Source organism: Microcebus murinus, chromosome 7 (genome assembly GCF_040939455.1).
Source record: "Microcebus murinus isolate Inina chromosome 7, M.murinus_Inina_mat1.0, whole genome shotgun sequence".
NCBI lineage: Eukaryota > Metazoa > Chordata > Mammalia > Primates > Cheirogaleidae > Microcebus > Microcebus murinus.
Window position 1 is genome coordinate 67,240,959 of NC_134110.1, and position 144,179 is coordinate 67,385,137.

Here is a 144,179-nt window from a genome sequence, read left to right on the forward strand (position 1 = left end):
TTTTGGCATTCACCCCCACTTTCACTCATGTGTTCTTCAGATATTACTGGGCACCTGGGCACTGACAGTTCTGGAATATAATGATGACTAAGATATTGTCCTTGTCCTCAGAGACCTCAAGAATAGTAAATTTGACTGTCCCGAAAAGCCACAGAAGGTGGCATTAGAGATAGGAAGGAAATGAAAAAAAATTTGTAGGAGGATTATACCAGGGAAGGCATAATCTGTGCTGCTAGTAGATAAAATTCAAATGAAGGAAAAAAATTATTAAAATGATTGGATTAGGTGTAGAAAAGAAAATTAGACCATTTAAAAAATTCGATTTTGGGAAAGTAGGAGCATTAGAGAAAGGTTGGTTTTTAAGCACCCTACATTTTTGCTTACTAATACATGAACTATTCAATGCAGGGAAAAGGCAAACGATCATAAATTCACTTGGCCAAACTTATGGAGCTCCTTCTTATGCAAGGTGCTGTGGGAATACACGGGGGGAGAAGGCTGTTTTGCCTTTAAGAAGCTTATACTACAGTTAATAGTGGGAGGAGGCAGACATGAAGGCAAACGAAGACAACTACACAAAAACCTAGAATATAATGTCAAAGATGATAAGGACCATAAGAGACACGTGCAGTAAGGCATTTGAGCTTGGGTGGGAGAAAGAATTCCTTGCTTAGCTGGTGCAATAGTAGAGGTCTTCTTGGAGGAAGTGGTATTGAGCTTAACCTTGAAGAATACTCAAGATTTCCACAGGCAGGGTTGGTTGAAGGGAAAAAAAAGGGAAAGATTGGTCTATATAAAGAACATAGTATGAGCAAAGACAGAGAGGCAGCAAAGGGAAAAATCTATGTAGAAAAATGAGCGGAGTCCAATTTGGCAGGGAGGTTTCTGGTAGCTGTTAAGTGAAGTAATTAAATGCATGATGCTTCATAGTCAGACCTAGTTTCAAATTCTTTCTTTCTTTTTTTTTTTTTTTTTGAGACAGGATCTTGCTCTGTTGCCTGAGCTAGACTGCAGTAGCATCATCATAGCTCACAGCAACCTCAAACTCCTGAGCTTAAGAAATCTTCTTGCCTCAGCCTCTCGAGTAGCAGGGACTACAGACATTCGTCACAATGTACAGCTAACTTTTATATTTTTTTTAGAGATGGGGTTGCATTATGTTGCTCAGGCTGGTCTCAAACTCCCGGCCTCAAGGGATCCTCCTGCCTCAGCCTCCCAAAGTGCTAGGATTATAGGCATGAGCCACTGTGCCTGGCCTAGTTTCAAGTTCTTACTTGTTGGGATAGTGGGTTGAATTGTGTGCCCCCCAAATTCATGTCCACTTGAACCTCAAAATGTGACTTTATTGGAAAATAGAGTCTTTGTAGATGTCCTAGTTAAGGATCTTGAGATGAAATCATCCTGGATTTAGGATGAACCCTAAATCCAATGTATGGTGCCTTTATACGAGAAAGGAGAGAGATTTGGACACACGGGAAAAAAGGGGATTGGGGTGCTGCAGTTAATACAAGCCGAGGAATGCCAAGAAGTGTCTGCGACCACCAGAGCTGGAAGAGACAGGGAAGGATCCCCCCGAAAGCCTTCAGACGCTACATAGACCTCCAGGGTTGTTATTTTGGATTTCTAGGTCCAGAGCTGCAAGATAATAAATTTCTGTTATTTTAAGCCACTAAGTTTCTGAAGCTCTAGGAAATTAAACACATTGGGTCATTAGGGCAAGTTAGTGTCATTAAGCCTCAATTTCTCCATCTGAAAAACAAAAAGAATAATGCCCATCTTACACGACTATCATGGGGATTAAAGGTAAAGCACTTACCTTATGAACTTACTGTCCGTCCAAGAGGTGGAGGGCGAGTGACCCGGAGAGAGACAAGCTGGAGAGCAGCTGTGGAACAGCGGGTCCAGGCTGGGATGTTTGGACTTGGTCCAGAAGACAATGAGTGTGCTTGAATATTTCCAAGCAGGGCGTGACAGATTAAAGTGGTGCTTCAGGACATCGCCCAGGACAGCTGAGGCGGCAGGAACCGGAAGGCATGACCCCACCTGGGGAGAGCAATGAGGTCGTCACCACGACACCAGATGACAGTACCGAGTAAGGCGTTTCAGACAGAAGGAAGGAAGTCCTTCGTCTGGGCAAGCATCACCTTAGAAAGTGCATTTGATGGGTTTATTGGACTTAAGAGAGCACACATGTCTGGCAGCATGAAAGGTTTTGTACAAGAAGTACTCACAAAGCAACGAGGCCTGATGCCAACAACAGCCAGACGGCAGTGACAAGTGACAGCAAGCATGAGAGAAAGGGAGACGTGCGGGACAGACACGGTGTCGGGCAGGGCCCTGGGAAGATTACACCTGAGTAAGGACATGCCTGGGAAACAGCCGCAAAACAAGAGCCCCTACTTAAGCCATCAGCAATTCATCTAGTCTGCCCCCTAGGGAAATGAGACAGTAAATATTACACACTTGATTTTCTTGTCATTTGGCTAGGGGAAAATTTAGGTAGACCAAGGACTTGAGGTTTTTGGCAAAGCAATATACAGGTGATTCTGCATGTGTGTGTGTGTGCATGTGTGTGCATGCATGTGTGTGTACATGCATGTGTGCACGTGTGTGCATGTGTGTGTGTGCGCATGGGAGTGGGGTTAGGGAGAGGGCTCACAGGTAGAGTACTGCAACTGGAATAACTTCAAATATCAACTAGACTCTGTTCTTGCTCCACTTCTCAGTACGTATGTTCTGAAAACCGGGATGCTGTCAGTGGTCTTATTCATTTCAGTGTCTCCCAAGGAAACAGCATTCAAGAGGAACATGCCCTCTCTGAAACTCAAGACAAGTAATTTTTATGCACGTTTGCTGGGGGCGTGGTCAAACAAGTCAAGACAAGTGTCCCTGCATCTTCTGTTGTGCTGAAGGTTTTACCCACCTGGTCCAAAGCAGAGAAGCTACTGCTTTACAGTTAGGCTTTTAGAAAATTCAAGACGCGGGAGGACTGAGGAGTACTCTTGCTGGTATCACAGAGCCCGCAAGGCAGTTGTGACTTGGAGATACACAGCTGCCTTGTGGGTAATTGGAGAGAGTTTTGGAGAGCTTTTATGGGAAAGGTATTTGCAATTTTATAGACACACATGTGCATATACTTACCTATGTAGAGGTGTGTGTGTATACTGAAATATGTGCACACACATATGACACACACGCTTAAACCAGTCTCGTTGAAAGGGAGGGAATAACTGCGGTACAGATGTCAGACATGTTAAAATAAATATCCAGTGGGGGATCTCCAGCCCTCACACGGATGTTGGCGGAAGGGTACCTTCTGGGGAGTGGCCACAGGCACAAAGGAAGGGCGAGCGTGTGAACATCAGAAAATGGGCAGGGAACAGAGCTATGAGGAGTGCAACTTAAGTAGTCAGCTTTTGCTTGACTAAAAAGCACAGACATTTTTAAAAGCAGTAATTTCTCTTTTTGTAAACATCAGGCCAGACAAGGCAGTGAGGTGGGAGTGGAAATCCTATTAAAAAGTCCAAAGGAAATTGCCCTGTGATTCATCTGCTTGATTATAAGACGGAGCTGGTGGCCTGCCATAATGTGTCTCAATACTTGGGAGCAGCGGTGTGAGGAGCTTGGATTATGTGCAGAATGAGGGGGCAAAAGCAGTTCTGACCTGGGGTGGGAAAAAAATATAAGTGGAACCAGGGTCTACAGACGTCTTTTGGGCAAGAACTGCCACAATGTGAATATGCAGCCCCAGGAGGTGGGCAGGCAGCCTCAGCTTCGACCCCCCCACCCCTCCCCCATGTGCACCTTCACTCAGCACTGTGTGCAGGGCACTTTTTGTCACATGTCAATGTCTGAATCACAGTCAAGATGACGACGGTGATGATGTAACTGACATTTATTTAGCTTTGTCACATAGCAGCACATGTGGACCTATTGATCCCAGGAAATGACTCAAGTTTAGAGCTTGAGAGGACCTTAGATACCAAACCCTCCTACTCCTTTTTTACACAGAGAGAAACTGAGGCCTCCAAGAGTGATGCGCTCCAGGTGATGCCCAGGGCTCCAGGTCCCAGCCCAATGTCCTTCCCACAAGAGTGCCCAGTGCTGTCACTGGGGTCCACACTACGGTCAGGCAGCTGCCTCCCTTCCCAGCTCTTCAGAGAGGAGCTCTTTTGTCCCTTGCTTGGTCCTCCCATTTTGTCCTTATGCCATACTGCAGACGTGGCTCTTCTTAGTACACCTGTCACAGCTCACTTGCCCCAGGCTTCGGGCTGCTGCCAGGTGAGAGAATTGTGCCAAGAGATGCTGATAAGTACTCATATCTTACATCCAGGGACACTGGGCTTGGAGCGAGAGAAGCCTTAGATACTAGTAGTCCTGGCTTTGCTAATTATTGGGGAGCTTTAAAATCCTCATATATAAAATAAGAATAATGATGGCAGCCTCAGGGGGTTTTCAAGATGACAGACCGAGATAAGTAAAAATGATTTGTAATCTCTAAAGGGGATTCAAATCTCCACAGGGTTATTAAAGTGCTCTGCACATACGAGCTGGTGTAAGGGCTCCTAGGGGCTCGTTTGCACTTCAGTCGCTGCGTCAGCGTAGGTGTGAGAATTGCAGGCAGGGACGAGATCTGTGGGAGTGGCTGAGTCTCTCAATGCACAGTCTCTCCTGGCCCACACCCTGCTTGCAGCATGTAGACGCTCTCCTACTCTGCTCACATACGGGACTGGCCTTAATTGTCATTCTTAGGAATTGTATAAAGCCAGTTAAAAAAACATTAGCAGTTGGGAAAATGCCAACACTATTTCCTGGGGCTGCAAAAGAAGGGAACTCAATTTGATTTCCTCTACTGCGTCTTTGAGAGTCTCTGAACAGACTGGGCACCGAGGACTGCTATGTTATGCAGAGATGAAGATGTTTGGCTCATAAAGAACTCTTAAGCAGGACAGTGCTTCAGCCAGCACAGAGATGGGCTACAGGGCTTCGCAGGTGGCCCAGTTATACTTGTGAGTGTGGGAACAAAGACAGAAGTGGACACAAAGAATCCACCTGCCTTGCACCCAAGAAGGAAGATGCAGACTGTGCAGCCGTGTGACAGGCTGGCTCTAAAGACCGAACGCAGTGGCTGTAAGGAGGGTGGGCCCTGGAATCCAGTTGCCAAGGGTTTGAATCCTGGGAAACTTGGGCAAGTATCGTAGTCTTTCTAAAGCTCGGTTTTCTCATCTGAGTGAAGAATTTGAGTAAATGAAGATAAAAATTCAAAACCTTTTAGCTATAGTTTATTATTTTCTTTGTTCAAATGAAAACCAGGAGCCTTTGGGAGTTAGTCCTAGGAGGAATTCTGGAAGTAGGGAGGAGCTGTCTAATCAGAGACCCTTCTACTCAATTACCCTCAATTTCCACTCCCCCCCCCAGGGCAGTCTTGGTTCTATGCTGGTGGGTAATTGGGTGTAACGCCCTGGTCAAGGGCTGGACCAAGCTCCCTGGACAAAGGAGTTTCTCTTAGCAGCTGAGAACAGCCTTTATTAAGTTCAAAAATTTTTATAAAATTTCAAAAGTGCTTTATTAAATTCTGAGGTTGCTAAGCAACCCGCATTCTGTATATAAACAATATAGTCCTATAATGTCAGAGGTAATTAGTCTTCAGCCTCTTGGGGTGTATGTTGGGGCCATGTTACCTCAGGCATCTTGCCTTGATTTCTTGTTTTCGAGCTTCCACGCCTGCCTCCAGTAGGGCGTTGCCCTCAAGAATCCCCGCTCAGGGGCTACCTCAGATATCAGAGAAGGAGATGCCTTCTCTTCTCTCTGCAGTTCTGGTGCTTTCCTTCTTCATCCTAGCTTACTGAGACACAGGCGTCTTCCTTCCCTAGACGGCTGGCCCAGGATGTGTCTCCTCCCCATGAGGGGAGCGTCCCGCCCTGCTCCACTGTGGGATTTTGTCCTTGAAGTTCCAGTCACAATGTCACATGCCAACGTTTCCCCACATGTGTTCTCTGAGACTATTGCTCTCTGTGGTATTAATGACAATTTTGGGGAAAAGGAGGGTTTCCATGGTCAAATACATTCAAGGAAAGTTAGGTTAAAGAAAGTGAAGTAGGTTTCTTATTTTTATTGTGGTAAAATGGTAAAATTTACCAATTTGGCTATTTTTAAGCAAACAGTTCTGTGGCACTAAGCATATTCACATTGTTGTGTCACCATCAGCACCTTCCATACCTGGAAATTTTGTATTACCCCAAACTGAAACTCTACACACATTAAACAGTAATACCCTGTTTTCCCTTCTCCCCAGCCCCTGGCAACCACCATACTTCTTTTTGTCTGTATGAATTTGACTACCCCAGGTGCCTCACATAAGTGGAATCATATAATATTTGTCCTTTTGTGACTGGCTTCTTTCACTTGGCATGTCCTCAAGGTTCATCCACATTGGAGCATGTGTTAGAATTTCCTTTCTTTTCATAGCTAAATATGATTCCACTGTATGTATATATCACATGTTGTTAATCTACTCATTGGTGATGGATGTTTGTGTTGCTTCCACCTTTAGGCTATTGTGAATAATGTTGCCATGAACATGGGCATACAAATATTTGTTTGGGTACCTGCTTTCAATTCTTTTGGGCCCAGAAGTAGAATTGTTGGATCCTATGGTAATTCTATTTTTTTTTTTTTGAGACAGAGTCTCGCTCTGTTGCCTGGGGTAGAGTGAGTGCTGTGGCGTCAGCCTAGCTCACAGCAACCTCAAACTCCTGGGCTCAAGCAATCTTGCTGCCTCAGCCTCCCAAGTAGCTGGGACTACAGGCATGCGCCACCATGCCTGGCTAATTTTTTCTATATATATTAGTTGGCCAATTAATTTGTTTCTATTTATAGTAGAGATGGGGTCTCGCTCTTGCTCAGGCTGGTTTCGAACTCCTGACCTCGAGGAATCCGCCCACCTCAGCCTCCCAGAGTGCTAGGATTACAGGCGTGAGCCACTGCTCCCAGCCTGGTAATTCTATTTTTAATTTTTTGAGGAACTGCCATACTGTTTTTCACAGTGGCTGCACCATTTTACATCCCCAGAAGAATGTACAAGGATTCCAATTTCTCCACAGCTTTACCAGTATTTCCTATTTTTTATGTTTGGTTTTCTTATATTAATGTGTAATAGCTATTCCCACCGAGTGTGGTGGTATCTCATTATAGTTTTGATTTGTATTTCCCTAGCAATTAGTGATATTGAACATTGTTTCATGTGTATATTGGCCATTTGTGTATCTTCTCTGGAGAAATGTCTATTCAAGTCCTTTGCCCATTTTTCAATCAGGTTATTTGATTTTTTGTTGTTGGGTTGTAGGAGTTCACTATATGTTCTAGATATTAATCCCTTACTAGACATATGGTTTGCAAATATTTTTTACCATTCTGTGGGTTTCCTTTTCACTGCGTTGATAGTGTCCTTTGATGCACAACGTTTTTTAATTTCAATGAAGTCCAATTTATTTATTTTTTTCTTGTGCTGCCTATGCTTTTGGTGTCATATTAAAAAAACCATTGCCAAACCCAATGTCATGAAGATTTTCCCTTGTATTTTCTTCTAAGAATTTTATAGTATTAACTCTTATGTTTAAGACTTTGATCCATTTTGAGTTAATTCTTGTATATGGAACAAGGAAGGGTTCAATTTAATTTCGTTGCATGTGGGAAATAAATTTCTTGCATCAACTAGAGTTCATTGGTTGCAAGCAACATAAACTGAGATAGACTACCTTAAGGAAAAATGGAAATTATTATAATAATTTTTCTAGTTCATAGGAATTAAGGGAAAAGCTTAATGGTCAAATCTCTGGATGTACAGGATCTGGGGAAGATTTAGGAATCTTAGTAAGAAGAACTCATGGGCTATTTCTAAGGAGACTCAGCTCCAATAATCTGTGCATGTATGACTCAGCAGTGGACAGCACATTTGGCTCAGGGCCTGTAGGAATGTGTGTGTGTGTGTGTGTGTGTGTGTGTGTGTGTGTGTGTGTGTGTGAAGGATGAGGCAGCACAGTCACGGGATGGTATCAACAAGCAGGACCACATGAAATGCAGGGTCAGGGTGGGTGGGAGGGAAGGAATGATTCCCCAAAGGAAACCCTGAACACTGCCACCAAAGGAGGGAGAAAGGGGAACTGGGCAGGCTAAATAATAGACACCACTACTTTTCTTCACTGAAAATTTTTGCAGAGCTGTGGATATTTCTTTGTGAATCTGAGGTCAGGAGGAACAGAGTTTGCAACATTTCTTATACCTGTTTGTCTGTAAAACCCCGATACATCCAACAGATTAATGTTCCACAGCACACGTTTGGGAAGTGCTTTCATGTGCTGTGTGTCTGTACAGACTCCCTGGGAGGTTCTGATGGAGCAGGTCCACTAATTCACTACGATGAGCACTGGCCTAAACCTGAGTCAAAGGCCTGGTAAGGACTCTGGAGGCAGGGGACCTCTGTCTTTCGAAATGCAATAGCTGGTCCTCCAGCTTCCAAAAATGAGCAGCGTACTTCTTCCAAAGGAGCAACAGCATACAACCAACATGGATCAGCCTTCTCATCCCTATACATTAGATTCATCGTGACCACCTCCTTAGAGCTGTGTTCTGGAAGCCCCTGTAGTCACAGAGGAGACTAGCTAGGTGGCCTGGCAGGTATTGGCCTGAGCTTGGCCAGGTGCCTAGTTTGCTAGCTCTTGAGTGTGTGACAGCCACAGGTGATTGGGGACAGAGGATGTGGGGGCTGGGCAGGGGCCTGTGTTCCCAGGGCGAAGTTGTGAATCCATCACTGATTTGGGGATATTTTGTGGCTTTCAGAATTGGTGCTTTTTATTTTCTGTTGCCAGCACCGCACTTGCAGCTTTGCTCACTGCAGGCCTCCATATTCCCACCACTTCATAAATCCTGGTGTGCGAGGGCTGTAGCCCTCTCCCCGGCTCCAGGAGTGACTGTTTCCAACTACAGTAGTGACAGTTGGCAGGGTGATTTGGGTCCTCCAAAGACGGGCTTTGGGATGGCACAACTGGGGCTTTGCTGAGAGCTCCTCAAGTTTTGAAGGATCCTCTGACCTCCAAGACTAGCCTTGCTTCCCGGAGTGCCAGATTTGGGGATTAATGACCCTCACACTGAGTGCAAAAGGCAGGAGCAATGACGATGGGCAGTGGAGTGCTCCTGGTACTAAGGGTGGTATTTTCTAGAATGTGAACCAGGAGGCAGGAAGCTGGGGGTCTGGGGCTCAGCCTCGGCTCTTCCACAAATGTTTGGTCACCTCTATGATTCAGGATTTTTTCCTCTATAAAGTGGAGAGAGTTAGGCTGAATCAATTAATTCAAAAACAAACATTGACCAGGCTTTGATGATGCCCAGGGCTCTGTGCTAAAGGGACGTGACATTAAATAAGCCATGCCACGTGCCCTTGTGAAGATGTCTCCAAGGTCTCTCGCTGCTCTCTCATTATGTGAGTCTGTGACACAGTGCCTAAGGTGTGGCAGCCCTTGGACTGGGTTTTCACATGCGTTGTCACAACTGCACTGGGAGACATGGTGCTCTTCCCACTGGTTGGAGGTCAAGTGACTTGTCTAAGGACACATGGCTGTCTGCATTGAATCCACATCTTCTGCTTCTCAGTCCTGTGCTTGCTGCTCTGAGCTGGCTAAGACTCTTCCGTGCCTCCCAGATTTTCCCACCTGATGAAACAGTAGCAACATTTGCCAAGCACTTACTCTGGGTCCAGCTGCAGGCATTATCTCACAGCACTCTTGCAGCAACCTCATTAGGCGCTACTGTCACTGTCCTTTCGCAGAGGAGGAAACAGGCTCCGAGATGTTGAGTCCTTTGCTCAGAGCTCCACGGCTTGGCAGCAGCATTTGACTCCAGGTCTGTCTGGGGCAGCCATGCTGCACTGCCTTCCAGAAGCATCGAGAAAGAAGACTCTGGGAGGACGGCGGACTCTGTTCTCTCCCAGAGACTGCAAGGTTGTCCCTATGGCGGGGTCCTTCTTGGGCTCTCCCTGGAGGACGGGGAGCAGGCCAGAGGCATCCGGGGGGCTGGCTATGAAGAGACACAGCCAGGTCTGTTCCCAGGGTGAAGGCCCTGAGGTTGGAGACTCATAGACTTTCAAGGCCCCAAAGACATTCCAGCTCCCTTGGACCCGGAGGCCCCTAAAAAGAGCCAGCCGAGAGGCAGGAGCACCGTCACTGTCCAGGAGGGATGATGGCAACTGGCGGGGAAAGGCACTTCTAAGGGTTGAGGCCCTCACCTCCCTGTGCGCCTGCCAGCCTGGGTGACCCCCACCCTCGGGCCCCCAAAGGCCGTCCTTTCCCCAAAGCCTGCCTGTGGGCCTTCCCCCAGCACCTAGGGGTGCTGAGAGCAAGTCACGTTAGGGCTTCTGCACAGCCTCAGGCCCCCGAGGGGAGGCTGACACACAGCGGAGCCCGTCCTAGTTCCCAGAGAGGGTGCAGAGCTAAATTGCCAACAGGACAGGCAGAGCCCACACACCTATTGTTTGGTTTAGACACTTTACCTCATCCCAGTAACCCATGAGGCAGGTAGTCTTCATTCTACAACTGAGGAGCCTGGGGCTTGGGTAGGTTAAATAACTTAGCCAAAAACACTCAGCTGGAGGGCAGCACGGGCGGGATTCAAACCCAAGTCCTGCGGTGTCCAGAGTCAGGGCTCCCCGACCACGTTCCTGCCCCTCACCCTGCACTCCCAACCCATGGCTTTCCACACTTGCATGGTTCAAAGTCCACTGGATATGACCACACCTCATAGGAGGTAAGTGGCTGGTCAGTGGGGGCCTCCCTGCCCGCTGAACGCTGGCCCTGCCTGCTTTTGTTTTTAATTATCTTGCAAGCGGCCATGATAAGCTGAGAGTCACTGGTTAGCAGCAGGAAGTGTGTGGGTCGTGCAGACACTCTGAAGGGACCTTCTACGGTAGCCAGCAGCTCGGGCACGGTCAGGGCTGGAGTAAACAGCAGTCCAGAGCTGGATCTGCAAGCTGCAGGGGGCTGATCCAACTCCTGCAGGCCCCGGGAGAGGTGGCTCTGATGGCTTAGTCACCCCGCCGGTGACAGAAACTGATGGATGAAGGTCACGGCCTCCACGGAGACGGGAGTGAGGCATGCATGGGTGCGTCACGGTGGAGCGGCTCACAGTCATGCCCTAAAGCCAGGGACCTGGACCAAGCTGTCTCCACAGCCGCCCTCCCATAAAGTAGATGATTAATTGTCATAAAAGCTCCTCGCAGATTCTGGGAGGCTCCAAACTGGGTTTGCACTCAGCGTGAGAGAGAGAGAGCTTCACATTCAATTAGTTTTTATCTGACCTGCCTGCTGTCCTGCGGGAGGGGCCGTGGCCTGGCTGCCAGCTGAAATGCGCTGCCAGGGCCGGGGGAGCCGCAGCTCGGGGCCTCCCCGGCTGGCTCAGAGGCGCTGGGGCGAGCTTGCGAGCGGCGAGAACTGTAGCCGCCAAACACCGAGCAGATGGGGAATAATGAGCTTAATTGTCCTCTTTCCCGCCCCCGGAAGACCTGGGGAGGTAAAATCAAGCCTGTGTATTCTCTTGGAATTTGAAAGAGGAATCAGGTGGCAGTTTTGTTTTTTTGTTTTCTCAAGACACATAATTTTTGGAAGGGGACATTTCCAGCGTGCACAGATGATGCTGACCCTGCCTTGGCAGAGAGGTGGGCTGGGACTGGAGCCTCGGGCGGGCTCTTCTCGGTCCGGTGTTTGCTGTGCCCCTGGGCATGTCTGGGTTTTGCATCCTGTCCACACAGGGTTGGCGAACAGGTACTGGGGCATGAGGCCTGCTCTGAGCCGCCGAGCACGGGTGCTGGGCAGCAGGATTTGATCACTGGAGTGAGCAGAGAGGTGTGACCCCAGCTGGTTCTCAGCTCCTGATCTGAGTCCCCCACCAGGTGTGGGAAGGACAATGTGGCCATAGGAGCACTAAAGCACTGGTCTTGTTGAAAGCAGTGTAGACGGGATCAAGGAAGCTAACAGGATTGTTCATTGGAGCGAAAAGTCCCAGGAGGTGGGTTGGGATGGGAGTATTTGGGTCCGGGGACTTGGGATCACCTTATTCAGGCTTCAAATAAGGGCAGGGTGCAGTGGAGGCCTGGGAGCTTGGAGTTTCAGGAATAAATGTTCAGAACTCTGACCACCGAATTAGATGTAGTCCCAGAGCTTGAGTTGACACAGCTGGATCCCCCACTTGCCCATTGAGTCATCTTGGGAAGGTTATTTAACCTCCCTAATCCTCAGGTTATAAAATGAGGGTAATGACTATTCCCCTGCTAGCATTGATATGAGGACGACGTGGAGCGACACCAACACGCTCAGGCTGTTGCAGTATGTGTCTGAGCCCTCCAGCCTGACACAGTCCTCTTCCCTTTGACAGCCCCGCAGACCTACCCGGGGCCACTCCGCGTGCTCTGGCCTGTCCAATCTCCCCTCCTCCGCAGCTCTCGGCATCCTTTGGGACACTTTGTTCTTCTTCTGATGACCTCTCGCTCTCATTTCCTGCCTCTGCAGAATTTCAAGCCCCCCTGAGTTACGGCATAGACCAGACAACAACTTAAAACCCAGTATCAGACATTACCCTTCTAAAGTCTCTCAGCCATCTCACTAGCCACTTGTTCCAATTAGTTAATTCTACATAATCATCCCAAACGTAGTGATGACATTTCTGTGTATCAGCAATGTAGGATCGGCTGGGCGGCTCTTCTGGTTTCAGCTGGATTTTCATATGGGTCTTCAATGAACTGTGGGTCAATTTGCTGGCCTTTTTGGGACTTTCTCCTAAGTCTGGGGTCTTGGCCGGGACACTTGGGCTCCGGACCATGTGGCCCATCAACATTGCAGCAGATCAGCTCAGGCTTGTCGGTATGGCCAGTGAGTGGGGACGTGCAAGGTCCCTGAGATCTGGGCTTGAACTGGGAGCCACTGCATTCTGTTGGCGAGAGCAAGCCACAGGGTCAGCCCACGCTCAGGGGAGGGGAAACAGACTCCACCCTTGAGCAGGAAGAGTTGCAAAGTCATATTGCAAATGGCATGGAGGCAGGAGGAGTGAAGTATTGTATCCAAGGTTTGTAACTTACCACACCCTCTTTCCCCAGTGTCTTTTTGTTGGATCTCCAGTCTCTCCTCCTGGACTGTCTAGATCTCTTTCCAAATATTCTTCTCTCTGTTCTAGGGTCCCCAACTCTTCTTCCCATTTGAAGAAGACTCCAAATTCTTGTAACTTTATTGTACAGAACATTTATTTTCTTTGTTGACAATTTTTCCTTTTCCTATCACGTTCACAACTGAAAATGATCCTAAGTGTGTTTGACTGAAGTAAACCAGTGGTTCTCAACCTGGCATCGGAGTCAGAGTTTAAAATTGCAAAGTTTTAAAAACATTACTGATGCCTGGGTTCCACATCCAGGACTGGGGTAGATTTTGGATACTGGTATTTTTTAAAAGATCCCAAGGTGGTTCCAATGTGTCGCTACGCTTGATAACTACTGGAATAAATAAAAACACCGTGACTCTCAGATGAATTTTGCTTCCCTGAAATATGGACGTCTAGAAGTTGTTTTTGTTTTTTGTTTTTCTTTAGATGAGCAGGCTCCTCCTTCCGGTTATATTGGTAGAGTGCCAGTGCCCTGCAGGTACTACGCATAATATAAGCTGCCTTCACGGTGACTGTTGCCGTCACCCGCAGTGCATTGTGGGGGTGAGGAATGAGGGCTCTGAGATAGCACTTGACCCCTCTTCGCTTTAGTTGCTGCATCTGTAAATTGAGTATAATTAAAATACTTACTCATAAACAGCTACCTACATCATAGGATTGTCGTGAGGGCTAGATGTCTAAATGCTTGTACTTAGATGTACAGTAAGAGTTTAGTAAGTGGTGGCTACTGTGTAATCACCATTCTATTCCTTCAGCATCCTGTCGTTTATTAAGCCCATGTTCAGTTTGCTTTCTCTTTGGTCCAGTTTCCAAGCAAATGAGATGACAGGAGAGGCAGACTCAGCAGGACCCTTCCACGTCTAGACACAAGGACAGAATTAGAATCTAGAAGAATGACACATATCCAAAGTCATGTGACTGGTGATTGGTAGAACTCAGACTAGGGGAATCATGGGAATTATAACTGTCATTGTTTCCATCCTTGTATCGGGCTTTGTGTTAGGTATTTATCTTTACTATTTTAGTGATCTCTCACAACTCCAAGAAATAGAGATTACTGGCTCCATTTCATAGTCAAGAGCAGGGGTCCTCAAATGTTTTAAACAGGGGGCCAGTTCACCGTCCCTCAGACCATTGGAGGGCCAGACCATAGTTTTAAAAAAACTGTAAACAAATTCCTATGCATACTGCACATATCTTATTTTGAGGTAAAAAAACAAACGGGCAAAAACACCCGCATGTGGCCCTCGGGCCGTAGTTTGAGGAAGCCTGGTCAAGAGAATGGAGGCTCAGAGGTGTTATGACATCACAGCACACGCGTGAAGAGTCAGGTCACACTAGCAGGACTGTGTAAGGCATTGAAACGACATTTTTAAAAACCCTATAAAATTTCTACTCACCTTAGAATACACTGTTCACCTCCCCACAGATGCAGAACGAGATTATCTCCATAGTTATGATTTTAAGAAGGCCCTGATTTTAAAAAAATCACTTCCCCAAAATAAAAATCAGAAAACCCAAATTTCATTTCAGCTTCCTTTCATCTCATTCATTGAGATGTAAAAATAAATTAGTACTTAATTTAAGGTTTTAATTTCTGATAAAATGGAAGCAATCCTGAAAGAAACTAAAACTTACCGTGACCTAAAAGAAGCAACACCGTGTAGGAAAGTGAGCACTGGATTAAGAATCTAGTATGATCTCAGATTTTAAATAACCTTCTTAAGTTAAAATTGGCTAGCTCAGTAAAAGTCATGTATTCGGGAAATTATGGAGGAAAGGCATGGACAAGATATTATTTAGTAGAAAAAAATTTAAATTATAAAATATTTAGAAAACACACAATTTTATTATGGTATTTATTATCAACCAATGTATGTGATACTACTATGTAAAATAAGAAGGGAAAATTAAAAAATGATACATCTCAACAGGCCTAATAATGTCTCATTAGCACAAAAAATTATATAATTAGAATGCAGTGTAGTAGAGTGGTTACATTTTTAGACTTGGGAATCGAACTTGCTGGGTTCGAATCCTGGTGGTTCCAATTTACACGTTGAGTTCCTTTGTGCAAGTTTGTTTACACTCCCTGGGTCTGAGCTTCCTTACCTAGAAAATGGTGATAATAATGGTGTGTGCCTCATAACTAGTGTTGTTTTCAGATCTGAAGGAGTTAATATGTTATTATCTTTTCCCTGGTGAAGGATGCTCTCACACTTATCACCTAATTGCTAGTAATATGGTTTTTGAATTAAAGCAACCACTTTCCTGGTTTCTGATCATTATCTTTGTATTAAACTGCCTGGAGTACCCTTTGGCAACTGCAAGTTAGTACTTGCACATGTGAGTACTAAGTACTAAGCCTTGGCTTAGACTGACTGATCGTGCATTGTTTTCCAGCCTGGCTATGACTTTCAGAACTTTGACAAATGTGCACTGGTCAACTGTTTGCAGGAAGAGGCGCCATGGGGGGGGGGGCAGACTCTCCTGCGTCACTCTCACCAGAAGACGGCCACAGCAGAACCGGCTTGCTCTGGGGTCCCCGCTGGGTCACACGCCATGGACTAGAGTACCTGTGACTCTGCCACACCCTCAGCCTCTCCGCCGCTCCCCAGGCCCCTGGTCCTGCTGAAGGCCAGGTGGCGAACTGAAGCAGGAGCAGGACTCTCTTCACCATTTGATGCACAAATTTGGGGGGTGGGCAGGAGGAGGGCATGGGAAGAAGAAAGGAGATAGAAAGACCACGTTCCCAGACCAAACCCCAACACAACCTTTAAAAGCAGACAGCCCAGGTGCTTCTATAACAATCACCGTCTGGACGTTTCTACCCTCTGAACACCCAGCCGTGAACAAACGCAGTTCTAACCACGAGCCGAGGACATGGTCTTTCAGAGGAGCCCTGGAGTGGGCCGTTCAGGGGCCTGTAAGGGGCCGGCTAGAGACCAAAGAGCAGCCTCGTCACTCGCTGCCTGCATGGCAGCGGCTCTTTGGAGTAGCTCTGCGGCCGACTCCCAGCAGCGTGAGTCTGGGTGTAGCGGTGCAGGGGTGGGAGGCCTGGCTCGTGGCCGCAGTAAGAATCTCCAGCAATGGCGACTGTCCAGAGAGTGTGGCGAGTTGGGAAACATGGACACATCTTCCTCCCAAAAGCACCCCCAAATTTCTTTAGAAGGGGAGGTTCGCAGGCTTGGCTGTGTCTCTGCGGGAGTGCGCCTCCCCACAGTTCCCCGAGCCAGAGGGGGATCACGGAACAACACGGGTGTGACGCGCTCACCCTCACGGACGCCTCTGCTGCTGACGTTTCTGACCTTCCTGTTTTCCTTACCCGTGGGGAAGCCGGAAGAGAAGTCACAAGGGATATTTGAGGACCTGTGTTCAAATGGAGATTCTTCCATCTATTCTCTGATGAGTGCGGGGGCAAGTCACTTAACCGAAAAGAGTTTGTGAGAAGGGGATTTAGCAGTATCTACCTCAGAGGTTTTAAAAATAGCATCTTAGATACATAATGCCAGTTTTCAGAATCAATGGGTTATTTTTCTCATTAAAAAAGAAGAGATATGGCCAGGCGCAGTGGCTCACGCCTGTAATCCTAGCACTCTGGGAGGCCGAGGCGGGCGGATTGCTCGAGGTCAGGAGTTCAAAACCAGCCTGAGCAAGAGCAAGACCCTGTCCCTACTATAAATAGAAAGAAATTAATTGGCCAACTAATATATATAGAAAAAATTAGCCAGGCATGGTGGTACATGCCTGTAGTCCCAGCTACTTGAGAGGCTGAGGCAGCAGGATCGCTTGAGCCCAGGAGTTTGAGGTTGCTGTGAGCTAGGCTGACGCCACGGCACTCACTCTAGCCTGGGAAACAAAGTGAGACTCTGTCTCAAAAAGAAAAAAAAAGAGGAGATAAAACCCTAGCTTGGAATTGACGCAGTGATGCTCAGCGTTCCTCTCACCGGGCCTGCGCCTCCTTGGTGCGCCCCACGGCGGCCTTGGCGCTGGCATCGGCACCTGGCGCTTCCTTTCTCACTTTGTCGTGAACCTTGCTCAAGTGTGTGTGTGTGAGTGTGAGTGTGTGTATGAGTGAGAGAGAGAGAGAGAGAGAGAGGGAGAGAGAGAGATTGTAATGTTAATTTATGTGTCGACCTGGCTGGGCCATGGTGTCCACATGTATAGTCAAATGTCTTCTGGATATTTCTGTGAGGGCATTTTTGGGTGAGATTAATGTTTTAATCAGTGCACTGTGAGGGAAGCAGGTTGCCTTCCCCTATGTGGGTGGGCCTCATCTAATCAGTTGAAGGCATGACTAGAACAACAGACTGGCCTCCCCAGCAAGAGGGAATTCTGCAGTGGACAGCTGGCCTTTGGGCTTGAACTGTGGCATTGGCTCTTCCTGGCTCTCCAGCCTGCCAGCCTCGGTAATCACATGAGCCAATTCCTTAAAAGAAATCTCTCCGCATATGGTACACAGCCTACTGGTTCTGCTTCTCTGGAGAACTCAGACTCACATCTGGGCCAGGGAGAGACAACAAGAACATTGGCATTTTCTTTTCTTTTCTTTTTTTTTTTGAGACAGAGTCTCACTCTGTTGCCTGGGCTAGAGTGCTGTGGCATCACCCTAGCTCACAGCAACCTCAAACTCCTGGCCTCAAGCAATCCTCCTGCCTCAGCCTCCCAAGTAGCTGGGACTATAGGTATGCGGCGCCATGACCAGCTAATTTTTTCTATATTTATATTTTTAATTGTCCAGCTAATTTCTTTCTATATTTTTAGTAGAGTCAGGGTCTTGCTGTTGCTCAGGCTGGTGTCAAACTCCTGAGCTCAAACAATCCACCGGAACATTGGCATTTTCTACTGCCTTCTCTAGGCTGAGGGCTTTACTGAACAACCCAGTTCACAGCTGTTTTCCCACAAAGATTTTGCATTTGAGAAATAACCTTTTTTGTCTCATGCTCACTTTTCATTTGCTTATTTATTTGGGATAAATTAAAAGTATAGGATGTGAGAATAGTATGGTGATTATTAGATTGCACTGTGTTTAAGTGAGTCTTAGACTAAGACCAAAGACACACACCTACTCCTCTTTTGAAGACAAAAGACAACACAAGCCAGTTTTAGCAACCTATTTCTACTATAAGTACCTACAAAGCAAACATCATGACATAGTTCTAATATTAATTATTATATATAATTATATATTATACAATATATAATTAATATTACATATTAAATAATTATGTTAATTATTATAATATGATAATAACAATAGCTTCCACTTAGGAGCCCTTACCAGTTATTACGCACATACAGGCCTTTTCCATATGTTATTTCTTAAACATAACAGATGCCGAAGACCTTCCCAATGCACTGAGGAATCACTCTAGGCTCCCAAGTCGTGGTGCTTAATTTCTCCCTCGAAATGATATATGATGAAAGGACCGTCTCCAGATCATTTTCTATTATGTATTTTCTAGTTCAGTCTGTCCTCTCCACAGTCTTCATGTGATGAAGTAAGTATGTATGACACAGTAAATCAGATTTATCTGGATTCAATAGCAGAAAAGTCAGTGTGGCCAGGGAATGTGTATTACTCTGATTCAAGTATTCTGTTTCTATAGAGTTCACATAACCATATGTGGCTGAACAGTGACCAATACATTTAATTTAATAAAGGCACATTTAACGCTCTGCCCCTTTGGAATATAATTGCATTTTGATGATGAGTCATAAAACTCTTAGGATAGCTTGCTGCCTTTGGGTCATCAATTCTCATTGTATTATATCACTACTTTCTAATCAATAGGATGCTAAATAAATTAGCTTTTAGGACATTACTTGCCACAAGGGAAAAGGGCTGCATTTGTCTAAAATACCCTTCATGATCTATTTAAAAGTGATATCAGGTAATGTGGAAAAAAGGAGCTGGGAAATACACTTCCTTATTTTCATTTCCCACAGCACTTGCCAGGCTCTCTGAATGCTTTTGCCCTGGATTTGCTGTCTAGAGAAATGACTGAGGCATGATCTATCTTCTGAACACACTGGCTTTCCTGGATGGTGCTATTGCCTTTATTGCAAGGGTTAGAATTTTTACCCAGAAAATGCTCTGTGTGTGAACCCTGTAGTGACACCAACCACACGTGTCCACAAAATGCTGCTCCATTGCCTACCAAACCCAGACAGTGGAGAAAGGGTTTTGCAGACAGACTGCCCTAGGTTAGAGGACAAGCTGGGTCACTTACCCACTGTGTGACTCTGAATAAATTACTCAACCTCTCTGAACCTCCTCCTTATCAGTCAAAATGTGGTGATACTATCTATGTCATGGTGGTTGTGTTAATGAACCCAGAAGGGGTGGGGCGGCTCACTGTTGCTTGCAGCACAGAAAGCTAATTACTGAGACAAGGAGGCTTGTCAAAGAAGAAAGGATTTATTGCAGGAGATATATCAGCTGGGAGGTGGGAGGTATGGACTGCCTCAAATCAGCCTCCCTGACCCACAGGCCAGGAGTTTTTCTGGAGATAAAATAAATAATGCATGAGGGGAGTGAGCATCCTTACATGTTTGGGTAGAGTGCAGGGCACACAAGCACAGTGAGAAATCATGCTAGGACGTACGTCTGATGATCAAAAAATGGCAGAGAAGTCTCTCCTAGGGTGGAGATTTTAGTAGTATAATGAGCTAGGGGTTAATATTTTTTATTCTTTCAGCCTTGTGCACAGGTGGGATGCAGGGAATGGGCTGCTCAATGGGTCCTTGGGCATGATCTATAGTGGGGTGTTACTTTTCTTCTCTGGACAAACAGGCGGTTTGTAGGCTTTGTAGTTATCCTGTGGCTGCAATGAGATTCCCCTGTGTCTGGGGAAGAAACTCAAAAGGAATGCATCAGTACAATGGAAAGTTACAAAGTTTTGGTCAGCAAATCTTACTGAGTCTGTTAAGTGCTCTCTTTTCTTTTCTGCCTACTTTGAAAGTGCAGTTGCTATGTTACTGGTATTGAGATAAAATTCACTGTCAATGGTATCATCAATTCAAGACCACTTAGAATAGCCAGCTCTAGCCACAATGTGAACACTGAAAACTCACTTAAAACATAAGGGAACTAACAACACTATTAAAAAAACATTTTCTTGCATATGGAGTCAGTTACGACTTTCCCCCTTCTTTTTGTTCATTCCTCAATCTTGGGGAGTCAGGGCGTTGACTGATCTGGCTGCTTCCTGCGAAGTGGGGCATAGCTGGGGAGTGAGGAATGAAAGTTTTGAGCCTTCTACTGAAAGTTCTCACAAGTCGTAGGTGAATGATTAAATGTCTCTAGTACCATTACTTGGGTGCTTTTGTCTATTGTTTTGAAACATTTTAATCCACATTTAATTAACTTATTTGTCACGAGGCAAATCCAGAAAATAAGTAGTAAAAGGGAAAGGATAAATTTCAAGATCCCAGAAACAGTAGAGTGAGAATGCAAGAGCATAATTTGGAGAACTAGTCTCCCATTCCTAGATCATCCTTGTTACCCTGTTACAACCATGAAGCTTCTTGTCTAATTTTATCAGTATGTATTTCCACTTCAGTGGAGGTATTTATTATATAAGTGCTGCATGAAGAATTAGCTGTAACACAAACACTCATTTTTTCTGCTAAAATATAGCTAAGAACAATGTGGTTACCAAGAACCACTTGAGCTAAAGCTTTTTGTTGAGCAGCTGTTGCTAATGCAATTTCGTTAGCGATAGTTCTCCAGGTTATGGATTCTCAAGGTTGCAGAGCACATGTGGATGAGCTGCCACTCCCCACCATGGTTAGTGGGAGATACTGGGAGATACTGCTTTGGGGCTCCCCAGATGGAGCCTCATCTAAAATCCCCTATGTTATTCTTGAAAACAATTTCAGGAAACTGGTCCCGTGAACAACTTCAGATCTGTTATAGACCAAGAAGGGAGTGGTGAAGAGTCCTAATAAACAAGTGTCCCCTATTGACCAGCTGTTTAAGCAACCATAAGCCCAAGGAGTTCCTCCCTTGCCATCAGAGACCAAAATATACCCAAGGGGTGCACAAACAGTACCTGCTTCTGTTTGAAGGTTTATAGAGCCATTTTTAGGTAACATTAGGGTTAACATCTTAAACCAAGGATTGTATAAGAGAGTTGATCCTGTCCCTCCAGGAGGTCACAGGCTGCTAGTTTTCCCAAGCCTTGAGGATACAATCTTTGCTGGCATATTATGGTACAGATAGGAGTCTCATTGTCCTTATCTGATGGGCTAAAACATTTGTTAGTAAGATAATCTGAAGAGGGTGGTGCGGAAAAGACCACAACAGTCAAGTGTTTACAATAGGTGGTCAGTTTAGGGAGACCGTTTGCCCAGTAGAAAGTACACTTGTGAGATTGTTGGTCCTTGCTGTCACCTTGTACATAAGTCTGATAAGGGGCTGGGTAAGAGACATGGGACCTCTGAGTATGGAGTTATTGCATATGCCTGTAGGTGATCTGAGAGACAGGCTTCTATAAGTTCAATGTCCAGGAGGGTACATTAGTGAAATTGTGTACAGGGACAACTATAGAGTCAGAATGGTCCTGCACTGAACAAGGTTTAGGATGACAAACCCAGCAGTGAGACAAGTTAGCGGAGGAGGCGATCATTTCGGGGAGAAGGTGGAAAGGTTCAATAAGACAATTAATATAAAATGCTTAGTGCATGGTCTGGAATGATGATTTATAAATGGCAGGTAGTATAATTGCTTGTAACCCGGTCATCAGCTAAGATGTCCCTGACCATAGGAGACTCAGACAAAACTCTCTACACCTCAGATCATGCTGTGGAAGGCTACAGACGTCCCCACAGTTCCTCCGACTTCCGGAGGCTCAGTCTCAAGCGGACAGTCTGTGCTGTCCCCTGCATTCTGCCCTCGCCTCCAGCTCCCCGGCTTCTGTGTCCACATGTGCTGTGTGTGTTTCCCCCCGCACCCGCGGGACACGAATCCCAGCTCAGGTGGGAGGTTTTACGTGATTTAGATGCTAACAAGACAGAACGATTCAATACCCACACTTTAGTAGGTTGGCCTCCACGTTCACCTCTAATTTAGGAATCTTCTTTCAAATTTTCTGTAAGGCCAGATCCAGAGTGTGAAATCTGAGGGTTCAACACACGGTGCTATGGTAGAATCGTCTCTTCCCGGGCAGCTTTCTGTTTAGAATGTGTTCATTACTATCCTTAAAGAAGTAAATGTCTTGATTGTTTTATAAAAATCATTCACTCATTGTTGACCCAGACCTTCTGCTCAAACACAAAAAGAGGAAGGTAGGGAAAGTCAGGGTGTGTGTGACTTGAATGTTCTCACTTTAACATTTTTTTTTAATAGAAAATTTAGAACATAAACAAAAGTAGAGAGAATAATGCAATAAACAAATGAACCTTAGCTTGGGGAATTCTCAGCTCATGCCCAATCTTCTTTCATCCACGTTTCTTCCTCTGTACCACGCTAATCACCCCTCACAACCCAAATGGAGTCTTTTGAGGCAAACCCAAGACAGCAAGCCACTTCATCCATAACTATTGCCATATGCATATGTAACTGATAAGAACTCTTTAAAAAATGAAACCACATAACCATTGTCACACTCAAAAATGGACATTTGAATTTCCCTAATTATACTTTTTCCTTTTTTATATATATTTTTAAGAGCTGGTTTGTTTCAACCAGGGTTTCAACATTCTCTTCAATTTCTTTTAATGTACAGGCTTCTTCTCCCTTTTTTCCCTTTTCGGTTTATATACAGAAGTCTCAGAGTCATTTGTTCTGGAGTTTCTCACATTTTGTATTTTGGTGATTGTAACCGTGGAGTGTCATTTCATCTGTAACCTATTTCTCTGATTAGCATTTCATATAAGTTTTAGACTCTAGAATCAGAAGTTTGATCTGATTCAAGCCTAATTGTTTTCATCAGGAATCCCTCAGAAGGACCATCGCATCCTTCTCTCAGGAGGCACATAGAGGTCCGTGCATTTGCGGTGACGCCATCATTAATGATCTTTGCCTAGACCCACTATTTCAGTAGGGGTTGCAAAATGGTAATATGCTAATTCTATCATTCCTTCATTATTAGCTGGAAGACTTCCATGAAGAGAAAACTTTCCTTAAAAACTTTTTGGTTACCCTGAGATACAGTTTATACATCAAAGACGGGTTGATTCTTGCCCTATGTTTACATGTTTTCAGGATAGTAAGTTGGTTCCCTGGCAACTTCTAAAGGTGGTCAATGAGTATTTGTTGTTGAGTATAATTATGACCTCATGGTTTTTAATATATTTGATATGTTTAAGTTCATCGAAGTCATTATTCTTACTGGTTCTCAAATTTTTCCATCTTTTGCCAGTGATAGCCTCTTCTTGTTGGCTCTGAATGTTCTGATACAACTCCAGTTTTTGGTAACTTCCTTATTGTCTGGTCTGACAAATGTTCTAGGCACATTTTGTATATTTCCTGCCTCAGACTTATAGTCAGCAATTTTCCCAAGGAGGCTTGGTTCCTGTAGATGTTATTTTGCAATGATGTTTAAAAATCATAAGCTGGCTTTAGGGCTTCGCTTTGTTTAAGAGTTGGGCATTGTCTTTAGCCTTTTTTAGTGGACGGAGTTGAAAACAATACTTAAGAGAAAATGCATCATGAGTTCATACTAATATTTTGAATTTGAATTTAGTATTGCAGGTTTTTAAAATTTAACTTCTTTTATTTTATCTTTCTCTCTTCTATCTAAGAGTCTTGGTTCCAGACAATATTAACATAATTACTTATTTGCTTTACTATACATTTTAGAATAATAATATTGATATCATTGCTAATGGCATGATTTCTGAAAACAGTTTAAGATTTTTTTAAAGTTACTTTTTGTCCTTAGGATCTATCTCACTAGGGAAATACAAATAACTGTTTTTAAATTACTTGGATTAATTCCTCTCAGTGGTTTTATTGCCAACTCAATACACAGTGAAGTTCATTTGTTTCATTTTACTTTCAAATTTTAGGAATTGTTTTTTTAAATTTTGATTTAATGTTGTTTTATACAAATTTGTAAAGCATTTACAAACTTTCAGTGTTAAATCTTTAGAGTAAATTATATTTAGAAAAGTTCTAGCTTCTGTTCTTGTTTTTTCCACTTGATCCGTCTTTTTCCCTGTGGTAACTAAACAAAGGTGTTTAGCCTTATATTTTCTGAAGTATAAGTAAATGCATATATACACATGTTTATGTATGTATATAATTTTATAAACATACATATATTTTACATATCATATATTTTATATATGTAATATTTGTAGCTACCCCTTGTTAGATAATTAGATAAATAGAAGCATACTATATATACTTTTTTTCTACCATGCCTTTTTCACTTAACAGTATGTTCCAGAGATTGCTCCACAATGGTATATAGAAATCATCCTCATTTCTCCTCCACCCAATTCTTTTTAACAACTGCAAACTATTGGTTGAGTAGATAAATCACATTTCACTCAACTAGAACTATACTGGTGGACATCTTTGTTGTTTCCAGTTGTTTTGTTTTTTTGTAATAACTAGTGCTGCAATGAATAACCTTGTACATACATCTTTGGACAATTTTTTTAGTGTATCTATAAGATATATTCCCAGAAGTGAGATTTCTAAGACAAAGGGTAAATGTAACTTCACTAATATTGTCAAATTCCCATCCATGGGGCTATATCATTTTGCATTATCAGTAGCAATGTATGAGAGTAACTTTTTCCACAGCCTCACCAAAAAGGCATGAAATTTGGGTTTTTGTTAATCTGATAAGAATAGTTTTTAATTTACATTTTTTTATTTTTAGTTTAAAAAACGTGTTTGAGTCATTTGCATTTCTTTCCCAAAAACTGTTGTCCATATTGCTTGTCCGCTTGTCTACTATTATTTTTGGTCTTTTTATTTACATTTTTAGAAGCTTTTATATGTTAAGTATATGAAGCCATTTTCTGTTATATGTTGATACTGTTTTACTAGTTTGTCATTTCTTTTTATTTTGCTCTTGGTGTTTGTTTCCATGCAAAATTAAAAAAATTAATATTATCAGTCTTTTCATTGTTGCTTCTGGATTTTGAGTTCTAATTAGGAATATTTTCTATTTCTTGGTTATAGAGGAATTCACTCCTGTTTTCTTCTAATACTTGTATGATTCCTTTGTTTAATAAAAACATTTAAATCTCTGATCTATTTGAAATTTATCCTGGTGTGAGGTGAGGAATGGATCTTTTTTCACATTCATTCAGGTTTTTGACCATTACTGGGCAGCAGCAGCAAGGTAAAGACTTGCTCGGCTTTCTGGTTAAAGTCTGGAAGGCAATTCTCCTGAGTTGCCGACAGAAGGAACAAGCCATAGACACAATCTCTTCAACTTAAGAACATCTGTGGTTAAGAGTCAGCAACAGTTTCTCAAAACTGTTGACCACAAACAGGTGATGTTAGAAGTAACTTGGAGAGTGCTGCTTTAGACTTTGCACAAGTGGATTTCAAAAAAGCTTTCTAGAACCCAACTCGTTCGTAAGTAGAAGAGCTTCTGTACTTTGGATACCAATTAGGTGGAGAGCAAAGCTGACATTCAGTTTTATGAACTGGCAAGTCTGGCCAAAGTACAGGAACATTTCTGGGAGTGAAATAACTTTCTATGTCCTTTATCAACTTCAAATGGGCTGTGGACTAGGCTGTCTGCAATTAGGTAGGCTATCTTTGAAAAGCATACAAGGTTCTCTCTGGGAAGAGCCCTAGGCAACACAAAATACTAAGACATTGCTGCAGGGTTAGCTAGTCCTGTCTAGTAGCTACCTGCAGAAATCAGAGTCCCCACTATGCTTCCAGAAGCCATTTGGTGAGAAATGGTATGTCCAACTTGGGTTCACTATGCTGTCTAGTGGCCCATCTCAAGGACACTCACTGATGCTTGCTGTATTTTATTTCTTAAAATAGAAACTTATCTGAGAATTTGAATTTAATTTCCTGTGGCTTTGTATTTGGTTTGGTATGTTAACCACCAGGTTTTAATTATAGTTTTCTAACTACCTTTGTTAGAAACCCAGATGGGGTGATCAGCCTCCTGCTTGCTTAAGCCTCTGACAGATAGGGCTAATTGCTGTTGGTTTCTGGTCTGAGGTAGTTGGGAGATGGATGGGAAGATACTGTTAGTGCAGGGATAGTAGAGTTGAAAGGCTTAGAAAAGCAATTTATGGCAAATTTTGGAATCTCTATTGGACAGACATGGTTCAGATGTTCCTAAAAAGACTCCTAATCTATCTTAGTTTTTACCCCATTCATTGGGCCATTATAGTTACGAGTTCAAACAGAGGAGGGGTGTGATATCAAGAGCCTAGACTAAGATTTCCAAAGCTATGTTGGTGATAAAAATATAATCCAAAGAACAGCGTTGAAATTGGAATTCAGATCCCAATTTGCCAGTCTCCAAAGTCTTTGGTCTTAAACACTATGCCTTAAAGAATACCAGACTAATCTATTAGGGAGCTGAATCAAGACTGGGAGAGGTGAGTTCTCATTGCCTGTGTCAGGTATAGGAAATGTGTCATTGACACTGAGTCCCACGGGACTGGGTCCTTGGTAATTCTATGATTCTTTGCTTCATGACCAAAAAAGAAAAGGAATGTGTATTCCAAAGATACAAGAAAATTAATTTTCAAAAGTCAAGTTCCTTGAAGATCAATATTAAATTCCAGAACAAAAGTCAGCATTGTTGTATTGGGAGCCACATCCTACCCTAGCCCTGGAGAAGATTTTCAATACTGAGGGGAGGGTACATTTTAGGAAGCCCACTGACTTGAGACAATTCCGTTAGTGCTGGGGGCGAGGTGCTCCGGGTGTTATGCATAACTCTGATTAATACTGACTGGCCAGGCCCGGCTTGTCCGAGGTATGGTGAAGCTAACCACTTCCTTATTAGCTGCAGGAGAGGGCGACCTTCGTCCCGGCTAGCTGGATATGAGTGGGTCAGATGATGCTACTGCTCTATGATAAGGGCGGGTGGGAGGAGATATAAGAATAAATCAGCTGGTGAGGATTTGGGCACAAGGCTCTATGGGATAGAGCGATTGGTGTGATCAGTTAATGGGAATGCCACCTGAGCAGGTTTCTCAGCAGGGTCAGGACTCCTAATGCTAGAACTCTCAGAGAAGATCAAGTGGGAGGGACAGCTGGCGGGCATGTCATTAGGGTGGAGGTATTGATATTTTGGCTGTGGATCTGGGAGTTGACCTGTCTGCTTAGTGGACTTGCACCACCCCTGTCCGTCGCTGTTCTCGTAGGTAAGTAGAGCTGTGCAGGAGACTCGTTCCACAGCTGTTGCCGGAGCTTCAGCTAAGGGCAGCAGATAAAGGCTTTTTTTAAAAAAATATTTTTTATTTTTATATCAGACCTGGATTCAAACCTTAGAGAATCTATTTTGATCTTCTTTGTTCCTCAGTTTCTTTATTTGGAAAGTAATAACTACCTTCCAGTGTTGTTGTGAAGATTAAATGAGATGATAAATACGGAGCAATCAACAGTGCCCAGCAGGCAATAGAGGTTACACTGGCAGTTTTCAATCTCGCCTGCGTGTTGGAACCAAGGGGTCTTTTACAAACGATTGCCGTCGGGATTCCCCAAGGGCCAATCACATCCGAATCCCTACTGTTCTATGCAGCCAGGCTGGAGAAACCCTGTACTAAAAATTTATGATTTGTACTCAGAAAACTCTCTTAGGGAATATAAAAAAGCGGTGGAGTTTGGTTAACTTTTAGTCAAGTCTGGTGTAGTTAACTGCCATTGTTTCTTTGTATGAAGTGCTAACTTAGAAAGGGTATAGCCACCTCTGTCTTGTAAATCTGGTTGGATGTAAGCTTGGTTCTAGTCAATTCTCTGTTTCTCAAGCTTAGGGGAGCAGAATTGAGAATACCTGGGAATAAACAAAATCCCTTTGTAGCCGCGCCTTTTGGAGAAGCTGGGCAGTCTACGCAGGTTTGAACCCAGAGCTCGTGGGCTAAGCGGGTGCACTCACTGCAGCAGGGTGAGTGAGGCCGGGGGTCTCTCCCCAGCAGGGTTTCCGTTCTCCCTCCCTCCTCTGCACCGTGGACTACTCCTGTGGACCACCCCAGGCCGGGGAAGTAAGTAGATCCACAGATGTGAGATTTCAGTTTCTGTGTTTCCTCATGTAGCAAACTGGAAAATTCCAGCTTTAAGATAACATGGCTTTTCCCAGAAATTCTCCTGGGTGGTTCGTGGGACTAGGCTTAATGTTATCCTGAGCGGGAAGACCAAAGGGAGGAATATTTGTCCTGCTTGTCTCCTGAGTTACTGGGTTTGGTCATGTAAAAGAAAACACTCTTCTCTCTTAGGCAGGCAGTGGGGTCGAGGGGCTTACCTAGGGCTGAGCTGCTGAGCTGAACCACTGTGAGAGGGACAGAAGGGCCACTGTGGTCACCTTGGGTTTTTTTGCCTTCTTTGTTCAGAGCAAAGATAATCTTCATGTATGGAAATGTTTTTTATTCACATTTTAAAAAGTAAAACATAAAAGACATAAAATAGTAGATAAAACTAGTAACATGCATATAGTTAAAGGAAAATAAATAAAAATCCTAAGACATTTATGATAATAGAAGACCAGTGATCTGAAGTGACCAGACTGAGGTGACTAAAAATGTGTAACATTTGCCTTGTATATTTATGTCCAGGTAGGATTGGTCGCAGAGAACACTTCCCTATTTTGGGGAACAGCTTTATCGGGATAAAATTCATATACCACCACACAGTTTGCGTACTGGAAGTGCAAAGTCAATAGTTTTCAGTGCGTTTGCAGAGTTTTGCAACCACCACCACAATAAATTTTAGAAAATTTTCATCACTCACAAAAGAAACGCTGTGTCCTTTAGCTCTCAGCCCCCAATGCCCTCCCAACCCCCAACTCCAGGTAACCACTAAATCCACTTTCTCTATGGACTTGCCTATGCTGGACATTTCATGTGAATGGAATTATACAGTAATTTGGCCTTTGTTGTCTGGCTTCTTTCACTTAGGATGATGTTTTCAAGGTTCATACATGTAGCATGTACTGGTGTTTCGTTACTTTTTGTGGCTGAATAGTATTCCACTGTGTGGATAAACCACATTTTACTCATCAGTTGATGGACATTTGGGTTGTTTCAACATTTTGGCCATTATGAATACTGCTATGAACATTCATGTACAAGTTGCTGTGTGACAAATTATTTTTGTGACATACGTTTTTATTTCTCTTAGCTATATACCTGGGAGTAAAATTGCTGAGTCAAATGGTAACTCTATGTGGAAGTTTTTTTTTTTTTTTTTTTTTTGAGACAGAGTCTCACTCTATTGCCCAGGCTAGAGTGCTGTGGCGTCAGCCTAGCTCACAGCAACCTCAAACTGCTGGGCTCAAGCAATCTTCCTGCCTCAGACTCCCGAGTAGCTGGGACTACAGGTATGTGCCACCATGCCCGGCTAATTTTTTTGTATAGTTTTAGTTGGCCAATTAATTTCTCTCTATTTTTAGTAGAGACAGGGTCTTGCTCTTGCTCAGGCTGGTTTCGAACTCCTGACCTTGAGTGATCTGCCTGCCTCAGCCTCCCAGAGTGCTAGGATTACAGGCATGAGCCACCGTGCCCAGCTTATGTGAAAGTTGAGAGAACTTCCAGACTATTTTCCAAAGTGGTTGTATTATTTTACATTCCCACCATAAATCTATAAGGATTCTGACTTCATCACATTCTCTTCAACACTTAGTATTATGTCTTTTTTATAATTATCCTGGTGGGGGTGAAATGTATCTTATTGTGGTTTTGATTTCGCTTATGCCTAATGGTATTGAGCATCTTTTCATGTGCTTGTTGGTTATTTACATATCTTGTTTGTTTTTTAAATGTCTACAGAGATCTTTTGTCTATTTTTTGCTTGAGTTATTTGTCTATTATTGAGTTGTAAGAATTCTTTATATATTCTAAGTATAATTCCTTTCTCTGATATTTGATTTTACAAATATTTTCTTCCACTCTTTGAGTTGTCTTTCACTTTTTTTTTTTTTTTTTTTTGAGACAGAGTCTCGCTTGTTGCCCAGGCTAGAGTGAGTGCCGTGGCATCAGCCTAGCTCACAGCAACCTCAAATTCCTGGGCTCAAGCAATCCTCCTGCCTCAGCCTCCCGAGTAGCTGGGACTACAGGCATGCGCCACCATGCCCGGCTAATTTTATATATATATATATTAGTTGGCCAATTAATTTCTTTCTATTTATAGTAGAGACAGGGTCTCGCTCTTGCTCAGGCTGGTTTCTAACTCCTGACCTTGAGCAATCCGCCCGCCTCGGCCTCCCAGAGTGCTAGGATTACAGGCATGAGCCACCGCGCCCAGCCTGTCTTTCACTTTTTAATAGTGTTTTTTGAATCACAAACATTCTTAATTTTGGTGGAGTTCAATTTATCTGTTTTTAAAAATTGTTATTTGTGCTTTTGGGGTTGTATCTAAGAAACCATTTCCAAAGCCAAGGCCATAAACATTCATCCCTGCTTTCTTCCAAGAATTTTATAGTTTCAGCTCTTACTCTTTTGTCTTTGATACATTTTAGTTAATTTTGCTGAAGGGTGTGAGGTCACGGTCCAATTTCACTAATTTGCATGTGAATTCCATTTTCCCCGTTTGTTGAAAAGACTATCCTTTCCCAGGAAATATTTCTTAAGGGCAAAATTTCCAGAGGCAACCCCATTTTGGTGCCTAGTGAGAGATCCACAGGCAGAGAAGGGAAACCAGTATTTACCAAGCCCTGGTGTCCAAGGACAGAGGCCTAGGTCAGGTGGGTTACAGCAGGCATGTGCATGCCAGTCTCCGATTTGTGCCCACGACAAGAATTCCTTGTCAGTCACAGCACACTGTCTGGCTCAGCTGTGATGACTGCCAGCACTAACACGAAGGAGCGGTGTCCCAGGAAGAGCATGTTTTGCAGGAATTGAACTAGGGAGGTTCACTTTGGGTTTGTGGAGTTTATTGTGCCTGTGGGACATGTGGGTGGAGCCGTGCAGTAGTAGTTGGATATCGAAGACGAGAGCCTTGACCGTAGGAGAGATCTGGGTTGGGGAGAGAGACACGAGATGTTGGCACATAGATTGGAGCAGATCTGACCTCCCAGAGTGAGTGACAATGCAAGATAGTCCAGGCTTGGACCCAAGGAGTCAGATGAGCCCACACTTGGGACTGCCGGGGACTGGCAGGAGAGGTAGAAGAAAAACCAGGAGGGAGTACTGGCCAGGAAGCCAGGGGCAAAGGGCAATTTGGGGAAAGCTACTGATGGTGAATGCTGTGAGAGGTCTAGTGAGGTGAAGACTGGACAGTGTCTGCCCGATCACCATGACAACATTGCGGGTCACCTTGGCCAGGGCAGTAGTCCCTGTGGAGCAGTGGAGGTGGCAGCCACATGCAGAGATCCAAGTGTTAGCTGGATGTGAGCAAAGCCTTGCTTGGTGCACTCTGATAAGAGAGGCAGAGATAGGTCTCAGATAAACCTACAAGATTATTGCCATTTCTTGGAATTTAAAGAAAATCCAAGATCAAATAAAAAGTTCAGCTGACTGTGAGAAAAGAAAACATCTGAGGGAAGATGGGAATGTCTGTGTTGCCAGATCCGGCCTGCACGTTCAACGTCAGACCGACTGCACCGTTGTCTGAGACGTTCCTGCAGAAATGGGTCCTACATGGCGGGGAAATTAATCTCACTTAAGGACAAGCCTTGCTGAAGAATATTAACTGGCAGATAAAACGCAGGATCACTAAGCTGGTGTTTCTCACAGAAGGGTCTATGCGCTCACTCATGTCAGGAATCCAGAGTGCTTTAAAATTGATCCCTCACCAGCAAATTGGTATTAACTGATCAACACCTAAGTGGACATATAGGAATAAAATTTATTGGATGTCGGGCGGGGGTGGGGGGATGGTATATGCATACATAATGAGTGTGATGTGCACCAACTGGGGGATGGACACGCTTGAAGCTCTGACTTGAGGGGGGAGGGGGTCAAGGGCAATGTATGTATCCTTAACGTTTGTACCCCCACAATATGCTAGAAAAAAAATAAATATAAAAAAAAATAAAAATGTTGAACTCAGGCATGTACCCAGAACTTACTAGACCAGGATTTCAAGGTGTAAGGCCCAGTTTTAATAAACTTTCTCATTTAGAAAGCACTAGAAGGCACATGTCCAATACAGCTGATGATGTGAACACTTACTAGCCATTCCGTTCACGTGATTCTCTAGCAGTTCTGTGGCAGGGGAAACTGGAGCCAGATTACAGCCCTTGTCTACTGGGCAGTTGCTTGGAGCGACTATCTATAGATGAAGTTAAATATCCCTGGAATAAACAGCTGCAAATTAGGCCCGCTTCTGTCTGAGTAGATAGCAGGGGTGGGGCGTGGGTGTGTGTGGGGGAATCTTTACTAACCTCAGACTGTCTTTATTAAATATTTTTTGGAAGAACACAAGGTGGCTGTTAGCAGAGATTTTGAAACAGCATTATGTATGATTTAACGTTTCTTCCTTGGAACTAGTGATTCATTTTGTTATCTAAGTTTTAAATCCTGTAATAATTGTCTACAGTGTTCTGGTTTGGAAAATTACCAAAACCCAAATAAAACGCAACAACAGAAAGCCACCAAACAAACAGGAAAAAAACCACAAACCCCAACAAACCCAAAAACAAATATAAGAGCTACATGAAACTGGGAACTGTTTTGCTTAAGTTTACCAGGAAACAGACTCTGTCCTGGCCAGTGGAAGTATTGTAATTAGGGAAGATTCCGCTTCAGCCTAAAACAGTGACTGGCAGAAAATTAGTTTCACTTCATTCCACTAAATAAATGTGGAACAAAAACTGAAAAATATTGGTTTGAGGGGTCAAATTATTTGCGTATCTGGGTTTCCATCAGCCCTGGTTGAGCCTGTAGGCAATCCTTACTATTTGGAATTACTAAATTAAATAACTGAAAGGAATTCAGTTCTAAGAAGTATTTATTGAGTGCCAATGGAAGACAAGTTTTCTGCCATCATTAAGTTAACAAGAGCAAGACGGATATTAATTAAAAAATATTATTATACACTGCTAGGTCAGGCTTGTGTGTTGATAGATTCATGATAAAATATTCTTGAAATATGGGATATGTAACACAAAGAAGAAACATTAAAATGAAGTGCATGAAAAACAGGAAAATTTAGCACTCAGATTCCATTTACTCTGAGTTTTAAACAATAAAAATAGTAGAAATGTAACATACTTGGAATTTTCAGAACAATTCTAAGTTTTCATGAAGTTTTTATCTGGGAGGCTATTCATTCTTTATTCCTCACTAACTAGCATTGTCCATAAATTACTTATTTATTTTCTAGGGCTAATATTGGAGAAATGGTTAAAATATTATTGTAGACAAAAGTTCTGAAATATTTTCATCATTATAAAGCTATTAGTCAAAAGCATCTGCCCAGGTCCTTTTATTTTTATTTTTCTATCTTTTTTGAGACACAATCTTGCTCTGTCACCTGGGCTAGAGTGCCGTGGCATCAGCCTAGCTCACAGCAACCTCAAACTCATGGGCTCAAGTGATTCTCCTGCCTCAGCCTCCCTGGTAGCTGGGACTACAGGCATGTGTCACCATGCCCGGTTACTTTTATCTATTTTTGGTAGAGGTCGGGGTCTTGCTTTTGTTCAGGCTTGTCTTGAACTCCTGAGCTCAAGTGATCCTCCTGCCACGGCCTCCCAGAATGCTAGGATTATAGGCATGAGCCACTACACCTGGCCAGCCCAGGTCCTTTTAATTATTCACTTGTCTTCATCACATAAATCATATCTCCTTTGCTTTAAAAGTGGAATCAGTAATCTTTATCAGTTACATTTTCCTTATTCCTATTATTCTTATTAGTAAGTCAGTATTAAACAATTGTACTAGCAATATTTCACTTTTCCATGAAAATGAGTTCCTAAAATGCAGTGATTTTCACCCTGAAACATGCTCTTAATCTTTGGATTTAATATGGAAGGATATATAAGTGATATAGATGTAACAAATGTATACACAGCTCTCAGAACCATGTTAATCTGTTATCCCAGAGAGTACAGAAAAAGCCTCTATAATTCAGAGATGCAATCACCTGTTAATTTCTTTGATGGATGGTTTTGGCCTTTTCAGAGTTTAATCAACCCAAATGTTTGAGTTGGAAGCTAGAGGCTAGAGGTAGCATAACATGTACAGCAAGGCCCAGTGTAGGAACTTGGCCATCTCCCAACAGGAATGGACTCACACAGAGGGATTTCTTCCTATGGAATTTTTGTTACTCACGTGGAGCTGGAAGAAAAGTAGTCTGAGTCTATAGTTGTAGTGAATAGGTTGGGCTTTGAACTAAACAGACCACAGTTGGAGTCCTGATTCACAGGCTGTGTGACTTTGGACAAAAGGTACAACTTCTCTGGGCCTCCATTTTCTATCTATATACTGTAATCTACTTCATAGATATAAAGATTAAATAAGAAAACATTTTAACATTTTAACTGATATACCAGTATGCCATGAACATAGTTATATAATGCTGCTGAAAAACAATGACTAAAAAATGATACATATACGCACTTTCTTTTTTTAAAAAAAAATCTTATAAAAATACACATGTGCACCTATATGTGTGTGTGTGTGTGTATATATATATATATATATATATATATATATATATGTAAAATGTTTCCAAAGAAGAAGCAACCTTTCAGAGAGCAGTGCCCTGTGAAGAGATGGTTGACATTGATTCCAGGAAGTGAAACATGTGGCAAGTGGAAGCTATTTGCTTTTGTAGATCAAGGTCATAGTATTCAGCTAATGGGAGGGCAGAGGTGTTAAGAATGTGAGAAGTGCTTAGCCTCACTAACCTCACTTTCTTAAACATAGTCATATTGGCTGTGAGACAGAGGAAGAAAGGTCCTTGCTAACCCAAGGGTCCACCAAGGATGCTAACCACTGGCGTGCAACCAGGTGGTTTCGCTTTCAGGGTCCCCACGATGAAGGAGGTTTCTTCCCACTCGTGGCTTAGAGTGCTTCCCCCTCGGATCTGGGAGGGAGGGGCCCTTCTAGAGAGTGGCCTGGGCGCTTGTGCCTCCACCGTGCCAGGTGCGCCTCTGCAGACGAATGGAAAACACAGCCCCAGCTCAGGAGAAGCCCAGAAACGAACAGCAGAAAGTCCACAGAACGGGGCAAAGTGGGACACATCAGACACGAAAGTGACATCAAGTCTCACCTTCAGTGAGGCTTCCCAGAGTGACTGAGGTGTGGGACTCAGACCTCAGTCTAAAGAGGCCTTGCCTTGAGAAATCTGGGGGTATTGGCTTTTACTGGTTCATCGGAAACCTCATTTTGAGTGGGGAAAAAAATAGCTTACTTTTAGGTCAGTCCATTTTCTCAATTGTGTGTGGGGGGTCGGCGGCAGGGAGGACTTGATTTGCGTTTTGGGGAAAGTTCACTGTTGGTTGTTGCATGCGGCCTTTGAAAGGGACCCTTGAATTTGGAAGCAGGCACAGCCAGATTGTGTGCCTGTCATGTCTCCCGAGTCATTTACTACGACGTCTCGTTATGGCAGCTGGTTATCAATGAACCGGGTCATTGCTTAGGCTTGGCACCCTCTGCTCTGTCTTTTGTGTTCGAGGTGATATCCACACAGATATTTGCAGATTGAGTCTCCCGTGCAGACACTACACTAAGTGTTGAGGATGCAAAATGTGAATGGAACTGTCTTTGACCTCATTGTGGAGGGGGCTGGGGGAAAAAAAAAAAGAACTCTATCTTGGATGCCATGGGGCTCACACTCTAGAGGTAATTGAATACACGCAAACCTTTTCCACTCTAACTGCTCGTCTTCGAATGTACCCATCTGCATTTGAAAATGTAGCAACCTGTCTTGAGACGTATCAGATATCAATTAAACTTCTTTTGGTACAAATCCATTTCTTTCCTGGAGTGAGTGTAATGATACTTTTTATGATAGCTGTGGTTCCCGAACATCAATAAAAATGTTAATGGTTAATGTTTGACTGACGGTGAAGGGAGAGGCCTGGGGCAGAGCAGTGCAGGACTGCTCCCCGGGGAGATACCAGCCGCGGCAAGAGTCCGGACAACCGGATGGAAGAAAATAGCTTTTAACCACCATTTTGTTACTTTCAGAAAGGTAAGGGCTGACATGTCTTAACTGTGTCAGTAATGTATTTATTCTAGAATGACAAAACAGATTGGCGGGGGTTGGAGGGGAGACTTAAGAAGTTGCTGGACAAACGTATTCCTTGAGGTGAGCTATGTGGCATTGTGGGGAAGGGGTGTTTGTTCCTGGCGTGACAAGGTTTGCTTGCGGAGCACAATTTCTTTCTTTTGTGGTTCCTTTCCATTAGTCTATATTTTATAAATTCACTTGACGAAATAGCTTTGAGCGAATCAAGCTTGGCAGCAGATTTAAAAGGAAGACGGAATGATGTTTAAACAAGGATTACACCCACTCTTTGTGATTGAGTATAGAAGTGCCTAGTCTTAAGATGCTTTTGGACTCTTGTATTCTAGACATTGGGGATGGAATCATATTCTTACAAAGCACGTCATCTCTCAGATGTGTCTTCAAAAATCCAACATTCTGTGGCTGGGCGCAGTTACTCATGCCTATAATCCTAGCACTCTGGGAGGCCGAGGCAGGAGGATTGTTTGAGCTTCAGAGTTCGAGACCAGCCTGAGCAAGAGCAAGACCCCATCTCTACTATAAATAGAAAGAAATTAGCTGGACAACTAAAAATATACAGAAAAAATTAGCCAGGCATGGTGGCACATGCCTGTAGTCCCAGCTACTCGGGAGGCTGAGGCAGCAGGATTGCTTGAGCCCAGGAGTTTGAGGTTGCTGTGAGCTAGGCTGATGCCACGGCACTCTAGCCCGGGTAACAGAATGAGACTCTGTCTCAAACAACAACAACAACAAAAAAACCAATATTCTGTCTACTTCTTAGAGAACAAGATTCGATTTGGGATTTAGGACTACCTGGGATGCAGAGGAGGAAAGAAGCCTTTTGTTAGAAGTACTGGAATAAGAACTTCAGACAGAGAGACTGACCTGCCTGCACAGCTGGGACAGGAAGGCGACGTGCATGTTGGGCAGCTTCTGGGCTGCCTTCGGCCTTGGTGGTGGATGTACCGCCCGTGTATGAGTGATTATCTTGCGATGCTCGGTCACGAACAGCTTATTGGTGTCCTCACAGGTGTAGTCCTTGCCTCTGTCTTTTTTAAAGGTTTTTTTTTTGTTTTTTGTTTTTTTATTATGGGTGACTTAATGGGGACAGATGCCTTCTGTGGTAGGGGATGCCAAGCAGGAGATCAGAAGGGCAGAGCATTCTCTGATATTTTCTTGTGTTTATTTTTCTTCAAAAACTTAAATAGCAAGTGAGGCATTATTTGAAAGAAGGAAGGACATGTTTAGAGGAAAGGAAAATGGACAATATTCAGCTTTTTACCAGGAAACCAAATGAGTCCTTTACTGAGTGTGGATTTATAGTAGATTATAGGATGTTTAGTGTATGAGTCTTCAGGGCTGGCCAGATGGGTGAGGCTCTTGTCTTTATTTCCCAGCCGGCAGGCACTAAGCAGGGCTCTTTAACTTCCTGAATCTAACTTTTCCCGTCTATAAAAGGAAGAACTTACCTAACCCAGTAGTTATAAGAAGTAATTAGGTAAGTAGGTAACGAGCTACTGCGTTGCTTGGCATATGGTGGACATTCAGGGAGTGTTGGCTCTCTTTTCCATGAGAAAGTTCAAGTAGGTGACTCAGATCAGTCTAAGAAGTTGCTGTTTCATTCTCTAGAAAAAAAAAGAAACAGTAATACCACAAAACAACATCTGCCTTTGTACAAGTGAGCAACTCATTCTATGCTAAGGATCCAAAAAATATAAGAAGAGAATGTTAAAATTATTGGATTTTGCTATTTTTTTAAATAAGCATTAAAAAATCCTTCTAATGGTTCCCATTGAAGGCTTCAGGTGGGGCATAGGTCTGGCATCCTCTGAAACTCACTGAAATGACCCCGGGGGGAAAAAAGTCACCGCTGTTCAAGGTGAAGGTTACATTTCCGGCACCTCCTCCCTTCTACTGCAAAAGGCAAGATGTATCCTGGTAGCAACTCAGCCTCTTAGATAGATATCTATCTATGTGTTTGTTATTTGTGAGAACAAACAGGAATGTTTACTTAGGGGCAAGAAATATTTAATAAAAGCAGACCTTCGCCCAGTGGCTGAGGTATTAATTAGACTAGAATTGATTTTTTTACTTAAGCAGTACAAATAGACTAAGCTATACTTGGTTGTCGTATATAGCTTAGTCTTAGTTTTCAGAGAAAAAGTAATTTCTTTTAAAATATTCTGACATGAAATTCTCTCATCCATGATATTCTGAATCAATCATCTTTTACTGTATTTTTATTATTTTAAAATTATTAGGACTTGTAGGCCTTCAGTAAGGGACAAAGTGAATCAAAATGGTAGATTTGTGCTTTCAATATTTAAACGAAAGATGTGCATACCTTGCTCACACAGAGATTGTCTAGTCGAGTGGTTCTGAGCCTGGTCTCTGCATTCAGACGGACACTCCTTCCCCAACCTCTCTGAGCTTAGTGTCTTGCTCTGTAGGATAACAATAGGACCCACATTGCAGAACTGTTGTGTTGTTTAAATGAAATAAGTTGTCTAAAGTGCTTAATTTGGCTTGCATTTATTGAACATTTGCAATTTAAAAAAATCAATTATAATAAAACCAATTCATGAATGAGATTTTGTAGAGGTGTGGCACCTTTTATTAAGTAAAGTTAAATTCATTTTCCCTTTCTGTCCTACCTATCCCAGTTGTCAGTTATGATTTAATTACAGAAATCAGAAAATCAACCTGCCATACTTAAGCATGACTGCACATTTTTGTCATTAAAATTCTTGCCTCGGGTCACCTTGTAAAAGAGCTGGCATTAAATCCTATGGGATGAAATCTAATTTAGATTTACTTCTTACTGAATTTCTAAGGCCACAATGTGTTACTTTATTACCTTGACAAAATGCTCATCTGTACACTTTTATAATACGTAAAGAAATGTTGCGTGGTGATACAGGAGGAAACACTTTGTCAAAAATAGTTAGGCCACCTTTTATGAGAAGTAGTGATTCCCATCATCTCCTTTAGGCCAGGGAAGACCCTTGACGTGTTGCTCTGCTGGATACGGAGGAAGGAAAATTCTCCCCCTGCCTCCCTCCCAGGGTTTCTGAGGTGTAGACCTGCATACCTCAGAGGACTCAATGCTGAACTCCTTACTGTCTACCTGCTTGAGATGTCAGGGAAGCACCTGGCGAGATAGCCATCTGTTGTCCCCAGGCTGGTGGCTCCCTTCCCTCTGACTACCCTGGGCCACCTTCTGCTCAGGGCTGGGGCGTCCTGTGAGGCTCTGAGGAGGAGACGCCGCTTGTCCCCAGATGCCACACCCCTCACTCAGCCTGGGGGAGTGCTGGGTGGAACACGGCCAACTGGGAATAAGCATGACCACATTTCTCAAAATGGTCCTTAGAACTCATCATTATTTTCTTTAATAAGAATAATTATGCCAGTAATTATGATCGATCATATACATTTAAACCATTCTAAGTTCTCCAAGGCTGCCTTCTATTCTCCTGTGAGCCCAGTAGCGAGCCTATTGATAAAACGAATAATCACCCCTGATTTTTGTATGTGTGTAAATCCAGATTGTCGTATACTGAAGACTGGCATATCTATATTGCAAAGTACAGTGAAAGAGAGAACGCTTATGTTTCTCTGTGGATGTGTGTGGGGTACGGCTCTCTCCCTCCCCGCCTCTCTCAGCTCTAAAACAAACAGCCAGCTGCCTCATCTGCAAGGTGGAGTAATCCATCTGCAGTGGGAGGCAGCAGCCCAGATTTTATTCCTGCCTGTTTGTTTCTAGCTTATTAATGACCACTTTAATCGGGCCCTTAATTTGTCAACAGTGCAAATTGGCCAGATCCTCCTGTGTTCTCCAAACCTTAAGTGATGCTATTGGTGCCAGAGGTTTGTGAGCCAGATCAAAGAGATGGGCGGAGCGGACCTGACCCTTGCTTGATGAGTGATGGTGCGAGTGAGCTTTTCATCTGCTCTTTATTCCCGTCTTGCCTGGCTTTATGTTAATAATTTATGCCGCTCTTAGCAATATACAGTGCAGGGCAAAAACGAACGGCACACAAGGTGTTTGGTGCTCTTTGGTCCTGGTGCTGTTATGAATTCTAGTCACAACCTTTCCTGCCCACACCACCTTGTGGTATTTGAAAACAAATTTTGCAGTCCTTTCCTTCCACACTTCCTTGTTCTTAGGAGTTGCATGGCTCAACCTTAGTGCTAGGTGAGTTATTTTAATTCAAAACACTTAATGCATTTTTTTTTAAACAAAAAGAACAAGAAATGACCGATTCTATTTAAGATTCTCCTATCACTAAGCTTTTTTGCAAAGGGCTAACAAAAAATCAACGCTTGTGTGTTGAGTTACTTGCAGGTTTGAAGATCTGGGACCTAGAGATTCCCAGTGCTTACTCAGATAAATGGGAAAATGACAAGAAGGTCTAAAAATGTCTTAAATCTTCTTGGAAGCCCAACAAGAGAATCAATCAAGCTTCAGGTGGGCCACTCGGATGCTGAGGGCAATGTGCATATAATGACAGAGTGAAGCCCCTTTTGAGGCCACCTGTCTTGGGATGGCAGTGCCTTACTTGGTCAAAGCCAGATTTCCTTGATGTATGAGTTTTGCTAGGACTGCCACAACCAAATACCACAGCATGTGTGGCTAAACAACAGAAATTTATTGTCTCACAGTTCTGGAGGCTGGAAGTCCAAAATCAAGGTGTTGGCAGGATCGGGAAGAATCCCTTCCAGGCCTCTCTCCTTGGCTCGTAGATGGGTGTCTTTATGTTCACAGGGCATTCTCCCTGTATATGTGACCGCATCTCCAAATTCTCTGTTTCTATGACACCAGTCATATTGGATTAGGGCCCGTCCTAATGACCTCCCTTTAACTTCATCACCTCTGCAAAGGCTCCCAATACCGTCACATTCTGAGGTACCTGGGGGTGAAGACTCCAACATATGAATTTTTTGTGTGTGGGGGGGAAGGAGCCCAATTCAACCCATAACACTTGACTTGATTAAAAAATGGGAGGGCAAATGAGGGACCATGTGACAGAAATATATCTGCCATAGGAACAAAACCTCCCAGGCTGATGCAGCCTTTTCCTATGGGTGGGAAGGGTGGAGGCCATGTCAGTAAGGAAGAGCAGCTGGGAAGTGTGTGTGCGGGGATCTTTTTCAAATTATTGGAAAGATATGTATTAGATTAAGTGATACTTGGTGTGTCAATATCAGGATGTTTGTGCTTTTAGAGGGAGTGACCTTGGGCAAGTCTCAACTTCTACAACCTTTGCCTTTTTGATTTTCAATTTGTAAGAGGTGTACTATAATAGTATTTGCTTTCTAGGGTTCTTCTGAGAAATCTGTAAGATAATTCATATTGGCTGGCACGTTGGCTCCTGCCTGTAATCCTACCACTCTGGGAGGGCGAGGTGGGAGGATCTCTTGAGCTCAAGAGTTGAGACCAGCCTGAGCCCTGAGCAAGAGTGAGAGCCTGTCTCTACTAAAAAAAAAAAAAAAATATATATATATATATATATATATATATATATATATATATATATATTAGCCGGGCATGGTGGTACATGCCTGTAGTCCCAGCTACTTAGGAGGCTGAGGCAGGAGGATTGCTTGAGCCCAGGAGTTTGAGGTTGCTGTGAGCTAGGCTGATGCCACAGCACTCTAGCCCAGGCGATAGGGCAAGACTCTGTCTCAAGGAAAAAAAAATATAATTCATATAAAAGTCTTAGCATTGTGTGTGGCACATTGTTTTCAGTCAATGCCAGCTGCCTTCCTGTTGTTATCCTGGCTGGCACAGATTCAGGATGTGGAGGAATTTCCAAATCCTCTGGGCTGTGGTGAATGGGATGAAGACGCCACCCCCAGAGATGAAGGCCAGGGGCAGCCCCAACCCCTCCGTGCAAGACGAGGCCCTGCCCGTGGTTAAAGCAAGTGCTGGTGGTGCTGTCTGCTAGCCGTGGTGCATCCAAATTTTGTGGACTGAGGTCTTCTTTTCCAAACTCCTCCTTTCGTTTTTAAATGAAAAACCTTTGGCTTGTGTCGCTACGGGTGTGCTTGGCCTCTCAGATAGTTGCCATAGAAACTGTCTGAATATAGTCCTCGTCCCTAAGGGAAACCTTAACAAATAGCAAAAATTCCAAGCGGATGGTTGGACCAACTATTGTCAGTAGTTCAGGTAAAATATCACCGAGTTATCTGGAAATCCACTCCAGTCCTTTTCCAGATAGTGTTTGTGAGGAAACCCACCATGTGCATGGCTTGGTGGTTTTAGGCAGTTCCACTGAGAAACAGTGGTTTCCTGTCAGCAGCAGCATAGTCCAGGTTATCATATTCATTAATGGCATTATGTCCATGTAAGGAAGTATAAGCATGGCTTGTTTGAGAGACCAAAGTCCTCTTCCGACATAATCCCGGCATTAGCGTAGTTTGCCTTGAATCATTCAGGTAAAGGCTTTGCCTCGATGACTCATTTGGTCCTGAGGACATTGCCGTGGAGGCTGTTTCTCGAATATTGTTGTTAGCAGTCCACCCGAAGATGGGAATTGTGAAAGGAAAAGTCTTGTTGTACAATGGAGAAAGTTCTGACTAAGCACACTTGGATGGCAGAATGAATTTTTATTTGACCAACACTGTTCCAAATGTTAACTCACTGAATCTTACAGCTCTCAGAGGTAGATCCCATTGTTGTTTCTGCTTTACACATGAGTAAACAGAACCACAAGTAAGCGGTGGAGCCAGGACCCGGACCAGCGAGTCTAACTTCCTGGTCTGTGCTCCTAACAACTGCATGGTATGGTAGGTTTGTCCTCAAATACATCAGGGCACCCTATGCGTGGGAGTGGAAGGCAGTTACTTCTGTTTCCCACTGGAAACCCTTCTGCGAAGATTAATACTAAATGTGAATGTCAAAGGGTAAGTACGTTTCTACTTTTACCTTTTAGATCTCATTAAAACATCCCAGACAGTGGCCTGTCTGAGCATCTGACTAAAATAAGGCATTCATTTTATTTTTATTTGCTTTTTTTTTTTTTAAATCATTCAACTTATATTTCTTTGGAAGATTAAAAATGCTAAAAAAAAAAAGTCAGTTCAAAGAGAGAGAATATTTTAACCAGTTCTGAGCTATTCACTGAGCAGAAATCTGTTAATGTATTTAAAACAGAAACAACCCATTTCATCAACAATAAAAATGTATTACTTTGCATCAAAGTAAAGCTTTAAATTTGAAATTAGTTTCTTTTAATGTGTTATGTTTATTCCGAAAGCTCTTATAGATGGGCACAAATTAATAGGATATTCATTTTAGACAATCACAAGTGTTTTACAATTTAACCAACATCTGTTGAGGGCTTAATATATGCAAGGCATAGTATGAAGAGCCCCTAGAAGCTAAAAAAAATTATTTTAAAATAAGGCCTCTGAGAGAGGCAGTTATGTGAACAGGTAAATACATGATAAAAGGTGGTTAGGAGAGGTTTTGAGAGGAAGAATCTTCTGTAAATCAAGGAAAATGCCATGAGGGAAGTAGGGTTTAGGTTTACTTCATGCAGGCACCTTGTTTTCATGTCCCAGTTCTTACTGCGGTGTCTGGCAAATAACAGAAGTTTAGCTCAATGCTTTTTAAATGAATGAACGAGTTGGATCTAGATGGTAAAATATGCGAAGTAGAAGAAGAGATGAAGAGGGGTAATTTCAGTCCAACTTCCTTAAGCAAATATCCATTGTGCATTTTCTCTGGGCCAGGCCTTGTGCCAGGCAGGGACAGCAGCCAGTGCCAGAGCTTGGATGCAGAAGAGTTCAGGGGGCAGAGTCCATCTGGGTGGCTGTCATGACTGGGCGTGGGAGGGGTGTGGGAGATAAGGGTGGAAGAGTTGGGAGCAGCATTTGAAAATCTTGAACGCTGGGGAGTTTGAGGAGACAGATCCCCGAATGTGTCATTACTGACTGTATTTTTACCTCTATTAAGCAAATATTGGCTTGATGACTAATCATGTGCATTTCGCTTATATTAAAAAAAACCAGTTAGACTTAAGAATACCAGTTCTGTCATTAATATATATTTCATCTTGTAATATGCCAGAACCTGAGGTTGTTACTTATTTCTTTTTTTTTTTTTTTTTTTTTTTTTTTTTGAGACAGAGTCTCACTTTGTTGCCCAGGCTAGAGTGAGTGCCGTGGCGTCAGCCTAGCTCACAGCAACCTCAAACTCCTGGGCTCGAGTGATCCTTCTGCCTCAGCCTCCCGAGTAGCTGGGACTACAGGCATGTGCCACTATGCCCGGCTAATTTTTTATATATATATATCAGTTGGCCAATTAATTTCTTTCTGTTTATAGTAGAGACGGGGTCTCGCTCTTGCTCAGGCTGGTTTTGAACTCCTGACCTTGAGCAATCCGCCCGCCTCGGCCTCCCAAGAGCTAGGATTACAGGCGTGAGCCACAGCGCCCGGCCGGTTGTTACTTATTTCTATGTTTCCAAACCAAACAAGCAGTCTAAAGCAGTAGAAAACTGTCTCAATTGTGTTTAACTATTAATATAATGAGTTCATTCTAAAACAATGTTTAGATGTGTCAGCCGAACTAATTCTGTTGCGAAAACTGATGTTTAAACATTCAAAAACTTATGAATCCAAGAGTCCTAAAGAGTTTTATTCCTAGCTTTTCTTTAAAATAGTTGTGAAACTCGGGGCGACTTGCTTAATTTAGATAGCATTTGTATATCTACATCTCTAGCTGTCTATGGCTACGTCTGCATTTATGTAGCTATCACGCTATATAGGGTTGGGCAGAAAGAGTCAAGAAATGTTTTAAACTTTGGAATAGACAGATCTGCTTGGAGGCAAGGCAATGCCACTTCCTAGCTGTGTGTTTTTAGTAAAGCAAAATGATCGACTTTGAACCTCAATTTCCTCATCTATCGAATGAGAAGAACATTCCAAACTCATTATGACTGTGAGAAAATCATGAGAGCACACACGTATTATTGAGGAGTTGCTATGTATTTTCCCTGGGAGGAAACTGAGGTACTGGGAGATGAAGTGGTACAACCACGGCTACACGGCTAGTGGAGAGCAGAGCTGGGTTTCCATCCTGGCTCTCCGACTCCTCTGTGCCCACCTACTGCGCTATGCTGTTGTTCTGTTTTTATAACAAAGACCTCTCCAAAAATCTACCTCCTAGAGGATGCTTAATAAATGGCTCATTTCTTTATTTATCCCCTAAGACACTGGTGAGGATAAAATGGAATAGCATTTTCACCTTTTTAAAGGTGGCATATAAGCTCTCCAAATGTAAGGCATTTAAAAATTTCAGCATTTAAATTTTTAGAATGTTTAAAATTTTAATGACCATTTTTCCGTGCGGATATTAGCTCAGCATGTTTAAGGTAGAAAAACTTAGGAAAAAAAAAAAAAAGACAAAGTAAACCAAGATCATCCATAATCCCAGGAGATAATAAAATGATTGGAATTTTAGTGAAATGAATACGTTTTTTATTTCCTTGGTGGTGTTTTTGTGTGTGTGGGGGGGGTTGTTTTTTAGCAGTTTAATAGTATGTGGAAAATTTATCTCCCAATTTAAAATCAGTTAGTTATGACATGTCTCAGGGTGAAATTTATAATTTCTGTGAAATGTGAAGCTTTAAGGAGAAAAAGCAAATTAATATCGAAGAGAATGAGGGCAGAGTTTGGATTCTTATTTGGTCTCTTTTGGAGTAACAAGGAGGACATTTTTTTGGCCAGGGCACGGTGGCTCACATCTGTAACCCCAGTGCTTTGGGAGGCGAAGGTGAGAGCATCGCTTGAGCCCAGGAATTCGAGGCTGCAGTGAGCTAGGATCATACCACTGCCCTCCAGGCTGTGTGACAGAGGGAGATACTGTCTCTAAAAACAAAAACAAAATAAAACAAACCCAAAAATGCATTTCATTTTTAAAGGGTATATTGCATAGGTAATGCTAACATTTGGAAGACCAAACAAGCACCTGGTGAGATCTTTGAATGAAGGTTTGTGAGCATACTTGGGTTCTTTCCACTTGAAGGATCTCATCTATTTGCAGCTTTGAATCAGAACCATGAAAATTTTTGTATCTGGCTCTCCTGGCATTGTTAAAACATATATTCCCCATCCACATAAGAGTGAAAATGTTACTTATTGTTGATTATTTAAGACTCTTAAATGAAGAATATTACAATAGAGTGAAAGAGTTAAAGGAATGGAATTATGGCAAGCATGTTTCGAGATGTCGACTTGGATGTTGCAATGGATGAGGTGTCATGAAGCTTCTAGAAGACCAGGATGCTCCATACAGGGGGAAACTTTAGGGATCCCATTTTACTAGGTTTATAGGTGGATGATTGTCCAATGATTCTTACTGGTCAGAAAGAAGTGATTTTAATAGACTGTAAACTAATTATTTTTATTTCTGGTTTATTCACAGGACTTTGAATAAAGAATTCCATGATGCCTCGAGCCCGTCTTTGCTCTCTGTGTCTTCTTACACTTTATTTGGTAAGAGAAAAGGGGATTCTTTTCTATTTATTTGCTAGAATATTTTCTGCCATCTTTCTACCCCATATGAGGGAAAGAATGATTATCATTACTCAAAAAAAGAAAAAAGATGGCCTACTAGAATAAAGTTGTTGTATAGAATAGATGCATAGTTTATCCCAATGTAATATTTTCAATGAAATGGCTACAAATCATATGTCTGACCTTCAACTGGGAGATGTACTGTCTCCTTAGCTCTTAAAAGCCAATGCCACTTCATGGGCAAGGTTGAAAACAAATCCATCTATTCATGTACAGCTCAGGGAATCTGGAAAGAATTACACTGATACATTGGTCTGTGTCCCTTTTAATCTTGACTTTTTTACTTTGGCCATTAAAAATTCCCACCAAAACATCAAGAAAAGCATTTTTGATCATGCTCTGCTCTGTACTTTTCTTCTGATAAAAAGTGTAGAGTTTTCCGGTTACATTTGTCTTTAGCCATTTGTTGAGTTAACCCGGTTGACTGACAGGTTTTGAGAGCCTGAGGGTCCCAGCCCTCGATCTTGGGTGCACAGTGGGTGCCAGCCTTGTTTCACCCAGGAAGCACCTGAGGTTCATTTTGCCACAAAATATTGATGATTATAAAGCAAGATTATGGGGAAGCATATACTTTTTTTTTTTAATAGGGAAACTTCTAGAACCTTGTAACTAAAATCTTATTTCCTTTCTTCTGGGACCCAAAAATAATACACCAAATTTCAAGTCCCAGAGAGACCTGAACCCTGGAGCCTACACAGTTCCAAATGCTTATAAAGTGAAATAGAGTCAAACTTGTAAAACTACCTCTCAAATGTCCTCTTTGCTACTGGCATTATCACAGCCTGGTGGTGAAGCCAGACCTGGTTTCAAACTTGGAGCTGCCACTTGTCAGTGATAGGAACTTGGGTCAGTTACTTAAGCTTTGAATTTCAGTTTTCTGCCCTGTAAACTGGGTCTAATTATAGTACTTGTCTTATGGGATATTGTGGCAATTAAATGAGATAATGCATTATAATGCACTTGGATCAGTGACCAGCACTGTTTAAGCACTCAGTAAATATTAGCTATCATTATTATTACAGCATTTTAAATATACAGTGTTTACATCTACATGAACCCTAATCTCCATGAAGAAGGGACTTTATTTTAGTCATCTTTGCAGATTCAGCACCTAGCACAATGCTGGCAACAGGGTAGAAATTATATACATGACTATCGACATATTAGGAAACGACAATAAGTTCTTAGAGAGGATTCTATCAGAATAATTTGATATTAGTAGGTTCATTTGCTTCTTGTTTGAGATGGGGACATTTAATTTTATTCCTGAATGAAAGGTGAAAATAAGGTTTCTTTCTCTTTACTCTCACTTCAGTGGGATTTCTACCTAGAGTAAGAAATACTGCCCAACCCCCTTGGCAGCAGGTGCCTTGCCCAGGAGATGGCTGCAAGCATGGCTGTCCCTGGTGAAGCCAGGGGGTGGGACTTCCCTCTCCTGCCCCTACCTAATCCCTACCTCCCAGCTCTCGTCTTGTGAAGGCTGGAAGTTTACTCGGAGCTTCTTGTCTTCTACATGAAGCTTTATTCAGCAGAGGCACTAATTTAAAACAATTGCCCGTCATTTATTCCATACTGTGAGTGGCTCTTCCATTCTTCTGTATGACATTGTTTCACAAGAGGGTTGGAAACACAGCATGGATGTATTTCCAGAGCACTGAAGGGAGCATAAGTAAGTGATCCAGGGTTTGGGAGAGGGTGCTGGGTGGGGTGGCGGAGAAAACCAAGGAGGAGCCACCTATTTTAGAGTTTTGCCTGGGACTTCCCGAAGGAAGAAGAGTTTGGTACAAACACTACACAATCCCTGCATTGAACTCTTGATGGCGGCTACCAGGCAGGTGGACCTGACCACTGCATGTGTCATTTGGCCCAGAAAGCAATGTAGTGACATCGGTAAGAGTTGGGGCTTGGTGGTCCAACGGAACTGGTTCCAGTCCCAAGGTGGCACTAACTATCTGTGAGCGCTTTGCCTCTGCTGTGGGACTTCTCTGGAGATACTCTGATAGCATCAATCAGAAGAAATGATGTATGTGAAGGGTCTCATCCAATCACTGCCACATGGGAGATGCTAAAAATGACTAAAAATTGTCAGTTCCATTCTCTTCTCTTCCTTTCACCTCTTTGTGCAAGATGGCGGGTGCTATTCCCTCCAACTCCTGCTTAAACCCACCACCCCCTTGTCCTTTCACAAGTTTCAACCACACCATTCATCCCGCTTCCAGGGATGTGGCTCGATGACTCATAGGGTACACATGCACTCGGAAATCTTTATAGCCGCAATAGCCACGTAAAGAGACAGGAAGAGCGATGTGTTGCCCTGATACGAAGACGCAACGTTGAACCCTGGAACTGAGACCTGAGTCTCCTTTCCTGACGGGTGAGCCGGCTTGTCCACGCGGCCCCGTTTGTGAGGTTTGCCCGGCTGATGTGGTTTTCACCAGTGTCACTAACTGAAGGGCTGAGTGCTTGCCGATACGAGTGCCACGCTGACGAAGGTAGTTCGCCATCAAGCAGTAGCTCCACAGAGAGCGCTGCCCTCATCTCGGACCCACCATGGGGGCCCTGGACGTCAGTACCCAGTGCTTGCGCCCCACCTTCCAGAGGAGTTAATGAAGCTGGAAAAGGGGTGGAAAGGAAGAAGAGCTCCCAGAGGAAGATACAATTAGAAAGAAAGGGAATGGGCCACAAGTGTGTAAAATTATTATGAGTTAAGAATGCTTTTTAGCTACAAGTAATAGGAAATTTGACTTAGAGCTCAATAAATAGGGGTTTATTTTCCTCAAATAAGAGGCCTGAAGTGGGCAATCCGGGGCAGGTTTAGCAGGTCCGTGGTGTTATCAGAGCCTTGGGCTTCTTTCTCTTTGCTGCCCCATCTTTTGCACTGGTTTGTCCTCTCATGGTTCATGACAGCTGCCCCAGCTGCAGATACGAAGTCCCTTGCCTCAGCAAGAACCATGTGGAAGGGTGCTGCTAGCCACACCTGTTCTATTTCACCAGGAAAACAACAGCTTGACCACAACCCCAGCAGGCTTCCCTTCTTGCTTCACAAGCCAGAACTGGGTCCCTTGGGCACCTTCCTAGCTGCAAGGGAGCCTGGGAAGGAGACCACTTGGCTTCCCAGCCTCTCTGGCAGGAGGAAGCAAAGGAGAGGGGTTGGCAGTGGCCTGGGGCAGCCAACCCAAGGACCTGCCACAGCTTGGAGGCAGAGAAGACCACATTTCAAAGCCTTCTGAGTTCTTGTTTGTTACTGCTCATTTACCAAACATCCAGTACCAACTTAGTCAAGACTCAACACACTGAGGGATACAGTATGAGACCTTCTCCCCTATCATTGGCATACTAATTGCTTTTGGGTTATTCCCAGAGAGCAGCAGTTTCCATGGCAAGAATGTGCCTGGTCTTCCTAAAGAAGAGGAAAACAAATTCCCTCTCCTGTCCCCAGTTCTTCTTGTTCTTTGTTGTTATTTGTCTAGCTCCAAAAACCATTGGCTTGCTATGTGCTTCTGATTCTAACCTATTCCACCCCTGATTTCTACAAATGGGAGACCCAAAGAACCACCCAGGAAGGAAGGAAGACCAGCATGAGTATGAGGCCCTCAATGCCTGGTACTATAGGGTGCCCTTAGGTGGGTGTATGGCAGTTGTCCCTTCCTGCAGTCACCTGCTCTGCTCTGCCTCATGTCTCCCATCAGAGGGGCCAATGTAGGGAGGACTATCATGATGCACCCCATTCTTTGGGGGTTGGAATGGGGGTCACACCGTTGTGCACAACCCCAGTGCAGCCAGCTTTCCCTCCAGGTTGTCTGGGCCACTTTTGTGCCTTGTGGTGGGTACTGGCATGTAATGGCTGAGAGAACAGGTTCTAGAGTCACAACTTTGAATCCCGCTTTTAGCCACTACCTGGGCAAACTATAACATTTAACCTCCCTATGCGTTAGTCTCATCACCTGTAAAATGGGACTAATGATAGTAATTCACCCTCGTAGGGTTGTCTTCAGGATTAAACGTGTCTAGGACAGAGCTCCACATGTACTAACGTAGCAAGTGTGAGCCATTCTTACCATCCCAGCTGCACTGACAACTGTTCCAGACTGGCTGTGGGAGTCTGCAGAGGCTGCTTGGCTTTCAGGTTTAGGGGTTTTTGAATTTGAGAACTGTTGTAGGGCTCCTGCTTGAAGTAAACATTCTATGTTTTTTGTCATATTTCTAAATGAATGGAAAGAGCTAATGAAATGTTAAAATAGTAAGCTGCTCTTAAAGTTACAGTTCAAATTCAGATTCAAATTTTCCTAAAATTTGCCGTGTAACTACGTGCCATGCAAGCACTAAACAGGTCTGTGTGTTCTTTTCTTCCCCCTTATAAATGCAATTGTCCTTGAGGTGACTGTGAACTCCAGAGTGCTGGAAATCTGCCAGGAATGTCCTCATAAAATAATAGGCGTGGAGGGAGGTGTTTTATGAAGCTGGTGTAAAACTGTGTAGAATTAGGAAGACAGAGTAGCATTGTGCGAAACCAGGAGCTTTCGCTCAGCGAGAACCGAGAGTGTGTCGTGTTAACCTAATATCCTCATGGGGATGTTAATATGCTTCTCATAGGGGAATTGCTCCGATGGTTAAACAGGAAACGCAATGCAAAGCTCACGCAAGCTACTTTGACATGATTGAGCTTCAACAAACACTGGAGCCCTTTCTGTTTGTGCTGACCAGAGTTCACATGGTTTTCAGGCATGATAGAATCCTCTGTTTCGTATGTTGGTTCTCGAATCCCCAATCTAATCAACAAGGGACACACATTCATAATATTAGTAGATACTAATTCTATCTTTCTTTGTGAACAGGTAACTGGATATGGCCAAGAGGGGAAGTTTAGCGGCCCCCTGAAGCCCATGACGTTTTCTATTTTTGAAGGCCAGGAACCGAGTCAAATCATATTCCAGGTAAAGGCTGCCCTTGCCCACTCTCACCTTGATTTCGTATGCTCTCTTGGTGGACTTTTACTCCTTTATCTACTGTACAGCTGGAAATAAAATAGAGGCATGGCCGTCTCATTATCAAAAATGATTGCAGAAGAGAAGGCAAACAGAGACATGGTGGCCTCAGTGTTATAAGAGTTTACACTTGACTTTCTCATCGCACTTCCTCAATTGTCTCTGGGGTGAGTGTTCCCATCCCTCCCGCAGGAAGCTTGGTGCCTGTAGGCTCCGCTGCTTGTCTAGAGTGGAAAGGGAGCCGGTCCCTGGAGAGGGGAATGGCCATCTGACCATGGGAGCTGTCTGTTCAATGAACTTTCTGCTTGAAGCATTTGAAGATGTGGCTTCTCTGGGAGTCAGAGCTGGGATGGCCTCTGTCTGGCCAGGGCCTGCCTGTTCCTCACTGCCACCTCTGAGCCTGGGCCTGGCCATCAGCAAGGCATGCTGGCAAGTGGTTGTCGTGCTTAGTTAGGTGACTGTGAAAGGCATCAGACTGGGGGCAGGGGAGAGGCTGCAGGTGGGAGTGAGGGAAGGGACTTCAGCTATTAAGAGCACAGAGGTAATCCTGGAAACATAATGAAGAAGGAGAAAAACATACTGTATTTACCAGACATCCACTCAGGAAGCTGTGCGGCCTTGGAGTGGGTGGAGGATGCTTTGCTGAATCTCTGCGGGTATCCAGGACTCCTCCCGGCCCATGTCACCGGGAAGTAGAAAGGGGTTGCCAAACTACCTTCAAAGGCAGGTGTCCTCCGTTAACTGCAGCGCATTTGCAGTTGGCCTCTCCCGTCAGGGAAGTCGGACGCTGAGGAAGCGGCAAGGAAGCGGAGGCTGGCGGGCTTCACTTGGTGAGGGAGGGAGGGAAGAGAGTCCAGCAAAGCCACAGGAGGGACAGCCTCCCTGCGAGGGGAGAGGACAGGGCACCTACCTAGGACTGGCGGAAGGCCACATGGCTGGGGAGGACAGAGCCAGGAGGAGAGGAGGCTGCAGAGACAGGGAAGGACCTGACTCCTAAGGCTCTTAGGTTCTCTCTCAGAAGCAGTGGGTCTTTTCCAGTCATAAAAGATCACTCTGCCTGCAGGCTCTAGGAGGACAAGGAGGACGAGGGAAATGGTTAGGAGTCTACCATGGTGAAGGCTCGCACAGGAGATGTGTTCATTCCTCCTTCCTTTCTCTGCCCTTCCAGGGAGTGAGCACTTGGTTGTAGATTCTCTGGTGTTTTCTATTTTTGTGTGTGTGTGTGTTATGCTTCTCAAGCTGGTAAGAACTTCGTGTGCTAGGCACACATTCATTTTCTTTTATTAACCATATATGGAGTGACTACTGTATACCAGGTGCTCTGCTGAGTACCGGGGCTATGGGATGACCTGGACACTGTCCCTGTCCCAGTGAGCTCCCAGTTCATAGGAGAAAACTAACAAGCAGACAACCACATGTGCTGAAGGTTCTGGTGGCAGTCTGGTGGGATGTGGAAGGGGCAAAGGACATGTGAAGACAGTGACCAGTTTTATTTATTTGTGTTGATTTCTTAAATTGAATAAAATTGTATGTGTTTATCATGTGCAACATGTCATTATGAGATATATATACACATTGTGGGATGGTTAAATTGAGCTAACTGCGTAGGCATTTCCTCACACACGATTTTTTTTTTTTTGTGGTGAGAACACTTAAAATTGAAGAGTGATCAATTTTAAATGGTGGGGGTGGTGGGTGAACAGAAGAGGTTTTATTGTCACCCCCTAGGCTGAGTATTCAAGGATAAGCAGGTGCTCACAGACAGGAAGCGGGCACAGAGTACAGGATGGGAAAAAGCGTGGAGGTGTGCATGAGAAAGAAAATGACAGAGGACAGGTAGTCAGGGTCCTTGTGTTGTGAATATGCCCTCCAAAATAAAATGAACTAAACAACCATAGACTTCTTTCGTTGAGGATTTTCATCTAGCCAGCTCAGTATGCTCTAGGGGCTTCTAGATCACAAGACAGTATGATATAAATCTGAGACAGGTCTTTTTTTCCTTTTTATTTATAATGAGATATAGCTCATATACCTTATTCATGCTTTTAAAATGTGTAATTCAGTAGTTTTTGGTATATCACAAAGATATGCAGCTATCAGCACTATCTAATTCCTACAACATTTTTATCAGCCCCCGAAGAAATCCTGTGCTCATTAACAGTCATTCCCCAGACCGTCTCCCTTCAGCCCCTGGCAACCACTAATCTGCTTTTGGTCTCTATAGATGTGCCTATTGTAGACATTTCATGTAAATGGAATCATACAACATTTGGCCTCTTGTGTATGGCTTCTTTCGTGTACCATAATGTTTTCAGTGTTTATCCATATTGTAACATGCTTCAGAACTTCCTTCTTTATTTATGGCTGAATAATATTCCATTGTACAAATATACCACATTTTGAATATCCATGTATCAATCCATGTATCAATGGATAGACATTGGTTCCCCCCCCCCCACTTACGGATATAATGAATAATGCTGCTATGGACATTCATTCATGTACAGCTTTTACGAGAACATGTTTTTGATTCTCTTGGGTGTGTGTGTGCACACACACACACACACAGTAGTGGAGTTGCTGGGTCAAAGTTAATTTTACATTTAACATTTTGAGGAACTGAAAAGCTGTTCTATAAAGCAACTGAACCATTTTACATTTCTACCAGCATTGTATAAATGAATTCGGTAAAGTCTCAGGTTACAAAATCAATATACACAAATCAGAGGTATTCATATATGCCAAGAACTGTCAAACTGAAACTGAAATAAAAAATGAAATTATACAAATAAGGTAGCTGTGATTTTGATAGGAATTGTGTTGAATCTGATTGACTTGGGAAGTATTGCCATCTTAACAATATTAAATTTTTCAATCCATAAACATGGATGTCTTTCCATGTATTTAGATCTGTTTAAATTTTTTTCAACAATGCTTTGTAGTTTTATTTTTGCAAGGCTTTATATTTCTTTGGTTAAATTTATTCTGAAGTATGTTATTCTTTTTGATCCTATTGTAAACAGAATTGTAAAAATATTTTCAGGTTGTTCTTTGCTAGTATATAGAAATCAAATTAATTTTTGTATATTAATCTTTTTTCTGACTTGTTTAATAGCTATCATAATTTTTTTAAGGTTCCTTGGGATTTTCCATATGTAAAATGTCATTTGTGAATAGAGATTTTTTTATGTCAATCTGGCTGAATTTTATTTTTTTCCCTTGCCTAACTTCCCTTGCTAGGACCTCCAATATGACGTTAAGTAGCAGTGGCAAGATTAGACATAACTTGTCTAGTTCTTGATCTTATGGAGAAAACTCTCAGTCTTTACCCATTAAGTATAATGTTAGCTGTGGGGTTTTCTTAGATGTCTTTTATCCGGTTGAGACGTTACCTTCTACTCTTAATGTGTTGAGCATCTTTATCATGAAAGGATATTGGATTTTGTCAAATCATTTTCTGCCTCTATTGAGATAGGGTTTTTTGTCCCTTAATCTGTTAACATGGGGTATTAGGTTAATTGATTTTCATGTATTGAACCAGCTTTGTATTCTGGGACAAATTCCACTTGGTAATAATATATAATCCTTTTTTTTTTATAGGTGCTGGATTTAGTTTGCTAGTATTTCATTTAAATGTTTGTGTCTATATATTCATAAGAATTATTAGTCTGACATTTTATTGTGTTATAGTTTTCTGGTTTGGGTATCAGGATAATGCCCTTATAGAATGAAGTGTTCCTTGCCCTCCCTGTTTTTGGAAGAACATATGAAGGTTTGGTGTTAATTATTCTCTATGTGTTAGGTAGAATTTACCAGTGAAGCCATCTGGTCCTAGGCTTTTTTTTTTTATGAGATTTTTTTTGTTACTAATTCAACCTCTTCACCTGTTATATTCAGATTGTCTTTGTATTCTTGAATCAGTTTTAGTAGTTTTTGTCTGTTTAGGAATTTGCTCATTTCACTTAGGTTGTCTAACTTCTGGGAAAACAATTGCTCACAGTATTCTCTTTCATACTTTTTATTTCTGTAATGTTGGCTGCGATATGTCCTCTTACATTCCTGATTTTAGTTATTCGAATCTTGTCTCATTTTTCTTGGTCACTGCAGCTAAGAATTTGTCAATTTTGTCAATCGTTTCAAAGAATCAACTTTTGGTTTTATTGAGTTTTTTTTCCCCCTTTGTATTCATATTCTCATTAATTTCCACTCTAATCTTTATTATTTTCTTCTGCTTTGGGGTTATTCTTCTTTTTATAGTTTATTAAAGTGGAAGATGAGGTTATTGATTTGAGATATTTCTTCTTTTTAAGTATAAGCACTTACAGCTATGGATTTCCATCTAATAAATGCTTTATCTGCATCCCTTAAAGTTTGGTATGTTGTGGTTTATTTTTCATCTATCTCAAAGTATTTTCTAATTTCCTTTTTGATTTCTTCTTTGACCTGTTATTAGAATGTGTTGTCATTTCCACATATTTGTGATTTTTTTCCCTCAATTTTTTTCCTTTTGATTTTTAATTTTACTCCATTGTAAAATATTTTGTATGACTTCAATCCTTTTAAATTAAATGAGACTTGTTTATGGACTAACATATGATCTCTCCTGGAGAATGTTCCATGTGACTGGCTTTTGTTGGATGGAGTTTGTTAGCTTCTAGTTTGTTTATAGTGTTGTTTAAGTCTTCTGTTTCCTTATTTCTATTTGTTTTATACATTATTGAAAGTGAATCTCAAAATCTTCAACTATTACTGTTGAATTGTATATTGTCCCTTCAATTCTGTTTTTCCTTTGTGTATTTTGAGGTCTATTGTTAGTTCCATATGTGTTCATAATTGTTATGATTTCTTGATATGTTGACCCCTGTATCATTATAAAATGTCTTTTTTTTTTTGGCCTCTAAATGTTTTTTCTTAAAATGTGTTTTGTCTGAGAGTAGCAGAGCTTAATTTCATCCTCATTTTGAAGAATAGTTTTGTTGGATTTACAATTTTTACTTGACACTCTTTTTCTTTCAGCACTTTGAATGTGTCATTGCACTGCCTTCTGCCCTCCATGAAAAATCAGCTGTTAGTTTTATCGAGCATCCCTTGTATGTGATGGATCTATGTACTTTGAAGATTCCTTCCTGTTGCTTTCAAGATTTTCTCTTTGTCTTTCAAATGTTTGATTATGATGTGTCTAGGTTTGGATTTCTTTGAGTTTATTCTATTTAGAATTCATTGAGCTTGTTGGATATATAGATTAGTGGTGTTCTCAAATTTGGGAAGTTTTTGGTCAATCTGTCTTCAAATAATATTTCTTCGTTTTTTTACTCTTTCCTTTTATTTCCTTCTGGTACTATCATAATGCATGGAATTGTTTGCTTGATGGTATTTCACTGGTCTTTTGGGATCTCTTTATTTTTATTCATTTACTTTTTTCTTGCACTTTTGGGTGGATAATCTCAACTGATCTTTTTTCAAGTTTACTGATTCTTCTGCTAGCTCAAATCTTCTTCTGTGCTCCCTCTAATGAATTTTTCACTCCAGTTATTGTACTTGTCAATTCCAGAATTTCTATTTTTTAAAATAATAAAATTTCTATCTCTTTATCTACATTCTCTGTTTGGTGAGACATTGTTTTTATACTTTTATTTTGTTCTTTAAAGATAGCTTTCTTTAGTTTTTGAATCTACCTAAAATAGATGATTTAAAAATCTTTATGTAGTCAATCCAACATATGAGCTCCCTCAGGGACAGTTTCTACTGACTGCTTTTCTTCTCCTGCATATGGGACTTATTTTATTTGTATGTTTCAAAAATAATTTGTTGAAAATTAAACATTTTACACAGTGTAATATGGCAATTCTGGAAACCATCTCTTCCTTTCCCCAGAGTTTGTTGTTGTTGCTGTTTGTTTAGTGACTTTCCTGAACTAATTCTGTAAAGTCTTTGTCATTTGCGGCCACCGAAGTCTCTGCTCAGTTAGCTTAGTGTTCACCTAATGACTAGACAGAGATTTCCTTAAAAGCCTTGCATCGATAAGTCTCTCGCCTTTACAAAGGGGCACCGTGTGCATGTTGGGGCGCTCCTGCAACAGTGTGGCAGGCAGTTTACAACTCTGCCTTAGCCTTCACTTTCTGCTTGTGCAGAGCCTCCAGGTCACCCAGAGGTGAGGGATTAGGGCCATCTCAGGCCTTTCCCAGGCACGTGCACAGCCCTGCTCATGAATATGGCTTTCTAGATTGCCAGGAATATGCCAACGATTTTCAAAGCCCCCTGTGGACATCTCATTCCCCAGCTTTTCCTTTTAAGTGTTTTGGTCAGCTTCTTATTTGCTTGCCTTGGGTAGCTGCAATGTTAAACAATCGCTGATGATTGTTTTCAACAAAAGCCACAGGGGAACAATTATTGGTAGTGAGTAAGTTCTGAGTCAGGTCAAATAAAGACAAGCCCCATGAGTAGATGTTTCTAGGGAAATGTTAGGTCAGATAATGAGAGTTCTCTGCTGATGGGGATTTTGGGAAATTCCAAACCCACCTTGCCCCCACAGTGGTGCTGTGGTTGTGAGGCTCCTGGTTTTCAAGGATACTTCAGATCTTAGAAAAGGACAACGAGATTAGGGCATATTAAAAGACCAGAAAGCTTGGTTCTTACTGATATTCAGTAATTTTTAAGAAATTAACATTTCTTGGATTTTACAAGCATTTGGTTAATTTCCCAGGTTCTGACAAAGCTGATATTTACTATTTTTACCAGTGTTCCCATTGCTTTTATGGTGCAGTAGTTTTAATGCAGGTTCTTACTCTACCTTTCTCACTTATGTCTGGGCCTTTTTCTTAAAATGCAAGACAGCAAAATTTTCATTTATTATATAAACAATATAATATCAGCAAGCAAACATGCACAAAAAATTCTTTACCCATAATCTTACCTGGTTAACACATCAACTATTCTCATATTTTTATTAAAAATTCCATTTCTTGCCTACTGATATGGACATCTTTGGTACTATTATAATTATAGTCTAGATTTACTCTTAAATTTACTTTTGTTATTTCACATCATATCATTGTTTCTTATGTTTCTTCGTAATTTGTAGAATAAATATTTTAAAAATTAATACTCTATCAAGCTTATGTGCTATAATAATTTCACTGTCCTTTTTCTTTGAAAAGGACATTTAGGAGTCTTCAACTTTACCAGTATTATAAATAAAGCTACTTATATTATAAGCATGTAGTATATTGTTTAAAAAAGTATTTTAGGCTAAATTCTGTATAGTAATGTTTGCTATCAAAGGCTACAACCATTTTATGCTTCAAGTTATTTCCAAAAGGATTATATTAATTTATATTTCTATCAACAGTGTTTCTTTATATGCTTAATAATATTGGCATTATTGTTTAATTTGTTAATAAAAACATATTAACATATTGAAACTTAATGAAGTTGAACAACTTTTATGTCTTCTTAGATTTTCGTGAATTATCTATTCTTGTGGTCTTAAAAAGTCCTGTATATATAAAATATTGTGGTTGATATTTTCTTCACTTCTAAAATATTAATAATTAAGAGATTATCATATAGTATTTTAACAAGTTGAAATCACTTATAAATTGTTTTTCTTAATATTAACATGTCTATTTATCTTTGTCACAATTTTTAGAGGTACTGACATCCTTTTATCTTAGCAATAAAGCATCCCTTTTCAATGTTTCTTAGAAGCTAGTAATGCCATAGCTTTCAGATATTCTCAGAAAAATCTGTAACCCCAGCTACAATTTAAAGCATCAGTGGCTTTTGTCAATGTATTGATTTATATTATACATTGTTTCTTGAGGAAAATATATTTTGCACATTACATAGTTTGCAAGCAAACTTTCAGAATGTACCACTTTAAAAGCTGAGGATTTCTTTTTTAGTGATGGTACAAAGGCAAACTTTGCCTGAAATTGGTGACTTTCTACAAATTCCATAATATAGTTTTTCCTTCCAACCTAATCTTTTTTTTTTGCTTTTTCTTAGTTTAAGGTCAATCCTCCTGCTGTGTCCTTTGAACTAACTGGGGAGACAAACAACACATTCAAGATAGAACCAGATGGACTTCTGTATCTCATCAACCCCCTGGACAGGGAAACAAGATCTATTTACAATCTCCAGGTGAACTGAGATCAGACAAAGGGACCTAACTCCAACCTCTCTGAGGACCCTTTATTCTAGAAGTATCATCAGCACCTCATCCCTTGCTTAGAATCCTGCTATAGCTCTCCTAACATTAATGGCTGACTTTGCGAACTTCGTATGTCCTTTTTTAACCAGCCACAGAGGAGCATGGCAAAGGGACCCTTTTCCTTAGGCTTTTTAACCAGAGCAACGCAATTTACATTGCCAGGACTCTCAGATGTTGTTATTCATCCAAGTAAGGCCATGATCAGGCACCTGAGTCAAAACCAAGCCAACGGTTTTCTGATGCGTCACTGGTATCTGCCTGTAGCTATTGGGTGAGATCTGGACCCATAAAGAAGGCAGCATCAGTGCTGGGGTGGAGCCACTTTGGTCCTGGGAAGAGGCAGAAGGAACCAATGGACAAAGGCTAACTAAATAGACCCTTCTCCCTCTTTTCCCGCCTTAGTTTTCATGGTTGGTATCTGAATACATAGTAATAGCAGAGAGCTAACTGAATAAAAGAGCAAGCCTCAAGCTTTCTATCTGGTACCTTCTGCTGTGGACTCTGCAGGCTGACCACCATAATGGCTCTGTAAGATGACACTGAACTTCCATAGCATCGAGGGTCAAAGTGCTCTCATTTCACCGACTCCAGCCATTTAGGAACAGAAGCATGTCCAGTGTCCAGCATACCCCGCTGCTAGAAAGTCACTGTCATGACTATCTGGGCCGAACTGATAGGGCCCCTGATTTAGCAGCTCTCACTTTGGGCTTTTGTGGGTTCCTTCTCCCCTACAGTCACTGGGCCATTGGTTCTTTGAGCTCTAATTTCCTTCAAGTGACCTTTGGGCTTGTGATATGAAGTTCAGTTTGACCAAGGTCATTTCCTTTTCCTCAATGTCAGGTTGCGGCTCTGGATGCTCATGGAGCTATAGTTGAGGGCCCCGTCCCCATCACCATAGAAGTGAAGGACATCAACGACAACCGGCCCATGTTCCACCAGCCGAAGTACGAAGGCTCAGTAAGGCAGAACTCTCGCCCAGGTAACAGGCTGGAGCCAGGAGATGTTTATGGAAAGATGGAAGGGCGAATCTGGTGGAAGGGGATGGATTTGTGCAGCTAACAGCTGCAGCAATCGCTCATTACACACTTACCATCTTATTTAAACTTCACACTGATCTTCTAGAAGTTGTTTTCTTATTCCTATTGTTCTAGAACATGGTTTCTCAACCTTAGCACTAGGTATTGACATCTTGGGCCTGATAGTTCCTTTTATGTCAGGAGCTGTTCTGTCCACTGCAGAATGATTAGCAGTGTCTCAGACCTCTATCCACTAGATGCCAGGAACAGCCCTCCCCCAAGTTGTGACAATAAAAATGTCCCCAGACATCACCAAATGTCCAACTGGTCAAAATCACCCTCATTTGAAAAATGGTTTTCTAGGGTGAGCTTTAAAAATACCTTAGAGCTCTAGAACAATCTAGAACATTCTGGAAAGGTGAGCTCACTCTCCCATATCCTCTCAGGAACTTACATTATCATAGTCATTGCTTTTTCCCAGTTTTTTCTTCTGTTACATCTACCTCCCAGCTTGTTCCTTCTCTTTGCTGCATTAACAACCTACTCTCCATTTGTACAGAAACCCTTTGCCAAGGTATAAGTGTATGCAGCAGGCACCTAGGAGTAGAATCACATCATAACTGTGCACAAAACAAAAATGAATGTTAGACTTCTGGGTTCTCAGAAAGACTCCTGGACATTTCCATCAACTCACCATTGAGCTTCCCTTTACGTTAGTCTTCAATGCCCACTTTCAATTATTCAGAGGGAAAAATTTACTTCCACTTTATTATATGGAGCAATTTCACTGTCCCTTAGATTGGACACCGAAGACTCACTAACAGACTCTGATACTGAGGTCTCCAAAGAACATTTAGACAGGTGGGTTCTGTCCAGTGGTATCTTGGTAAATGTTTAACAGGTGTTTCTTGGGAGGATGGAGGAAGCAAATCCCTGATTTGTAGCATTTACCAATTTCCATGACATAAATAACTCCCACAATGGCCTCTCTCAAACTACCAATGATGTTAAAAATTGACTCACAAAATTTCATTTATTTAAAAAATTTTTTTATTGAGGTAAAACATACATATATAACTTACCATTTTACCATTTTTAAGGACTCACAGAAGTTCTGAAAATTCAACGATTGGCTCCCATGAGCTGACTCCAGTATTCCATTCATTCTATCAATATTGAATATATTAAAAATTAAAGCTGAGAAATTTAAAAATATTAATTCATTTAACATAAAACATTTTGATGAAAAATAACTACTTTCAAGGCAAAAATAATTTAGTGAGAAAAATGGTATTTGCTCTAATTTTTGCAAATCTTTTAATGTCTGAATTAATAGAAAACAACTGAATTCTCATGTCTATTTCTACATTCATTCCGTTGCCATATAATATTTTAGTTGTAGTATATGAAGAAAAATTAGACTTGTACAGATATGTAGCTTAAAAAGAGATGAATATTTTAATAACATTTTCAGATAACTGTAGACATTCAGTGATATGTACCAAAACTCAATGGGTGGTGGTTACTTAAAGATTAGTTGCAATGTGGAATATGAAACCATATCAATGATTTATTTTGTATTCCTTTACACTAAAATCCATTAAATTATCTTGTACTTTGAATGGATCTTTTACACATACACAGTTTTTAACTTTATGGATATCTTGAAACAGTTTCTGGGATCCCTAGAGGTTCCTGGCCCACACTTTGAGAAATCCTATCTTAGGGGAAAAGAGCAGAATAAAGATTTATTTCTCCACTAATATGAATTTTCACACCTTCCCCCATTCTGTCTCTGCTTCTTAGAAGGCAAAAGTGGCTAAGCTTGGTTCGGGTTTCAATTAATATCTTTTATTTTATTTTTTCCCCTGGGTACAACAGGAAAGCCCTTCATGTATGTCAATGCTACAGACCTGGATGATCCAGCCACTCTCAATGGCCAGCTTTTTTATGAAATTGTCATCCAGCTGCCCAAGATCAACAATGTCATGTACTTTCAGATCAACAACAAAACAGGGGCAATCTCACTTACCCGAGAAGGTACGTTGATGGGTGCCCTATAGGACTGTCTCAGTCAGAAAAAAGGACTTAGGTATATCTCTGAAAGTGTCTGTTTTCTTCTCACCAACTTCCCACAGGGGCTCAGGAATTGGATCCTGCTAAGAACCCTTCCTACAATCTGGTGGTCTCAGTGAAGGACATGGGAGGCCAGTCTGAGAATTCCTTCAGTGATTCCACGTCAGTGGATATTACGGTGACGGAGAATATTTGGAAAGCCCCAGAACCTGTGGAGATAGTAGAAAATTCCACAGACCCTCACCCCATCAAAATCACTCAGGTAGTGCCCCAGTAACACCTAGAACCTATTGGATAAATGGCCTCACTTTGTAGAGCCCCACCCTCATGGTCTCTGCTGATCCATATCTTAGATACATTTTTGCATAGCATAAAGCACATGGAATAGTCCCTGGACTTGACATCATGGGCAGAAAGCTTGGGTTCAGATACATATTTGAGCTTTCAGAGAGGACTTCACTCACCCTCACCTTAAAAGCAGCAGTCATGTTTGTTCTTCCCTGTCAGTAGTGTGGGGAATGGCTGCCCTACAGTGGGTTGTACGTGGTGCACACATTGTCTATATGTATATGATTTGAATTTAAAGTTGCAAGAATTTTTGAAAATCTGCTTCCTATGCTTGTGGGAAAAATCTTGACCCAATAAACTCATCCTGTCAGAGGCTAAGGGATAGAGACAGGACTGCCAAAGGGTAAGAGAGTCCCAGTAGGCAACCTGGACCCTTGGAGACACCCTTTCCCCACACTGTTCCATCTTCTGTGTGTGCCTCTTGCCTCTATTCAAATGCTGCTCCTCCCAGCTTCTATGGGCTCCCTGGGGCCCCTCCTACCTTAGCTCCTGGGAATCCAACCTAGACTCTATCTAGATCTGAGCTTTTCTAGAAGCCCAGGAGGTTCCTTGACATGAAAGCTGGGGGTCAATGGGCCATCCCTGGATTAGAAAGTAGACAACCGAAACCATGTTCTTGCTCCATTACTTTAATGACTGATCGTGAACCAAGCAAGTCATTTAACTAGTCTGAGCCCCAATTTATCATCAGTAAAATGGGGATAATAACACCCCTCAGTGTTATGAAGATGAATGGAGATGTAGTGTCTGTGAAAGTGGATAAAAGATGTTAATGTTATGAAGAAGTACTAGTTTGTAGTTTCCCTAAAAATTTTTTTAAAAATGATACTATTGCTGTGAAGGGACCCTGGAATGGCCCATCCCACCATATCTATTATCTAACCTAAAGGGACTCTTATTTATTGAATGTTGAATTAATGAACTTCATCTTCAGGAACAACAACAACAAAAAAGAATGAAAGCAAGGGGAATTGTGCTTTCCCAGCTAAGAAAACATGTTAGCATTGATTACCCTGAGATCAAGTTATCCCATAGGAATCTATAAATGCTCAAAATAACCAATACACTCAGTTGCTCTTGGGGTTGTCAAAGAAAGGAAATTCTGGGTGCCACACCCAATTTCCAGGCCTGTACGTTTTGAAACTCAGGAGAGTGGAGAGGTGTGCAGCTCAAGAAAAAAGAAATAAGGCCAAGTTTTTAGGACACAAGAGAGCTCACTTTAGAACCAGGAATATGGTCTTTGGCATGGACAGTGGGAGATAGTTAAATGACTAGCAAGGGACAAAGTTGTGTCCTTGATACCTTCCCAGGCTGGTCAAAGAGAATTGTTTAAATGGTGATATAGCACATCTTATATTTTCCTGGTTAGAGCTGGAACCCATACTACTAAGTGAAGTATCCCAAGAATGGAAAAACAAGCACCACATATACTCACCAGCAAACTGGTATTAACTGAGCAGCACCTAAGTGGACGCATAGGAACTACAGTAATAGGGTATTGGGCAGGTGGGAGGAGGGAGGGGGGCGGGTATATACATACATAATGAGTGAGATGTGCACCATCTGGGGGATGGTCATGCTGGAAACTCAGACTTGTGGGGGGAGGGGGGAAAGGGCATTTATTGAAACCTTAAAATTTGTACCCCCATAATATGCTGGAAAAAAAAAAAAAGAATTGTTTAGTGTGGAAATTTCAATTAGCTGTAGGACCTTGGGCAAGTCACTTGAATTTTTTGTGCCTTTGTTTCCTCATTTCGAAAATGGGGATAACAGTAGCCTCTACTTCATTAAGACTGTTTGAGGATTAAATGAGACAATATATAAAAATGTTGAGAATTACATGTGACATGTGGTAAAGCCTCAATAAATATATTATTAGTATTAGTATTAGAATATCTAAGAGATCAGGCCCTGTTTATATAGCAAGGAAACTGGTCTTACTAGTGAGTTTACCAGTTTTTTTTTTTTTTTTTTTTACCAGGTTGTTTACAAAACAACTCTAGGAGTTGGCAGTTATTCTTATCCCTGAAGTCTTTCAGACTAGATATTTAGGGGAGGAATGTGCCTTATTTAGGTGTCATTTGTCTTACTTAAATAGTACCAAGGAGAAGGGTCTAAAGTGGCCACTGTTGTTCTTATTCATCTTCATTGGTAAGTTTTAGAAGCTTCATACATCATGGCTTAGTGTTCAGATAATGGCAGCTACAAAGTACATTTTGTTTCTTAAATTGATGTTTCACAGATATGCAGCTTTCACAGTCAGACTTCTAAAAGAAAACAACTCACCAACCCTTTAGAGGGTTCAACCAAGAATTGCTTTAGAGAAGAAAAATTTCCTGGTGTGTGTGTGTGTTTTTATGAGCAATATAACTTGATGGGGAAAAAAAGGACTCATTTTAGGTTGAAAATGAAAAATGTAATTGAGTTGTTATAGGAAACCACAGACATACAAACAAGGTTGTCAGAAATTTCAAATTAAGAACCAAAAAACTTGTTAATTTCCTTTCCAGTTCTCTCTAAATGTGTCTTTCCTCACAATTCACTTCGGGCCCTGTAGGTGCAGTGGAATGATCCAGGTGCACAATATTCCTTATTTGAAAAAGAGAAGCTGCCAAGATTCCCATTTTCAATTGACCAGGAAGGAAATATTTATGTGACTCAGCCCTTGGACCGGGAAGAAAAGGATTCAGTGAGTAAAATGGGACGAGTTTCATAGGCAACAAGACAAAGTCCTATGTCCATCTACAGTTGACAGCAAAATTGATTTTACTTACAAAAAAAAAAAAAAAATCTGCATTCCAGACCCCAGCATATTATTGGCTTTCAAATACATTGCAATTTGGTAATTTTCCCACAATTTTGGCCCATCTCATTTTTTCCTAAGCCAACTGAAGATAAGTGGGTAAATGAAATAGAAATGAAACAGCTATTTTCTCTGCCTTATAAAGGGGTGGTGAGAAAACCTTGTCTTAACTCTGACCTTCCTGTTGTAGTATGTTTTTTATGCGCTTGCAAAGGATGAGCACGGAAAACCACTTTCATACCCTCTGGAAATTCGTGTAAAAGTTAAAGACATTAATGATAACCCGCCTGCATGTCCATCTGCAGTGACTGTATTTGAGGTTCAGGAGAATGAACAACTGGGTAAGAGATGCTGTGTAACTGTCTTCCCCATGCAAACTCTGGAATCCCTTTCTCCTCTCCGTTGGGTAAAGGTGGGCAGGTAGACCTAACTGGGAGTAAATAATCCATGTCTGTAGTGCAGTATAGAGGCTAAATGCACCTCAGGTTTGGATCAAGGATTATCTGGGTAGTATTCTTAAATGGGAGCTTTTATAATGACCACCACCACTACTGCCACTATTACTACTACTATCACCCTTACTACTATCACTAGTACCATAACTACTTACATCAGTATCCTGTGTATGTGCATAGGGATATCTCATTTGCAAGATTTTTCCCATAAATTATTTGACCTCTAATAAGCTCATTAAAAGAGATACAATTTCATCAAATTTGCTAAATAATTTATTTAAATAAACATTTACACCCAAAGTCAAGATACCCTGCAATAAGTAAGCAATACCAATGGAAGTTGACTTTGACCCTTGAGCCTCCCTCTCTAGGAAGCCAATAATAATTCAGGACGCTGGTAGATGAAATTTGAGTCCCATCTATTTTTTTCCTTTTGGTCTTGACTTGCTACGTTTTCTTTCACTGTGTCTCATGATAGCTTTAGTTTTGTATGGGAACAAATACCATAAGAACATTACGATTTCTGGGAGTCTAATGACTTCCTTGGTTTGGGGACAACCCTTGTCTGTTTCCCTGTTGGTGTTGAGACCATTGACCATACTGAGCAATCTGGCTTTCCTCGAAATGTTTTGGTCTGTATTGTTGTGCACATTTCAGAGGCTTACAAGTTTAACATCCTCCGATATCTATCATTTCTAGGGCTCTGCTGCCCTTGTGGGCAGATTCTTATATGCTTTGTGGACATTCTCATCATTTTCTTTTGATCTCTCTACTCCTCTTCCTACATACCTCCAATACAGTGATGCCTTCCTGGCGTCTTGGTGGGCACTGCTTGAGTGGCTTGTTTGCTGTCAGGTGTCATGTGTAGGCTACCTATAGTCCCTGTGTTCAGCTCAGGTCCGCTCTGTTTCATCTATTCTAACTTTTGGCGCAACAGGAAGAGTTAGATGACAGCTTGAAGGATTTCAGTTAATCATAAGGAAGAGTCTTCTCACAGTGACAACTGTGTGACAATGAAATGTGTAACAACAGCCAACCAACACTTGTGGCATCACCCTTTTTGGAAATCTGGGATGGTCTGTGATGCTGAATAAAGGCAGAAAACCTTTGAAGACCTTTCTAGATGATACCTGATGTCTCTTTGCATTGGGCCAAACATTTAATATAGCGTTATTTATTGCTGCGTAAAAAATTGCCTAAAAACTTAGCAGCTTAAAACAAAAAATATGTGTCATCTCACAGTTTCTGTGAATCACGAATCTGAGTACAGCTCAGCTGGAGTTATTCAGCTATTCAGAGCGAGAGCGAGAGAGAAAGGAAAGATAAGACAAATCACAGGTGTTCTATAACCTAATCTCGGAAGTGACATCCCATCAATTTTGCCATGTTCTATTCATTAGAAGTCAGCAGGCCCAGCCCACACTCAAAGGGAGGAGGTCATGGAAAAGCATGAATATCAGGAGATGGGGATTACTGGTTTTTAGGGGCTTCCTCCCTCATTTGGGAAGAGAATAGTACTCATTTTCTCAGACTGGTGAAGTCATCGTTGGTAGAATAAATTATTCAGGGATCAGCATGCTATTTACCTCTCTAAAAGTGAGAATTTACTTTGCAAAGATATTTCACAAAGCTTTTAATGGACCAAGAATTCTTATAAATCAACCGAGTATATATATGTAGCCTGAAAAAGCAGCAAGACGATGCCCCTTCCCTGTGGGGCTTCCTGTCTAGCTGAGCTGGCAGCACATGCGTAGATGGAAACATTAACAAATAAAATGCTAAATCATTCCTTGGTACATTTACATTTTCCTCTTTGGTATCTTGTATTAGCCAGTATCTTGTAGGACTTGTGTCCCCAAGTCTTAGCAATATCAACATTGATTCTTGAATCCCACTTACAATCAAGTCCCACATATTCATGCTGGAAATTTAGCCCCTCATAAAAGCCCCACCTTCCTGGAGTGTTTCTAGATGCCCTCCAGGAGATGCTGTGTGTACTCCTGGATCAATCTGGGCTGCCACTAGTTTCCGGCCTCAGTCACTCAGAGACGTGGTTCTCTTTTCGCCTCTGGCTCCTGCACAAAGTCGTCCACTCCCACGGATGGGTGTCCCCTGGTGCCCACAGTCCTCATGGGGCCTCTGAGACCAGGATGTTCTCTGTAGATTGGGAGAACAGTGTCCTTGGTCTTGTGCTCACTTGCTGAGTGGAAAGTCAAACTGCCCTTGCCCCAAAGCCAAGGGCAGCTTAGACACCAACGCATCACAGAGTTTAGCAAGATGCTCCTTCTTCCCTACACACAGATACTTTGTTTGCCAGGGCACGCACATGCCACGAACATTACCTGGTTGTGATGGATTCTAAAGTAAGTGGCTGCCACTGCACTAGATGTATATTCTCTTCTGTCCTGTTGCTCACGACCGTCCCTGCACCCAGCCCCTGAGACACATCTGCATGTGTCCAGCTCCATTGTGGACATAGCATAGGTACTTCCCTTCCCCTCCTCCCACCCCAAACCCAAAACACCTCCACATTTCCATATAGGTCAGTGGATGCAAACTGATACGGGGAGCAAGGTGTAAATTAACTGCACAAATGAGTTGAACTCCAGTTTTAGCTCCTAGGTGGGATTCTTGCTGCGTATAAAGAAAGCACATCACAGTTCCCATTTCACAGAGTAAGAACTAGAACCTGACAGAACTCACCCAGCGCTGGAGCGCTGGGTCCCAGCCACTGACTTGTGGAGCTCCCTGCACTGAAATGCTCACGACAATACAGTACTTAGGACCGTGAACTGCAGAGAGGATCGTGCCTGTTCTTTGCCCTGCATTATCTCTGGGGTGCAACATCTCAGTCTGGGCAATTGTTTCACAAAGTTACTTAGAAGTAACCTGAGGTTGGCTGCTCTTTGCTTAGTTATCCCATTTGCCATGCACACTGGTGTCCTGGGGCTGCTGAAACAAGCCACCATGAACTTGGTGGTTTAAAACAACAGAAATGTATCGTCTCGGAGTGCAGAGGCCAGGAGCCTGAAATCCAGGTGCTGGCAGGGCCATGCTCCCTCCAGAGTCTCCATGGCAGACCTTCGCTCACCTCTTCTGGCCTCAGCTGGCTCCTGGCATTCCTTGGCTACTTGTAGCAGCAGCACTCCAATTTCTGACCTCCTCCATCTATCAGCTACTCTGCTGTGTGTGTCTCTGCATCCTCTCTTCTTGTAAGAACACCTATAACTGGATTTAGGGTGAGATTTCATGTCAAGATCCTTAGCTAGTTACATCTGCAAGGGCCTTACTTCCAAAAAAATTCCCGTGATGAGTCTCTGGTAGGCATGAATTCTGGGGGACATTCTTTGTCATGGGCCGAATCTGTCTCCCTCAAATTTATCTGGTGAAGTTCTAACCCCTGGTATCTCGGAATGTGACTGTATTTGGAGATAGCGTGTTTAAAAAGGTGATTAAGGTAAAAGTTTAATAGATCACATGGAGCCAGTTGGATTTCCTTCTTTTCTTCTCTGCAGGTAGCAGTATTGGGACTTTTACTGCCCATGACATGGATGAAGAGAATACTGCCAACAGTGTTTTAGGGTACAGAATTGTGGCGCAAACTCCCCAAATTCCCCTGGATGGACTCTTCTTGGTCCAAACCTATTCGGGAGTGTTCCAGTTAGCTAAAAGATCCTTGAAAAAGCAAGATGCTCCTCAGTACAACTTAACGGTAGAGGTGTCCGACAAAGGTCAGTGCCACACCTGCTGTCTTGAGTACACATAATTGTTTTACTTCAGTTTTAATTTGTTAGGCTGCTCTAGTGCCTGAGTATGTTACAGAATGATGCCGTGTAAACATTATCTGCTTCCTTTATGAAACACGCAACACAGGGACAGCCTGGCCTGGGTTCAAAGGCCAGAGTTGCAGCTCAGGCAACGTGATGGTGTAAGTCCAGGTCCTCTGAGAAGCAAATTCTAACAATAAATTAAATGTACAAGGAATTCATGAGGAGGACGCCTGTGAGAAAAAATGGAGAGAGGCAGGGAGAAGGCTGGGAGAGCTGTCAGAGCACAGCACAGGCCTGCCCCTGAGTGAAGGGGAGCGGGGGAGGAAGGCTGGTGGGGATGTCCCACACCGCTGAACAGTCTAAGGCAAGTTCCATAAGGCTGTTGGGGGACTCCAAAGTGGGCTGTCAAAGGAGTTCATGATCAATCTCTGAGAATGAGCTTTGCTTAGTCACTGGCTGCCAGGAGCCCTGGAATGTGAGACCTCCGTGCAAATGCAGTGACGGGTTTCGGAGCACAGAGTGAGGCCATCATCAGTTACTGTCCCTGTTGTTGCAGGTCGTCTGTCTAGCAGGCACATTCTGCAGACCATGACCATGAACAGGGAAATCATGTTTCCCAATTCTTGCTGTCAAACTCAAAGCAAGAGTCTGTATGAAAGGGGAGGAGAAATGCATGGTTTGGGAAGCTCTGTCTTTTCCTATCAGCTTCCAGTTGGCCATTTGACAATTATTAGGAGACGTTCTTCCCTAATCCTTATGTAATTTCAGATCAAGTAGTTCTTAGTCTCTGCTGGGTCACAACATGCTTTGAGAATTCTGATAACAACTATGCATTCTCAGTTGAATGCACACGTTCTTAAAAAATTTGCACAGACCCATACAAATACACTTATCTACAGAGAGATTCATTTCCAGGGTGCTCAGACTCCTGGAAGCTTAAGAATCCTTCAAGTTAACTAGCACTGAATCTTAGATTACCGAATAATTCAGTAATTGTTCTGGGAGGCACAGGTTACATAGGTATGGGGGAGAAATGAGCATCATTTCACACTGTGCTTCACACTGTATCCACACGGATGTTGACATACCAGGGAGAACCTGGGTTTTGCAGGCCTCAATGCAGAATGTTTGAAACCCAGTAATTAGACAAATATCAAGGGCTTATTATTTTCTAGCATTATGTTAAGAGGTTAAAGCAGAAGTAAGTATAATAAACCCCCCTCATCCATGATGAACTAGCCGTTCACACTCTTAGCTACCCATTCTTTTAGTGGTTATTGAGCATCTGCTTATTTGAGACACCATGGAAGGTCCTGGGGATACTTGCAGATGAATAAGCCCTAGTGTCTGTCCTCAAGGAGAGCTCGCTGTGGTAGAGGAGATGGACACATGAATCAATAAACTGCAAGAAACTGTACAAGGTAACCCGTGAAGGAAATGAGTGGCTCAGTGGAGGGAGAGAACAGGTACGGCTTTCTGGAAGAGGTGTCACTGAACTGAGTTTTGAAGAATGAATATGATAAGTTACAAACTCACGTAGGGGTTATAGGGGAGTGAGAATCCCATGCGCAAATGCATGGGGAACTGAGGCAGTTTGAAGATATAAGTATAAAGTAAAACTTGGAGTATGAATTGTTTACATGCGTGAGTCCACGTAACCTGGAACATGTGGACCAGATTAAGTATATTTACGTATAAATATGTGTGTTGATAGACTTAAACGTTCAATTGTGCACTATAGGAAATTAGAGACTAGCCCATAATTAACATAGTTTTACATACCATCAAGGATAGCTTGACACCCAAAAGGCCTACTGCTGGCCCAAATGAGGTCTGTACAGAGCAGTGAGCCAGTGAGCTCTGGGCCTGGGACCACTCTAACCATTCTTGTTGTCTACAAATGTTCTGGGGACCAGCTGCAACTTCAATCAATATGCACGTGCTTGTAATTAGATTATGTGCCTGGCGTGTGCTCAGTGCATTGAGCACAAGCTGTAGAGTTGGACTGCCTGGGTGTATCAGGATCCCAGCAGGAAACAGAGGTCCCCTCGAAGAGTTTCAAGAAGGGTTATTTGTAAAGGTTGTGGGCAGCGTTACCCTTTGCACTCGCTTGCTTTTTTCTTAATTCCTTTATTCTACTCGGGATTTAATTTTTTAAATACCCCAGATTTTACAAAGTGTGGCAGTAGAATAAAAAACTGGAGTTTCTTTTCATACAAACTTATTTATTTGGATTTTTTTTATCTTTCAAATTATTGATACATTCAAAGAGTAATTTTAATCTCTATAATTTTTGCTAACCGTGTCGAGTCACACTGGACATCCGAGTGCAAAGGGTTAAGGGAAACCAGCAGGAGGTGGTTGCATAGCACAGGGGCAGCCTTTTTTGCTCTAAAGCCCCAAGGAGCCAGGGAAGGGAGCATCCCCTGATGGAGCAAGGCCTGTGCCTGTCATTAGAGAGGAGGGTTTTTAGCAACGGGGGCTTCACGCTCCCAACTGCTCACCACCTGCCCTTTCTGCAGGCTTCTGCCAGGCCTCCCATTGGCAGAACCCAACTGTTACCCAAGGGCAAGACGTCCACCGATGCACTTCATGAGGCCAGCCCCTGGGACACAGAGCGTAGCCGGAGCAGTGGACAGTGAACACAGAGAGCAAAGGATTTGAATCCTGGTTCCACCACTAGTTAGGTGCATGACATTGGTTAGGGTACTTAACATCTCTGTCCCCTGCTTCCTCATTTGTTATTAATAAATGGAATGATAACAGTACTGACACACCATGAAGTTGTTGTGACAACGAAATGAGTGATGCAGGTAAAGCACTTTACTGTCCTGGTGCATAGAGATTGCTCACCATTTGTATTACGATGGGAACCCCAGTTCTGTTGTTATCCACATTTTATAGGTAAACCGACTGAGGCCCAGAGACATTGTGTGACACACCCAAGCTCTCACACATCTGAAAGTGGCAGAGCCAGAGTCTGAACACTGAGATTCTAGAGCCTTAACCATCTTGCAATGCAGTTCATTGTGCTTAGAAAGATGGTAGCCCTAACAAAGAACTGTCATTTTGTTTCTTGTTCTGATCTTCCCCCCACCTTCATTCAGTGATCCTCTTGGATCTAATTGAAGCTACTGTCTCTGACTAGGTCTTCGGATTGTCAAACCCACCTGTGAAAGCCTGAGACATTTCCCCAGGGTTCCTTGAGCTATGTCTGTCCCTGCCTTGCTTCCTGCAGGCTGGACAGCCACACCCTTTGGAGGAGGCTCATTCTACCACTTCCTCCCTTGCTTGGAGAGGAGAGAGCAGGCGCCCCGAATCTCCCCACCATGAAGGGCAGAGCAGGTATAGGACAGGTGTGTTCAGAGAAGGAAACATAGCCACTGGGACAGCTTTCAGGAAGGATAACTTTACACTGGGCTTTAAAGACTACTTAAAAGTTTTGCTGGTCAGAGAAAGAGAGGATGCTTCACAAAAAAGGAGCCATCAAGCTCAGGAACAGACCTTCCCTAGGATGGGGCAGGTGGAGAACAGTAGGAAGCCCAGAAAAACCTCTCTCAGGTCTGTCTTCAGCACTCTCCACCCTACCTGACGACTTGCTCGTAGGTGCAGGTGGGAGCAGAGGACCCTCCCTCCACATAACTTGCATGTCAATTGCAAAATTGTGGCTAAGGCTGTCACTTCACTTGTAAATTATTTTCTTACAGATTTCTGATTTTCATGCATGATTTCCAGTGAAAAGTTCTGTGATATATAACTTTGGTTTTTCAGATTTCACGACCCTCTGTGCTGTGCAAATCAATGTTATTGACATCAATGATCAGATCCCCATCTTTGAAAAATCAGATGTGAGTACTTTTCCAGTTTGTTTTTTCTTTGCTTTGTTTATATCACTCAACCCCTGCTTCTGATGAAGACACAGACAGTAGTTAGGAAAAGTGTCAGACTTAACAGGTAGCCTTGGTGAATGCACTGATAACAAACCCAGACACCATCTTCTGTGGAAGTCTTCAGGGAACAATAACTTTCAGGGTTATAGTTATCCAGAGATGTCTGTTTATAAACTCCTGCCAACAGCTCATTTATTCTAAGGGCTGCTTAAAAGCTGCCACCACAATCTCTGTCAAATTGAAAGGAGTTGAATAGCCGCTTGCAGTTTATCATTATATATTCTGTGTGAATCAGGACAATAAATAGAGTACTGCTAGGTTCAAACTAGCACTTTTAGTCAAAAACTTAATATTTGGAATCTTGACAATTTAAACTCACTTTATAATAATTGGGCACGAGAGAGAGAGAAGAAAAATGTTAATCTCTCTGGCTTATGCCAAAGAAAAATGCACTCAAGGCATTTGCAAAAACTAGAATTGGATGAAAAGGAAAAAAGAATCAGTTTAGAACCTTAGGAAAAATGCAGATTACTGTTTTTGTTTTTTGTTGGTGTGGGCTTCAGACTTGGTGATGGCTTTATCACTGCTCCCCTTACAAGGGATGTCTCTGTTTTCTTTGAAAGAGAGAGAAGCCCATTTGAAGAGACTGTTAATGTCACGTTTGAGTCACTTATGAGGTGGCCCAGAGCCCTGTGATGATGTTCATAAATCAAAATCGAGACAAGGCTGTGACAAAGAAGGGAATTGATTTATGAAGGGGCTCAAGGTGGGAAGAAGTGAGACTAGGCGTACCTTGTGTAACAGGCACTGAGGTTAAGCAAGCATAGAATAAAGAACCCGTTTCTTCTCAGCCCCCACGCTCTTGGGCATTTTAGCCTTTCCTAATGTTATGATTTTTTCCTATTTTACCTCCTAGACAGTGCTTTTTTAGACTGAGGGTAAGAATCCTGCTTTGGGAGTCTCAGGGCTTAAATACACATCTGGCTACAGAGAGAGGGAACCTGCTGCTTTCATTGCCGTGGTCGCTTCCAGACCCTGCTTGCTGCCACCTCTAAGATCATGATGCCGAGGGATGGTCTGGGGGTTTCCAGGGGAGTGGGAGATGAGCTAGGCCGGTGACTAAGAGCACAGGCTTTGGAGTTGGCAGACATGGGTTCACATCCCAGTTCTGTGACTCACTAGCTGTGTGATCATGGGTAGGTCTAACCCCTCCAATCCTTTGCTTCTCTGTAAATGGAGATGGTAATATAGCTACTCAGTAGGGTGCTGTGTTGCTCTATTGAGCACCTACTATGTGCCAGCCTTTCGGGAGCTTTACATACATTATCTTCCTTAACCCCCATGGCAAACATGAAGCAGGTTCTATTGTTATTATCTTCATTGGCCAGATGATGAACACTTAGCAAGGTAACTCGCTTCAAGCCATCTAACTAACAAGCGGCAAGCCTAGGATTCGTATACAGGCTCTTTGACTCCAAAGTTCAAGCTTATAATTAACTTCTATTCCTTGGTTGATTTAAGAGTTAAAATAGTATATATAAAGTGCCTGCCACATTATAGGTACTCAATCCATTGCAGCTATTTATTTATATCATTACTACTATAATAATAATTATAGTTATTAAACATTGGATAGGGGAGGAAGGGAGTCTGTCTTAGAATCCTACCCGTACCCGTCTGAGATGCTGTGTTCCTTGGTATGATGGACATCAGTTTGTGAGTGTGACTGATGTTAAAATCAACTGCAACGTGGTCACCAATAGGGAAAAACTGCCCTGTACATATTAATGCAAACTACAACTTGTGTCCATTCTGAAACCAAAGAGACAAATTTCTCCTTTGACAGTGATGCTTCATGACAGTGGACATTCTGTTTCCTTTCCCCGTTTCCTCCTTAGTATGGAAGCGTGACCATCCCTGAAGACACAAAAGTCGGGTCCATCATCTTAACCATCCAGGCCACTGATGCTGATGAGCCATTCACGGGGAGTTCCAAAATCCTGTACCGTATCACAGAGGGAGACAGTGAGGGACGACTGGGCGTTGACACAGATCCCCACACCAACGCTGGATATGTCACAGTCAAAAAGGTAAATTGCCCATTTAATGGAATTTGTCTTTTTTGTGGATTAATTTACTAATGACAGTATGAAGATCTATAAGCAGAGGTGACATGTTAGCAGTGACCTCTCAGACATGGTGGTGACTGCTGGAGCACTCTTTGTCTTTCCTGTCCTCCTGTCAGACAGAAAACCAGGCTTCCAGTCCTGCCTCTGTCCCTGGTAGGCCAAGTAATTTTTGCAGGGAGGTAATGTTGCCATGTAAAATATATAAAATATTGCCTGTAATCCTAGCATTGTAGGAGGCTAGGAGTTCAAGACCAACCTGAGCAAGAGTGAGACCTTTTCTCTACTCAAAATACAAAAATTAGCCAGGCATAGTGCTGTGCGCTTGTAGTCCCAGCTACTTGGGAGGCTGAGGCAGGAAGATGGCTTGAGCCCAGGAGTTTGAGGTTGCAGTGAGCTATGATGATGCCACTGCAGTCTAGCCTGGGTGATAGAGCATGACTCTGTCTCAAGAGAAAAAAAAAAAAAAGAAAAGAGAAAAATACAGGAAGCACAATGTATGTTCCATGCAATATTTGGGACATACTTATACTAAAAAATTATTTATCTGAAATTCAAATTTAACTACCGTGTTTCCCCCAAAATAAGACAGGGCCTTTTTTTTTTTTTTTTTGAGACAGAGTCTCACTTTGTTGCCCAGGCTAGAGTGAGTGCTGTGGTATCAGCCTAACTTACAGCAACCTCAAACTCCTGGGCTCAAGCAATCTTCCTGCCTCAGCCTTCCGAGTAGCTGGGACTACAGGCATATGCCACCATGCACGGCTAATTTTATATATATATATATATATATATATATATATATATATATTTATATATATATATATTTTTTTTAGTTGGTCAATTAATTTCTTTCTATTTTTAGTAGAGACGGGGTCTCGCTCAGATTGGTTTTGAACTTCCAACCTAGAGCAATCCGCCAGCCTTGGCCTCCCAGAGTGCTAGGATTACAGGCGTGAGCCACCATGCCCGGCCAAGACAGGGTCTTATATTTATTTTTCCTCAAGAAGACACCCTAGGGCTTATTTTCAGGGGATGTGTTATTTTCCCCTCAAAGCCTCAGCTTGCAGCACGCACAGGATGGCCAGGATCTGACAGGGGAAGCCAACCTTGTTGGCGGGGCTGCCTGCACCTTTCCGGTCACCTCTGGGACAGTAGCTGTCACGATGGGGCAGATGAGAAGGGCTGCTTGTCTTTACTGCTCTGTGAGGAAATGCACGGGTTGTGCAGATATGCTGCGCAGCCACGCCCATCACTAGGTCTTATTCTCGGGCTAGGGCTTATATTACGCAAATGCTTAGAAATCCTGCTAGGGGTTACTTTATGGGTAGGTCTTATTTGCAGGGAAACACGGTAGGTATTCTATATTCATATCAGCTAAATCTGGCAGGATTGTTGGGGGGAACACACCTGGGGCTTCACTTCCCCCTTTGTAAATGTGTGGAGTTGGGCTGGACATGCACATGGGACCTTCAGGCTGTAACCCCTTCGTTCAAGTGTGCCAGATGGAGACACTTCTTGAATAGTGACTGGAAATATAGACGGGTTTCCTTTCAAGCTTGCATAGACAAGCTTATCTTTTCATTCTCCCTCCACCCTGCTTTGCTCTCATCTTTCAGGCTCTCACTCTCTCTCCCTCTGTAAGGACTGGGTAATCTGGAGCCAGAGTCTTCATTATATTAGTTCTTATTTCTTTGTACAAGATTCCTCCCAACCCTTCCTCAATCGCTCCTGTCCCCTGCTGTGTACACCTAAACCTTGGCTCTTTTCTCCGTGGCCGCCCCATCCCAGATGACTCAGTTGGAAGCAGTCCTCACTGTCATCCAAGGTACTTAAAGTTAAGATACTTTCCTGGGAGAGGGAGTGAAGCCTCGGGGTCAGAGGGTCAGCGTAGCAGCAGGAGGGAATCTGCGAGCCCGGCCACCATCTCAGGCCGGGTACTGGGGGCTGCAGAAGAAGCCTCTGCAGGACAGTTTGGAGCCAGAGTAAAGGAAAGCTGAAAGTAGAGGCTATAGATGAAAACGAAATAGAATAATTTCACAGAAAATGGACAGAAGCAGACAAAAAAGTGCTGGTGCTGAAGCAAGCCCTGGGACAGAGTTTTGCAGTTCCGGTCCCATGGTCACCACGTGTTCCAGCTCTGGCGAGGGGTCTTGCTGGGACCAGCTCAAGGCATTAACCTCCTGGGAGAGTCTCACGTTGGGAAAAGGTACCGTTACAGCTTTCTGTTCTGCTTGTGGCTGTCCACGTGGAGAGAAAGAACCATAGAAAGGAAGGATACAGGAAAGGGCAGTTTTTAGGGTTTGTCGTGGGTGGCCCAGGAAGCATGTTGGATCAGGGAAGCCGGTATGGAGAGGGCAGCACTGAGCCTCGTGGAGGGGGAGAATTGTTTCAGATGTTGGGCAAGGGCAGGCTGAGCCAGTGCAATCATGCCTCAGTTTTTCTCTTTATGAATGGGCTATTGCCACTTCTGTTTAATGGGTGAGAAACGGATATAAATTAAAGGACAGCTCCCCAGGAGGTCCTGGGTCCTCCAGGCCTGGAAAGTGAATAAAACAGTGTAGTGTTCATAGTCTGTAATACACCTTTGGGCTTTGGTTCCTTCTTATTTTGGGGTTGTTGGTCCCTTTAAGAATCTCATAAAAGCTACTTACCCTCCTCTTATGAAACAAAAACATATGCACATAGTTCCCAGGGGTTCGGAGACCCCCAAAGCCCTTAGTTGAGAAGCCCTAGGTTAGAGGCTGTTCTACTCTTCATCGGGTTCTTTAGGATTAGAACTTTTCTCCCATAGAAATATGGATTCTTTGCCTTGAGAGAGACCTTTAAAATCATGTAGAATCACTTACTTATGATATTTAAGTCCTTTTTACGCTGGCTAATCACATGTTATTTAAGCCTATGCTTGAAAACTTCCAGAGTTGGGAACTTACTGGTTTTTGAAGCAACTGTTTCCATCATGGGTAGCTCTAACTGTTAAATTCTTCCTCTTACTAAACCCAAATTGGTTTTCTGATGCTCATTCCTGGTTCGATCTGGCCTGGCCTGGAACAAGAGCAGATCATCCATCATCTCTGCTCACCCCTCCCACCCTCCATGAATTTAAAGTCTTTGATTTTGAGGTTTGGGTCCTGAGGCCCCTGGGAACTCATTTTCCACACGGAATGGAAATCTCTGTGTAAGCATTTCCCAAGCTGATTTCTGAGAACTATCTTTCTTGAAAAAAATCACATGTGTGCTGAATTAAGTGTCCCATGGTTAGGTTTGAGGCGTGCTACATTCCATTGCCTTTTCTAGGAGAGTCACGGTGCCCATTCGCATGTCATAAGCTCTGATAAGTCCTGCAGTAAAGACTTTTTCATGGCTCTGTCATCACTCTGAGAAGAAAGTGTTTGCTGACACTGGACTGAGAACCGTTCTGTATGAAACCCTTGTAATTGACACAAATTATGTATATTTTTGGTGAATAGCATGTTTTGAAATATGTATACATTGTGGAATGGCTAAATACAGCTAATTAACATACACATTACCTCGTATATTTATACTTGTTTTTGTGGTGAGAGTAGCAAAATCTACTGTTAGTAATTTTCAAGTATATATTATTAACTGTAGTCACCATGTTGTGTAATAGATCTCTTAAACTTTCTTTCTGAAAATTTGTATGCATTGACCAATATCTCCCCAATCCTCTCTTCCCCACCCTGTAACCACCATTCTACTCTCTGCCACTGTGAGTTCAACTATTTTAGATTCCACCTATAAGTGAGATCACATGGTATTTGTTGTTTTGCTTAACATACTGTTCTCTGGGTTCATCAATGTTGCAGCAAATGATAGGATTTCCTTTTTTTTTCAAGCAGAATAGTATTCCATTGTATATACACACACTACATTTTATGTATCCATTTATCTGTTGTTGGACACTTAGGTTGTTTCCATATCTTGGCTATTGTGAATAATGCTGCAGTGAACATGGGAGTGCAGGTATCTCTTCAACATCCATCAAAGATTTCATTTCCTTTTTTATGTATATCCAGTAGTGGGAATACTAGATAATATGGTAGTGCTAGGCTTAATTTTTTGAGGCACCTCCTCTGTTTGCCAAAATGGCTGTACTAATTTGCATTCCCACCCTCAGTGTACAAGGGTTCCCTCTTCTCCACATCCTTACCACTACATGTTATTTTTCATCTTTTGGATAATAGCCATTCTAAAAGGTGTGAGATGTTATCTTATTGTGGTTTTAATTTGCATTTTCCTGATGACTTGTGATGATGAGCATTTTTCATATACCTGTTGACTATGTGGATGTCTTCTTTTGAGAAATGTCTATTCTAGTCCTTTGCTTATTTTTTAATCAGGTTGTTTTCTTGCTATTGAGTTGTTTGCATTCATTATATATTTTATTGGATGTGTGCTTCGCAAATATTTTCTCTCAACCTGTAAGTTGTCTCTCTATTGTTTCCCTTGCTATGCAGAAGCTTCTTAGTTTGATGTAAGCCCATTTGTCTCTTTTTGCTTTTGTTGGCTGTGCCTTTGGGGTCATATCCAAAAGATCATCACTGAGACCAATGTCATGGAGATTTCCCCGTTTTCTTCTAGTAGTGCTACAGTTTCAGATCTTATGTTTAAGTCTTTCATCCGAGTTGATTTTCATATATGATGTGAGATATAAGTGTCTAATTTCATTCTCCTTATGTGGCTATCCAGTTTTCCCAATGTTATTGAACATATCAGAGTTTAAGAAGCATGTGGGATGTATCTTTTAAGGGAGCGTATCATCCCAAAATTAATTTTCTCCTTTTCCCCCCCACACAGCCTCTTGACTTTGAAACAGCAGCTGTTTCCAACATTGTTTTCAAAGCAGAAAATCCTGAGCCTTTGGTTCCTGGCGTAACATACAATGAGAGCTCTTTTGCCAAGTTCACGCTTATCGTAACAGATGTGAATGAAGCACCTCTGTTTTCCCAATATACATTCCAAGCAAGAGTGAGTGAGGATGTGGCCACAGGCACAAAACTGGGCAATGTGACTGCCAAGGATCCGGAAGGCCTGGACATCAGGTAAGGAGCACAGTGCTGGACAGGCCTGGCTCTGTGCTGCACCCAAGGCTAATGGGAAGGAATGGGAGCTGGGAGGGCTGGAGAAACTGGCCTGCACTGACCCTGGGCTGTGCCCCAATGGAGCAGCCAGCAGTGGAGAACTTGGCCTTGGCTGAGGCAGGTGTCAGTACCCCGTGGGGCATTCCAAGGGATGGTGGATCATTGATGTGAATCCAGGCCCGGAGAAGTGGGAAGCAGCGTCAGGCTCCATCCAGCCCGCTTGCTGCAGGTCTTACTTGAGAGAGCTGCTGAGTTCCAGAGGTGGCATTCACCTCCCAGAGCCCTCCGCAGGCCCTGTGTCTGAACCAGTTAACCAGTTCTGCGGGCAGGGGCTTGGGGAAGAGTTCCAGCCCCTCACATGGACTGAAGTTCTAGTGGGAGAGAATGAAACCAAACCCCAACTGGACAGACAAGCCTACCTTATAAGGTCAAGGGAATCTTTTGGATGTTGGGTGCATAGGTTCCTCAGCTCTCCGGAGAGCTGGTTTGGGGTTGCAAGAATCAGTCCAGACTATACCCAAGGAGAGGCTAGTGCTCAGGCTGAGGTGGCTAAACAAAAATGAGAATTGCTAAAATGGAAATATTTATACAATCTTTTTTTTCAGTGCAATAGGACCCAAAAAGATGTGTCTTATAAATGCACAATGATGATTAATTTGCTCAGGATGTATATGTATGTGTATATATCTGTATAATAGCTATAAACTCTAAGATTATATAGCTGATAAGCACATAGATAGGATTTGAACTCAGATCTTTTGCTTCTATTGTACAACACACAACATGCCCATTGTCTATGGCATAAGAAATATTTCAACATGACTCAAACCAATGCACGTAGTTGTGACAATTCTTTAAATCTCTCTAAACATTTGAGGGGAGTGGTGCCCCCCCATTGAGCTGTTGTTTAGTCACTTGGAATCAGTTCTAAAATCTTTTCTGTTTGTCAAGGAGTAAAGTTACCATCTACTGTTTTACTTTCTAACTAGTTTCACAAAGAACAGTAGGGTTTGTACTCTATGGGTTAATATAGATAACTCAAGAGTCACAAATTATAAAGAGACTCAAAATGTTTAAACGCTTACAGCCATTTATTTAACAAATGCTTCTACCTTCTTAATGAAAATGCTATAAAAATTATTGGTCAAAGAAAAGTGAATAAAAATTTTAGTTTATAAGTGGGAACAACAAAGGCATTTAAGAGGATTTCTCTGATGAAACAAGGAAAAGATAATACATATGTACTATCAAGTAGAGGTCAAGAAGATGAAGTTAGCAAGGGAGATTGAGGTATCCTGCGAGTATAGTTTGGGAAAACAAGCAAGAAAGTGTCTCAGGAATGAGGAGGCATTAATAGTTCAGGTGCTGGCAATAAGTCAGTTACGAATTAAGGATGACTCCAAACTTTTGACCTGAGCAATTTCATTCTCTAGCTCTACAACCTTACAATCCATTCGCACCCAATGGATCCTAATCCAATCCATCAGCAATTATTATAGAGTCTTTCATTGAAATACACCCAAAATCTAAATGCTTCACATTACTTCCAATGTAGTCCCAGATACCATTTCTCTTCTGGATTCATCCTTGCCCCTACCTGACCCTGGGTCTATTCACTGCAGAGTGATTCTTTAGCAAAGTAAATCAGATTGACTCCTCTTTCAGAGCCCTCCAAAGGCTTCTCATCTCTTTCAGGATGAAATCCCAGGTATATAGGATTTCTAATTTGTTACCTATACACATAGTCTAACACAGTGCTCGGCATATAGAATATAACAAAACAAAAACATTGTGAGAAAGTAACTCACATATAATTTTTATGTCATTCTCTATTTAATATGTAGGTTTTTTATTAGAGAAAATGATTTGAATATAGGCATATAATTCTTTTTAAACTTCTATTTTTTTTATTTAGGTAAAATTTCTAGAAGTGGAATTATTTGGTCTAAAGATATGAGCATCCCTGTGACTATGATGTGCTACTTTCCAAAGGGCTGTGCCCATTAGTGTTCCTGGGGTTCTAGGCTTGTTTCTCTCAAATTCATCTCTCATGCACCTACCAACGGCTTCCACTGAAAACACAGATATGACTGGGTCACTTTTCCACTTAACACCATTTGATGGCTGCTCAGGGTTTCCCATGATCTGGCTCTTTAAAGCTCTGTGGCTTCATCTTCTGCTGCCATGGCTTCCCAGTTATATCCCAGCACCGCTGAGACACCTGACCCCACATTCCTTGGCCCTGGGTGCTTAGTTCATACCCTCTCTTCTGTTGAAGCCTCCTCTTCTTGCCTTTGTTAACTTCTACCCCTTCAGAAAGACTTCTCTGGTTCCCATAAACTTCTCCTAGATTCCGCAGGTCCCCTTTCATTGTATTTATCATATTTTACTGGAATCGTTTATTCCTGTACCCCTCTCCTCCACTGACGTGGGGGCTCCTTTGTGTGACCTCCTCCTGGTACTGCCCAGCGCTCGAGAGATGTTTGCTGATGAGGGATTCACCGTCTCACCAGCAGCCTCTGAGCGTTAACCCATTTCACCCAGTGTCTCCACCACTGGGTGTTTGAGTTTTCTTAGAGTGGTAGTTTGCTAAGAGTTTTTAAAAGATACTTCCAGACGCTTTAATTGGAATTTTTTGATTTCCAGAAAAGTGTAACATTTTTCCTCAGAAGCACAAACACTGCCAGTTGTAAGAATGAATGAGTCCTCCTTCTGAAGACAGAAAACGTGCAAATGAAGTATTAATGCGAGACAATGATCCTTTAAATATGTTGTAAATAATATACAAATGATGCTGATATAACAGTATAGGGATGCATAAACCCTCTTCGTGCAAAGTAACGTGGGCTTTCTTTTGCTCTTTTCACTTTATGAAGGTATTCACTGAGAGGTGACACGAGAGGCTGGCTTAAAATTGACCCTGTCACTGGCGAGATCTTCAGCGCGGCTCCACTAGACAGGGAAGCTGAAAGTGTGTATCGGGTAAAAGTGGTGGCCACTGAAGTAGGTAAGCAAAAGAAAAAAAAAATAAGAAAAAATAGATTATCAGGGTATATATCAATAGAAATAGGACAAACTTGACAGGGTCAAAGCACCAGGATATAATCACCTTAAAGTGGAAAGATGAGAAAGGCACAAGACCAGAGTGTAGGGGAGTGCTCTCACCTGCCTGGTTTTGTTAAACATGAGGACCGCCTGTGTGCTGAGCAGGGCTCCTTCCGAGCGGGGTTGGACCCGGAGGCTGGCCAGGCTTCAGTAGGCTGCTCACTCTGTGATTTCTTCTAAGGGCTACAGCCTCTTCTAGGTTTCTGTGTCCCTGGCTGAACTACTTCCCTTCTTCCAAAGTAGTTGTGGGTTTCTCGTGGGAGCTGGGAGCACGGTCAAACCTCTGCCTTGTTGACCGAGACCACTACTCACTCCTTCAACCTAAAATTGCAGCTTGTCAGGCTTCCTCCGTGTTGAAGCAGAGTGTGTTCTATGGGGTGTTCTCCATCTTGATGTGTGTCAGTCACCTGGGGAGCTTGTTCGGTATAGACACTAGGAGTCTACCCCTGGGGATTCTGATTCAGTAAATTTGGGTAAACCTGGGTATCTGTGTTTTGATGAAATAGGGTAAACTTTCAAAAGGGAAGACTATATTGTACAGATAAGCCCAGGAGGTTTGAACCATCTCTATATAATCTTTGCATCTCATTTAGTTCAGTTGTAGTAATGTCTATCGCCTGCTGGCTTGGAATTCCGGAGAATTTTTAAAATAAAAATTAACTTATAGGAATATTATTTTTACCCAGTGATAAGGCTGGTAATGAAATCATTGAGTTTCTTTGCATTTAAATGGAATTTAAAAATGTACAGTGGGAATTCTGTTGATCTTATGCTGATCAGAGGCTGTAATTGGCTAGTAAATAAATTATTACTAAATAAATATAGTTTTAGACAAAAAAAAACCTTTCAAAATGCAAAGCTGGGGTTGGGAGCTGAAATGAGAACAAAGAAGGGAATCATAAAAATAGTCCCTGCATATGAAAATATTAAGGAAAACAAAAGTACTTCAAGTTCAAGCAAAGTGGTAGAATTGCAGGAGTGGATGCCAACTTGGAAACAGTGGGTGTGAGTGGACGGGTTGTGTGTCTGTCTCTTGCTTCAAGTTAAGCCCATTCTGTTATCACATTGTATATGTTTAGCTCTTGATTTATTAAATAAATGCTCCCAGATAATTGGCAGGAAGTTTCTGGCTGAACATTTGTCATACACTCCCCTGCATACTATCATCAGTACTTCACTTTGCACATGTCCTAAAAATTTCTCACATTTTAGAAGTTTCAAGGAGCAAAACCAGGGTCCAAAGCCCTGTTCCATTTTTAGAGTTTGTCACTGAAATGATATAGATAAAATGACTTTAAGAACACAGTGGCTTTTTCTTCTTTGGTTAAGTGTAGTCCTGGGCATAAGCACCAGTTGAGAAGAAGAGCAAGAAAACACATTTTATAGGAATCAGGTCAGAGTCAGAAATTGTAGAAATGATATCTGTGATTGCGGCCAGGGAGAAAGCTGATAGCAGTGAGTGTTTGAGTTGCACTGACAGCCCCACACTAAGCACTTAGTACCTACACCTCATAGCCTTGCATGAGAAGTTTCTCCACTATCATTGACCATATTTTATGGATGAGGAAACAAGGGCACTGAGGAATTAAGTCACTTGCCCAAGACTATGCAGCTACCAGCCAGTCATGCTACAGAGCCCATGTTTTATTTATTTTTGAGACAGAGTCTTGCTTTGTTGCCCAGGCTAGAATGAGTGCCGTGTCATCAGCCTAGCTCACAGCAACCTCAAACTCTTGGGCTCAAGCAATCCTGCTGCCTCAGCCTCCCGAGTAGCTGGGACTACAGGCATGTGTCACCATGCACGGCTAATTTTTTCTATATATATTAGTTGGCCAATTAATTTCTTTCTATTTTTATAGTAGAGATGGGGTCCTGCTCTTGCTCAGGCTGGTTTAGAACTCTTGACCTTGAGCAATCCGCCCACCTCGGCCTCCCAGAGTGCTAAGATTACAGGTGTGAGCCACTGTGCCCCGCCTGAGCCCATGTTTTATACCACTATAGCATAGTAAATAACACTGGTGCAGCCCTTTAGTATTTTCTAGAACATTCACTTACACATGTGATCCTCACAGAACCATGCCCATGCATGTCTTACACCTGAAGAAATGAGGCTTAGAAAACTTGACAGGGCTGAAGCAAGGCGTGGTAAGGGACAGGTGAGGTTGTGAGAGTTAGAGTGAGACCTTGTATTGAACACCTTGCCCCTGCTCCCTGGCTGTATGGCCCTGGGCAAGTCACAGCTTCTCTGAGCTCAGTTTTCTCATCGTAGATGTACATCAGTATTGAAGTGATGTATGTGAAATTTTAGCACATAGACCTTAAGATTTTTTAACTAGTTTTTAATGAAACTAGGTCTCTGATTCTAAGTTTGTCTAATATCTCAGTCTATCTAACTGCTTGAATTTTATTTTTTTCTTTAAGAAAGGAGAATGTCCTTGTTAAGAGGAAAATGAGTGAGCTGATACCATGTTTCAATCATTCAATTTCTTAGGCGGGTCCTCCTTGAGCGCAGTGTCAGATTTCCACCTGACGCTTATGGATGTGAACGACAACCCCCCACGGCTAGCCAAGGAGTACACGGGCTTGTTCTTGTGCCACCCGCTCAGTGCACCTGGAAGTCTCATTTTCGAAGCCACTGATGATGATTGGCAGTCATTTCGGGGTCCCCAATTTACATTTTCCCTCGCCAGCGAAAGCTTACGGAAGCACTGGGAAGTTTCCAAAATCAATGGTGAGTTGTCAGAAGCACATGGAGGAAAATAACGATGGATGATGAAATTAAGTTTTTATTTTACTTTTGGTGGGTTTGCAGTACCCCCACCCCCGAGCTTCTTCCACGCTCCAGGAAGGAAGTTCATACTTTGAGGTCTGCAGAGGGGGGCAGTGCCCAGGTGTGGAAGGGATAAAAAAACCACACAGCATCTCCCTTGGTGTAGGTGGATAGTCAGAGCATCATTTGCAAAATTTCCAATGATAACTGAGAAACAACAGATTTCTATAATTTTTTAAAAAATTTCTTGAAATATACAACTTATTGTATATCAATTATATTATTCAAAGTGTATGACTTTGAGATGATATATGTAAACATCACTGAAACCATCAGCACAATCAAGGTAATGGATGTTTCTACCACCCCCAAAAGCTTTTTCACGTACTGCTGTCATCTCTACTTCCCTCCCTGCCTGTCCCCTCTCCTCAGGCAACCACTGACCTGTTTTCTGTCACTATTGATTAGTTTTCCTTTTCCATAATTTTATCTAAATAGAATATGTACATGCATTTTGGGTCTGGCTTTCACTTAGCATAATTGTCACGGTCCTGAGTGGAGGCTCTTGGTGATCAGCGGGAAAAGAATTTCAGCACACACCACGTAAGGCAAGCAAGCAGCTTTTTTGGAAGATTGAAAGCAAAAGTGTGCTCTCTTAAGAGACAGGGGCAGGCTCGAAAAGAGGCACTGTACTGGGAGGATGTGGTTTTTGGTTTTTTGAAGTCTTGCTAATTGAGAGGAAAATTATTCCAGGCTAATGGGTTAGCTTTTACCAGGAATTATGGTGGTAATTGCTGTCACTGGATTCCTTCCCATTTTTGTACTTTATATGGTGGTTTTAGCACTGTCATGGTGATTTCAAGGGTAGAGAAACTTTAAAACCATGATGTGATATTGTAATCACACAAAGTTCATGTAAGGTGGCAGAGAGCTGACAAGCCAATTGAAGCTGGTTCTTGTCTGTGGTTATCAACACCCTTTAGTTAGACTTTACCATTGGAACCCACTCTGCAAGCCCCTGCACCCAGCTTCTAGCCTAGCCATGTTCGTCCATATGAGATGGCAAACTTCATATTGAATGTTGGGTATGCTCTGACCAGGCCTCCACCCCCTCTCCTGGGGCCTCCCTGTACCCTGAGGCATGATATTAAAATTGGGGTAATTAATAAGCCTACAATGGCTTCTGAGTATTCAAAGAAGAATCATACATCTCTCACTTTAAGTCAAAAGCTAGACATGATAAAGCCAAAACAGGCTGAAAGTTAGCATTGCATCAGTCAAGTTGTGAATGTAAAGGCAAAGTTCTTAAAGGAAATTCTTCTCCAGTGAACAGAAGAATAAGAAAGTTTGAGTGGTCTGGATAGAAGATCAAACCAACCACAATATTCCCCTAAACCACACCTAAATCCAGAGCAAGGCTGTAACTCTCTTCAATTCTATGAAGTCAGAGAGGTTAGGAAACTTCAAAAGAAAAATGTGAAGCTGGCAAAGACTGGTTCATGAGGTTTAAAAAGAAAGTTGTTTCCGTAACATACAAGTACAAGGTGAGGCAGCAAGTGCTAATGTAGAAGCTGCAGTAAGTTATCCAGAAGATCTAGCTAAGATCTTTGATGAAGGTGGCTGCACTGAACAATTTTCCATTGTAAATGAAACAGCCTTATATTGGAAGATGATGTCATCTTTGACTTCCATAGCTAGAGAGGAAATGTGAAGGCCTAGCTCCAAAGACTTTAAGGGACAGGCTGACTCTGTCAGGGGCTAATGCAGCTTGTGACTAAGTTGAAGCCACCATCCAAAAACCCTAGGGCCCTTACAAATGATGCTAAATCTACTCTGCCTGTGCTCTATAAATGGGACAACAAAGCCTGGGATGACAGCTCCTCTGTTTATAGAATGTGTAAGTGAATATTTTAAGCCTACTGTTGAGACCTACTGCTTAGAGAAAAAGGTTCCTTTGAAAATATTACTGTTCATTGACAATGCACCTGGTCACCCAAGAGCCCTGATGGAAATGTACAAGGAGATTAATATTGTTTCTATGCTGCTAACACAATATCCATTCTATAGCCCATGGATCAAGGAGTAATTTCAAATTTCATTATTTAAGAAATATATTTCATAAGGCTATAGCTGCCCCAGTGACTCCTGATTGATTTTTCTCATTATCGGTCATATATTTGTATTTTATATCTAGCAGTTTTTTTATGAAATGCCAGACATCTAGATGATTTTTTTTTTGTATTCTCATATATATTCTTGAGCTTTATTTTGAAATGCAGGTATTTGGAAATAGTTTGATACTTTCACATGTTGCTTTTAGGTTTTGTGAGGCAGGGCTAGGGCAGCATTTGTCCTAGGACTCATTTGTCCAAACATCTGAGGCAAAACCCTCTGTGTACCCCACCTGATGCCCTGTGAGATTTTCCACCCTGGCTCTTGAGAGCAGGAACAATTCCTGGCCCTTTGTGAACTCTGTTCTCTCTAAACCTCTTGCACTCTCTGTATGCGGCACATGCTCTGTCTCTGGGACTCTGAAAACTCTAATGGCCTTTATTTCCCCATACTTTTGGCTCTGTTGCCTCAACCCAGGGACATTGCTGAGCTCTCCCTGCCTACACTGAGATCTGGACGATTGCTCTGGGTAGTGTGTTGGGGCAATTTTTTTTTTCCTTTCAGGAATCACTATCCTTCATTATCCAATGTCTTTAAAACCATGGTTTCGTGTATTTTATATGTTTTGAGTTGTTTTTGGAGGGATGGTGATTCTGGTCCCTGTTACTCCAGGGCCACCATAATCTTTAAATACGAAAATCTCCCCAAATTCTGGAAAATTTCTTGGCAGATACATGAATGGGGAGGGTATATTTATGAGTCGCAACAAGACTGAAACTGACTTTAGTAATTTGAAGCTTAGTGTTATTTTGTACTCTTAATTCTCCATTTAAATAAAAAGGGAAGAAGGTAAATACCTGAAGATCAGGTAGAATATGATGCATCATCCCCTTATTTCAGGATTCAGAGGCCTATAGATGTTATCACTTGCCAATGTCACATAGCTAACAAGCAGCAGATGCTCTGTCCCAGGCACACTCTAGTCACTACGTAATCAATCCTCATTATTTGCTGATTTCCTATTTACAGGTTCAACTATTTAATGATGGAACTTGTGCATTTGTGGACAATGGCGGAGTGGTCAAAAATTTGAGTTAGTGGACATACTTGTTCTTAGCTGAGGGTGAAAACCTTCTAGATTCAGGTTTTATACCGTTAACATGTTCGTTATGCAATCTACATAGCGTTCTTTATTTTCTCCCACACATTGTGTGCTTTTCATTTTGGAATTTCACTATTTAAAATGGTTCCGAACCATAGTGCTCAAATGCTATTGAGTGTTCCTAAGTGTGAAGCAGGTATGACATGCCTTATAGCACATCAGGTTGGTGGTCCCCAACCTTTTTGGCACCAGGGACAAGTTTCATGGAAGACAGTTTTTCCATGGACCTGGGGAGAGGTGCATGGTATGGTTTCAGGATGATTCAAGTACATTTATTGTGTACTTTATTATTATTACATTGAAATATATGATGAAATAATTATACAACTCATCATAATGCAGAATCTAATGCCACCGCTGATCTGACAGGACCCGGAGCTCAGATGGTGACGTGAGTGATGGGGAGTGGCTGTAAATACAGGTGGAGCTTTGTTCACTCGCTCACCTCCTGCTGTGCGTGACCTGGTTCCAGTCCACCACCCAGGGGTTGGGGACTGCAGCCTTACAGAGAAAATACATGTTAGATAAACTTTGTTCAGGCAGACGTTCTATCACTGTTAATCATGAGTTAAATGTTAATTAGTCCACTATATATTAAATAAGGTATCTTTAGACAGAAACACAGAAAACATTATATATTAATCAGTTGATGAAAATGTTGTGACCAGAGGCTTACAGGACCTAATCCTATATTTTACGTAGGAACAGTGGTTCAGTATTTACTAATTCAGTGTTTGGGACAACTTTATAGACCACAACTACTGGAAATGATGAGAATTGACTGCAGTTTATATTCATTTCTACAGAGAAATCATGAATTAAGAATTTAAAAGATCCTTTAGCTCTTCTTTTACTCGATAAGATACATGTGGAGTGATACTCTTAGTTTAACTCATATCTAGTCACTTTCCCAGCCAATCTTAATGTGATACAAGGATACGCTTTATCCATTCCTGCTGATCCAAGGATCTGAAGTTATGTTTTCCTGCTCCGACAGGCACTCATGCCAGACTCTCCACCAAGCACACGAGCTTTGAGGAGCGCGTTTACGATGTCCCGATCCGCATCAATGATGGGGGCCGGCCACCTTTGGAAGGCACCGTCTCTTTACCAGGTGGGTATTTTGCTATAAGCAACTTAAGATAGTCTGTCACCATGGGCAATTTGAGGGAATTCTAGTCTTGGGCATGAGATTCTGTGACTATTCACTTGAAAATGTATCCTACCAAATACTGTGCTACTTTTCAGTTACTTTCTGCACATGTGTGGAGGGCAGGTGTTTCCGGCCAGTGGATCGCCAGCCTGGGATACCCACTGTGGGCATGGCAGTTGGTATACTGCTGACCACCCTCCTGGTCATTGGTGAGTATAATTTCTCCAGTCAAAGATTCCCATCCTGGGACTGCCTTTATTGGCTGGGCTGGTGGCTTCTCCAAGGGCAAGCAAGGCACTAGCCAAGAATATAGATCACCAGTACACTACATGAGGCTTTCCTGCTTCAGTACCATCCTCTGCCTATCATCGACACATTGGTTAGTTTGGGAAATATAAGAGGCTTTAGAGCATAAATTGTTATGTTTTATCCCTGCATACCAACCTTTCATGATGGAGAAAAATGCAGTAGCTGTGCCTCTGCTACGTGGCAGGCACTGTGCTTGATGGTAATGGGCAAGACGTGCACAAATCCTGTATCGGAGTTTATGGTCTTGTCTGCCATTGTCCTTAGCCTTCCAGTGGAGATCCTGCTATACCCGAAATGTACAGTGCAGAACTTTTGTATATTTTCACAACTGGGGACGCTGATTCTTATTATCCAGAATAACCCCATTGTATCACGGCTCTGGTTCTACCTTGGCCCCTGGCCAGACAGCAGAGTCCTGTGATCTCACTGTGGTTTTCTGCAAACAACTCAGTGCCTACAGCAGGTTGCATATCCCTTATCCAAAATGCTTGGGACCAGAAATGTGTTAGATTTTTTCAGAGTTTAGATTATTACACATGATGAGATTATCTTGGGGATAGGAGCCAACAGAAAATTCACCTGTTTCACAAATATTATATTTATATAGCCTGAAGGTAATTTTATACAATATTTTAAATAATTTGTGCATGAAATAGTTTTGACTGCATTTTAACCGACCTGTCACATGAGGTCAGGTGTAGAATTTTCCACTTGTGGTATCATATCAGCACTAAAGTAGTTTTGGATTTGGGAGCATTTCGGATTTCAAATTTTCAGATTAAGGATGTTCAAGTTGCATAGTAATTACCTTCTTGTCCTCATAAGTAAATATTAGAAATACTTCATTAGTTCACGTGCCCCTGAGTGAAAGGGTTCACAGTTTCACATCCTTTTAAAAGGAGGACTGGTATTATTCCATCTGCATCTGGTCTTTTCTTCCATGACACACCTGTTAGATTAGACTCTGATTCACAGGTCTAAAAGGGATCTCATTTCCTTATACCCTGCAGTCCAACCTCCTTATGGCATGGCCACTACCTACCTGCTGTCACAGTGAACATCATTTCTCCTGGAGAACCACTAATTGAGCTGGATTTTTGAGCTGGTCCCACTTGTTTACCAAGCTCCTTCCCTACCCTAGGTTTTTTTTTTTTATTATTATATTTGCCCTCCCACCTTGAAAGGATTTGAGTCTATAAACCAAATAGCAATTTTCTCACGTAAGGATTAAATCCCAGAATCTTACCACAAGTTAGAGGCTGGATGTGTTTGGGGATATATAGCAGTAATAGAATCTTGCAGTTTTGTACATTTACTCTTTTCGAAGTAGGATTGGGATTACAGGATTATTAATGGGTTTCTGAACACCCAGTCTTTTCTGCCATGATTCCTCGTGTACACTTACATATTAATTTACGTAAAACAAATCCCTTTTACATAGTGGTTCCGACTGACAATATATTAATACAGTTAGTGCTGAGATGCACAATATAATTTTGTAGAAGTTTAGAGATGGGAGAAACAAGATCACTCAACAACACGGGCCAGAGCTGTGAGGAAGGCACCAAAGAAAATGTTATATTTGGTGTGGACACAGTGAAAGTCCAGCTTTAGGTCTGACAACCGCTTTCTGGTTGTTCAGGTTGGGTTGTTTCCTCTAAAGAAGGGGAAGACAGACTGGAATCAATGTGTACAGAGTATGTATTTAATATAAAGTTTAGGAACTGTCAGATACACACTCAGTGTGGGACATTAGGTCCTACATTCCTAGATAGAGACCCAGTGAGCGCCACAGGTCACGTATGATTTGGAGCTTGATACATACATACTGATCACAGGACAAGCAATAAGCTTACTTATCTAAGAAAGCCAATGCCTAGAGTCCCTTCTTCACCAGGACAACGAAACTTTGTTAAACCACAAACAAAAATGAAATTATGTGAGTCATTTTTTCCTGCCAGGATACTATTTTATAAATGAATGCGACAGTACATTTTAAGATTCCATCCATTTGACTCTGAACTTTCTCTTTTAGGTATAATTTTAGCAGTTGTGTTTATCCGCATGAAGAATAAAGACAAAGATAATGTTCCAAGTGCTCAGGCATCTGAAGTCAGACCTCTGAGAAGCTGAATTTGAAAAGGAATGTTTGAGTTTATATACCAAGTGCTATTTTAATAACAATTATCTAATCCTATAATATTACTTTTCATCCAACACGTGCACTGTAACTTCTTACAGATGTTCCCCCTTGCCCTTTAATATTTTACTCCTCCTAGATAGTTCATGTGCTATAGACATTAGAGACATTTTTTCATTTTTCCCATGACATTTTTCCTCTCTGTAAAAAGCCTTAGCTACTTATCTAAACCCAAAAATATATGTGTTTTTTCCCTTTCGGGAAAAGATGGGCTGATTAAATATTCCGTACACTTTTTCCCTTAGTCAAGGAGGGATAGCAGCTGTCTACCACAGAACTTCCCAGATTCCATTTATGCTTTTCCCGATTCTAATCCTGTGTCCTTTCATCCACGTCTCCCTTGGTTATGTCACCGAATTTAGGACATTTGTCAAAGAACAAAGTAGCGTTTCAGGGAAAAAAAAAAGAACAGCCTTGTCCTTCAGCATGGACACAAACGCTTCTGTGTCACTAACCTTTAACCAACATGGCGCGTGCTGCTCTGCGGTCCAGGCTCTTCAGCCCGGGAACAGCACGGACCCTCGGGAGCTGCTCGGAGGCAGTCGCCACCTTCATCGACCTCAGGGGGAGCAAGCGGCTGACCGGGCTTACTCACCGCCTGCCATGCTTACATGCTACGCATGTTTTATTTGTATATTAATAAAATTTGGGTTATTATATATTTAATGTGTGGAGGAAAATAAGAGAGCATGAAAGGAATAGAGACCAAAATCAAGAATAAATGTTGGTTGTGGCTGTTTTTGTTTCACTGATCCCTTTGGCTTTGCTTCATGGTTCTTTCCCACCCCCCCCCCTTGTGTTTCTATATTATGTTTCTTTAAAATTTTTTTGTTGTTTCAGAATATTACAGTTACGTATGTTTAGGTTACACATATTGCCTTTGACTCACCTGAGTCAGAGCTACAAGCACGACTACCTTCCTGGTTCTTTTCATTTGCTGAGAGGAAGAACTAGTTAACTAACAATGGTTAATCCGCTGTTTATCAAAATTGCCTCCCATGTGGAATTAAGCCCAAGAGTAGGAGTCTACAAAAAAATATAAACTGACTGTTCACGTGATTGTGGGTTGAGGTGTTCCAGGTAGGTACACTTCAGGAACTTTTAAAATTTAAATAAGAGACCCTTGGAGATTTTAAAGCATTCCTAGGCCTGAAACACTGTCATCTGGCTCCTGAGTTGAGCCTTGGGAGCATTCAACATTACACAACCCCTCAGAAATTTTAACCATGAACAAGAACTCAACTGTGAAAAGATTCTCACACAACGGCGGCTGAAGCAGGCCATGAGCTTGTGTTTTTCGTAAATAATCTTTTTTTAAATCATCTGTTTTTTTTAAAAAAGCAAAAATGTAAAATACCTAAACTCCGTTTTTAAGACTTTAGGATTGCTTTCTGGTATACTATTAGACTGTGGCTTCAAACTATTGTTTTTTTCACACGGGGCTCATGGGAACCCTCATAGTAGGGAAGGTTATCTCCTGTCTCACCTCATGTTAACAAACCAAACAAAAAATCCAAAAGCACCAAAAGCAAATTTACTTCACAAATTATACACCAAGCTGAGGAATAGCACAACTTTATCAGCTTTAGGTATCTTACCTGTGTGTTTTTAAGGAATGACTGTGATGTGACATTTAGGTCACTTAAAATTGCATTATTGCTTGCCCTCATTTTCTGGAAAACATATCTTCACTAAAAGACTGAGGCAGTCCTGAGGCAGGTCAGCTGAGGTAGATTTGGGGGGTCTCTCCTGCTTCAACTGCATGGTATCCTCTCTGGACCAACTGGTGTTTCCTGATAATGGGCTGATCACACAGAACTTTTTCATCAAAGACCATTGATTAGCACTCAGATTGCTCATGCTGTTTCTTCCATGAATGGGTCCTCGCTCTCAACCCTCTCACCCTTCCATGACCAGAGCCTGCCTGTTTTAGAAGACCAGTTGAAATATTGGTCCCTCTGGGAAAGCCTCTGAGTTCCTACAGGAGAACAGGCCACTGCCTCCTCTAAACTTCCACACTTCAGCAAAGAAAATGGTTTCCTTGGCCAGGGTCCATTCCATCTTCTTGTGAGAATATTGAATTTCCCACTGGGAAGCCCTGATCCAGTCTCTATAGTTTGAGTAGAACCAACTCCCTGTTTTTCTCCAACCCTTCAGCTCTCAAGTTGGGTACTGTATCTCAGTGAGTTTCACTTCTACAATTTTAGTTGCAACTCTTAGAAAAGAGCTCTCTTTATGTGGAATTTGCTAAACTAGTAGGAAGTAAGCTGAGCATTCTGGTTGCCATAAGAGCTAAACCTTCCCCAGGACGAGAACCACATAAAGTCAGGAGATGAGAACATTTTGAAGATGTTGAGTACATAGATCTAGCTGTGTCTGAAGGCAACTTTGTCCTAGACTTTTGCATCCTATGAGCCAATACCCGTTTTTGCTTACAACACAAAAAATTTCTTTCCCTTGCAACCAAAAGAGTGGATATTTGTACTTTGCATGTGGCCTTTCTCATCATGGTCTACCATTAGTGCCTGTTTGATCTCCCCAACTAGTCTGGGACTTCTCAGAATCTCTCTCAATGCCACTGTGTGAGCACAAGTCCTGGCTCATAGTGGCTCCTCCGTAATTAAATGAAGTGGCTGACTCAATTTGGCCACTTAGCTATTGTCATTTAAGTGCCACATATTTGACAAAGCTTGAACTAGAGGAAAAGGTGTAACTCTCATCCTTTGTGTTCACTTACAGTCTCCTCAAAGACCCCTTTTAACTCCCCCTCAATACCTTCTTTTTCCCTATACACAAACCCTGGTGTTCTGTTCAACCACCCTCAGAGCAGTCCTAGTGGTGAATGAGTCCTGGGAATGACAAAGCTCCCGAGAATTTCTGGATGGCTAAGAAATAGTTGTGAGATGAAGAGGATCTCAGGGTGGGGATGTAGGTGGAGACTCTTGTGAGCAACTATGTAGACAGTCTCAGGGGCTTCTACAAAGCAGTAAATTAAGAGTAGAGACATGGAGGTATTGGTTGGTGGTGTAGATAATCCATACGCAGAAAGCAGAGATCACCTCCCAAGTATCTAACACAAGAAGGGAAGTGTTTGCTTCCAGGGTTCTGTACAAGGCTATACTCATCATGGGAGCATGGGAAACTTAGAAAGATATGCTATCTTACAATATAACTTTGAAAAACCATTTTAACCATTCAGTGGCATGAAGTACAGTCACACTGTCATGCAACCGTCACCACCACCCATCTCCAGAACTTCACCCTTCCAAAGGAAACTCTGCACCCACTAAACACTAACCCCCACACCTCTTCCCCCAGTCCCTGGGAACACTATTCTGACTTTCTGTCTCTATGAATTTGATTATTCTAGATCTCACATGTAAATGGAATTATATACTATTTGTCCAAGATATCAATATTTTAAAGGTTTTAAAATAGTAACAGAAAAGGTAGCATTCAAACCTAGAAAGTTACCTTCAAGACTATTTTTGATTTTTGCATGTATTTATGTCATACATTGTGTACACATAAATGCACATTTTGCACGTATGTGAAGATATCCTACCCACACATGTATACATAATGCACTTGTGTTCCCCAAACACCATACACACTCACATCCCAGTTTATCCTCATGAAATCCTGTCTCGTTCTTGCTGAGCCCCAAGGAGCATGTTCAGGTGTTGGCCGAGCAGCCATCTAGTACAGGGGTTCTCAATGGATGCCTATTAGAATCACCTGCAAGAGCTTTTATGTATACACATTCCATGGCTCCACCCTCAATTGAATTAGCATGCTTGGGCATAGGACCCAGCCTTAGTATTTTTTACAAGAATCTCCCCAGGTGATGGTCATATGCAACCACAGCTGCAAATCCTTGGTCCTCGGAAGACCAAGTTAGTACCAGGCTGGTGTGGAACAATTCTTTTCAGAGTCTGCCCGGGACTTAATTGAGTCCCCCCAAATCCCTGTGTTGAACCCTGAGCCCTAATGAGACTGTATTTGGAGAGATGGCTCTGAGGAGGTCACCAGATTGGGGTCCTAATCTGACAGAACTGGTGTCCACAGAGGCAGACACCAGAGCATACTCATTCTCTCCACATACACACAGAGGAACAGCCATGTGAGGACACAGCAAGGAGGTGGCCGTCTGCAAGCCAGGAGAAGAGGCCTCCCAGAAACTGATCCTGATGGATCTTGATCTGGGACTTCTAGCCTCTAGAACTGTGAGAAATAAGTGTCTGTTAAGCCATCTAGACCATGGTATTTGGTTTTGGTGGCCTGATCTGACTTACACAAAGCCTGAATCGGGATCTTTCCTCAGAACAACATTGGCATCCCTACCCCTCAACCTCTGGGGCCATTTTAACCCTAACCTGCCCAGACCCTTCCCAGATGTCCACTCAGACTGTGACCTGGAACTCAGGAAGGCAAGAGGCTCTGCTGTTGGGAAAGCCACGCCTTAGGTGAAGAGACTCTTCAGCTAAGAGCAGCCTGGGTCACTCTGCCACCACACCAGAACCTGCGAACCTCAACCATGAAGCCAAGAAGGAAAAGGTGCGTCTTGCCCGCAGGAGAGCAGCCCTCCTTGGTAGGCCAGAGCTGAGCGATGAGCGGCAACGCCTCGATTTTCACCACGGTTGCTGCCCTCCAAAATACACATAAAATACACGCTTCTGTAAAGTGACTCTTGTGCTTGGAGAAACGACAATATAAAATACTATTGATGATGTAAAAACAAAGAATATTTTTATAATACCATTACTTCCCATTTTATTGATTTTCCATGGTATTGTATTTCCTGGTATTGTATTTTTACATACCAGCATGACGCAAGCTCCACTCAACACTGCAAAATGATTCCCTGAGCATCTGCTATGTGTTAGTCATTTGCAAGCCATCTGGGCCTTTAAGACAAAGGGGACGGCCTATGGAGGTGACAGGCAATTCTGAAGGGCAAGGGCTGCCCTGGAAATCCAGGGGTAATAATACCATCAGCTAAAACACAAGTCAGACTCGAGGGCTCCATGAGTTATTTGTCTCCAAATAGTCAATGGTTTCTTTGGACAGACACCAAAGCCCCTTTTTTCCACGTGTTCCTTGTCGTGGGAGAGCTGGCCGCGTGGGCAGGGCGGCAGGAAGGTGGAGGGCAGGGGTGGGCTATGGAAGCAAGCATTCCTCTGATGGAGGGAGGCATTTCCATTTTTCCATTGCAACAGTTGGGTGGATGTGGATGTGTAAGTCAGGACTTGAAGGCCACATTTGGAAGAAGAGGAGGGTGTACACATGGGAGGTAGGAATAAAAATAGCACATGTGTTTACCCAGTGATTTTAGTTACTTTCTTGGATTAAGCACAGCACTGAGAGGAAACAGAATATATTTTTGGTAGCAGAAGACAAACGGAGCCTCTGACTCCTGACCAAAAAAAAAAAAAATCCCTAAAGCAGAATTTCCTGCGGCTTTCTCCGACACAACTGAAGTCAATCATAGCCTTGGTTCAGGATGGACGCACAGAACTAGGGAAAGGGTCTGGAAGCAGCCAGGCCAGCTGTGGGATAAGAGTCACCAGCAGTGTGGCTCTCAAAAGTCAGATGTCAACCGTGCTGCTGCCCACCACTCAGAAGGGAGTTAGGGACAAGGCATGCTCACCCATCATGTTTTGGGAGGAGTCTGAGTGAGGGTGGACATGGCCAACCACAAGGATTGTGGGGGATGACTGATGGGTAGGGAGGTTCTGGAAGTGTTGGTGAAAGACAGGGACCTCTGAGTCATCTCAACCTTCAAGTATTTGCTGAAGTTCACTCTGAGCAAAGGTCTGTGCTGGGCACCAGGGGAGCCATTGGAGGGAGTTCTGGGCTGAGCACCAAACGCTCAATGAAGTGTGACATTGGGTCCCTCCCTCCCTGCTGGCCTCACCTCCTGCCTCCTTCCCCTTGCTCAACAACTTCCAGCCACCTTGGCCATCTGCCACTTCCTCAAGAAGGCCAAGCTCTCTCCACTTCCATTCCCTTATATGTGCCTCTGCCTGGAATGTTCTCCTACCCCTCAAGCCTCTTTTGCATGGCTGGCCTTTTCTTCTTGCTTTAGGTCTCAGTATAAAGATTATCTTCTCTGAGATGTTCTGCCTACTATTTTCCATCATAGCATACCTTGTTAATTTCCATCCTAGGTCTTTTCATAATGTGCAATCATGCCCGCTATCAGTTTGCATCTTTAGGGACAGGCCCTTGTTGACCGTTGCTTCCCAACAGTGAGCATGTTGCCTGCCATAGAGTGGGTACTTCATATGTGAATGGACAAATAGCTTAGCTTAGGATCTAATAAAAGAGTCAAGATGTGCATCTGACACACAGAATAATTAAGTGCTGAACTGCTCAGAGAATGCACAGATTGATGTGTGCTGACACTGTATCAAGGCATATGAATTCAAGAGATGTGAGAGTTGAACAGGGTGGGTGGAAATCTGTTAGGGGTGACCAGGGAATAAAAGCCAGCTGGGGGAGAAGAACTAGTCTGTGAAGAGACAAAGCAATTTTCTATCCCTTGCAGGTTCGAAGCACCTTCATTTTCAGTATCTGAAATCACCTTAGCTTTTCTCACCTCCTGGGCCCTTCCTTCTACGTACTGGAACATGGAGCTCGGACCACAAAGACCAGTTGTCCAGCCCTCCCTGGCAGGTGTTGGTGGCTCCCTGAGGTATCAAACATGACATTAAAACCAAACTCACATATGACTCTTCAGTGTAGGGAGGAGGATGCGCTGGGGGAACAGTTACAGATGCAATCCTCTCTTTTACTCTGCATCAGGTACAAAGTGACCCCCAGTGACCAGAAAGGCTCTCAGATGGCCATATTTTAGAATGCCTTCAAGGTTTCTAGAAGTAGAGATAGATGAGTACAATGTATGTGATTTGGGTGATGGATAACCTAAAAGCCCTGACTTCACTGCTATGTAGTATATATCCATGTAACAAAATTATACCTGCACCCCATAAATTTATACAAATAAAAAAAGTAGTAGAGATAGACTCCACCAATTACAATGCATTCTGTGAGTCGATTTTGTTTTGTTCTCACACAGGGATATAATAGAACACATCATTTGGTTCACTCACTGAATTAATGTACTTGTACAACTTTGAATTTCATGGATTTCCATACCATACATTTTGAAAGTAAATAAAGGTCAAGGCTTGTTAACCATTTTTTATATGTCCTGACTGATGTTCAATAGGTATTTTTCTATCTTACTTATCTCCATAGAGTATCAAGTCTTATTTTTGTTATTTATTCACGTTTTCCTCCTCCTACTGCACACCTCCTTCAAGACGACGCAGGAGATCATGTCTTATCATAACTCTGCTGCCTGCAAAGAATCTTCAATAAAACAGCTGCTTGGTGAATACTGAATTAAATTGAAGCATCCCAAGAGCTTCTAGAAGTTCATTTCTCTGCTCTTTATAGCAGAGCAAGCAGTCTCAATTCATATGAGCCCAAAGTTGTTGCCTGTTAACCCCCCATATAGACCAAAATCTGTGTCCTACTTGTCAAAAACTATTAAAGAGCAGAAATCTCTTTTTAGCTTGAACCGATCTGTGACTTAATTTGGAAAGTCTCTCCCTCACCCCAAATTAGACATGACTGAATAAGAATAAAGAAGGAGGAGTTAAAAATAACTTTCTACTATAGTGGAACAACAATTTAAAAATTTAAACAAAACCCTTTGCTGCAAACTCGAAGGCTTTAAGAAGCTTCTAGCTATTTCAGAGTTTGAAAGGAATATTAATCACTGCATTTAAGCCAAGGACACCATGTGACAGAGCTAGAAATGAAGTCATCTGGGTATGTGTTTTCTGGAACCCTGCCCTGAATGGCTTTCTCCTTGACACATGTCCAACTCTTTAATACAGCTTAACATTAGTAATGTTCATAACCTTTTTATAAAATCCTGTTTAAAATATAAGGGAAGCATGGAAGAATGCTCAGGATGAAGACAAGGCAAGAGAAAAGAAAGGTGGAGAACATTTGTTAAGGGTGAGTGAGTATCCGCCCTGGTAGTGTATGGTAGCGTGTGGCGAGTTGCTCTGTCAGTGACAGCCTTGTTCAAAGAGTCATCCCAATGGTTGGCAGGATATTTGCTCCTTGAATTAGGGTACTCTGAATTTAGCTAAGGATCATTTTCTTCAGATGCATGTGTTATTTACTTAATCCATAAGTTACTATTACTTTTGTTTTATATCCCTAAGCAACAGTGAGAAAGTAATGGTAACAACCACTCCAGCCCTTCTTCTTCAGTGTCCTTCCCACTAACCTCTCTCAACACAACCCCATCAGGTTTGCAGAAGGAATTTTGGGTGTTCCCAGACTGCGAGTTCTAGGACTCTTCCACCAAATGATTAGCAAAATCAGTGTTCACAGTAATGTCTCCCCACATTGGATCATTCTTGTCTCTGGTATTTTCACCACGATCAGAGCCTGATCCTAAGATTAGCTGGAAAATATTTTGAGGAAGCAAAAGGTATGAAGACCTGTCTCTGTGAGGCCAGATTTGTGGAGTTACAGAAGGACTCAGTAAAGGCTCCCGACAGCTGGGAAAAGTCAGAGTGCTGCAGAATTCATAAACCATGTGAAGAGGTTTGGTGCTCTGGAAAAAAGTGCCAAAATGTTCCAATCATTAAATCACTTTCAGATGAGGAAATTCAGGACAAACGTTACCAACTTTTTAAACTACATTATATGTTCCAAAAGCAAAATGGAAAACAATAAAGCTGAATGGTCTGTTCTTCCCTACCCTTGCTTTATATAGGTGATTTCAAATTTTGTAAAAGCAGAGAGTCAAAAGTAGTTTTCGGTATGTATGCCCTTAGAGCCAATAACATGAAAATACAGAAACAGTGGACCACCGATTCAAAGGAATCTAATCTTTACATGGTTCTGCCAGTTAGAGCGATCAATGCCAGAACATCTAATACATGTTAGACGTTTAGTAAATGTTCACTTGATACACGAATAAATGCCGATAATGCAAATAAGCTGAAGAATAAAGTACTTTCAGAACTCTACTCTTAAAGTTTGTCAGAGTAAGATTATCCTGTGAAACAATAAAAATAGTGGCCAAAAAAAAAAAAAAAGACAAAAACTTACAGACTAAAGTATTGACAAAAATTAGAGAAGTATAAGGAGGAAAGAGTGGTTGAAAAGGTATAACGCAGCAAGAGGCCTCGAAAACAGGACTGATTTCACAATAAAGTGGTAATCAGGGGGATCACGTGGGTGGCAACTTGTATATAAAGGCAACTCAGCAAGCAGCCTCCAAGACCGCCCCCAACTCCTGGCATCCGTGCCCTTCTGTGATCCCCTACCATGAGCGTGGGCTGGATTTAGTGGCACCACCCTACTAAATAGAATCTGGCAGAAGTGATGCGATGTCACTTCTGATATTAGGAAACAAACAGATGTCTTGGGCTGCCCTCTCTCCCTCGCTCAGTTGCTTGTTCAGGGAGGCTGGCTGCCATGTTGTGGGCTACCTTACTGAGAAGCTCATATGGCAAAAAACTGATGTTTTTGGTTAATAGCCAGTGAGAGCCTGAGGCCTGCCAACAGCCATGTGCATCCAAGTACATTCCTGCAATCATTTACTATGATGGGCATATGTATTAATAGATGTGGGTTCCTTTTATTTATCTCAAGCATCGCTATGTTATTGCTGAAGAGCAACTTGTAGCCATTCTTTCACTTCATAGCAATGAAAGGCGGCCTTGTGGGCTTGAGAATGACCCAGAACACATCCTTGCCTAAAGCACTGGGCTGAGAAAATAGACGTCTTCTCAGACTCAGTTTACTCCTTTGATCTCCCAATTCATGACTTTGCTTCAATGTCTGCTTAGAAAATTCCAATTTATTTTGACTGGCGAGACAAAATAGGTGACAAACAGCCAGAACAAAACAGTCCTCAAATTGTGATCTTTTAAAATGAGATTTGTCACTTTCTCTTTTTAAAGATACTTGAAGAAAAACATTTTAACAGGATTGACTTATAACACAGACATTTGGATGTGACTATTTCGATTTAGGGAATATTTTGATACAACTGATTTAACCTCAGTGTTTTGACGCTTTATCATAATGAAAAATTACTGCTTTTTAAAATCACCAAGTGAGGTAGCAGATTTCTGGATCTCTCTATTCTGGATCCTGCCCCTTCCTAGAACACCCTGATCTTAACCTCCAGGTAGAAGTTTTCATGGGGTGAAATTTAGGGATAGGGTAAGGATGCCAACTTTGCAGGATTATAAATTTTATGGCACGCTAAGATAACTTGTTATCTTAATTTTTGCTAATACCACTTCGCTTTTGAGATCTTTATTCAACATGAGCAGTCTCCACTAACCTAACTCCATGCAAATGCATTTTCCAGTTTTTTTTTGTTTTTTTTTTTATATTTGAAAATTCTTTTTATTCTCCTACATTCCTCTGGTGGCGAAATAGTTTCTGCCTTCATGATTGATTTACCCTAGAGATTCCTGTTCTCTGAAAGTTCTTTCCAAAACATTTCTCCCGTTTGACCTATTTGTTTCTCTTCCTAACCTTTGGTTTTTCAGTGCCCTCAGAACAAATTGAGGGATAGTTGTTTGCCAAGGTAAAGGCTTGCTCAGAATTGAAAACCATCATTTGTTCTTTGGTTGAACGTTTATAAAAGTAGCAAGGCAGTCCTTGGTTTGTATAAGGACCTGCCGGGAGCTGCATGGGATGGGGGTGGAACTGTGCCCCGACCTGGGAGCATTTTAAGGATTACAATGCAGGAGGGTAGACACAGGGCCCATTTCACATCTGTAGGTCAGGAGCATCTGAAAACATCCATTGAGTGTTTCTCAGGACCTTGGGAACATAAGTGTGTGCACACATACACACACATTTCAAATCATGCTTAGCATAAATCTTTCTGATTCTCTCACTGTTATGGATAATCTTTGTGTCCCCTCCAAATTCATACGCCGAAGTCCTAAACCCCAACATGACAGCATGTAGTTGAGAGTTGATCAGGATAGAGGAGGTTGTGAGGGTGGGGCTTCATGATGGGATTAGTGCCCTTATAAGAAGACATGCCAGATGGCCTGCCCCCTCTCCACCATGTGAGGACACAGCATGAAGGTAGCTATATGCAAGACGGCCCTCAGCAGGAACTGAATCAGCCAGCAGCTTGCTCTTGGACTCCACAGCCTCTGGAACTTGTATAATATATGCCAGCTCATCCAAATAACCCTCTCTCTCTCATTGCTTCTTTGAAGGCGGCTGAAAGACTGAACTGTTCCCTGTTTGTGCATCCCTGGGACACGCAGATGGATGGACGGATGGACAAATACTGGCTCCCTTGGCTCGTAGGTTGGTGTCTCCTTAGGGTCTGGAACACAGAGCCAACTCTTGGGTTTTCTGTGGGGCGCGGTGGCAACGCCATTCCAAGATGGCGCCCGCTTCCTGGTCAAACCCTGCTGTTAGTCTGACAAACAAGTGCTCAGCGCATGTGCAGAGTTTGTCTCCTCCCTTCCAAGTGCCTTATCCAATCAGACAATGCCCAGTGTACTTACTGCCTTTATAAGCCCGCTCCGAGAACGCCTCGGCGTCTTCCGCATGTAACCAGTTAAGCAATCCCCATTAAAGCGCTGTCAGAAGAACTCCGGTTGCCGCGTCTTCCTTGCTGGCGAGGCGGGCGCGACAGTTTTCCAATCATCTGTGGAACCCCATGACTGGCACATTGGTGCCGGGTTTTGGCAGGAAGTCTCAGTTCTCCCCAGGTGGGCCTCTTCACAGAGCTGCTTGAGTGTCCTTACAACATGGCAGCTGGCTTCCCCCAGAATGAGTGATCTGAGAGAGAACCCGACATGCACTGTGACGACCTTTTCCTTCCCCATTTTCCAGTTTTGAATGTTGATGGACAGCATCTACGTGCCATCCGGTGAGCTCCCTAGTAGATCAGAGCACACGATCTGGTGTTAGCATACCATCTACTCACAGTGTGACAGAGGGCACAACTATTTAATATCTTTAAACTTTGGATTTTTCTTTTATAAAATGGATCCAATAATAGCATTTGTGTAGATTAAATGAAATGATGTAAATGAAGTTTTGGGCAGACTTCCTGTATAAGAGATCGTATACTATTAGTACTGTTATCAGAAATGTTTATGTAAATTGGACCTCAGAAGGTGATTCCATGAATAACTTCCTAATGTTGATAAAATATAGATAAGAATAATGACAATGTTAGTAACAGTGGTTCCCAAACATGGTTGCATATCAAAAATCACATGGAAAAACTTCATCTTCCTGTGATGATGAAATTAGGTGGTCAGGACTTAACCTTCTGTGATAAACAACTAGAAAAATAGCCATTGTTACTATATTTTAGTAAAGAAAAAATATGGTGTGGAGAGCAGATATAAATAAGAACTCAATAGAAATTATGAAGTGAAAAACGTAGTATCTGAAAAGGTTCACTGGGTGGTATTAATAGACAGCCACCACGGAATATTAATGAACTTGAAGATGGCAATAGAATCTATCCGAACTGAAGCATAGAGAAAAAGTTTTAAACAGTTCAAGAGAATGAGGAGACAAGCCATAAACTAGGAGAAAATATTTGCAAGAGACATTTCTAACAAATGACAGTAATCTGAAATACACAAATAACTCTTAGAACAGTAAGAAAACCACCTGATTAAAAAAAATGGACAACAGACCTGAACAAACACTTCAAAGAAGATATACAGATGGCAAATAAGCATATGAAAAGATGGTCATCATGTATCATTAGGTTATTGCAAATTAAAATAATGGGATACCACCACACACCTATCAGAATGGCTAAAATCCAAAACAGCGACACCACCAAATGCTGGCAAGGATGTGGAGCAACAGGAACTCTCATTCATTGCTGATGGAAATGAAAAATGGTACTTTGAAATGGGTACTTTGAAAGACAGTTTGGCAGTTTCTCATAGAACTAAAAATACTCATACCATACAATTAAGCAAACTCCTTGGTATTTACCCAAATGAGTTGAAAACATGTATCCACACAAAGAAACTTATAGCATCTTTATTCATAATTTCCCAAATGTGGATAGTAGGTAAATGGATAAACTGTGGTCCATCCAGATGATGAAATATAATGTTCAGAGCTAAAAAGATATTAGCTATAAAGCCATGAAAAGACATAGAAGAACCTTAAATGTATATTACTAAGTAAAGGTGCCAATCTGAAAAGGCTATATACTATGTGATTTCAACTATGATGTACTGGAAAAGGCAAAATTATGGAGCCAGTAAAATAAATCAGTGGTTTCCAGGGCTTGAAGGGGAGGCGGCGATGAGTAGGCAGAGCACAGAAGATTTTTAGGACAGTTAAATCATTCTTTATGATACTATAATGATGGATACATGTCATTGTACATTTGTCAAAATTCATAGAATGCACAATATTAAGAATGAATCTTAATTTAAACTATGAATTGGGAGTAGGGGAGTGGGGATGAATCAGTTGTAACAAGTGTAACACTCTGGTGCAGTATGTTGATAGGGAGGGTAGGGTGTACATGGGGTGGTGCAGGAAGTATATGGTAAATTTCTGTACTTTCCACTTAGTTTTCCTGTGAACCTAAAACTGCTCTGAAAACTATTTTTTAAAAAAATAAACAGAGCCTCAATGACCCATAGGATAATATCGAGCACTCCAACATGTGTAATTGGAGTCCTAGAAAAGGAGTTGAGAGAAAATATTTCAATGGTGGCTGTTAGTTTTCTAAAAGTGATGAGTACTATAAACTCTTCCAACCCCTCCCCCTCTGCTCAACATACACCAAGGTACACTGTAATCAAATTCCTAGAAAACAGTGATGAAATTAAACCTTAAAAGTATCCAGGAAAAAAAGATACACCAAAAACAGATAAGAATCAAACGTAGACTTCACATCAGAAAACATCCTGGCCAGAAAACAATAAAATGACTTAATGACTTTTTTTTTTTTTTTGGAATGTTGAAATAAAATCTATCAATCTAGATTTCTATATCCAGCAAAAATATTCTTCAAAAATAAAGATAAAAATAAAACTTTAAGACAAGAGCCAAGGGAATTTCTCACCATCAGTCTTCTCTACAAGAAATATTAAAAGGAAGTTCCTTGGGCAAAAGAGAAAACATAGATGAAAATTTGCATCTCCATAAATGTGATGGTTAATTCTATGTACAAACTTGACTTGGCTAAGGGATGCCCAGATATCTGTTAAAACATTATCTATGGGTGTGTCTCTGAGGGTGTTTTAGAAGAAATTAGAATTTGAATCAGTAGACTGAGTAAAGAAAATTGCCCTCACCAATGTGGGTGGGTATTATCCAACCTGCTGGGGGCCTGAATAGAATAGAAAGGCAGAGAAAAGGTGAATTTGCCATCTCTGCTTAAGCTGGACCATGCATCTTCTCCTGCCTTCTGAAATAGGTGCTCTTGGTCCTCCAGACTTTGGACTTGGACTTACACCATTGGCTCCCCTGGTTCCCAAGACTTTGAGTTTGGACTGGAACTACACCACCAGCTTCCCTGGGCCCTCCAGCTTATAGATGGCAGCTCACAGGACTCTTCAGCCTCCATAATTGTGTGAGTCAAACCCTCATAATAAATCTTTCTATAAATCTCTATATATCCTATTGCTTCTGTTTCTCTGGAGAACCCTAATACAATGAAGGAATAAAGAATACTGGAAATGGTAAATATATAAGTAGATATTAGAGATTTAAATTTTTCTTTGAAACATAGTTGACTGTTTAAAGCAAAAATATAATGTATTTTGGAATTCATAACATGTAGCAATAAATTATATTACAATATAGTAACAAAGAATGAGATGCAGAAAATGGAAGTATACTGTTAAGAGTATCTTGTATTAGGCACAAAGTGGTATATTATTACCATAAACCTTAGATTAAACTTAAAATACAAAGAGATATGGCTAATAAATATTATGGTTTATTATAGAGATAAAATGGAATACAAAAAATTATACTTAATCCAAAAAAGGCAAAAAAAAATATATAGATGGAACAAATAAACATTTAGTAAAATGGTATATTTAAACTCAACTAAATTGCTAGTTACATGATACAAACAGTAAAATTAAAAATATTATCTGACTACATGAAAACATAAGATCCAAATATATGCTGTCTATAAAATAACTTTAAATATAAATATGGTAAAAAATAAAAGGATTAAAAATTATATATCATGCAAACACTAACTATACAAAAGCTGAAGTGGCTATATTAATATCAGACAAAGCAGAATTCAGAACAAAGTGGTATATTACCAGAGACAAAGAAGGACATTTCATAGTAATAAAAGGGCCAATTCATCATGAATAAGTAATAACCTTAAATATATATACATCTAAAAGCTTCAAAATATGTGAAGCAAGAACAGAAAAATAGAAGAAGTGATAATTATACTGGGAGATTAACATTCTTCGTTCAGTAATTTATAGAAGTAGGCCAAAAATCAGTAAAGAAAAGATTTGATCACTTCTAGCAACCAACTTAACCTAATTGATACTTACAGAATGCTTCATTCAACAACAGAATACACATGCTTTTCAAGTGTGCATAAAACATTCACCAAGATAGAACATATGTTGAGCTGTAAAACAAGTCTCAACATATTTAAACTAATCAAAATAACACAAAGTACATTTTTAACTACAATGAAACTAGAGGTCAGTAACAGAAATATAACTGGAAAATTTCCAAATTAAACCACACAATTATTCACTGTATTTAAAAAGTAAATGAGAAAATTAGAAAATGTTTTGAACTAAAAGAAAATAGAAACACAACATATTAAAATGCTAAGGTAGCCGTTAAAGGGAATTTTAAAACTCTATATGCTAACATTAAGAAAGAAGAGGGCCTTGGCCAGGCACCGTGGCTCATGCCTGTAATCCTAGCACTCTGGGAGGCCGAGGCGGGCGGATTGCTCAAGGTCAGGAGTTCGAAACCTGCCTGAGCAAGAGTGAGACCCCGTCTTTACTATAAATAGAAAGAAATTAATTGGCCAACTAATACATATATAGAAAAAACTAGCCGGGCATGGTGGCTCATGCCTGTAGTCCCAGCTACTTGGGAGGCTGAGGCAGGAGGATTGCTTGAGCCCCGGAGATTGAGGTTGCTGTGAGCTAGGCTGACGCCACAGCACTCACTCTAGCCTGGGCAACAAAGTGAGACTCTGTCTCAAAAAAAAAAAAAAAGAAAGAGGGCCTAAAATCAATGATCATTCTAAGCTTTCATCTTAAGAACCAGAAAAAGAGTAGATTAAACCCAAAGTTAGTTGGAGAAATAATAAATATGAGCAAAAGTAATAAATTAGAAAATAAAAAAGCAATTTAAAAATCAAGTTATGTAAAAGCATTTCTTTAAAGTAATCAATGAACCTTTAGCCTGATGGTCAAGCTTGAGAGAGCTAGCGAACATCTGCACAAATTATCAATATCAGAAACAAAAGAAGGGACATCACTACAGATCCCACAGATATTAAATGATAAGAGAATATTATAGAAAACTTTATGCCAACAAATTTGAAAACCTAAATGAAATGTATGTATTCTTTGAAAGACTCAAATTATCAAAACTGACTCAGGAATAGATAGGTGACTTATAATGAAGCTGACCTAGCACGGATGCACTAATGCCACTGAAAACCACTGGTTTGATTTAGGTTTCATCCCAACACCTCAGCAAACCAAAATCATAGAAAATTTGAGCAGGATTAGACTGTCTAAATAAAGCCAAACAATCTATTGAATAAAATATACAATTCCAGTTGATGGTGATTATATTAATATGTTGGCATATAATTGTATATTGGTATACAACACTGAACAAATCTCTAAATATTTTTTCACTGACATGACTGAAATATTTGAGTCAGCCAACAACTGTTTAGAGATTGTAGAAACAGACTCTTCAAGGTTCAGATGTGATGACACTGTGGGTTGACTCACCCAATACCTATTCCCTATATCATTCTTCCTCGCTTACTTTTTGAGCCTCCCTTTCAGCTAGATACAGGTAGCAATATGCCACCATCTGGCACGTGAGCATAAGCAGATGTCTGCTAAGGGTGGGGGAAATATTAACACTTTGATAAAAGGGACATAGGACCAGCAGCCATCTTGCAGAAGAGGAAATAAGAGACAATAGTTCTCACAACATTGAGCTCCTGAATCAGTAATGACAACAATGGCCTCCCTCTCGACTTTTCTTTTTTGTGTTATTCTGTGAGAAAATCCCCTATTTCTTTAAAGACTTTTAAGTTGGGTTTTCATTTAACTTGCAACCATACACAATCTTAACAGAAGACTATGACACATTTATACATCCCCATAACCAAGGAGTCAACTAAGGCAAAAAGGGAAATGTCGATTTAGCTCTTCCCTTGACTAGATACACAGTTTTGGAACCATCCCTTGGCATCAGTGAACCCGAGTTTTGACATCAATAGATAATAACAACAACTATCTAGTGAAGATGGTACTGAGAGGAAACAAAGCAGAGGCCTCAGAATCTGTTTTGGCCACTGGAAAGAAAGACAGCATGCCAATACCAGAAGTCCTTACACATCAAGACATTTAAATCCAGGCTGTAATGATTCATACAGCATGATAGAACTTCATTCAGCACCAGTTTTAGTGTAAATATGAAGAGCTTTGCAATATTTTTGGAGGCGCACACACACTGAGACAGAGCCAACTCCTAAGAGGATCACGAAAAATAAATTAAGCACATTCAGTGTTTTTCCAACAGAAGCTTATGGCAATATTTCATATGAAGGAATCTTTGCCTCCGTGATTCACTTTGCAAATCCCATGACCCATGTTTCTTTTCACATGATATAACACCAGGGTTCTGCAGAAGAACTCAATGTTCAGCAGATATTTGTGGTCAAGGTTCAGAGATTTTTGCCCATAAATGGCTTGCATCCTACACAGTTGGGAAAAAATGGGAGCTCACAGAATTTCACGGGAAAGCCAATGCCCAGGCAAAGCCATGCAAGCCAGCAATACATGTACATGAATGAAGACACAGTCACTTGCCACTTCCAGTTGAAAAGGAGGGAGTAATGAGATTGGAATCCACACAACCATGCCACCTTACCTGTCTTTCTTGAAGTGTGAAGCTGTGTTAGTTTGCCATTCTAACTGCTGTCTTCTATAAAAGAAAGGCGCTGGCATTACCCAGCACTACCACTTACTAGTTGGCTGTGGTGACATTAGGGATGTCATTGGGCAACTTCCTCTTATTTTGTAAAATAGAGGTAAGAATGACCCCTCACTAATAAAAATAGAAATAAGAAACATGTATTGATAGCTTACTGAATAGAGAACAGTTTCAAGTACTTTGTGTTAAACTCATTTAGTCTTCACGGTTCTGACATGTTTTGATTGCATTTTATGATGAAGAAATTGGAGAAAGAATGAACCATTCCTAAGGGCACACAATTGGTACGTAACAGGTAAGGGAGAGGGATACTGTCAGGATCGAATGAGATTAATCAAGACATGTAAAGCTGCACCTGGCACATAAGTACATGCTAATTGTTATTTCTGGGTCACCTTCTGCTCATGACGTCACCTTAGAAACAATTATAGAAATCTACTGGAGGTTATGAGTGGGGAAAGTGGCACAAATTACAGCACTGAAATTTTGTATTGAAAATCAAGTTAGCGGGTAACTAACACACAGGGCAAGGCAGTTACAGGGGATCCCTAAGAATCCATTTGGAGAAACAGCCAGCGCAAGCCAGATGGAGCGCCAGTGTAACGCAAAAATAAAGTCAAGCTCAGGAGAGGAACACTGAGTTCTCACCCTGGTAGGGGGTTAAAAATTAATGTAAAGGAGTAACCCCGTAACAGACTCTCCCCCAATCCTTCCTAAAATAACCTACAGTGGTCTAATCCTTTTGTTTTTGTTTCATGACTGTAGAGTCGCCGGCTATCTTTCTGCCCCACAGATAACCCCACTCTATTAATATGGACTCTTGGAACATTTTTTCCATTCCCCAAGATATACTTAATGCTAATCCCACTTTTGATTTCATCTTTCGCCAAGTTGGATTTCATGCATCTCTACTTGTATTGCCTCCAACCCTGTTTAAAACTTCTCACTGAGTTCTCATTTTCTTAAACATGTTTCCTGCAGTCAAAAAGATTTATTCTTGAAATGAACATCCATGGAAACAGTTTTCAAGGTTTTCCTTTTTTTGTTTGTTTTTTAAAACAACTTTCCAGCACAGCTTTTCTGTTCTGATGTTTTTAGAAATCGGGACCGTTTGGGACTGTCTTGTGATCTGTGACGTCCTTGGAGAGATGACTCCCTCCTTTCCCAGAGGCCCGTACCCTTGGCTCCATTCTCTCCTTCCTCCCCCTTGACTCTGCTCTCCCTGCTCTTTTCCAGCATGATCCATCTCGCGCTCTCCTGTGTCCCCTTTTCCCACAGACTGTCCTTATTGCCTGCTCGTCCCTCCAGCTTTCCTCCTTACTTTCCACAGCGGCCAGTTCTCTCCAATAAGCACTATCACCCGGAGGTTCAGCTTTGTCACCTCCTCGGTCCTATTACCCTCTCAGAATACCCTCTCCTTGGTGACCTATGACCTCCTATTTGTCAAAGTCAATAACCTTCCCCAGGGGTGTCCTCCTTACTCTGAGCAGCATTTGGTGCTGTTGACCACCTCGCTTTTCCTGAAGTTCTGCCAGTCCTCTGGCTCTTCCTCCCGGAGGAAGTGCTATCCCCGACTTCCCCGAATAAAAGGTGACTCCCTCCTCCCTGCCATCGCATGTGCCTGTGCTGCACCTGTCCTCACGGGTTACACCTTCCTTGGGGCAGTGACCCTGTTTGTGTGCCTCTCCCCTCCAACACACGTGTGCAGCCTGGAGCTAACACGGTGCCCTGCTCATGGCAAGTATTTGTCAGACATTGAGTACAGAAATAAGCACGGTCTCAACGTCAGGATGCAGCTAAGCGTGGCCCAAAGAGGAGTTTAATCTGGGCTGCCTAGTGATTTTTAAATATCTGAGTCAGTTATCAGCAACTAAAAACTGTGGTATTTGGCCGGGCGTGGTGGCTCACGCCTGTAATCCTAGCACTCTGGGAGGCCTAAGCGGGCAGATTGCTCGAGGTCAGGAGTTCGAAACCAGCCTGAGAGAGACCCCGTCTCTACTAAAAATAGAAATAAATTAATTGACCAACTAAAAATATATACAGAAAAAATTAGCCGGGCCTGGTGGCACATGCTTGTAGTCCCAGCTACTCGGGAGGCTGAGGCATCAGGATTGCTTGAGCCCAGGAGTCTGAGGTTGCTGTGAGCTAGGCTGAGGCCACGGGACTCACTCTAGCCTGGGCAACAAAGCGAGACTCTGTCTCAAAAGCAAAACAAAAGAACTGTGATATTTTACGTTAAAAAATTTAGATTTCTTGGTCTCCTTTGACAAATTTGATTTAATCCAGCCTGGGACCCTGCTCCTGCATGGCAACGGTAGGCAGCATCTGAGCATCTGCCGTCTCCTTGTGTAGGGCGTGTGTCCTCAGTTTTCCACTTCACCCATGATGTTTCCTTCATGGCCCCTCTAGGCTGCTTAGTTTTGTGAACCGTTGACAAATGAACCAGGACAACTGGGTAAAGGAATGATGGACTCTTTGGTTCATCCGTCAGCTTTCCTGCCAGCTCTGTCCTCTGGCTACTTGTTAAGAGTTCGGAGAAAATAGAAACTTGGCAGCCATCTCCGAGCTCCGTATAACCAGCCAGGACCTGGAGAGGATGCTTCCTCTGGGAAGCCTTCCGTGGTTGCTTCTGCCTGAAAAACTCTTTCCCTCTTCCGTACCCCCATGGCACTTTGTAGAGTGAATACAAGACCCCCTGCACTCAACATGCACCTGCACACACGCGCATGCACACACACAGCAGTCAGCTTGGCTGTAAATATGGCTCAACTTTTTTTTTTTTTTTTTTTTTTTTTTGAGACAGAGTCTCGCTTTGTTGCACAGGCTAGAGTGAGTGCCGTGGCGTCAGCCTAGCTCACAGCAACCTCAAACTCCTGGGCTCAAGCAATCCTTCTGCCTCAGCCTCCCGAGTAGCTGGGACTACAGGCATGTGGCACCACGCCCGGCTAATTTTTTTTTTTATATATATATATATATATTAGTTGGCCAATTAATTTCTTTCTATTTATAGTAGAGACGGGGTCTCGCTCTTGCTCAGGCTGGTTTCGAACTCCTGACCTCGAGCAATCCGCCCTCGGCCTCCCAGAGTGCTAGGATTACATGCTTGAGCTACCGCGCCCAGCCTATGGCTCAACTTTGGTCGCCTACTGCCAGTGTTACCCCTACACACACTCTCAACGCATCTTGGGGTCTATTTGTCCTTTTTCGTGTGTGTGTGTGTGTGTGTGTGGTTGGCGAGCAGTGGAGGAGGAAGGACCTAGATGGGGTAGGGAAAAGAAGAGGACAGACAGAAGGACGATTTGGTATCTGTTCTCTTAGGTGGCCCTATGGACTCAGTATGACCTGCAGTGGAGAGGGAGGATCCAAAGTTGACGCCAGTGTCCAAAGGGGCTCTAGGCTGAGCTGCCCTGATGGCCCAGAAGACAGAGTAATCAGAGGCACAAAGGAGTCCCTTCTGGCCTTGGCAAAGAACTTTTGCACCTGTTGCCACCCAGAGGCCTGGAGGATTTGGATGTAGCAGAGACAGCATTCTTGGCCTAAGTGGCTTTCTTGTGATGGGCTGTGACTGTGGGAAGACTTGCCACATGGGAGGCACTGTGGATGACAGGGAACAGAAAAGGAAGAAAGGAGCAAATGCCCACAGTAGCAAATTGGTCGTGGGCACTTGTGAAGCACCTTCTGGGGTCTCCCAGGAGTGAACTGGAACTCTTTGCTTAGGTCCTGCCATCCCAAAGATGGGGGCCACCAAGTCTTAAAACATCAATTTACAGGGATCTGTGTTCACATCTCTATTTGGTGGGATATAAAGTGGCCTTCTCTAACAAAGAGACCTAAATGATAGTGGTTTAAATGACAAGTTGACATCTCTCTTAGGCAAAAGTCCAGGGACATGGTCTAGGGCAGCTATGGCAGCTCCATAATCAACAGGGCCCAGGTTCCTTCTAATCCTGCTGCTCTGCCATCCTCAATATGAGACTTCCACCTCCTGGTTCTAGATGGCACCTCCAGCCCCTGCATTCCAAGTAGGCAGGAAGGAAAGAAGGGGGAAGGCTGGAGGACATCACTTCTTTTTAAAGGCACAATTGTAAGTTGCACAGATCACTTTCTCTTAGATCCCATTGTCCAGAACTTTGTTATAGGGCCACTCATAGCTGCAAGAGAAGCTAGAAAATACAGTGCTTAGCTTGGTAATCATGTACCCAGTTAAAGATTCTGTTATTTTAGAAGAAGGGAGAATGAATATTAGATTTCAAATAGAAGTTTCTTCTATAACATCTGTCTCCACTAGACCAGAAACTCATCAAAGACCAGGCCTCTCACCAATCCTGACTCCACCAAGCACTAGCATGATATGCATGCACAGTTGATGGCCCATAAGCCAGAACTGCCACGAAATCCTGCTCTTGACACACTGTCACTACGAGCTGGTCATGGTAGGCAGTACATGCACTAATACCTGCAATGGAAACTGACTCTCACACAATCAGTGCCTTCTCCAGCACTTACTAGCTGTGTGTGTATGTGTCTTTGAGCAAGTCAGCCCGGACCTGAATCTCATCAATTGAGTAGGAATAATAATACCTGCTGTCACAGGGCTGTGAAGATTAAAGGTGTGTGTAGGGCCTGGTACTCAGTTGGTGCTCAACAAATGTTCTAAAAAACCAGCCCATCCCAAGGCAATGCTAGGGCAGAGCCACATGCAGGATCCCAGTCTCTCTTGGCAGGGCACACAGCTGTTGGTGAGGACGACAGAATAGTTCTGGGTAGGTGTGTACTTGCTCGAGGCAACCCAGTTTATAATCATCTGTATGAACAACCAAGCAGAGACCTTGCCTATAACAGTAAGATTAGGAAACCAATAGCCAGAATGTCTCCACTAAATTACAGCAAGAGGTTTCTCAGCACGATCTCCTTGCTGAGGGAGATACTGGGCATGTCTTTTGTCACAGCCTAAGGGAACTAGTGGAGAGCAAAGAGCTTTTCAGTTAAAGGTCTGTCTGCTCCGCTGAATTCTAATCTTGTAGAAAGTCTGGGCTAGAGACTCATTGCCTGAGGTTTTCCAACCTGCCCTAAAAGGCTTCTTCCCCGGTTTCCAGACAATAACAATTCTTGGCTCAGGGACTAAACATTGCTTGGGAACTAACTCTCAAGGCAGTTGCCTCCTCTTCTTTAGAAGGGTGAGAATCTAGACCTTCCTCTAAATCACTGAGAGTTACAGCATCAATCATGCAAGCCACCATTCCCCAAGGTGTTGCCAAAAATGATTAAGTCGGTGACTTTGAGCATGCCACCTGGAGGAATGAGAGACATAGATAAACACAGTGACATGGGAAGAGCATGGGATTTAGAATCAGCCAGTCTTTGGATCAAGTTCCAGCTCCACCACTTAGCAGAGAGATGTTGGGTAAGACCTATAACCTTGGAGCCTCAGTTTCTTCACCTATAAAGTGGAGGCTACTTCATGCCTCAATAGCATTATAAGAATCAGAACAATTAAAATCATGTGTCAAAAAGCATCTTGTACACAGACTACCTCTGTGAAATGTTATTGTTAATATTGCAAACTTGGTCAAGGTCCCATTAGTGCTTCTAAAGGGACCTGTGGGGGCCCCTTCCACATACCACTCCCCCCCCCATCCAAAAGCCAGGATGTTGGGCCACCCTGGCCACTTAGGGGGCCTTGCTTCAGACCCCTGTGCCACCTGATGAGGAGCATTCAGAGAGGAGTTGGGCTAGCATCCTTCTGATGTCCCAAGAGTATCCAGGTCATGGGTTCCTCGGCCCTCCTTGCTGCTGCGAATGGACCATTTTCAGATTACTTAGCAGGTTAAGCTTGGCATTGAAGTCAGAGAGACCTGGCTTTGCACTCTGCTCTCTCACTCACTTGCTGGCAACTTTGAGTGAGTCCCTTAGCTGTCAGACTCTCCATTTCCAAGTGGGAAAAATAATAGCAGTGTACCAGTTAGGATACTTTTGCCTGCAAATAGCAAAACAAACTCAAACTCGAGGACGTCGATTATTCTTACATAACAAGATGTCTAGAAGAATTCTGGTTTCAGAGCTGTTTGGTTCAGCAGCCCAGCTGTGGCACTGAGGAAGCAGGTCTTTCCCTCTCCCAGCTCTGCCAACCCCATGCTGGCCCTGCCCACACAGTCACCTGTGTGGCTGCAGCCCTGCCAGGCAGAGACTAAGGAAACGTTAAGATGTTGCCCAGAACATTCTCCTCTCCTCTCACTTTCCAGATGAGAGGTGGGTGCACATTCCTGAACTAACCACTGGGGTGGAGACAGGATTGCCCTGATAATGAATCAGGGAGCAGGCGTGCATTTGGTTTCCCCAAAGCTACGCTGGGGAATAACAAAACCGGGATTCAGTTAGAGAAGTGCTAATGCAGGAGGCCATTAGCATGAGGCTGTCTCCATACTTTGAGTTCCTGGGTAACAAACCACACTCTATCTTAGTACATGAAGAAACAGAATCCACATTTAGGGCTATATTTCCTATTAATAGCTACATTTCGGCCAATCACAAACAGCCAACTGAGCAGACCATGCCCAACTAAGGCAAATGCCTCGCTGTAGCCAATCAGGTGACTTCTCTACTTTGCTTCTGTGTCATTGGGCTTATAAAAGCTCCCTGCTCACACTGCTGGGTGGGCTACTGGGTGGAGCTCTCTGAATCTCATCTGGTTCTGAAGGCTGCCCTATTCACGGAGCCATTCTTTGCTCAAATAAACCCTGTTACATTTGTCTGAAGTTTTTCTTCCAACAGAAGAAATGGCAAAATGGATGCTGGGTGGGCAACCGAGAGTTTGCCTGTGTTCCGTCAGTGTGGGGTGAGGGTTGAGGCTGCCTCAAGACCCAGATGGGTGATCATGAAGATATTCCAAAAACGTAGCAGTTCCTGGTGTCAAAAAGAACTGTGGGCCGGAGCAGTGGCTCACACCTGTATTCCTAGCACCCTGGGAGGCCAAGGCGGGCGGATGGCTCAAGGTCAGGTGTTCGAAACCAGCCTGAGCAAGAGCAAGACCCTGTCTCTACCAAAAATAGAAAGAAATTAATTGGTCAATTAATATATATATATATATATATATAGAGAGAGAGAGAGAGAGAGAGAATTAGCCAGGTATTGTGGTACATACCTGTAGTTCCACCTACTTGGAGGCTGAGGCAAGAGGATTGCTTGAGCCCAGGAGTTTGAGGTTGCTGTGAGCTAGGCTGACGCCATGGCACTCTAGCCTGGGCAACAGAGTGAGAGACTGTCTCAAAAAAAAAACAACAAAAAAAAAAACTGTGGGATAACACTTAAAGAGCAGAGGGGATCAAAGAAAAAGCCCCCAAAATCTTCAAATTGCAACTGTACAGAATCTCTCTTAGGACCGACATTGGTCAGGGGTGTCCTCGCAGCAGCCCCATGGCCTCCTGCTATGGTTGCCGCGTTTGGGGAGGAGAGGGCCTGGCACATGCTCTTGGAGGTTCCCCTGCAGCTGCAAGAATGTGGCCTGGCAGTTGGCAAGCTCTGTGCCTTCATCACCATCTCCATGGCCCCCACTCCTTTTTTTTTTAATGTAGGGTCATCATTTTATTTAAAACATTTCCAATTTTTCACTTCTTTCCTTGGATTTCCTATTTTATTTCCTCTTAATTTTCATCATTTTTTCTCACTGTGGCTTTTAATCTTCCTTTATTGGAACAGGTGTATGAATCATGGCTCACTAAAGGTTTATCAGAAAAAAATATTTTCTTAACCCCAGCTGTTTTTTTTTCTTCTCCTAAATTATTCCTGTAAGTCACCACAACACAATTTGGTAAACTGCCTCCTCCCCTGTTAAACACATTTATGTCACTAAAGTATAAAAGATTATTGTCTTTAAATTCTTTGCAAATAGACCAGGGTAATGCGATGACATCTGGCCAATAGGAGAAAATTTTAGAGATCATTTATCATGGTGAACACTTAATACAGTGGGTTGTGTTTTATATTAAAGAAACTATCTGAAGACCACTAGATAAATGGTTGGCTGGGTGAATAGCTTTTGTAATTTTTTTTAAAAAGAACAAAATTACTAGTTGATTCTTAATTGACAAGTCGAAACCAAAGTTATTTACATTTAACATTAGCAAGTTTATATTGAGATAGCTAAAACATAAATGCCATTAAGCTTTGTCAAAATTAATGGTTTTATAAAATTCAATACATACAATTTGTTGTACCATCCTATAAAATTAATGGTAGAATTGAATCGCATCTTTTGCTTTTGTCCTATAAGAATATTAAGATAATTAAATGGAATAAAGGATGTAATATGGGCACTATTGAAAAATAATTTCAGTAGAATTACCATTGTCATTATTATTTCTAACTTTGGATTAAAAAAGTTAGATAGTTTATTAACCTGAAGATTTAGGTATGTGGTGGATTCCCATACTCTTTATTTCATGATAAGGCTTTATCTCCATCCACAACTGTTAAAAAAAATAATAGGAACTGCCACACTCACCAACACAACTTTTTCAGGAAGATTTTTCTAGTCACTGTACTGAGGCAGTTATATGACCCTTTAAATCAGGGATCCTCAAACTTTTTAAACAGGGGGCCACTTCACTATCCCTCAGACCGTTGGAGGGCCGTTGAAGAGTGCGGCCAAAATGCGCACTGTGGGCCCGGGATGAGTCGGCTGCTAAGTAGGACAGGCAGCAGCGGCAAAAACACCTGGCAGGCCAGATAAATGTCCTCGGTGGGCCGCATATGGCCCGTGGGCCGTAGTTTGAGGACGCCTGCTTTAAATCCCCACTGCATTCCTTAAGTACCACTATCTTTGCATATTCTTCTAAATTTTATTAAATATTATCTTTCCCTAGTACATTAAATTAATGATTTCACAGTGACAGATTATGTCTTCCATCCTTCATTTTTAATTATGAAACATTGTGTCTTGCACATAGTTGACTCATGGACACCTCACATTTAATATACCTAAAACCCAGTTGTATTTTTCTTCTTCTTTATCTGTTCTACAACATGTACTCCTTCTGTTTTGAAAAATTTGTATATTTTCTTTTACACCTGCCTCTCCTCATCTTCTACAGCAAATTCCTAATCATGTATATTTCTACATCCAACATATCTCTCAAATCTGTCTCCTCTTCCTTTCTGTGAGCCTCTTTCAGTCTACCACCATCTCTTACTGTGACAATTGAAAGAAGTTCCTAATCGCTCACCCTGGTACCACTCTGGTTTACTTTCAATTCAATCTCAGAAGAGCAAAAAGCAAAATTTAGCTTTTTATAAAAACACACCTAAGAGTATTTCTTCAATCTGATAAAACATTCATAGTATCAACAAATGGTGCTGGGAAAACTTGTTATTCACACATAACAAAAACTGAAGTTGAACCCTTATCTTACACCAGATGCAAAAATTAAAAATAACCAATTATGCAAAATGGGCCAAAGACCTAAATGTAGGAGCTAAAATTGTCAAACTCTTAAAAGAAAACATAAAAGTTAATCTTCATGACATTTACTTCATGGATATGACATTGAAAACAAAGAAAACATAAGAAAAGGAAATTAAAGTTTGGAAACTTGTGTATTAAAGGACACTATTTACTGTTTAGAAAGACAACCCATGGAATCAAATACGTGATTTAAAAATCATATATTTATCTAAGAGGTTATTATCCAAAATGCCTAAAGAACTCCTATGACTAAACAACAACAACCCCGTACAAACAACCTGATTAAAAAACAGGCAAAGGGGTTAAATGGACATGTCTCAAAAGAAGATATACAAATGGTCAATAAGCACATGAAAAGATGTTCAACATCACTATTATAGAAATATCCATCAAAGTAACAATGAGATGCCACTTCACATTATTATAACTCTTAATTAAAAAAAAAAAAAACAGAAAATAACTGTTGGCAAGGATCGGAGAAATTAGAACCATTGCACACTGCTGGTGAGAATGTGAAATGCTACAATTGCTATGGAAAACAGTACAGACATTCCTCAAAAAATTAAAAATAGAGAGAGCCGCGCTCTGGCGCTAGGACAAGCGGAGGCGGCACAGCGGGCCAGCGCCGAGCAACCGCCAGAGGCCACAGAAGTCCCCCCGCCCCAGGGCTGGCGGCAGCGTGTGCGTGGGACCCGTGTGCAGGCAGTGGTGCGGTTGGGGCGGGCGGCATCATGGAGGAGGTGGTGTTCACCAAGGAGCTGGACCAGTGGATGGAGCAGCTGAAGGACTGCAAGCATCTCTCCGAGTCCCAGGTGGAGAGCCTCTGCGAGAAGGCCAAAGAAATCCTGACAAAAGAATCCAACCTGCAGGAGGCTCGATGTCCAGTCACTGTCTGTGGAGCCGTGCACCGGGCAATTTCATGATCTCATGGCACTGTTTCGAATTGGTGGCAAATCACCAGATACAAATTACTAGTTTGTGGGAGATCATGTTGACAGAGGGTATCATTCAGTTGAAACAGTTACACGGCTTGCAGCTACCATTCTTCAAGGGAATCACAAGAGCAGACAGAACACACAAGTTCATGGTTTCTGTGATGAGTGTTTAAGGAAATATGGAAATGCAAATGTTTGGGAATATTTTACAGACCTTTTCGACTGTCTGCCTCTCGCTGCCTTGGTGGATGGGCGGTTCTTCTGTCTACATGGTGGCCTCTCTCTGTCCGTAGATACACTGGATCACATCAGAGCACTCGATCGCCTACAAGAAGCTCCCCATGAGGGTCCAGTGTGTGACCTGCTGTGTGGTCAGATCCAGATGACCGTGGTGGTTGGGCTATATTTCCTCGAGGAGCTGGTTACACCTTTGGGCAAGATATTTCTGAGACATTTCATCAGGCCAATGGCCTCACGTTGGCGTCAAGAGCTCACCAGTTGGTGATGGAGGGATAGAGCTGGTGCCATGAGCAGAATGTAGTGATGATTTTCAGTGCTCCAAACCACTGTTATTGTTGTGGTCACCAAGCTGCAATCATGGAACTTGATGATACTCTAAAATACTCTCTCTTGTGGTTTGACAGCACCCGGTAGAGGTGAGCCACATGTCACTCCTCGTACTCCAGACTACGTCCATTTCCCAGCTTCCAGGGTTTCCTGGCGTCTTCTATGAATCCTCTAGTACCTGCACTTCACAGGATGACAGACGCTGTGGCAGACACACCAGGGCCCACCTGGAGGCTGCAGTGGTGGAGCGGGGACCCCAGCTAGGTGCCGCCCCCTCTCCTTTTTATCTGCTAACTCTCTCTAGCACATGGAAGCATGTGCTTATAGGCCTCAATATTCGTTTTGGCAGAGAAACGTCAGGAGTGCAATGGGGATATTTTGAAAATATTAATCTGATACAGTTTTGTTCACCTTTAGTGCCTAAATTATAAGACTGAGCATTAATCTTATTATTCGGAGAAAGAGAGGATGGTTGCTTCTAAAAATAGCAAAGATACCGTTTTTCATAGTCCATTCTTAGAGAGTAGTTTCCACATTAGAACATTCCAAAATATAGAATGTGGTATTGTTTTTTCAAACAAGGCCATCTGGCTCAAATGCCTGTGCTTAAGATGACACATTCTTCATGTTTCCCAGTTGGGGGTGAGATGGCTCCAGCACCTTGGGTTCTTATATAAGCAAACCCAAACCCAATTTAACATGCACAGTAAAACAAAACTTAAGGTTAATCAGAATCTACCAACTAACCATTAACTAGGGACTTTCCATTTTAACCAAATATTTTTTTTTTGGTTTGCTTCTACAAACACCTAATAAAAATTTCCCCTTGTGCTCCCTTTGGTGGAACACTGAACCACTCGTGATCTGCTGCTGCCCAATCCATGAATCACTGAATGCTCAAATAAGCTCATTAAAATTTTAGTGTGCCTAAGTTTATCTTTTAACATAATCAACCAACAAACAAAAATTCCACAGAGATATGTTGCTTCTAATGGTTCTGCTGGGGGCAGGTCGCTCTGGCCTTTAAAGTTGATCAACATGGTGATACTACATTTCCATCAGTATGCTGGAACTTGTATAATGCTAGCCAAGAAGTGTTGGTTATAAAGAAAAGAATCCTCTTTCTTCGTCTAACTAAGAGCAAAACCTCCTGCCTGTAGGGCAAAAAAGCAGGATAGTATAGGCAAGGCAGCATCCAGAATACATTTTTCTTAGTCCCAAAAGTTCTTGCTGCATGTTAGCTTTCCCCTTGGGGTGCCTATTTAGGCACAGTTAACGAACATTTGTTACTTAATAAATGATTTGTACTATATATGTCTCCTAGACATACAATTATCTTGGCCTTTTCAATACTCTCAAAGATATACAAAGATCCCACAAAAATTAAGATACCGCCCATTTCAAAAACACCAAATATATATTACATTATTTTGATAAAATCATAGGATTTAATCACCAGTTCAAAGGGGCAGAGAGCCATCCTTGAACAGCTGAGATTGATTACGTTGGGGCTCAGAATGTGACACCCCAAATTATGGTGCTTTGGTGTGCTGAGTTTGAACTGAAGGAAATTAAACTCCCTCCCATCCTTCTGTCTCCTGCCTCACTTCCCCACCTTACCTCCCCATGGAAGCAAAGCAAGTCACAGAAACCAGAATGCTCCTTCCCCAACTTGGGACATAGAAACTGAAACTCCTGTCTCCCAAAGCCAACTATAAAACCTAGAAGGTCACCTGGCTGGAAATGAAGACCATTCTTCTAAGTGAAGTATCACAAGAATGGAAAAACATCACGTGTACTCAATACTAAATTGGAACTAATCCATCAACACTTAATGTGCACACAAGGAAGTCAAACTCAACAGAAATCAAGTCGCTGGGAGCGGAGAGGAGGGGATGGGTAAATTCACACCTAACGGGCACAAGGCACACTCTCTGGGTGAAGGGCACACTTATAACTCTGACTCAAACTGTACAAAAGCAAATTATGTAACCAAAACACGTGTGCCTCCATAATATTCTGAAATTTAAAAAAAAAAACCAAAAAACCCTAGAAGGTCATTCTCTCCCTTCTCCCTTAAAGACCCTCATTACAGAAAGGTCCTGCCCCATTCCCAGGAGGAAAGAATGCTACACAGAGACGCCAAGAAGAATCAAAACAGGTTCTGCTGGGCCCTCCCCACACTTCGATCTATTGCCATTACATCATACCCTTTTGTCCAAACACATTTCAACGCGGCTGTTCATTCTTCATGGAGCCTAACCATAAAAATAGACAGTTCTCCTTGGACCTTTGGGTCTTTATTTCTGAAGGCTCCTGTGTCTCCTAAACTTTGATTAAATAAGTTGGTTATGCTTTTCTCTTATTAATCTGCCTTTTGTTATAGGAATGTCAGCCATTACGCTTATGGTGGGTGAGGAAAGACATCACAATTTTCCATCCCTACAATGAGATACTGAAGTTATCAGATAATAGACTTTTGACTGATGTTTGACAGTGCTTTTATTCCAGACATTAGTAACTGGACTAGCATTTTTGGATTGGGGCCCTTCTTTTAGACAGACTTCATCTCTCACGCCTACAGGATTTTCCAAACCTTTGCTCATCTGCTGGGACTTTCTATCTGAAGTATTTTAAGTTTTTTTTTTTTTTCTTTTAGCCAAACCCTTTATAGGGATATATCCTTCTCAAGCATTTTAGGTTTCTTTTTCTGCCTACCATTTATAACAAGGCACCCTTTTAAAATTGATTCTATGATCTTTTTTCTTTCTTTACCTAAGCACTTGATGTAATTAACTTCCTGTCATTAGTCAGTGACTACTTCCTTCTCCCCAGTATGGGCACTCTTGGAAGTCGTCTTAAGCTATTGTTCCATGAATAATTCTGCTGAATTAACCCTATTAGTGAGTACAAATGAGCATGTTTAACAACACAGTGCCAACTTTTTATCCAGTCTCCCCCAAAGTTCCACATCCTGACCTCAGTCAAGTGACCTCTCTCTCTCAATTAACCTCTGCTTATTGGAGATGGCCCAGTGACAACTGTTATAAGGTTGTTGTTTGCCTGTTTCTTAAGCCTCCTGGAGTGAAGTGCTGACACACTGTTAGACATGCTCATGTATGTTAAATCCAATGTTTCTGGGAGCCGGGGAACAGGCAGGGGTCAGTTGGATTTCGACAATGACCCAATATGCCTGCACATAACTGACATCATCTGAGATCATAGCAGAAATCTGAGACAGAAATAGGAACATAAAATTATTTAGAAAATAATTCCACCAACCCTAATTATATTCTTCTGTTATTCTTTCTCAAAGCACACCATTCTTTTCTGTCAGCACATTTATAATAATTCTAGCGATATGGTTGAGTCCTTATTTGTTAATGTTCATCTTCCTTACGAGTCAGGGAGCTCCAAGAGAACAAGAATCACATCCTTATTTTTTTAAGGTATTTTTTTACCTACATAGAAGTAAGTCTTAAGTATACAGGTGAATGAATTTTCACCACTCAAGATAGAGAACATTTTCACTATCCAGAAAGTTCTTTCATGTCACTTTCAAGTCAATATTCCCTACTCCAGAGGTAACTGCTATTCTGACTCATATCAATACAGATTTTTAGTGTTCTTGAACTTTATGTAAATATCAATAGAAACATAGTATGTATACTCGTGTCTTTGCTCAATTTAAATGTTTTTGAGGTTCATTCATATTTTCCTATGTCTCTTTTCTTTACTACTGGATTTACAATATCCTATTACATGAATATACCACAATTGATTTATCATTCTCTCCTTTATAAACATTTGAGTTATTTATAGTTTTAACCACCATCAATAAAGCTGCTATGAATGGCCTTATAGAAGTCTTCATGACATACACATTCATTTATTTGGGTGCATACCTACAGGGGAACTCCTGAGTCAGAGTAGGCATGTTTAACTTTAGTAAATACTAAGTTTTTTCCCAAGAAATTTGTATCATTGTATACAATCCCCCAGCTGTGCTTGAGAGTTCAAGTTGCTCCACATTCTTTCCAGCACTTGGCATTGTCCATCTTTTTGGTTTTAACCATTCTATTTAGTGTGTTACAGTTTCTCACTGGAGTATCAATTTTTATTTCCACGATGAATAATTATATTGAATGAAAATCTCTCTCAAGATAATCTTTTTTTTCTCCCACAATCTGTTAGGAGAACTATTTGTCAGCTCAGCAGAAGTTAGTATGGTTGAATAGAAATACAGATATAATGAAGTTTATGTTTCCTATGTTTTGCTGGCCCAGTTTGTAAGAGCTCTTTGTTCACTCTAAAAGCAAAGCATTTCTATGAGAAGTTTTATCTGTAATTTCCATGACATATAGAGAAATAATCTCATGGGAAGGGATTTACCTTGGGCTGTTGTATCTGACAGTCTGATTCTACAGAGAGCTTCTGTTGGATGAAATAACTGGGTTGAATGGTGTACCCCTCCAAAATTCATATCTACCTGGCACGTCAGAATGTGACTTATTTGGAAATTGGGTCTTTGCAGCTATAATTAGCTAAGTTAAGATGAGGTCATGCCGGATTGGGGTGGGCCCTAAGTCAAATGACGAGTTACAATTACAAGGCAGCCACGTGAAGACAGAAAGACACACGAGGGAAAGAAAGCCACGTGACAATGGAGACAGAGACTGGAGTGACACAGCTACATGCAAAGGAATTTCAAGGATCCCTGGGAGCCACCAGAAGCTAGGAAGAAGGAAGAATTTTTTCCTACAGGCTTCAGAATGTGGCCCTAACACCTTGATTTCAGACTTCCAGCCTTCAGAACTGCGAGAGATTAAATTTCTATTGTCTTTGGGCAACTAATAAGAGATGGCTTTATGGAGACCGTCACATTCAGGTAACGGCACCAGGTCAGCTAAGAATTCTTAAAAGTATCACAGAGTACACTGATGTGAAAGCCCCACAGTGGAAACAGCAATGCCTTTGATGTGATTTTTTTTGTTAAATGGAATAATTTGATGGCACTGATAAGAAGAACATCTTTGATGTTTCAAAATTTGTGGACCATTCAAGGATTAGGGATCTTTCTGGGATCCACAGGCTCTCAGGAGCCAATTCACTACTGTTGAAAACTTTGTTTCATTTGCCTCAAAGTAGAAGGAAAATATTTCAAAACAGAACACAGCTCAGTGCCTGGTACAAAGAAGGAAGTCAAATATTGCTGAATAAATAGACATAATAAATATTGCTTATTTATTAGACAAAATAAATTTAGACAAAATAAATATTGCTTCATAATAGACAGATCTCTTTCAGTTGTCAAGTGACAGAAACCAACTCAGACTTACTTTTATTGGCTCATGGAGCTGTGAAGACCAGAACATGGCTTGTTTCTGGCAGCACTAGACCTAGGGGCTTATAAGATACTCTTAGCGAACTGTCTTTCCATTCATTCCTCAGCTTCCTTCTTGGGGAGATTTTTTCCCCACCACTTTTTGTAAAGGCAAAGGCTACCACCAGCAACTCTACACTTATGCAATCCTCACCATTAATCTCCATGGAAGGAAAAAAAGGAATGCTTCTCAACATTCATAGTTCCAGAAAAAGTCCAGTGTAAGACTCAGGTTTCCGCTGCCTGAGCACCAATAACTGTGACCACAATGGTGGTGAACTCTAGACAAGCCCAGGTCACATAATGACTGAGCCATAAGGATTGAGAATGGGGAAGATTTTTTTTCCCAATAGATCTTGGCAGACAAAACAACACATCCATCTCTTGCCTAAGCTGTCATTTGGAGATGTCTTTGGAACAGATTGCCACTGCTGGCAATTGGTAGCATTTTTTTTTTTTTTTTTATAGCCTCTGTGGCTATCTCCAGAAGTTTCATTCTTATACCAATCAACGGTCAGGAGAAAGCAGAACCTCAGCAACAGTCCTTTTCTGGAGCAAACTTCCCTGGGCCAACCTCATCCAAAATCTAGCAGGATACAATCATGGGCTCTCAAAAGGAATAAAGACACTAATGGAAATTTCAAGGAACAAAAACATTAAGATTGAACCTCATTGGTTCCTAGTACAGAAAAGACCCATGTTAAGACTGGCAGAGTAAAGTAGAATTGCAAGGACTACCCAAACTTCTGGATCCTGAACATCATAAAGTAGGGTGATCAACTTAGAAAGGTGTTTATGCCTGGGGAATCGAATTAAGCATTAGTTGATGATTGAGAACTTACTTTCTTGGTCTCTCTAAAACAAGAATTAAACTAACTTTTAAACTATTCAAAATAAACAGGATTTGGAACATAAACAGGTTTATTTTATGTTAAGAAAAGGAAACAGAAATTATTAACAGCTGGCATTTATTATAATATGACATTATATATCAGGCACTATGCTAAATGCTTTACATGAACTATTTAGTCCTCCCAATATCCCTATAAAGCAGATTCATACCATATCCAAGACAAGTTCTAGGCTTTTCCACTCAGCAGTTTACAAGCTGGGATTTTTTTTTTTAAGTTAATTAGACATTTTAAACTCCCATCTCTGCAGTCTTCGAGTATAGAATGAGAAGCTTTGCTAATGTTATTGAGAAGGGTGAAACTCAATAACATTAGCAAAGACACAAGCCTCTCTGGGGCCTGATCTGGCATCCAGAGGGTGCTCTGTCCACTTAGTGCCCTTGTGTTGTCTCCTTGCCCGATCTGTCTTCACTCCTATGTCTACATCTGTTGTACCAGCCTTGTAAAAAACTCATAAAAAACAATGAGAGTGAGCTGCTGCAGTGAAGCAGAAACAGACCAAAAAGATAAATACACTCTCCAAGGGCAAGTCCCAGGGGGCCAGTGGCTGTTGTCTCCAGAGAGTGACAAGAAACAGGCTGGGCCGGTGGCTGCCAGGCATCTTTACTGTGCCATCTTGTTGACATTTCTTGGAGTGAATATTCTCCATGTCTGAGTTCTCTCAAAACACAGCATCTCTCTTTTCTCAAATGCTGCTCAGGGATTCTCAAGTTTCTGGTTGATTATAAGAAGTATTCTGCTAACCAGAAATAATTTTTCACACAGCTAAATGCCCACTAACTGCTCAGACTTGGGTCTGTGAAACAATTCTGGACTGTGTCATGATTCTGGAAAAATTCTATGGCAGAGGCCCTTTCCCTGACACTGCTATGACTATAAAAAAAATTACCTTTTAACTTTACAAAAGAATATATGCTTATTTCACAAAAATTAAAAGTTATCAAGAAAAGAAGCAGCGCTTATAATCCCACCTGCCTAATTAATGTACTAGTTCATATCTTTTGTTTCTCCCAGAAAGATTCATATAATACAAACTATTTTGTTATTTGATTTTTTCTTTAATACTCAAGTGAGTTTTCCCATGTTCATAAATACATTACTATAACCAAAAAAGATTAATAGTGTTCCACTGTGTGGGTACAGCGACTTTTATATTTAAGTAAAACATGGTGAATTTGGTAGGTGCTGTATGTACTGATAAAGTCACACTAAAGCAGACATCAAAACTACTGGTTGGAAGAACTTTTTAAAATTTTAATGGTTGTTTTCTTAATGGTATTCAAAGAATTAGTTTGGTTACTTTTCCCTGAGACCAACAATTTTTCTTATTGCATTACCTTAGTTGGCCAGTAGCTCTGAGGTTCTGTGTATACAGCCTCAATGTCTCTGAAAAGCTAAACAAAAATATTAGATAAACATCTGATGGAGGTTTTTCTGCTGAGAGTCAGAGCTCTCTGCTTCGCTCTCTGTGGCCTTGTTTATTGTCCCATCCACCCTGAGACGCCATCAGACATGGGACAGGGCCATCAGACATACATCCAGCCTGCTGTCATGCAAGGGAGGCACTTTCTCCTGCAACAGACTTTATCTTGTCACTGAAGTGGTTGCCATTTGTAAGGAGACTTCCTGGCAGTAATGTTTAGATCAGGCGTCCTCAAACTACAGCCTGCGGGCCACATGCCGCCCGCCTAGGACATTTATCCGGCCCGCTGGGTGTTTTTGCCACCGCTGCCTGTCCTGCTTAGCAGCTGACTCGTCCCGGGCCCACAGTGCACACTCTCCAACTGTCTGAGGGACAGTGAACTGGCCCCCTGCTTAAAAAGTTTGAGGACCCCTGATTTAGAAGGAGGGTCTTTCTTGTTTTTATTTTTTAATATGTAAAATGGTGGTTTCCTTGCTTACCCACCATATGCTGCAGATGTTGAGAGTAGGAGAACAAACAAGAGTGTTTGCTAGAGCTTTTGGCACCTTAGGAGCTTTTTGGCACCTTAGCGCCAAGAATTATCATCTTCCCTGTAATAAGACTCAGAACGGCTGTGCAGCCCACGACCACACTGCTGTGACAGACAGCTGCAGGACTCGTCACCCAATAGCTCAGTAACACAACATACAGGGGATGTGTTTTGGGGGCTCCTCCTACCACTTACCGCAAGGCCCACTTGTTCCCATCTGCCTGGGCTTCTCAGGCTTCCCAGCTCAGGAAAGCACCTAGGAACCAACAGAGCCACAATCTCCCCTAATCTTGACCATGAAGACAAGGCAATCTTGACCTGTGTTAGTACCCACCCCTCTGTCTGGCACTGGCATGGAGCACCACCCTCTGTTTCAGGTCTGCTGAAGAGCTTTGTGTCACCAAGTCCTTCTGTAGCCCTCTTGTGAAATAGATGAGTCTGCAGTAGGGGCAGAGCCTACTGCCAGAGAGAAAACCGGGACAGCCATAAATTTAGAATGATGCCCTATGAGGAACTGGGCATGCTCTCAGAGCCACATTTACCCTGGAGACATGCCCCAAGATCGTAGCCTGTCCCCAGGATGGGAGTGGCCCCACTGTCTCCCACCTGGTCTTCATCTGGCTGGATGGTCTCAGCCTCTGCATTTCCAACACCGTCCTGGCTTCTCCTAGCTCAGGGGCTCTTGCTCTGGTCTTTATCACTTTCCCCTGAATTGAATGACAGTTCAGCAACTGGCTCCTGAGGCTTGCTTGTGTTTTGACTATGTCATTCATACTCAGCTCTTTGTCACTGCCTTCTTTTCTGACCTTGCCCTGTCACCCTCCCCAAGGGTGGTCCACCTCCCAAGCCATCTGCACAGACCCCCTGACCCTCTGCTGCCCTCTAGCGTCCCAATGCGCACTGAAGCACTAGGATGCAGAATTAACTCCCGGTGAGCTGGATCCCGGTTAGAGCAGGGCCTGATGCTTGGCTCAGCTGCTTCCCATTAGGTTTGCTTAAAAATCACACTGGTCTGGGACAGCAGTGCTGTGGGGCCGGGACCCTTCCCACACAGATGTCCCAAAGCGTGGGTAAGGCTCAATCACTGCACAAACACTTGCCCCTTTTCCACGTCTGCTTCCCAACGTGTGAAACAGAACAGGAGGCGAATGACTGATGTTGGCAGCATAATCTCTCCTCAATAACAGAAATCCACAGGAGCGTCTGACCTCCTTTTCCTGTATCGGCCTTTGTCCCAAAGGAGACCATAATACAGAAAAGAGAAAACACCACTATTTATTGCATTTGCTGTTTGGGACCAATTATTGAGAAATGGCACACTTATTGAGTGGACAGTTCACTAACTACTATAGTGATTTCATCCCAAATGATCCATAGTCTTCCTTGAGAAGAATATGAGACACTCTGAAGTGCTGAATTAAAACTAAACCCCCTTTTTTGCATTTTTTTTAGTACAAGCCCCATACCTTAGTCTAGTGCTTTTCAAACTTTAGTAGACATCAAAATGTCCTGGAGGAATTGTTAAAATCCAGATTCCTGGGCCCAATTTCCAAAGACTCTGACTCAGCAGTTGGGGGATTTGCATTTCTAATGAGCTCTGGGTGCTGCACGGCTCCATCCCATCCATCTCCCAGGAGAGGGTGGCGGGGATTAGTGCTTGTTGTGAAAGGAAAGCTGAGAAGAACGTCAGAGTTGGCTTCTGACGTGCTAAGTACAATTGTGCAACGGGACAGCGGTCTTACGAGACAGGCTATAGTCTTGAGAAATAATTTTTCAAAAACAAATAATTCCCGTATCTAGAAATTTACCTCTTTTAACACATAAAAAGAAAATCAGAATTTTAGTCTTAGCAGATAGACTTGTCTATAGACAAGAGGGAATTGCCCTCCCCACTGTGAGGATTTGGATGGGATGAGAGAGCAAGGAAAGTGGCACACAGCAAGCCTTGCCCATGTCCAGGCAGGAACAGGACTGTGGGAAGACAGTAGAAAAGGCGAGAACTGTATGCCCCTCATTCCCCGCAGCTGAGCTCCAGCCTAAGGTGCAGGATAGATTGAGGGGAGCACCCAAGGCATGGAAGACTTGCTTTTAAGGGACTCTGGGGAGAACCTCCCTGCTCTAAACAATCTGGGGCACAGTCGCCCTAACCTGGAATCACACAAGAATATTTTGTGGTTCTGGCACGGCACAGACAGGACCCAGAAGCACCTGGTTACGACAGAAGCATCAAGTGGCTCTTCAGAACAGACCCACAGGAAGGTCCTAGCCAGGACTCAGAGCGGTCTTGAGGGCCTGCAAGAGCAGAGAGAGGCTGATCCCAGGAAGCTGGGGGAGGCCAGATGGTGGCTGGCTGAGCCCTCCAGACATAGGCTGCCACTGGTAGGGCCAGGAGGACAGGACCTAACCAGCCAAGTAAGGAACAGCCCCAGGGGACACTGGAGGTGGTACGAAATATTGATCCTGGGCCTCTGCTAACATTCACAGTGTCTTTGCGCATATCAGAATAAGGTGCTTTGGGCAGGCAAAGGGAAATTAAAAAGTACACCTCTGGGCCATCAATTGGAAAGAGGCGCCCCTTCTCCATCCAGGCTGATGCAGCTCTAGCCAGGTCGTCACTTGGCACTGCAACCACACCACGACAAGTACAAGACCAAAAAGACCAACAGAAGACCCAACTCTTCTCTGCCACATTCCCACCTGTAGACACCATCAGAGAATTAGGAAGAGTAGATGCTAAAAGGATTTTTATTCCAGAGATTCATCTACTATTTAAATGACCAGATTGCACTTTGCTTTAAGCTGAAATAGCCATATGAGCAAATTGTATTTTTCCTGCTTGGAGAACAGGGCTTGGGAGAAAGGCCAGGTTGGTGCTAGACCAGAATGTCTGGTAGATCATTTGCAAAGATCCCCCCTCCCCCAGCCCCCTATGCACACCCTCTGCAGTGTGACTTTGCTCTCCTCCCATCTAGAGAGGGAGTCTGTTTCCCCACCCCCTGAATCTGGGCGTGGCCATCTGACTTCCTTTGGCCAGTAAGATACCAGCAATCATGAAGCAGTGCACAAGCACTGGGGCTTGCTTTCTCTGTCACCTGGGATGAGCCCGCTGGTGGACGAGGTGCCACGTGCAGAGAAGCCTGCCTGAGGAGTGCAGAAACTTCCAGCAGGAACAACTCAGTCTAAACACTACACAGAGACTTAACCAAACGCTAGCACAGCTTCTAACAGCCTCACCATTGTCTTAAGTTCCTGCCTGGGAAAGCTCAAGGCTGCCAAAAGAATTTACGGTTTGTTCCAGCCAACCCCTGGAGCCAAGCTCCTGACCTCACTTTCTTAGAACATTTTTAAAAAGAGCTTATAATTGTGGACCCCCTGTCTCTTTCAGATGGATATGTATTGCCTACAGCCCGGGAGCGTCTTTCTCAAGGATCTACTGGCCATTCCTTTGAAATATAATCCTTTGGGACGTGAGGGGCCCCAGTCTCCATGGATAAGCCCAGCTAGCAAACACACACTGCCTAACTGCATTTTGTAGTTTTTCACCTCTCTCACTTTGCCGAGCCCCCACACACTCCTCCTCCCTGCTCCTTCATTCTCCCTTGGAAACATCAGGTCAACTGTCTACATATCAGCTTCAGCCCATCTCTTGTCCCAGCTGCAGCAGTTTGGGAATATTTTTTGTCCAGAGACGGGGGTCTCACTATGTTGCCCAGGCTGGTCTCAAACTCCTGGCCTCAAGCAACCCTCCTGCCTTGGCATCCTGAGTAGCTGGGACTAGAGTTTGAATAAAATCTATTCTTACTGCCTTTAATTAACATCCAGCTCTGTTTATCTTTGGCAGGCCCAGCTGTCCCAGCAATCTTCAATTCCCAACTGAGATCCCAGACACGCGGAGTGAAGCTATCTTAGACCATCGAGCTGCCAGACAGCCCAGCTGAACCACTCAACCAGTAATAAGTATTTGAGAAATAATAAAATTTCTTGTTTAAATCAACTAAATTTTGGGGTGGTCGATTGCAAGATAGCAAGAGCTAACTGATAGGATTTTAGAATTATGGTTGTTTCCTGCAAACTCATGTTACAAAGCAAGTTAGATTTGTAACTCCATTTCACTCATTATGATGCTCCTAATACCCCAACTGAAAGTGTGCAAACTAAATCGACTAGAGGGGTTGGATTACATAACAAAATGCAAAACAGACAGATTTTTAAATCATTAATTTAAACTACATGCCAGGTTAAAACAATCATGTTCACCAAGGACAATAAATATCCACCTTCTATATGAAATGGCCTCGCTGCAGCCTGAGCACTCCAGGTGTCTGGTTTAGTCTGTTTGTGGTGCTATAACAAAATATCATAAATTCACTGCATGGCTTGTAAACAACAGAAATTTGTTTCTCACAGTTCTGGAGGCTGGGAAGTCCAAGGTCAAGGCACCAACAGACATAGTGTCTCTTCCTGGTTCTTAGACGGCACCTTCTCCCTGAGTCCTCACACGGTGGAAGAAGTAAGGGAGCCTTGCAGGCCCATTTTACAAGAGCACTAATCCCATTCACAAGGGCTCCTCACGAGGGCTCATGACCTAATCACCTCCCAAAGGCCCCACCTGCATTAGGAATTGTCCCATCATTTTAGGGGTTAGGATTCCAACACAGGAATTTGGGGGGACACAAACACTCAGACCATAGCAGTGCCTATCTGTTCAATTATCTCAACAGCTCCTGAAGATTCTTACAGAGTTATAACACATTGGGGGGTTGCAACCAGATGCAAATGGTTATAGCAACTATAACTAATGACTATCAACTTGTTACGAGTATGTGTTAATATTGCCAATGGCTAACTTAAAGATGAGGGTGGTCTCCCGGTTCTCCCAGTCAAATGCCTAGTCTTACTCCCTTGCATTTGCAAGTGCATTCAGGTGTGTGTAAGAAGTATGGTGCTGCAGAGAATGCAATAGGACTTGCATGTTGCTGCACAGCAGTCATTTGTTGCACTCCCATAGAAAAAAAAAAGATGAAGACCTTTGGTATGGTCTGATGCATTGTCTTGTCTAACCACAATGGGCAAGAAGCATTGCCTGGGTGCTCCCTGGCTCTGTGTTAATCAATACCTGAGCATATTTGTCATTTTCCACTAGGCTGGGTATAAGTCCTATTCCTTCACAATGTCCACATTTTACAGTCGCTGAGAGAAACTTCATTATTTTGTGTTTTTTTTTAGCAAAATTTACAAATGCAGTAAATTAGCTGCATCTCAAGTTTCATAAAGATTCTCGAAACGTTTGCTCATAACTGACTCAGCTAAAAATACATCATGGGACTTGATGACTAGTGGGAGGTGAGAAAAGGTGATGGTGATAGATGAAAATGCCTTAACTGCCCTGAGGTGCTTAGTAGGCAGCTGCGAGTGAAACACTTATTTGTGACCTGGAAGATCAGTGCACTGATGCTATGTATGAAATCAAGTTTGGAAATTTTAGCAATGCAGATGAAATGGCTCAAATGAAATTGAAGAGGTAAGAATCCTGGGCAAAAAAAACCCCAAGAATTATTTTCCACATCAGGAAAGGTATGAACCAAAATCTAGAAGGCACACTGATCTGAAATGCTGACTCTGTCGCTGGGAAAACCCCCCAGAAATTGGCAAAGACAGGAAAATATTAATACAATTATGCATTGGCATAAAATGCATAACTTGTAAGCCACTTGATTTCTGTTTATAAAGATTCTTTATAGCATTACTAAAATGTTCACTACATCCAAAATTGGAAGTTATATTTGTATCGTGTTATTTTTCACTATTATACTACTGTCTATGTATCACAAAGGTGATTAACCTTGCATACATTCACTGAGCACCTGCTATTTCCCAGCTACTGCTGAGTGGGAGAACAATTGAAAACAGGTCATTTTCATGCAAATAACCAGTGCTAAAATAGAGATAGGCAAAAACTCCCATGGGAAGAACAAATGCTTTTGTATTCATTCTATCCTAATTACTTACAAATGTGATCTTATGAAGCAATTATTATTCCATTTTATAGTCAAGGAAATTGAGGCACAAAAATGCTGATTTTACATCACTAACATTATTCCCACTTTCGTCTTCATTTATACTCATAAAGCACTTGCTAAATGCTTGGGCTTGACATTCATTTTCTCATTTAATGTTCACAGTAACGGCCAAGGTTTAAAGAGATTTATTCATTTAACATTCAACATTGAGCACCTCGCATTTCCTAGGTACTGGGAGTACACGTATGAATAAGATGCAGTCACTTCCTTTAAAGAGTTTTAAACCTAATTTATAAATTACTTTCACAAGCCCCTGGAGCGAGTGAAGGCAGAGCTGGGATTTAAATAACAGGGCTACCCTGCTTCTGTACTAGTGCTCATCCCACTGTGACCAGCATGCATTCACTGACACAGTTATTCACTCACTTGCTGTGTCGGGTTCCAGGCCGGGTGACACAGCCTGGAAGTCACCAGGGGATGGAACAGCTGGGAAGTGACCCCAGATCTCCTATATCCATCCAGTGTTCTTCCACACCATTGTAGCCCAAAATTGGGCAAACCCCGTGGATAAAAACTGAGTGGGGGTTGGTGTATGTGGTCTCACCTGGTTCTGAAGCTCCACCCAGACATGGGGAACCCTTTCCAGGTCTGAGAACCCTCCAGCCACGTCCCCTCCCCACTACTGGAGAGGGGCACCCACTTCATCTCTCTTCCTTTGCTGCTTTCCCCCAGGCTGCCTGCAAGACGCCAGGGATTTAGTGTAGGCTTTTCTTATTTATTCTCGTCTCCTTGAGGTTTTGCTTATGTGTACTTTCCAGTTTCCAAAGCGCTGAGAGATATATTGTCTTTTTTCCTCCAGGCAGCTTATTGCAGAGCTACTCTCAGAAATAACACGTTTGAAAAAGAGATTGCTACAGATGTAGCAAGGACTTTAATTTAGAGTTGTCCTTGCTACACTGTTAGAGCCATCAGTCTTGACCTCCGGGACTTGTCTCCCCTAGTGAAGGTTGTAGCAAATATTGTTTTTGCCTAGATAGTTACGTTTTTAGAAGTGAGTTTAAGATTGTTTAAATACAGTTTAAGTCCATTTAATTGAGTAAATATTTAAAAGTCTATTAAAGTGTAACTGTCAATAGTGGAATCTCCCAGGTTAGGCTGAGGGGATGGCAGGGATGAAGGCGGCAGTCAATGCCCTCTGGGAGGCTCTCATTTAGTTGGAAGGAAGGCTGTTTAGCGTAGTACTTGGGAGCAGGGATTGGCAAATTTTTTTGATACTGAAAAGTATCAGATAGTAAATATTTTAGGCTTTGTGGACCATATGGTCTCTGTCAAAACTACCTAACTCTGCCACTGCAGCATGAGAACAGCCATAGACAATAGCAAACAAATGTGCATGGTTATGTTCCAATAAAACTTTATTTACAAAAACAAGCAGTGGGCCCAGATTTGCCCACAGGGCATAGTTTGTTGACTCCTGGTTTAGAACAATGTCTCCACCATCAGATGACCCATTTTACCACCCTGGCTCTGTCTCTAACTGTGGCATTTTGGGCAATCCACTTAATCCCTCCAAGTCTCAGATTTCTCTTCTATAAAGCAGGGAGAAGAATAACAGTTGCCTCATGAGTTTGTTCTAAGATTGAATGAGACAGGGCTTATTTAGGGCAGTGGCTGGCTTCTGGGAAGAACTCAATAATGGTAACCATCACTACTAAGCCAGGAGTCCAATCAGAAGCCTCTCTCTGGTTAGCACACATACTGATAACAGCTATAGAAGGAGAGACAGGGGACCTTGAGCCATAAATCATTGTAAACAAACCCTCTTCCAAGTGGGAGACTTACCCAAGGCCCTCATGAAGAGGGGTATAGAGACCAGATAGCCGTCTGAGGCTGTCTCTGACAACCCTCCCCCCATAAACATTGGCTGGCTTTTGCTGCGCTGCCATCATGCCTTGTGCAAACCTCAGTTAGGGTCTTTGCAGGTGCCTTCACGGTGACTGATGGTCAACATCTGTTCCCACTCCACTGCAAGAGCGGCATTCTCTTCTGGGATCCCAGGACCTGCAGGGTTGGGCCACGTCAGCTGGGTGGTTTGTAAGTATTTAAGATCCACTATAGGTAAAGGAACAGCTCTGCTGTATTAACCCTAAGCCCTACAAAGCCAGTTCCGTGTAGAAGGAATTTTGGAAGCACCTTCCAAAACACTGCTAACACTTTCCTCCTTTTCACAGCGGTTCCTAAACTGGATCGTGCACATTCTCTGAATGTCTGGGGCCTTTCTTTCTGAGGGTCAAGGACCAATCCCTGTAATGATTATAGGATGTTCTTGAACAACCAATTTCTGTCTGGTTATTAAATGAATAATCTTTTACTCACAGAAATGAAAAAACAAGTTAAAACTCCAAAGCTGGACAATCTGAGCTTGGCAATCCTCTGGTGGATGGAGGCCATGCCACTGCGCAGCGACCCAGACAAACAAAGCGTGGGCCAGCCAGACAGCCGGCTTCCCATCACACACTCCCCAATGCCTTTCTGGCAGAGTGTGGAAAGGTAGTGCCAAATGGGGACAGAGCTGACAACCACCTCCGTTCTAGCAGGCACAGATCAATGGACCTGGCACCTGGTTCATCCCTTATTTGAATTGCTTTTGAGAGCCCAGGGTGGGGAAAGCCAGCAAACCCTGCAACATAATGTGCTATTGGCCTTGGCCAAATGCACTTGGGCTGTCTGCCTCTTTGCTGTGGTGAGTCATTCTAGACAGACGGAGGAGGGAGCGGGGAGGGAGGCCTCTTTACAAAGAGTGCAGAGGGACCAGGGCCACCACATCCCAGTTCTTTGTGCAACCTGGGCATTGTTGTTCACTTCCAGCTGTGCCACAGAATCAGAAATGTAGTGGAAGAGAAGAATGAGGGTATGGAAGAGGAAGAACAAAACTATGATAATATGTACCAGTTCATCGGCAAGCACAGTGCTAGATGCTGCTACCATGATCACACTGAATCCCCACTAGAAGTCTGGGTTCTTCCTGTCAGAGCACTTCTCTATCCCAAATCCTAGTTGTGATGGCAGCTACCAAGTTTTAATCAACCTCTACAAACCTCCAAGAGGTTCGATCACTGGCTTATGCAGTCCCTTGAAACAGTCAGCACTTGCTACGCTGGCTTTTCCTAAACTCAGCATTTTCTCTTTTGCCACAGGACCTTTGCACATGCTAGTTCCTCTTTCTGGAACTCTCTTCTTTCCATGACTCTCCCTCCTTCCAGTCTTTTATCTCAACAACTCAATATCTGGATTGCAGTTCAAGTTTCCCATCAAGAAAGCTCTACCTAACTCTGCAGTGTAGGCTGAGTATCATAGATACAAGCCGTATTTCTTCTCTTTGGACTTCTTCAGTTAATAATTACATGTTTATTAATTGTAAGTAGTTTCTGTAGTGAGCATTTTATCCTTAACCTTAGGACAGTTCCTGCCTCTAGCACCATGCTACTAGGGTTTAAATCCAACCGCCAACACCTACCAGCTGTATGACTTTGGGTAAATCACTATGTATCTCTAAGCCTCAGTTTTTGCATCTATAAAATGGGGATTGGAACAGTGTCATCCTCTTAGAGTTGTTGTGAGGCTTAAGTGAATGGACACATTTGGAACCCTTAGCACAGCGCCTGGCTCTTAACTGATGCTGCTATTAATAAATGCTATTGCCGGGCGTGGTGGCTCATGCCTGTAATCCTAGCACTCTGGGAGGCTGAGGAGGGCGGATTGCTCAAGGTCAGGAGTTCGAAACCAGCCTGAGCAAGAGCGAGACCCCGTCTCTACTATAAATAGAAAGAAATTAATTGGCCAACTAATATATGTATATAATTAGCCGGGCATGGTGGCTCATGCCTGTAGTCCCAGCTACTTGGGAGGCTGAGGCAGAAGGATTGCTTGAGCCCAGGAGTTTGAGGTTGCTGTGAGCTAGGCTGATGCCACGGCACTCACTCTAGCCTGGTCAACAAGGGGGACTCTGTCTCAATAAATAAATAAATAAATAAATGCTATTAATAGTTACCACTATTATGGAAGAACGCTCCATAAACATCTTCTGGGGTGCTCATGTTGCCGCTTCTCCTTGGTTTTGACACTTGCTGGGATTTCTGCTTCATAGATGTAGCTGAGACCCTGACTTTAACTGTTCCTGACTTAACTGGTTTTGACCAACTGGTTTTGCTGTCAGATTGGTTCATGTCTGCCTGACTTTTCAATCCCAGACCGTGTTTACAGCCCCAAAGCCAACTTGGAGATCACTAGCCCTGGCTCTCTTCCAGGCTGCAACCACTACTCCAGAAGAAGCTGGAGAGGTGACAGTGATGAGGCAGCAAACGAACTCCTATTCCTGGCAACTCGCCATCCACGGGCTGGAAGGGAGAGAGGGGCAGAGAGCTGACAGGCAGATCAATACTCCCAAGAGCTCCAAAAATCTGCTCTTGTAATATTTCATCATGTTTCCTCTCCACCCCATCCCTCCAGCCTAGGCAACACTCTCTCAGTGCTTAGGGCTCTGGACCTGCAACTTGAGCCTTTCAGTCCTAAAGAAGCACTGAGGAGAATTACATTGATAGAGTGTTTTCCATTATAAGCACTCCACTAATGTCAGGCTGGGATTACATTTTTGGTACCATCAGATTTTTATTTTATTTTAAACTAGTTTCTAATTATAAAGGCAATATAAATGTACACAGTTAAAAGTTCAAACTGGTCAGAAGGACAGCAAAACATATTAAAAGCTCCCCTCCGACTTACACATCCCTGCATAGCCCTTCCCTTTCTGGAAGGTAGCCACACTATTGTTAATGGGAAAAGCCCCAAACTCTAAAACAATTTAAAGAGGTTTACTCTGAGCCAATATGAGTGACCATGGCCCGGAGATCCACAAACCCAAGAAATCTTGAGTAAGTGGTCCTGAGGTGGCTGGGCTGTAGTTTGGTTTTATACATTTTAAGGAGATAGAAATTGCAGGCAAATTCATAAATCAATACATGGAAGGTATACCTTGGTTTGGCTTGAAAAGGTGGGACATCTCAAAGCGGGGGCTTACAGGTTATAGATGGGTCCAGAGATTCTTTGTTAGTAGTTAAGTAGTTAAGTAGTAGTTAAGTAGTAGATTCTTTGTTCTTAGTTAAAGAAGTAAAGCTTTATCCAAAGACTTGGAGTCAGTAGAAAGGAATGCTTGAATTAAGATAAGAGGGTCAGCCATCTGTCATGTGATGCTATACCACAGTCAGTTTGGAAAGGGAGCCACATCATACTGGGTTAGTTAAAAAAAAAAAGTTAACAAGATTTTATGGTTTTTAAGCATGATTTAACCTTTGCCTTGCATGGTCTTAGGTCCATCTGTAATTTGTCTAAACTCCAAAAGGGAGGGAACATAGCAAGGCAAGTCCAACTTCCTTTCCCTTATGTCTGACAATTCAGTTTTAAGGTTTTTCTGGGGACAATTTGGCCAAGAGGGGCTCGGTTCAGTTGGCAGAGGCCTTAGGATTTTATTTTTAGTTTATACTACACATTGTGTATCCTTCTAGAAAAATATTTGCCAAATACGTAATTTACACAAAAATATGCATCATACATCCATTTTTATACAAATGACATACATATTGCTCTGCACAAGGACACTTCTTTTAATGAAGCTATATCTCTGTCTGACTTTAAAAAGATGAATAGAGATTGAAGGAGAAACAAAGACATTCAAAATACCACTTGTCAACCTATGCCGATTCTTCTAACATTATTGATATATGACTCATTCTTCCCAAGGTAATAAAATTCTGCTATTTAGAAAAGGTCATTTAAAAAGAATTTAAAGACCAAAGGAAAACTTTGGTCTTAAACAGGGATTTAATGGTACCTGTAAATAGTAGGCACTTACCATGGTTAGCTGTTTGTTACCACCTTTATCATTGTCAGTATTCATATATTCTACAAGGGAAGACTTCCCAGGAAGAGCTGATTACTCCTTTCTTTGTGCCACTACTGTTCCTTATAGTCACATCAATAGTTCTAGATT

General features: G+C 42.3%; 1 protein-coding gene and 1 pseudogene across 3 annotated transcripts; both read left to right on the plus strand.

Annotated features, from left to right (window-relative positions):
* The first annotated feature begins 27,203 nt into the window (after positions 1–27,203).
* Positions 27,204–95,034, plus strand: CDH17 (cadherin 17). 3 transcript variants are annotated; one of them, XM_012772857.3, is made up of 18 exons: positions 27,204–27,510; positions 46,902–46,972; positions 51,889–51,987; positions 60,046–60,180; positions 61,091–61,229; positions 63,148–63,306; positions 63,405–63,604; positions 66,248–66,379; positions 66,684–66,834; positions 70,464–70,679; positions 74,490–74,566; positions 76,507–76,698; positions 81,553–81,797; positions 84,713–84,843; positions 87,433–87,672; positions 91,983–92,099; positions 92,234–92,347; positions 94,483–95,034. In XM_012772857.3, exons 2-18 carry the CDS (start codon positions 46,922–46,924, stop codon positions 94,578–94,580), a joined length of 2,496 nt encoding a protein of 831 aa, XP_012628311.2. In that variant the 5' UTR covers positions 27,204–27,510; positions 46,902–46,921; the 3' UTR covers positions 94,581–95,034. The 3 variants fall into 3 exon arrangements, with proteins under 3 accessions (XP_012628311.2, XP_012628310.2, XP_075861273.1); XM_012772856.2 differs by lacking the exon at positions 27,204–27,510 and adding an exon at positions 36,341–36,436; XM_076005158.1 differs by lacking the exons at positions 27,204–27,510; positions 46,902–46,972; positions 51,889–51,987; ... (1 more) ...; positions 61,091–61,229; positions 63,405–63,604 and having other exon boundaries at positions 63,250–63,306.
* Positions 95,035–123,096: 28,062 nt separating this feature from the next.
* LOC105875683 (serine/threonine-protein phosphatase 2A catalytic subunit alpha isoform pseudogene) lies at positions 123,097–124,033 on the plus strand (annotated as a pseudogene).
* Positions 124,034–144,179: the final 20,146 nt, after the last annotated feature.

Bases quoted from the DNA above. Each gene is read 5' to 3' on its own strand.
- CDH17 (XM_012772857.3), top strand. From the start codon at position 46,922: ATGATGCCTCGAGCCCGTCTTTGCTCTCTGTGTCTTCTTACACTTTAT. The intron at 66,380-66,683 runs GTGAGTAAAATG...TTCCTGTTGTAG, and splicing joins ACCGGGAAGAAAAGGATTCA to TATGTTTTTTATGCGCTTGC. The intron at 84,844-87,432 runs GTAAGCAAAAGA...TCAATTTCTTAG, and splicing joins AGTGGTGGCCACTGAAGTAG to GCGGGTCCTCCTTGAGCGCA.